At 43.3% G+C, this 144,179-nt stretch overlaps 1 protein-coding gene across 1 annotated transcript; it reads left to right on the forward strand.

Annotated features, from left to right (window-relative positions):
- Nucleotides 1-50,944: 50,944 nt before the first annotated feature.
- MBOAT1 (membrane bound O-acyltransferase domain containing 1) lies at nucleotides 50,945-113,594 on the forward strand. The gene is made up of 13 exons (XM_044294194.1): nucleotides 50,945-51,231; nucleotides 68,550-68,695; nucleotides 70,875-70,952; nucleotides 72,025-72,120; nucleotides 80,527-80,582; nucleotides 93,752-93,806; nucleotides 94,900-95,077; nucleotides 99,084-99,276; nucleotides 102,308-102,411; nucleotides 105,835-105,899; nucleotides 106,493-106,625; nucleotides 108,165-108,316; nucleotides 113,147-113,594. The coding sequence occupies exons 1-13, from the start codon at nucleotides 51,142-51,144 to the stop codon at nucleotides 113,310-113,312; spliced, it is 1,512 nt and encodes a 503-aa protein (XP_044150129.1). The 5' UTR covers nucleotides 50,945-51,141; the 3' UTR covers nucleotides 113,313-113,594.
- Nucleotides 113,595-144,179: the final 30,585 nt, after the last annotated feature.

Genomic DNA, 144,179 nt, shown 5'->3' on the forward strand with positions numbered 1-144,179 from the left:
ATTTCTACAATGGGCCGCCTGTTCCGTTCCGCAAGTTGCGGAAGGCACACGGTCGGCTTCAGTTTTTTTGCGGATCCGTGCTTTGCGGACCTCAAAAATTGAAACGGTTGTGTGCATGTAGCCTTAACTGCAGACTGTCAGCTTTAATTTGAGGGTATTTACATCCAAATCAGGTGACTGGTGTAGGAATTACACCAATTTGCATATGTGCATCCCACTTGTTAAGGGACCAAAAGTAATGGGACATAATAATAATAATAATCGTGAATCAAACTTTCACTTTTTAAAAATTGTTTGCAAATCCTTTGCAGTCAATTGCAACCTGAAGTCTGGAACGCATAGACATCACCAGACGCTGGGTTTCATCCCTGGTGATGCTCTGCCAGGCCTCTACTGCAACTGTCTGCTTGTTCTTGGGGCATTTTCCCTTCAGTTTTGTCTTCAGCAAGTGAAATGCATGCTCAATCGGATTCAGGTCAGGTGATTGACTTGGCAATTGCATAACATTCCACTTCTTTCCCTTAAAACTCTTTGGTTGCTTTTGCAGTATGCTTTGGGTCATTGTCCATCTGCACTGTTAAGCACCGTCCAATGAGTTCTGAAGCATTTGGCTGAATATGAGTAGATTATATTGCCCGAAAAACTTCAGAATTCCTCTTGCTGCTTTTGTCAGCAGTCATATCATCAATACAAGAGAACCAGTTCCATTCGCAGCCATACATGCCCACGCCATGACACAACCACCACCATGCTTCACTGATGAGGTGGTATACGTAGGATCATGAGCAGTTCCTTTCCTTCTCCATACTCTTCTCTTCCCATCACTCTGGTACAAGTTGATCTTGGTCTCATCTGTCCATAGGATGTTGTTCCAAAACTGTGAAGGCTTTTTTAGATGTCGTTTGGCAAACTGTAATCTGGCCTTCCTGTTTTTGAGGCTCACCAATGGTTTACATCTTGTGGTGAACCCTCTGTAGTCACTCTGGTGAAGTCTTCTCTTGATTGTTGACTTTGACACACATACACCTACCTCCTGGAGAGTGTTCTTGATCTTGCCAACTGTTGTGAGGGGTGTTTTCTTCAGCAGGGAAAGAATTCTTTGGTCATCCACCACAGTTGTTTTCCATGGTCTTCCGGGTCTATTTTTCATCAGACTTCATATCAGACCTCATAGCCCACTCAGAGCCTTATCAGACCTCAGATTAGCCCATCAGACCCTTTTCAGACCTCAGATTAGCCCATCAGACCCCCATCAGGCCTCAGATTAGCCCATCAGACATCAGATTAGCCCAACAGACCCAAGATTAGCCCATCATTACCCCCAATCAGACCTCAGATTAGCCCATCTGTACCCCCAGACCTCAGATTAGCCCATCAGTACCCCCAGACCTCAGATTAGCCCATCAGTACCCCCAGATCTGAGATCAGCCCATCAGTACCCCAGACCTCAGCTCAGCCCATCAGTACCCCAGACCTCAAATCAGCCCATCAGTACCCCCAGACCTCAGAATAGCCCATCAGTACCCCATCAGACTAAAATAAAAAATAATCTTACCTGTCCTGCGCCACGGCTCCTCTTAAGCTGTCGCGCTCCCATCTTCCGGGCCTGTTACATGACTGCGTGCAGTGTCAGGTCATAGTGCACGCACTACGTCTTGATGCTGTACGGGGTCAGGACAGTGCAGCACAGGCCAGGAAGATGGGAGCTTAACAGCTGAAGAGGAGCCATGGCGCAGACCAGGGAGGGTAAATATTACCTGTGCTTGTGGCACTTTGCTCCCCGCTCCTAATACATACTAGTGAGCTCATAATGGAAGCGCTCACTAGTATTCATTTTATAAGATGCAAGGACATTCCCCCCCCCACTTTTGGGGGACAAAAGTGTGTCTTATAAAGCAAAAAATTAGGTATATATTGTGACATAGCAAGGGGTTTGTTTGGGAAGGCAGGTATTTTCCTCCCAACATGGGTGGCTGGGCTGATTTCCAGCCAGGTGAGATCAAATACCGGACCGGAGTGTGAATGCCGGGTTTTGGCAGCACCTGGCTGTCCTTTAAATAGGCAGCTGGGCTCAGCAGCTGAGTCTCTGTTTTGTGATCTGAAGCATGGTGCTGTGCTGGAAGATTGAGAGCCGCATGAGGGCTGCACTCTGGGAAACAGGCCCCCTAAAGCCTGCTGTGGATTGCCGGGGATAAAACGGCTAGCAAGGTGACGTGTCTGTTTTATGTATATGGTGTAGTGGAGAACCGCACTCAATTCGATGGACTCTGGTGCCAATCAAGGGCTGAAATCAGCCAATGTACATGCAGTGAAATTGAGGCACTCAGATTATTTTTTAGTGTTGCAATTAAATCATTTATTTAGTTTTGCAGTAGTTTCATCCAATTGGCCAGTATTTATCTTCAAGGTACAAACAGAATATCTAGACCGGATGTTTCGGTCACATCAGACCTTCATCAGTGGTCACATTTTTTATCTGTTCTGGGAGGGAAAAATGGGTCCTCTGGGTTTGGATGTTCCCTCCCAGAACATATAAAAAATTTGACCGCTGATGAAGGTCTGATGTGACCGAAAAGTCCGGTCTAGATATTCTGTTTGTACCTTGAAGATAAATACTGGGCAATTGGATGAAACTACTGCGAAGCTAAATAAATGATTTAATTGCAACACTAAAAAATAATCTGTGTGCCTCAATTTCACTGCACGTGTCTGTTCTATGGACTTTTTCATTATGTGAATTAACACCAAGACTGTAATGAGTTGTTTTTCTTTTGACTTTTGTGTGAATAAACACTGACATTTTGATTTACGAACTTGTTTTGCCTCTGTACTGTGTCCGCTTACCCTGCCTACCAGAGCAAATCCTCACAATATATATATATATATATATACAGTACAGACCAAAAGTTTGGACACACTTTCTCATTCAAAGAGTTTTCTTTATTTTCATGACTATGGAAATTGTAGATTCACACTGAAGGCATCAAAACTATGAATTAACACATGTAGAATTATATACATAACAAAAAAGTGTGAAACAACTGAAAATATGTAATATTCTAGGTTCTTCAAAGTAGCCACCTTTTGCTTTGATTACTGCTTTGCACACTCTTGGCATTCTCTTAATGAGCTTCAAGAGGTAGTCACCTGAAATGGTCTTCCAACAGTCTTGAAGGAGTTCCCAGAGATGCTTAGCACTTGTTGGCCCTTTTGCCTTCACTCTGCGGTCAAGCTCACCCCAAACCATCTCGATTGGGTTCAGGCCCGGTGACTGTGGAGACCAGGTCATCTGGCGCAGCACCCCATCACTCTCCTTCATGGTCAAATAGCCCTTACACAGCCTGGAGGTGTGTTTGGGGTCATTGTCCTGTTGGAAAAAAAAATGATGGTCCAACTAAACGTAAACTGGATGGAATAGCATGCCGCTGCAAGATGCTGAGAGTCCATCTGTTCATCTTTTCTGCGTCGCACAAAGACACGGTGGTTGGAACCAAAGATCTCAAATATTGGACTAATCAGACCAAAGCACAGATTTCCACTGGTCTAATGTCCATTCTTTGTGTTCTTTAGCCCAAACAAGTCTCTTTTGCTTGTTGCCTGTCCTTAGCAGTGGTTTCCTAGCAGATATTCTACCATGAAGGCCTGATTCACACAGTCTCCTCTTAACAGAACTCTGTGTGGCATTGACCTGGTCTCTAATCTGAGCTGCTGTTAACCTGCGATTTCTGAGGCTGGTGACTCGGATGAACTTATCCTCCGCAGCAGAGGTGACTCTTGGTCTTCCTTTCCTGGGGCGGTCTGCATGTGAGCCAGTTTCTTTGTAGTGCTTGATGGTTTTTGTGACTGCACTTGGGGACACTTTCAAAGTTTTCCCAATTTTTCGGACTGACTGACCTTCATTTCTTAAAGTAATGATAGCCACTCGTTTTTCTTTACTTAGCTGCTTTTTTCTTGCCATAATACAAATTCTAACAGTCTATTCAGTAGGACTATCAGCTGTGTATCCACCTGACTTCTCCACAACGCAACTGATGGTCCCAACCCCATTTATAAGGCAAGCAATCCCACTTATTAAACCTGACAAGGCACACCTGTGAAGTGAAAACCATTTCAGGTGACTACCTCTTGAAGCTCATTAAGAGAATGCCAAGAGTGTGCAAAGCAGTAATCAAAGCAAAAGGTGGCTACTTTGAAGAACCTAGAATATTACATATTTTCAGTTGTTTCACAGTTTTTTTGTTATGTATATAATTCCACATGTGGTAATTATAGTTTTGATGCCTTCAGTGTGAATCTACAATTTTCATAGTCATGGAAATAAAGAAAACTCTTTGAATGAGAAGGTGTGTCCAAACTTTTGGTCTGTACTGTATATATATGAAATAAAAAGATGGCAGCATCAGGAAAGCAAAACAAAAAAAGCAAAATTGTGGGTGCACAGCCCAAACAGTATACAGCTTACCCAATATGAAAAATCCAAAAAGCAGGCAGCACTCTAAGGTAAAGGTGAAAAAATATAGGCAAGACTTTATTCACCCATGTGACAAGGCAACGTTTCAGCTCTGTATGAGCCTTTTTTATTATTATTATTTATTATTAAAGCGCCATTCATTCCATAGCGCTGTACATATGATAAGGGGTGCACATACATAATACAGACAATTGCACTAATCATAAACAAGATGAGTCACAAACTGGTACAGAAGGAGAGAGGGCCCTGCCCGTGAGGGCTTACAAACTACATGGTATGGGAAAAGGACACAGTAGGTGCGGGTTAAGTTGGTCATGGCAGTATAGAGGCAGCAGGGTCACTGGTTGTAGGCTTGTCTGAAGAGGTGGGTTTTCAGGTTTCTTTTGAAGGATTCCACTGTAGGTGAGAGTCTGATATGTTGGGGTAGCGATTGTGGGAAGAGGCAATAAGAGGGGAGGAGAGAAGGAGGTCTTGTGAGGATCGGAGAGTGCATGGGGGTGTATCGGGAAAGTAGCTCAGAGATGTAGGGAGGGGACAGGTTATAGACGGCCTTGTATGTACTTGTTAGTACTTTGAAGGAGGCGGCAGGTGGTGGAAAGGGCTTGGATGTGCGGTCGGAAGGAGAGGGCAGAATCAAAGGTCACTCCAAGGCAGCGGGCTTTGTTGACTGGGGAGAGTGTGCAGCCATTGATCATGATAGATAGGTCTGTTGGGGGGGGTTGAACAAGATGGGTGGAAGATTATGAATTCTGTCTTATCTATGTTAAGTTTTAGAAAGCGAGAGGCGAAGAAGGATGATATAGAAGATAGACATTGTGGGATTCTTGATAGTAAGGTGGTGATGTCTGGACAAGAGAGGTAGATTTGTGTGTCTTCAGTGTAGGAGTGAAAGCCATGGGACTCTATGAGCTGTCCCAGGCCAAAAGTGTAGATAGAGAAGAGCAGGGGTCCTAGGACAGAGCCTTGCGGGACACCAACAGAGAGGGAATGAGACGAGGAGGTGGTGCGGGAGTGGGAGACGCTAAACATCCGGTCTGTGAGGTATAATGTGATCCAGGAGAGGGCCAGGTCAATGATGCCAAGAGATGAGAGAGTTTGCAACAGAAGGGAGTGAATTAAGCAAAATTACAAAACCAGGTGAGCAGTATATATAGGGTGAAAAACATGTGACACACAATTGGATCAACCTGTGTTCAATTATGCAAATGAGATAAATCACTCCCAAAATAAAAATCCAGACCTTGCTCATACGTATATGCACATACATAGTGGTAATACATGCAGTAAAAATAAGATTTGTTTTTTACAATTTATATAAAACAATAAATATCCAATAGATGTATACATTGCTGTGTAAGGCCTCGTTCACATCACCGTTTCTCCTTTCCGTTCTCCGGCTCCGTTGAGGAGCAGGAGAGCGGAAAGGACGGATTCTGCAGATAACTGAGACCTAACTGAGCGTAACGGAGCCTAAAAACCCATAGACTATAATGGGGTCCGTTCGGTGTCCGCTCAGAACATGATTGCTCAAAAATCATGTTCTGAGCGGACACCAAACGGACACCATTATAGTCTATAGCAGAGATGGCCAACCTGAGGCTCTCCAGCTGTTGTAAAACTACAACTAAAACCATGCCCTGCTGTAGGCTGATAGCTGTAGGCAGTCTGGGCATGCTGGGAGTTATAGTTTTTCAACAACTGGAGAGCCTCAGGTTGGCCATCACAGAGATCAGCCTACAGCAGGGCATGGTTTTAGTTGTAGTTTTACAACAGCTGGAGAGCCACGGGTTGGCCATCCCAGGTCTATGGGGTCTTTAGGCTCCGTTGCGCTCAGTTAGGTCTCAGTTATCTGCAGAATCCGTCCTTTCCGTTCTCCGGCTCCTCAACGGAGCCGGAGAACGGAAAGGAGAAACGGTGATGTAAACGAGGCCTTAAGTGCATCAGTGAAAATAAACATGATTAGGTATCATAAAGTGTCAAATGTGATCAATAAAAACAAGGAAGGGGGAGGGAGGCAATATAGACCTGCTGATCAGATGGGATGCGGCATCATGTAAACAAAACCACCATTCCCGGCGTACCTGTGATTGCATCACACATGCCCAGAGTCGCGTTTATGACAACCGGAGTCATCTGATCTTAGTGCGCCCCCCGCTCATGCATAGTGTATTTTTAATTCCAGTGGCCATATTGAAAGAGGGCTACGGGTAACGTGTCTCCCGGCGCGCACGTCGGTCATCGACAAACCCAATAGCCCACAGAACATCCAGGCCGGGCCACCATGTATATCCAAACAGGGGCAAACAAGGACTACATGGACATAACAGTAAAAGAGCACACCGCCAGATTTGATCCATTCACCACCCGAGAAAAAAGGGGCAGAGCCGCGCATGACAGTGCGACAGCCCTACCGCTACATCCCGGTCGTTCAGTCCTCTCCTCAAATTATTCATGCTATGACGTATGTCAACTCATCAAAAGATTGTACTAATATATTCATAATGCAACTTGGGCATGCTATACAGTAAACAAATAGTAAATAACTAAAGAGAGTCACATTCACTATCTGTCAGCATAAAACACTGATCATTCCCGATCTCCATCCCTCTTCCATAGTTCATCTAGGGAAAGAAAGAAAAAAAGTATGAGTATAGCCAATAAATAAAAACCATGTTAAAAATATATACTCATCCTAGTATTACTACCTATACACCAGTGGGCACGTCAACCAAATGCCAGGAGCAAAGGGCAGGCCACACAATCCCTATACCCTTGTGATCCTGAAATCCACATTGAGGCCATTAGGCCTAAGGCTGTTTAGTTTATAAATCCATTGTAACTCTTTTCTCTGGAGGAGATAAATCCTATTGCCCCCTCTTGGCATTGGGACATGATCCACTATTCAGCATCTCAGATCTTTCTCTTTGTGTTTTAATTCCGAGAAATGTCTGGATACTGGTAAATCAAGGAGATTTTTTCTAATGGTATTGCGGTGATTGTTCAACCGTGTTTTTAGCCACTTAAGGACCACAGGTTTATACCCCCCTAGTGACCAGGCCCTTTTTTACAAATCGGCACTTCACAACGGTTTATTGCTCGGTCATGCAACTTGGCACCCAAATGAATTTTACCTCCTTTTCTTCTCGCAAATACAGCTTTCTTTTGGTGGTATTTGATTGCTGCAGAGATTTTTTGTTTTTCTGATATTAATCCAAAAAGACCGCAATTTTCTCATTTCTATACAAGTTTGTGTCAGAATTTATTGTGCTTCATGTCTTTGATGAAAAAAAAAATCCAATAAGTGTATATTTATTGGTTTGTGCAAAAGTTAGCGTTTACAAACTATGGTACAATAATGTGAATTTCCGCATTTTTAAGCAGCTCTGACTTTATGAGCACCTGTCATGTTTCTTGAGGTGCTAGAATGCCAGGATAGTATAAATACCCCCCCAAATAACTCCATTTTAGAAAGAAGACACCCCAAAGTATTCGCAGAGGGGCATGGTGAGTTCATGTATGATTTTTTTTTTCACAAGTTAGCGGAAAATGACACTTTCTGAGGAAAAAAAATAAATAATAAAGTTTCCATTTCTGCTAACTTCTGTCAAAAAAAATAAAATAAAATCTCCCACTGACTCACTATTCCCCTCAGTGAATACCTTGGGGTGTCTACTTTCCGAAATGGGGTCATTTGTGGGGTGTGTTTACTGTTCTGGCATTTTGGGGTGGGGCTAAATTGTGAGCAACCCTGTACAGCCTAAAGGTACTCATTGGACTTTCGGCCCCTTTACGCACCTAGGCTGCAAAAAAGTGTCACACATGTGGTATCGCCGTACTCAGAAGACGTAGAGCAATGTGTTTTGGGGTGTATTTTTACATATACCCATGCTGGGTGAGAGAAATATATCTGTAAATTGACAACTTTGTATAATTTTTTTTTTAAAGTTGTTATTTACAGAGATATTTCTCACACACAGTAAGGGCATTGCCCTACTTCTTCTAAGTACGGCGATACCACATGTGACACTTTTTTGCAGCCTATGTGCACAAAGGGGCCCAAATTCCAATGAGTACCTTTAGGATTTCACAGGGCATTTTTACGCATTTGAATTCCAAACTACTTCTCATGCTTTAGGGCCCCTAAAATGCCAGGGCAGTATAAATACCCCACAAGTGACCCCATTTTGGAAAGAAGACACCCCAAGGTATTCCGTGAGGGGCATGGCGAGTTCATGGAAGATTTTTATTTTTGGCACAAGTTAGCGGAAATTATTATTTTTTTCTTTTTTTTTCTTTCAAAGTCTCATATTCCACTAACTTGTGACAAAAAATAAAATTTTACATGAACTCGCCATGCCCCTCACGGAATACCTTTGGGTGTCTTCTTTCCAAAATGGGGTCACTTGTGGGGTATTTATACTGCCCTGGCATTTTAGGGGCCCTAAAGCATGAGAAGTAGTTTGGAATTCAAATGCGTAAAAATGTCCTGTGAAATCCTAAAGGTAATCATTGGAATTTGGGCCCCTTTGTGCACCTAGGCTGCAAAAAAGTGTCACACATGTGGTATTGCCGTTCTCAGAAGAAGTAGGGCAATGTGTTTTGGGGTGTATTTTTACATATACCCATACTGTGTGCAAGAAATACAGTCCTGATCAAAAGTTTAAGACCACTTGAAAAATGGCAAAAAATCATATTTTACATTGTTGAATCTTAACAAGGTTCCAAGTAGAGCTTCAACATGCAACAAGAAAAAATGTGAGTGAGACAAAACATTTTTTGAGCATTCAATTAATTGAAAATAACGATTAAACTGAAACAGGCTGTTTTTCAGCTGATCCAAATTTTAGGACCACATGCCTTTAAAAGGCTAATTCTGTGCAAAGCTGTGGATTCATTGTAATTTTCTCTTAGGTAGTCACAAGTTGTGATGGCAAAGAATTCCCTTTTTGAACGTGGTCGGGTTGTTGAACTGCATAAGCAGGGTCTCTCACAGCCCGCCATCGCTGCTGAGGTGGGATGCAGTAAGACAGTCATTTGAAATTTCTCAAATGATCCTGAGGGTTATAGAACAAAAAAGTGGAAGACCCAAAAAAAATTCATCAGCACTGAGCCAGAGGATCCAATTTGCTGTCCGTCAAGACACTGGACGATCCTCGACCCAAATTAAGGCCCTTACTGGTGCTGACTGCAGCCCTATAACTATCAGACAGCATCTAAGACTGAAGGGCTTAAAAAAACGTCTTCAAAGACCTCGTCTCCTTGAACGCCAGAGAACTGCTCGTTTGGACTTTGCAAGAGAGCACCAAACATGGGACATTCAAAGGTGGAAGAAAGTTTTATTCTCTGATGAGAAAAAAATTAACCTTGATGGTCCTGATGGTTTCCAACGTTACTGGCATGACAAGCAGATCCCACCTGAGATGTTTTCTACGCGCCACAGTGGAGGGGGCGCCATAATAGTCTTGGGTGCTTTTTCCTTCAGTGGAACAATGGAGCTTCAGGAAGTGCAGGGGTGTCAAACGGCCGCTGGCTATGTCCAGATGTTGCAGAGAGCATTCCTCATGACTGAGGGCCCTTGTCTGTGTGGTAACAACTGGGTTTTTCAACAGGATAATGCTACAGTACGCAATGCCTGCAGGACAAGGGACTTCTTCCAGGAGAATAGCATCACTCTTTTGGCCCATCCTGTGTGTTCCCCTGATCTAAATCTAATTGAGAACCTTTGGGGATGGATGGCAAGGGAAGTTTACAAAAATGGAGAACAGTTCCAGACAGTAGATGGCCTTTGTGTGGCCGTCTTCACCACTTGGAGAAATGTTCCCACTCACCTCATGGAAACTCTTGCATAAACAATAACGGCGGAGCTACTCATTACTGAGTTCTTGTTTGGAAGTTGGATTTCTGTTTTGGGGGGGTTTAGTTTTTTTTTGAGGTGTGGTCCTAAACTTTTGATCAGCTGAAAAACAGCCTGTTTCAGTTTATTCGTTGTTTTCATTTAATTGAATGTAAAAAAAATGTTTTGTCTCACTCTCATTTCTTCTTGTTGCATGTTGAAGCTCTACTTGGAACCTTGTTAAGATCCAGCCATGCTAAATATGATTTTTTGCCATTTTTTAAGTGGTCTTAAACTTTTGATCAGGACTGTATCCCTGTAAATGACAACTTTTTCAATTTTTTTATACAAAGTTGTCAATTTACAGAGATATTTCTCTCACACAGCATGGGTATATATAAAAATACACCCCAAAACACATTGCCCTACTTCTCCTGAGTAGGCCGATACCAAATGTGTGACACTTTTTTGCAGCCTAGGTGCGCAACGAGGCCCAAATTCCAATGAGTACCTTTTAGGAGGGCATTTTTAGACATTTTGTTTCAAGACTTCTTCTGATGCTTTAGGGCCCCTAAAATGCCAGGGCAGTATAAATACCCCACATGTGACCCCATTTTGGAAAAAAGACACCCCAAGGTATTCCGTGAGGGGCATGGCGAGTTCATAGAAGATTTTTTTGGGCACAAATTAGCGGAAATACATATTTTTTTGTTTTTTTCTCACAAAGTCTCCCTTTCCGCTAACTTGTGACAAAAAGTTAAATCTTTCATAGACTCAATATGCCCCTCAGCGAATACCTTGGGGTGTCTTCTTTCCAAAATGGGGTCATTTGTGGGGTGTTTGTACTGCCCTGGCATTTGAGGGTCTCCACAATCATTACATGTATGGCCAGCATTAGGAGTTTCTGCTATTCTCCTTATATTGAGCATACGGGTAATGAGATTTTTTTTTTCCGTTCAGCCTCTGGGCTTAAAGAAAAAATGAATTTCTTCATTCGCATCGATCAATGTGGATGAAAAAATCTCTGCAAAAAAATGTGCAAAAAAAGAAAAAAATGAGGGGAAAGGCATCTGCCAGGTCATAGGAGCTCCGCCCAACATCCAAACCCACTTCAGCTCGTATGCCCTGGCAAACCCGATTTCTCCATTCACATCAATCGATGTGGATGAATAAATCATTGCCAGAATTATTTTCTTTTTAATACAAAGTGTTTGCCAAAGCATATGAACACCGCCCCTCAGCTCATAAGTCTAAGCAAACGTATCTATTTTACTGCAGAGGAGAAATCTCGTCTTGCAGCGCCACATACACCGACTTTGTGTAATCTGAGAGCATTGCAATGCTTCTGTCAGAATGCACATCAGTGCTGCAGCTGGTTGATCGCTTGGTCCACCTAGAAGCTAAAAAAAACAGGCAGCAACGCAATAAATTTATTAACATCAACTTTTATAAACTTTATATAACATTTGAAACAGAACATTAACTTTTTTGCTTACCTGTGTTTTTTTTGTTTTTTTTACCTTTAGAGGACAAACCTCTCCTTCCCCATGGGACAATGTGCAAAGCGCAAATCGCCCAGAGATGTGGTGAAGTACATTATGCACTTTGTCCCAGGTGAAAGGAGAGGTTTGTAGCAGCTCTGTGTGAAAGGGCCCTAAGACACCTGTGTGTGATCCCTACACTAATAGTGTACCTGTGTGTGGTACTTGCGGAAACACTCCCCTACATAGGGCAGGCTGGTCAGGACAAAAAACGGTGGTGTCACACTTTATTCCAGCCCTGCTACAGACACAACATCTTTTTCTTGGGGAACGGTGAGTTGGGGTACCAGGATAGACACTCGGGAAGTGTCTGTCATGTAGCCGGCTAACTACATCAGGGACTTGGGGCACGGACCCTCCTGGATACAGGAGTTCCGAAATGATCTCTTCCTGGAATTTTAGGAAGGATCCCGTTCTCTCAGCCTTACTGTAGAGAACAAAACTAATATACACAGCCAATTGAATTAAATAAACTGACACCTTCTTATACCAGCGTCTGATGCGGCGGGACATTAAATAGGGAGCCAACATCTGGTCATTGAAGTCCACCCCTCCCATGTGAAGGTTATAGTCGTGGACAGTGATAACTCTGAGTGCAGATAGTGTAGGATATATTACCTGCAGTCCTATGTAACACCACAGATAATAGTGATAACTGAGTACAGATAATGTAACAGATGTCACCTGCAGTCCTATGTAACACCACAGATGACACAGTGGTAACTCTGGGTACAGATAATGTAGTAGATTGGTGTGAGGCCCCAGAATTCAGAACACGTACAGTGTGACCTGAAATCTGGGGCCGGGCTTCGGCAGTGTGGGCGAAATCCTATAGCCACCCCCCCCAAACCGATATGTGGATGGACATTACATATAATGGTACACACTATACAGTAGAGTACAGCAGCACATTCCTGTTACATCCAGTGACATCTCCTGTGATGTAGACCTTCCTCAACGTCTTCATTTGGAGATAAGACCGCCATGATACCTTCCTTCAGCCGCGTCTCTGCAGAGTTTCACAGAGTTTTTTTTAGATTCCTCACTTTACATATAACTGCCAAGACCTCCCCCCCCCCCCCCCCGTAGTGCCCATAAGTATAATGCCCTCTGTATAATTATAATATATACTGGCCCCTCTGTATTATTATTATTAATATTATAATGGCCCCCTCTGTATTAGGCTCCATTCACACGTCCGCAGAATGTGTCTGCATCCATTCCGCAATTGTGCGGAACGGGTGCGGACCCATGCATTATCTATGGGGACGGAATGGATGTGGAAAGCACACAGTGTGCTCTTCGCATCCACATTTCCGGAGCGGCCTGCCAAACTTCCGGTCCGCGGCTCTGGAAAAAAATAGAACATGTCCTATTCTTGTCCGCAGCTGTGGATAAAAATAGGCTGTTCTATGGGGGTGCCGGCCGGGTGTATTGCGGATCCGCAAAACACTACGGACGTGTCAATGGACCCGAATAGTAATAATTATGGCGCTCTTCAGCCTCTCCAGCATACAGTCCCATGTAAAATACATCACTCCTTGCCTTCAGACCCTCCAACATACAGTCCCATGTAAATAATATCACCCTTCCTCTCTTCGCCGCCTGCCTTCAGCCCTCCAGCATACTGTCCCATATAAAATACATCACTCCCCGCCTTCAGCCCCTCCAACATACAGTCCCATGTAAAATAAAAAACTCCCCCTGCCTTCAGCCCTTCCAGCATACAGTCCCCATGTAAAATAATATCACCCCTCCTGCCTTCAGCCCCTCCAGCATACAGTATCATGTAAAATACATCACTCTCTCTGCCTTTAGCCCCTCCAGCATACAGTCCCCATGTAAATAATATCACTTCACCCCCCCTCTCTTCAGACCCCTCTAACATACAGTCTCCAGTATAAGGATTATTCCTCCTCCCATCAGCCCCTGCAAAAGCCCCCCCAAGTACACATAACAGTCAATCTTCTCCACACACTGACCTGTAGCTTGTGCTCCTCTCTCCAAGGTGCTCTGTTGAATCTCCTCCTGCACATCTTGAGGCCCCGCCCCCTGTATGACGAGACTCCGCCTCTTCCTCTGGTCATCACTACACTTTACCAGGGCAAACAGGACTTTAGCGTCCTGGCAGCCATGGTAACCATTCAGAAAAAGCTAAACGTCGGATGCGACGTTTAGCTTAAGGCCGGATCCGGATTAATGCCTTTCAATGGGCATTAATTCCGGATCCGGCCTTGCAGCAAGTGTTCATGATTTTCTCCGGCCAAAAAACGTTCCGGTCCTGAACTGAAGACATCCTGTTGCATCCTGAACGGATTTCTCTCCATTCAGAATGCATGGGGATAATCCTGATCAGGATTCTTCTGGCATAGAGCCCCGACGACGGAACTCTATGCCGGAACAAAAGAACGCAAGTGTGAAAGAGCCCTTAGTGGGCTTGTGAATAAGTGGAGTTAAAGAGAGTCTTTCACCTAAAATGACCATTATACACCACAAACATCATGATATCCATTACATTCCCCATATTATAATCTTACCTTTCATATTGCTGTCTGTCGCCTATTCTCTCTTAAAAACACTTTTATTCCATATGCTAATCAGGTTCTGAAGGTGCCCAGGGGCAGCGTTTATGCGGCCGGTGCCCAGGCTCCACGGCGCTGTTCAAATCAAACCCCTCCCCTTTCACCCCTCTGGCCCGCCCTCGGTTCTTAAGATACCATCCTCCAGTCAATGACAAATCCGGCGCCGTAGCGCCGTCCTCACAGCTCCAACAGCCCTTAAAGGGAACCTGTCACCGGGATTTTGTGTATAGAGCTGAGGACATGGGTTACTAGATGGCCCCTAACACATCCGCAATACCCAGTCCCCATAGCTCTGTGTGCTTTTATTGTGTAAAAAAAACGATTTGATACATATGCAAATTAACCTGAGATGAGTCCTGTCCCTGACTCATCTCACGTACAGGACTCATCTCAGGTTAATTTGCATATGTATCAAATCTTTTTTTTTTACACAAAAAAAGCACACAGAGCTATGGGGACTGGGTATTGCGGATGTGCTAGCGGCCATCTAGTAACCCATGTCCTCGGCTCTATACACAAAATCCCGGTGACAGGTTCCCTTTAAAAACAGATGCAGGGGACACCGAAGATGACCCGCAACAAAGGGAGAAACAAAATTCCGAGTTCACCTGCCCCGTCGCAGACATTACCGGAGATGCTCTGGCACTCCAGAGAGACTGTTATGGCGGACCCCTCCTCACCTCCGGCCAGCCCTGCTTCATCTACAGAGGGAGGACAGTCATCGACCGCTAATATCACCGATCCAGGTCAGGCTACGCTGTATAAAAACATAGCTTCTTTGTTTAAAGCGGAGCTTTCCCAAGCGGTGGAGGAATTTTCCCGCCAAATCCAGGACTTGGGAAACCGAGTCTCTGAGTTAGAGTCACGGACTGACTATATATCGGACGCCATAAGCGCTGACAGGGAGGACATCAACTCCCACGTTGCTCAGCTAACTGCTTTGGAACTCAAGATAGAGGACCTGGAGAATAGATCCAGGAGAGGGAATCTGCAGGTCAGGGGCCTCCCTGAATCATTCCAGGACTTACAGGCCACCATGACCACCCTATTTGGGGCACTTCTACCTCAGACCGAGCTTGCACAGCTGCGGATGGATAGAGTTCATAGAGCTCTGGGTAAACCTCGATCAGCGGACCTCCTGCGGGACATTGTCCTCAGGTTCCACTACCCGGAGGTGAGAGATCAAGTATTGGCGGCTGCACGCAATCGCCCCGAATTACTGGGGCTACCCTCCTCAGTACACCTATATGCGGATTTAGCACCTTCCACACTTCGCAAACGCAGAGAGATGCGGCCGGTGACGTCTGCCTTGCAAAATGCTCAGATTCGCTATAGATGGGGATTTCCATTTAATCTGACATTCCAGATAAACTCCTGTTCTAGAAGTTCTGCAGCGGGCAGGAGTCCCGTTTGAACACTCTGAAACTCCAGCCGCCCCACCGTCTGGACCAAGGTACCATCCTCTTCACCTCACACGACTAGATCGGCGGTCAATTGAGATCAAGCTGCTGGTGATCGTGTCTACTCCCCTTCAGATCCGTAGAGGAAAGTTTTTTTTTTTTTTTCTCACTTATTTATTCTAATGATCCGGACGCTAGTAACACCTCTCTTTTTGTAAACTCGTGAGGACTCTTCTGTCCCAGTTTGTTTATTTTCCCTTTATTTCTTTACAGGGATTTGGCGTATCGGACTATCATGTTGACCACTCCTTTTGGGTTGATTGGAATAGAGCTGTTTGCCCTGATTGGGCACTGTCTCCCTTCTACTAACCCGCTTCCATTTGCTGGCCATACTGCATGTTATGTAGTGCTTGTGAGCACTTTGTTAAGGTTTTTTGGTTCAACGGTTATTCAGGGGGATCTTTGCTATTGCATTTATAATTTCCAGCAGTGTCAGTGCAAATTCGATAGATCATATATGTTTATATTATGTGTAAAATATTAACCCATAATGTGCGGTCAGCCTTCACCACATATCTGAGACTCCTACCAGATGTTATATGTCTACAGGAGTCTCATTTTACTCCCTCATCACATCCGAAATATTTCCACCGACACTACACAAGATATTTCTCGTCCACATACCGTACCAAAAGCAGAGGGGTGATTACTTTGTTCAAAAACTCCTTCCCATTTGTGACGACTCAGTCCATCATTGATCCAAATGGGAGATATGTAATATTAGTTGGCACCTACAAAGAGGAAACCCTATGCATTGCCAACGTATATGCTCCAACAGCCGAGCCTATTGCTTTTTTCCAAGCTGTTGGGCGCATAATTGAATCTCTCACCTATCATAAACTTTTGTGGTGCGGAGACTTCAATTTTGTCCTCAACCCTATACCAGATTGCTCATCCCCTCCTGGCCAACCTCGCCCATCCACTCACACAACCAAAATACGTCAGGTCCAGGAATCTTTATCTCTGGCTGATACTTGGAGAGAACATAACGGCCCGCAGAGAAGCTACACTTACTACTCTCCCGCTCATAAAGTGTATACTCGTATTAATATGATACTGGCTTCTACTAATTGCCTTGCACATATTCCCTACTCCAGGCACATTGTCTCCCCTTGGTCCGACCATGACATGGTTTTAGCAGAGATCGTATCCTCAGACAAATATAGTAAGTATTCCTTACTCGTGGAGACTGAATGGATCCTTACTAACACGACCGGCCCTATCTGGCCAGCTCCATGAAGATTTGAAAAACTTCTTTATTGAAAATACTTCACCTAACATTGACCCTATGATGTTGTGGCTAACCCACAAAGCGTACATGCGAGGGAGACTAATTGGGGTGGCTTCTAAGTTAAAAAAAGAGAGGAACTCAACTCTACTTGCTTTAGAGGCTAAATTGACAAGGTTGGTCCGAGTTCACCAACAAACCCCTTCACTTTACCTTCTAAAAGCGATTAGAGATGTTAAATGCAGCTAAATATGCTACTAATAATACAGAGAAGGCCCTCTCCAGGACAGCTTCCTACTACTATAAGTATGCCAACAAACCAGATAAGATGCTAGCTCGCCAACTTAAAGCCAAGCAGAAAATCAATCAGGTATTCCAAATTCGCACCAGCTCAGGACAGACCACTTCAAACCCAGACCTTATATATGATACGTTTCATTCTTTTTATAGAAAACTCTACGCTAATCCTAGAGAACCTCCTGGATTTAAAGGGGAAGATTTTTTATATTCTATCTATTACCAAAACTTACCCTGGAAGCATCAGCAGGTCTAGGGTTAGATGTCACAGGAGAGGAAGTAGAATTCACGATTAAACACCTAAAATCGTGTAAAGCCCCGGGTCCTGATGGGTTTTCGGCTCTTTACTACAAGAAGTTTGCCCCTTCACTAATCCCACACATTACCCATTATTGTAATAGTCTATTGAGAGGCTCTAAGCCCCCGGCAGATTTTCTATCTGCTAAAATCACGGTCTTGCCCAAACCAAATAAAGATCCCCTATCACCCTCCAATTATAGACCCATCTCCCTCCTCAACCTGGATAACAAAATATTCACCTCTATTCTAGCACGCCGACTTAACAGGTTGCTCCCTGACCTTATACATAAGGACCAAACGGGATTTATCCCCGGGAGGGAAGCTCCGGATAATATTAGGAAAGTTCTGAATCTAATACAGAGGGCCAACAAATCTGATACCCCCTTGGCGGTGCTGGCACTGGATATAGAAAAGGCCTTTGACACTGTGACATGGCGTTACCTATACAAGGTGCTTTCCACGATGGGTTTTGGAGGCCCTTTCATGGCAGCAATACAGTCCCTGTACTCTACACCTGAAGCTAGCCTTAAACTTCCAGCCACATTTAGCTCACCTATTCAAATCCACAGAGGTACAAGACAGGGTTGCCCTCTATCCCCGGTCTATTTGCGCTTGCAATGGAACCGCTAGCTACCCATATAAGAGCCCACCCGGATATCACTGGGGGGAAAGAATATAAGAATATAAGTTAAGCCTTTTTGCTGATGATATCTTACTGTCCGTTACCAACCCGGTTATATCCTTTCCCTCGCTAATGAAGGCGCTAGATTCCTTTTCCTTGGCCTCTGGACTCAAAATAAACCACACTAAATCAGAGTTTCTATTATGCAACGTCAAGCCCCATACAAAATCCCTTATATTACAAAACTTTCCGTTTCAATACAAACCCCATCATATCCCATATCTAGGAATACAATTGCCCACTTCAATTGACTCAGTCTATAAAGCCAACTATATCCCATTATATCGCAAGATTAAAGATGACCTTGCATCCTGGAACACACTCCCCGTATCCTGGGTAGGTAGGATCAATATTATAAGAATGGTTATTCTTCCCAGACTTCTCTACCTATTTAGGACGCTGCCTGTTCCAGTCATCAGCAAGGACCTAAGGGCTCTCCAGGCTGTCATCATGAAATTCATTTGGGCAAACAAACGTTCCCGAATATCTAGGGCAACTATGTGCTGCCACAAATCTCACGGAGGTTCCGGACCTTATAAAATACTACAAAGCTTCCAGATTGGCTCAATTGTTCCTAACCCATTTAGACCCTAAATCACACCCGCTTTGGATCCCATTAGAACAGTCTTTGATTGCCCCATACACCTGGAGAGCTCTGACATGGTCTATTCTCCCACTCCCAGATGCCATTCGCACTAATTCCATATTGTCGCACTTTTCCCTTCTTCTATGGAGATCAGTTAGATTTAAGTATTCACTGCAATCTAAACTATCACCGCTAACATACCTGTTAGGAAATCCCGTTTTCATCCCAGGCCTGCAAACACTCTCCATGGAATGGTGGATCTCTAATCGATTGTGCACCCTATATAGGTTTCTGGATAGGGGTAAATTGCTCTCTATCTGCTTTTAAAGATAAATACTCACCCCCAGAGAGGGAGCGGTTTGCGACTAGACAGATCTTTTCCTTCTTACACTCACTTTGGGCAGATAATCAGTCAGTTGATTTCACCCCATTTGAACGATTTGTTACCTATTCGTTATGTAAACAAGGCTTATTGTCACAGATCTATGGAGTACTTAATGCACCACCAGAGGGTACTAAGCTACCTTACATGAGGGCGTGGGAGATTTATCCTGCATCCAGATGGCACCAACGTTCCCAGACCCTCACTAAGGGGTCATGGCAAACTACATTAGCGGAAACCTCTATAAAAATTCTGCATAGAACTTATTTGGTTCCATCCAGACTGCATCGTATCTACCCTGAAGTTTCTCCTAGATGCTTTAGGGGTTGCGAGGAGGAGGGTACAATTCTCCACATTTGGTGGGCCTGTCCAATAGTCAGGAGGTTCTGGAGTCAGATTAGCAACCTTTTATCATACATTTTGGGTTGTGTCTACCCGACATCTCTCCAACTATGCCTCTTGGGAGACAAACCAACCTGGCTTCAATACTCCAAATTTAAGCTGTCACAATTTATACTATTGGCGGCCAGAATACATATTGCTTATAAATGGAGATCACCTGCACTTAGCTATCAAGCAGTACTAGACAGGGTCAATAGAATACTTTTATATGAACGATTGACGGCCATCCGTATGGATACTTTCTCCAATTTTGAAAAGTTCTGGGAACCATGGCTTTCCTCCTCCCACTCCACAGACCTTCGTTACTGTATTACTTTGTGATTGAAACTTACATAGCTGGATGCTCACCACTAGATTCTAGCTTTCAAGGTTACAATTTGTTATGGCTTTATAAACCACTGTTGTTGCTTAACTGACACAAATCTATATACTGCAATAGGAATGTCACCCATTATTGTTGACTTCTTCAATGTATATTCATGTTTGAAACTTACATTATTCTGTATTGACATGATTTTTATTATGCTCTTATCAATAAATACCCCATTGAAACATAAAATGTATTTTCACAAATGCCAGAAGTCTAGCTAGCAAAATGGGGGAGCTGAAGGCGATGGTAATAGAAGAACACATAGATATAGTTGGTGTGGCTGAGACATGGTTGGACTCTTCGCATTACTGGGCTGTAAATATTAAGGGGTTTACACTATTTAGGAAAGACAGGGTCAATAGAAAAGGAGGTGGCGTATGCCTGTATGTGAGGAGTGATCTGAAGACAAGTGTGAAAGAGGCAATTGTGGGTGAGGATGGTGAGGATGTGGAAACCTTATGGGTGGAAGTTCAAAGGGATAAAAACACTGAAAAAATAATACTTGGTGTAAAAAATAATACTTGGTGTAATCTATAGACCCCCTAACATCACAGAAGAGATAGAAACGCAGCTGTATAACCAAATAGAGCGGGCTGCACAAGCTGGTACAGTGGTCATAATGGGAGATTTTAACTTCCCAGACATTGACTGGGGTCATGATTCTGTCTCAACCACAAAGGGGAGAAAATTCCTCAACTTGCTGCAGTTTGTAGAAGCTCCCACTAGGGGCGAAGCTCTGTTGGATCTGGTAATTTCTAATGATGCAGAGCTTGTTGGAAATGTTACTGTTCGAGAAACACTAGGTAATAGTGACCACAATATCATTATATTCCCCCTAAACTATAAGAAGCAAACACTGTCAGGCAGAGCAAAGACACTGAATTTCAAAAAGGCTATTTTCCCTGGGTTGAGGGCATTTCAGGGCATAGACTGGGTGCAGCTACTGTCGCATAATAATACTGAGGATAAATGGTAGAGCTTTAAATCCACATTGAGAAATTGCACTAAAAATGTATTCCTTTAGGTAACAAGTATAAACGGCTAGAATGAAACCCCCCATGGCTTACAGCTACTGTAAAAAGGGGGCAATAAAAGACAAAAAGGGCATTTAAAAAAATACAAATCTGAGGGGTCAGCTGTAGCGTTTAAAGATTACAAAGGGCTTAAAAAAAATCTGTAAAAAGGAGATAAAATTAGCAAAAATACAAAATGAAACGCAGGGGGCAAAAGAGAGCAAAACAAATCCCAAAACATTCTCTAAATATATAAATGCTAAAAAACCTAGGTCTGAGCAGGTAGGTCCACTAAATAATGGTAAAGGGGGGGGGGGGGGTAGTCACTAAAGATAAGGAAAAGGAAGAGTTGCTAAATGTTTTTTAGCTCTGTATATACAAAAGAAGAGAAAAGAGCAGATATCTATGGTAGTGGGGCTGTTAGTACATCCAGTAATATACTCACTTGGCTAACCGGAGATATGGTCCAAGACAAGTTAAATAAGGTAAACGTGAACAAGGCTCCGTGTCCAGATTAATTACACCCAAGAGTGCTTAAAGAGCTCAGTTCAGTCATAGCTGTGCCCCTGTTTATAACTTTTAAAGATTCTCTAGGTACTGGTACAGTGCCAAGTGATTGGCGCAAGGCAAATGTTGTGTCCATATTCAATAAAGGATCAAGGTCCTTCACAGGAAATTATAGACCAGTTAGTTTAATTTCTGTTGTAGGAAAAATGTTTAAAGGACTCTTAAAGGGAAACTGTCATCGGGATTTTGTGTATAGAGCTGAGACATGGGTTGCTAGATGGCCACTAGCACATCCGCAATACCCAGTCCCCATAGGATCTCTGTGCTTTAATTGTGTAAAAAAACTATTTGATACATATGCAAATTAACCTGAAATGAGTCCTGTCCCTGTTTTTTGACACGATAAAAGCACACAGAACTATGGGGACTGGGTATTGCGGATGTGCTAGTGGCCATTTAGCAACCCATGTCCTCAGCTCTATACCCAAAATCCCGGATACAGGTTCCCTAGGGACTATATACAGGAGTATGTGACTGTAAATAATATTATAAGTGATAACAAACATGGGTTTACCAAGGACAGAAGTTGTCAGACTAACCTGATTTGTTTTTATGAGGAGGTGAGTAGAAGCCTGGACAGAGGGGCGGCTGTGGATGTAGTGTTTCTGGATTTTGCAAAGGCTTTTGATACTGTCCCTAACAGACGTTTAATAGGTAAAATAAGGTCTATAGGCTTGGAAAGCATAGTTTGTAGTTGGATTAAAAACTGGCTAAAGGACCGTGTCCAGAGAGTTGTGGTTAATGATTCCTATTCAGAATGGTCCCGGGTTATAAGTGGTGTACCCCAAGGTTCAGTGCTGGGCCCTTTATTATTTAATAGCACCATTTTTATTTTTGCAGATGATACTAAGCTATGTAAAACTGTACAGTCTATGGAAGATGTCCATAAACTACAAGCTGACTTGAACACTCTAAATGATTGAGCATCAACTTGGCATATAAAGTTCAATGTGAACAAATGTAAAGTTATGCATCTTGGTAGTAATATTCTCTGTGCTTCATATGTCCTAGGTGATGTAACACTGGGAGAGTCACTTATAGAGAAGGATTTGGGTGTCCTTCTGGATGGTAGAGTAAATAACAGCTTACAATGTCAATCAGCTGCTTCTAAGGCCACCAGGATACTGCATTAAATGAGGCATGGACTCGCGGGGCAGAGATGTAATATTACCACTTTACAAAGTGTTGGTGCGGCCTCATCTGGAATATGCAGTTCAGTTCTGGGCACCGGTCCATAGAAAGGACGCACTACAGCTGGAAAAAGTACAGAGGAGAGCGACTAAAATGACAAGGGGCATGGAATGTCTTAGTTATGAAGAAAGATTAAAAGAATTGAATTCATTTAGTCTTGAGAAGAGAGGTCTAAGGGGGGACATGATTAACCTATACAAGTATATAAATGGGCCATACAAAAAATACAGTGACAAACTGTTCCATGTAAAATGCGCTCAAAAGACAAGGGGGCACTGCCTCTGATTGGAGAGGAAAAAGTTCAGTCTCCGGAAGCATCAAAGCTTCTTTACTGTAAGAACAGTGACGCTGTGGTATAGACTTCCTCAGGACGTGGTCACAGCAGGAACAGTGGACATTTTTAAAAAGGGTTTAAATGATTTCTTAAACGTAAACAACATTAATGCTTATGAAAAGGCGTAGAGTCTCACTTCCTTCTGGTATTCGCCTTCCCACCTGTCCCTTGGTTAAACTTGATGGACATGTATTTTTTCAACTGTATTGACTATGTAACCCTAATTGGGTACACTCTGCTTTTTACCATTTTTGGTGCCATAACGGTCTCCATTAAATCCAGGGATGCAGGTACCAACATGCATGATGAGCCCACTCTACTTCTCCTGGTGCCAAATGGCTTACAATAAATACAATGAGAGCAGGCAACAGCGTTATACTTACTCTAATTAACATCAGCCTATGGGACAGACAGGCTAGTCAGGGGTGCAAGACCAACTGGAGTCAGCCACACCTCCAGCTCCAGTACAACTGCGAAAAAAAGGGGGTCATTCAGCATACCCCAATGTGCAGGTGCACGCTGCGATGGCTAGAAACATACAGGAAAAAAAAGACAATGCACTTGCAAACACAAATAAAATACAATGATGCCATAATTATACAAAACATTCTGGTGCTAATGCTACCCTTATTTTGCAAATTAGAGATTCTTGGCAAATACATTTTGTACAAAATGATTTGGACCCGTCTGCCAAACTTCAAGGCGATCTCTATAAGACGGGACCTAACACTAAATACTACCTGTTATGTGCCATAATGGCCACCATAAAATTCAGGGAGTGCAGGTTCGGGCCCAAATAATTTTGTACAAAATGTATTTGCCAAGAATCTCTAATTTGCAAAATAAGCCTAGCATTAGCACCTAAATTTTTTCTATATGTTAGCCCAGCAGTCCGTGCCGGCGCTGCTGCCCTTTAAGGGATTCTGTCATCAGATTTGTGCCCTATAAGCTAAACATATGGCCATGTCGGTGCTAATAACATGAATCCTAAACTGCCCTTATTAAACCTGCTTGTGGCTCTATTAGCCCAAAAAACAGGTTTTTATAAGCTGTCACTCACCTACCTAAGGTGCCCAAGGGGTTTTACGTTAATCCAGGGTGCCTGCCTGCACCCCTCGCCGTCTGGTGCCCAGCGCCGCCTTCCTCACCTCAGCGCCGCCTCCTCAATCCACCCGTCCCTCTGCCAGATCCTGCGCTTGCGCACTAGGCTCAGCCTGATGCGCCGCGGACTCCTGGCAGCGGCTTCGTTGAGCAAAGTGCGCATGCGCATCAGGCCGGCGCATGCGCACTTCGCTCAACGAAGCTGCTGCCAGGAGTCCGCGGCGCATCAGGCTGAGGCTAGTGCGCAAGCGCAGGCGCAGGATCTGGCAGAGCCACAAGCAGGTTTAGGATTCATGGCCATATATTTAGCTTATAGGGCACAAATCTGATGACAGAATCCCTTTAACTGTGGGCAGGGGCGCTGAGCTCCCTCTTTCCTTTCTGTGCACTGTGCTGACAAGTGCAGGCAGCAGTTAACTTAAATATGGCATCTGTGATCCATGCCAGAGTTTCCTTCCTGCTGGAGACCTGTACTGGTGTTTGAGCTTGCATAGGTGTGTCTCTCTTCACCTATGAAGCAGCACATACACACCCTCTGTCTCACCAGCCTATGGCTGGATTGCAGCAGGTATTTAAAGGCGCCTCCTACCACAGGAAGATGCCTGGGCAACTCATGGTCTCTAGCTCCAAGTGCAAAGGTGTTTCTCTTGTCTGCTTCACTGTGTACCCGACCCTGCTTATTGAACTCCTGGACTTTGCCTGTTTACCGCCTGCCTTTGATCTCGGACTTCGTTTATGGACTTTGGTTGCCGCCTGCCTCTGCTTTTGGACTTCACTTGCTTGATCGCTGCCTGTCCTGACCCCGAACCTTCTGGCCATGCACATTCCCTCTGTGCTTGCACCAGGTACTCGGACCCCCTGGTCAGCTGCCACTGACTCGGGGACTGCTCTGGAGTGGCACCTGGCAACTACCCTAACGGCTCAAGCCTATCCTAACCATCAGAGGCTCCCTGCAGCAAGCCATAGTGGATTGATATCATATTCCAGACTCCTGCAGAAACCATTGATGGTGTCATCTGTCGATGAAAGGGCTCTATCTGAGTCTGTACAATTTTCTACTGAACCTGTGAAACTACAGGTGGGAGCTCTTCATACAGAAGAAATTTTGTTCTTAATTGTTCAAAGTCTCTCTCATCCACTCCTTTTGGGGCTACCATGGCTCCGTGTCCATGAACCTGTTCTTGATTGGAAGTCTGGAGAGGTGCTTTGTTGGGGACAGTACTGCCTTGGAAAGTGTCTTTTTCCTGTTCAGTCTGCTCGGTCACCCTGGGTACCACCAAATCTTGAAAATCTGCCTGCAGCATACCATGTCTACGCTGATGTCTTCGATAAGAAGGAGGCTGAGACGTTACCTCCACACAGGCCCTATGATTGTCCTATTGATATGGTTCCTGGTTCTTCACCTCCCCGTGGTTGCATTTATTCTCTGTCACCAGCAGACTATATCAAAGAAAATCTTGACAGAGGATTTATCCGGAAATCATCTTCTCTGGTTTCTTCTTTGTAAAGAAAAAAGACGGTCATCTCCAGCCATGCATCGATTATAGGAGCCAAATTAAAATCACTATCAAGAACAAATACCCTCTTCCCCTTATTCCAGAGTTGTTTGACCGCCTCAGAGGAGCTAAGATCTTCTCCAAGTTAGATCTGCGCGGGGCCTACAACTTGATCCAAATTCATCAAGGAGACGAGTGGAAGACCGCATTGAACACCCGTGACGGTCACTATGAATATTTGATGATGCCATTTGGACTAAGCAATGCCCCTGCAGTGTTCCAGGAATTCGTTAACAATATCTTCAGAGACTTGTTATATTCTTGGGTTGTGGTCTATCACGATGATATCCTTGTCTTCTCTCCAGATTTGGCTACTCACCAGAAGCAGGTTCGTCTGGTCCTAGAAAGGCTAAGAAAAAATCGTCTAAAAGCCAAGTTTTAAAAATGCATCTTCGAACAATCCTCGCTTCCATTTTTAGGGTACATAATATCTGATACTGGCCTTCAGATGGATCCTGAGAAGCTGTCTGCGATTTTGAAGTGGCCTTGTCCTTCTGGTTTAAAGGCAATTCAACGTTTCCTGTGGTTCGCCAACTACTACCACCAATTTGTACCACATTTCTCTTCTTTGATAGCCCCCATCTCTGCCTTGATGCGTAAAGGGGCGAATCCCCAAAATTGGTCTGCTGAGGCTGAATCAGCCTTTCAAGCCTTGAAGCAGGCTTTCTCTGCGGCTCCAGTACTCCAATGTCCTGATGCCAGTAAGCAATTTTTCCTGGAGGTGGATGCAATCTCCCTCAGGTAAGATGACAACCTGTGGCTTCTTCTCCAGGGCCTTCTTCGCTGCTTAGTGCAACTACTCGATATGGGACAGAGAGTTGTTGGCGATCAAGATGGCATTGGAGGAATGGCATTACCTTCTGGAAGGAGCCAGTCATCCTGTAGTGATTTATACGGATCTATACTGACCACAAGAACCTCACCTACCTACAGTCTGCACAAAGACTTAATCCTCGACAGGCTCAACGGTCCCTGTTCTTTGCTCATTTTGATTTTGTTCTTTACTTTTGCTGCAGATAAGAACATCAAAGCAGATGCTCTTTCAAGATCCTTTGATTTCACTGACCAGGCGGAGGAGCCCCAATTCATCACTGATCCCGCTAAAATCTCGGCCTGTCCTTTCAAGCTATCCGAAATCCCTCCTGGAAAGAACTTTGTTGCATAGTCTCTCAGAAAGCAACTCTATGGGGTCATTCATCTAAAGTGGTGGGTCATGCTGGACAGCAAAAGACCTTCAGGTACTGGTGGCCATCCATGTGACAAGATATCCAAGAATTTGCAGCTGCCTGTCCGTCCTGTGCGCAAAATAAGACTTCTAAACAACGTCCAGCCAACCTTCTGCTTCCTCTTCCTGAGGTCCTCTGGCAGCAAACAGCTATGGATTTTATCACGGATATACCCACTTCTTCCGGTTGTTCTGTAATTTGGTTGACCGCTTCTCTAAAATGGCGCTTTTTATTCCTCTGCCTGGACTTCCTTCTGCTATCCGACTGGCCAAGAACTTTATCGAACACATTTTTCGTCTCCATGGATTCCTAATCCGTATTGTGTCCGATAGAGGCATACAGTTTACGTCAATTCTGGAGAGCTCTCTGCAAGATATTAAATGTATCTCTGGACTTCTCGTCAGCATATTATCCTCAGTCCAATGGTCAGGTGGAGCATGTCAACTGAATTCTTACTAACTTTTTGTACCACTTCACTAACAGTCACCATGACAACTGGGTCGAACTATTGCCTTGGGCTGAGTTTTCATACAACAATCATGTCAGCGAGTCTTCCAAAAAATCCCAATTTTTTGTTGTTTATGGCCAACAAACGAATATCCCACTCATGGTGTCTTCTTCTTCTTCCGGTATCCCTGCTGCAGATGCCACCCCAAGAGGGTTCTCTAATATCTGGGAGGAGACCAGGGAAGCTCTGAAAAAGACTTCTATGGGCATGAAGGAGGCTGCTGATAAAAGATGTAGGGATTCATCTAAGCTCCGTCCTGGTGATAAAGTGTGGCTTGCCTTTAAATACATCAGGCTCAAAATACCCTCTTACAAATTGGGCCCATGCTTCATCGGTCCATTTGAAATTCTGGAGCAAATCAATAATGTTTCCTACAAACTTAAGCTGCCGGCCTCTCTCCGGGTACCGAACTCCTTCCACGTCTCACTGCTGAAACCTGTCATCCTGGATAATTTTTTCAAGAAACCTGTATCAGCTCCTGTTGCGGTCAGTGATGAGAACGTCTATGAGGTAAAAGCTATTCTGGATATGAAGAAGAGTAGAGGGAAAACCCTGTTTCTGGTGGATTGAAAGGGATTTGGTCCTGAGGAAAGATCTTGGGAAACTAGAAAAAACATCCAACGCACTTCTTCTTCTGAAAAAATTATTGTCCAGGACCAGGCATGAGGAGATGGGGTGTAAGAGGGGGGGTACTGTTAGCCCAGTGGTCAGTGCCGGCGCTGCTGCCCCTAACTGCCCCTTTCCCTCCTGCGCACCGTGCTGATAAGTGCGGGCAGCAGGTAACTTAAATATGGTATCTGTGATCCATGCCAGAGTTTCCTTCCTGCTGGAGACCTGTACTGGTGTTTGAGTTTGCATGGGTGTGTCTCTCTTCACCTATGAAGCCACACATACATGCCTCACCAGTCTATGGCTGGATTGCAGCAGGTATTTAAAGACGCTTCCTACCACAGGAAGATGCCTGAGCAAGTCATGGTCTCTAGCTTGCCTAGTTTCAAGTGCAAAGGTGTTTCTCTTGTCTGCTTCACTGTGTACCAGACCCTGCTTATTGAACTCCTGGACTTTGCCTGTTTACCGCCTGCCTCTGACCTCGGATTTCGTTTATCGACTTTGCCTGTTTGCCGCCTGCCTTTGACCTCGGATTTCGCTTATGGACTTTGTTTGTTTGCCGCCTGCCTCTGACCTTGTAATTTGCTTACTGACCTTGCTCAATTGCTGCCTGTCCTGACCCGGAACCTCCTGGCCACACACATCCCCTCGGTGCTTGCACTGGGTACTCTGACCCCCTGGTCAGCTGCCACTGACTCAGGGACTGCTCTGGAGTGGCACCTGGCAACTACTCTAATGGCTCAAGCCTATCCTCACCATCAGAGGTTCTAGTGAAGACCAGTTAGTTTCTTAGTTACGCCCCCTCCAGAGTGCAACCAGTCAGTGTCGCAGTGGGTCCACACCCGCTTGCATAACACTATAATTATGGCATTATTGTACTTTATTTGTGTTTGTAGAGTGCTGCTGCATTGTGTTTTTTTCTTTGTGTTTCTAGCTATGGCAGCATGCAACTACACATTGGGATGTGCTGACTGACCTCCTTTTTTTGCAGTTGTACTATCCTGAGGATAGGTTATCAGTAGTGTTGATCGAGCACCAAAGTGCTCGGCTGCTCTGGCCGAACACATCGGGATGCTCGGGTGCTCTACCGAGCACCCGAGTATAATAGAAATCAATGGGAGAACCCGAGCATTAAACCAGGCACCCCCTGCTCTGAAGAGGGGAGGGTGCCTCGTTCACCTCTAAAAAAATTATATGCGAGGGCCTGCAACTGAGCTGACCCTGTAAAACATTATATGCGAAGGGCATATATGCAAGGACATTATATGAGACGAATAAGCATGTTGATATGATGGAAGAGGGGGAGGAGGATGATGCTTCATGCGCCATGCACGCCGTGAAACCGGACATCTGCATCATACAGGTAACTTGTCCCTTATTTACTCTAGCAGATAGCGACCTCCATTACATTTACCTTCAAGGTACTCTGTGCCTCTATGCTCCTGTGCTTTTTGTTGTGGAGTGTTTGTGACACAAAGAACCCGGTTTAACTTTTGCTGATATTTTCTGGACACCTATATATAATGACATGCTGTGCCATTGAATTATGAATTTATTTATTATTCATTTATACTATTCTATATGATTCCTTTAAAATATACTATATGCATCCGTTATCCGTTACCAGGTATGAAAACCTCATGTATGATTACATTCCCATATAATCATGTTCCCTGTAGTACTCATTGAATCATGCTATTAATGTGACGACTACATGAATATATAGCAACACTTCGTATGGCCCATTTAATACATTTCATATGGACCAGTCATTATTGCTCTATATTCAAAGCTTAACTTCGTCATACCATGATATATGATAACGCTTTATTAATCATTATTGGCACAAAATGTATTTAATTCTGTCTAGGTGTTGATACTAGCCACTCACTAATTTAGTCATGGAATATGCCAACTTTCTAATCATGTACAGAATATGTGATCTGCTCCTACCTCTTTTTCCCCCCCCACCTCTTTTTCTCTTGAGAATCATGTATAACTGCGACGTATAATCTCTGTGTAGATTGTGTTTACACTGTGTATCTTTGTCTATTTTTATAGCTTGATGAAGGGCACCAAGTTTGGGCCCGAAAAGTTGCTATAACATGTACCACTGATGTTGAAAAATCAATAAAAAACTATTTTTTGAAGACCAGTTGGTGTGCTGTCTCAAACTAAAAATTGAAGAAATCATTCTGGGACATGCACCCACAGAAGCCCCTCTTGGAAGAGTGCTGTGGTCGTATCTCTGTCTACATCACTCCCTCCTACAGCCACCATCAACATACAGCCCCATGTAAATAACATGACCCCCTTCCCAGCCACCTCCAACACACAGTTTCATGAAAATATCATCCCTCCCTTCAGCCCTAACATACAGTCCCAGTTAAATAACCACAACTCCAAGCATTGCTCTGCCTCTCCCTTCACTTACCTCTCCAGATGTAGCAGATATCACCTCAGCTTCTTCCCCTCTTCACAGCCGCCCTCTCCTGCACTGGTCACATGATGGTTACATCATCGCAGGTCCTTCTCAACCACTGACTGTTTTACTGGTCACATGACTTGTGATGTCACCACAGGAGCTTCAGCTCTTCTACCGCATTAGATTCAATTGTATTGCCGTCCTGTGGATGGCAATACAGTTGTATCTAGCAGGAAGGCTGTAACGCTCTCCAATGTGATTGGATTGCGACACAGCCAGGGAGAAGGAGACGCTCATTGAGAAACCCTGGCGTCTCCTCCACCCTGTTCCGATGCTCTGTATTTACATACTGAGCGCGAGAACTTCAGGAGGGCACAGCGGGGCGTAGGAGCGATATTTTGAAGAAAAAAAATGGGTGGTAGCATCAGCGGGGGTACCTCGTAAGTACAGGTATTTAGCTCCTATAAGTAAAACAAATGAAAGGTCCTTTTTAATGTTTGGGCCCTATGCAGCCACCCTCCTGCCTCTTACCTACAAAAGGGACTCCCTTCGTCTATTTCACATTGGCATTTATTGTGCCTTATCTTCTCAGGTTAAGCAAAGACACACCTGAGATCTGTTATGCAACGTTCTAAGCCAAGGAATAGACTCAAATGCCACATGCACTCCTTGAGATGTTTTTTGTAATGTTCAATCACTTTAACCCATTGCATGGACTCTTTTGATTTGAGCAACATTGATTGGAGCAACAGTTTTGGCAGTTGGCCTTGACTGTTTATCCAGTAATGCTACCTTTAGCCTCAAGTTTTGTTTACTGTCTAAAACAGAGTGGGGTGTCTTGGACCCGTTGTCCCCATCTAAGATACAACGTCCTATTAATATCAGGAGTGGTGCTGCTCTACGTGCTGCTTTCCCAAAGCTCCTGCAGCCGATGGGGAAAATGCTTACCTAATTGCATCTTGTCTGGCCTCTTTGGACTTTCTCACTCAACTAACTTCCTGAAAACCCCTGCGTTGGTGGGAAATAGGAAAACCCACATCTGCCCAAAGAGGGCAGAAATAAATAGTTCCATTCTTTCTAAAGGAATCTGTCAAAACATATGCCACCAGCTGGAAAGCCATCAGCACTGTAACACAAACATTAGGCCACAGTATACCATCCTACACACCAGGACTACTCACCTGGGCGAAAGCAGCGTGCTGCATATGCTGACTGGCATAATATACTGCCACATACAAGTAATTACAGGGTATTAAAAAATACTGTAGTTTTTTTAATCCAACTTGTTTTTTCAATAGGAAGAGGGTCATGTGACACATCAAACTTATTGGGAATTTTATTCTTTCATGAGCAATTTACAAGTTTCTGACCACTTATAAAATGTGTTCAATGTGCTGCCCATTGTGTTGGATTGTCAATGCAACCCTCTTCTCCCACTCTTCACACACTAATAGCAACACAACAGGAGAAATGCTAGCACAGGCTTCCAGTATCCGTAGTTTCAGGTGCTGCACATCTCGTATCTTCACAGCATATGCTATCCCCGGAAGAAGCCAGGTTTACTGGCGAAACGGCATTGGGTCAGGAGTTGGCCGAGAGATCTTTGCACCACTCAGGGTATGTTTAATCTTGTCCATGTACTCTAACCTCAATCTCTACAATTGCCTCCTTTGCACTTTGTTTGGGGCGTTGCTGTCATGAGGGTTTTGAGGTACACTTTTTAGCTAGCATTCTTTTTTCCCTGTTGTTATTTTCATGCACTGATCTCCCGGCCTCTCCTTGGGTCCTGCTCCTCATCTGTGTGTCCTGCCTTGTGCTGCCTTTTTTTTTAATTATGCATGTACAGTACAGACCAAAAGTTTGGACACACCTTCTCATTCAAAGAGTTTTCTTTATTTTCATGACTATGAAAATTGAAGATTCACACTGAAGGCATCAAAACTATGAATTAACACATGTGGAATTATATACATAACAAAAAAAGTGTGAAACAACTGAAAGTATGTAATATTCTAGGTTCTTCAAAGTAGCCACCTTTTGCTTTGATTACTGCTTTGCACACTCTTGGCATTCCGTGATGAGCTTCAAGAGGTAGTCACCTGAAATGGTTTTCACTTCACAGGTGTGCCCTGTCAGGTTTAATAAGTGGGATTTCTTGCCTTATAAATGGTGTTGGGACCATCAGTTGCGTTGTGGAGAAGTCAGGTGGATACACAGCTGATAGTCCTACTGATTAGACTGTTAGAATTTGTATTATGGCAAGAAAAAAGCAGCTAAGTAAAGAAGAACTAGTGGCCATCATTACTTTAAGAAATGAAGGTCAGTCAGTCCGAAAAATTGGGAAAACTTTAAAAGTGTCCCCAAGTGCAGTCACAAAAACCAGCAAGCGCTATAAAGAAACTGGTTCACATGCGGACCGCCCCAGGAAAGGAAGACCAAGAGTCACCTCTGCTGCGGGGGATAAGTTCATCCGAGTCACCAGCCTCAGAAATCGCAGGTTAACAGCAGCTCAGATTAGAGACCAGGTCAATGCCACTCAGAGTTCTAGCAGCAGACACATCTCTAGAACAACTGTTAACAGGAGACTGTGTGAATCAGGCCTTCATGGTAGAATATCTGCTAGGAAACCACTGCTAAGGACAGGCAACAAGCAGAAGAGACTTGTTTGGGCTAAAGAACACAAGGAATGGACATTAGACCAGTGGAAATCTGTGCTTTGGTCTGATGAGTCCAAATTTGAGAACTTTGGTTCCAATCACCGTGTCTTTGTGCGATGCAAAAAAGGTGAACGGATGGACTCTACATGCCTGGCTCCCACCGTGAAGCATGGAGGAGGAAGTGTGATAGTGTGGGGGTGCTTTGCTGGTGACACTGTTGGGGATTTATTCAAAATTGAAGGCATACTGAACCAGCATGGCTACACAGCATCTTGCAGCGGCATGCTATTCCTTCCGGTTTGCGTTTAGTTGGACCATCATTTATTTTTCAACAGGACAATGACCCCAAACACACCTCCAGGCTGTGTAAGGGCTATTTGACCATGAAGGAGAGTGATGGGGTGCTGCGCCAGATGACCTGGCCTCTACAGTCACCGGACCTGAACCCAATCGAGATTGTTTGGGGTGAGCTGGACCGCAGAGTGAAGGCAAAAGGGCCAACAAGTGCTAAGCATTTCTGGGAACTCCTTCAAGACTGTTGGAAGACCATTTCAGGTGACTACCTCTTGAAGTTCATCAAGAGAATTCCAAGAGTGTGCAAAGCAGTAATCAAAACAAAAGGTGGCTACTTTGAAGAACCTAGAATATTATATATTTTTTAGTTGTTTCACACTTTTTTTGTTATGTATCTAATTCCACATGTGTTAATTCATAGTTTTGATGCCTTCAGTGTGAATCTACAATTTTCATAGTCATGAAAATAAAGAAAACTCTTTGAATGAGAAGGTGTGTCCAAACTTTTGGTCTGTACTGTATGTATTGTTCATATATATTTATAATAAAGTCTTTTGGATTTTCATATATACGTAAGTCAGTTTCATTTTTTGGTGATTATTATGACTCCTTCCGGGTCCGTTTTTTCAATTTATTTGATAGTTATTCTGTCCAGTTAATATTGGTTGACTATATAATAATGTGCCACAAACAGGAAGTTAATATCACCAACCATTCCCATTTTATTAAGTTGTATCCGTATAAATGGCCCACCCTGTAATTTGGATGGAGCAGGTAGTTATGGGCAGGATATATCTGGGTCTAATACAATTTTCCCCATTACATGCCTTTCAATTAGTTGTTTTCTAGAGGTGAGAAACAGATATCAGATATTTATAGCATAGCCACAAAATATGCATACGTCTATGATGAGAATACTCCTTTAAATTATAAGCACAAAAATGTAAAAGTATTACAGTTTGCTAAAAGAATGTAAAGAAAGCTCAGGGCACATTTTGGTAATTTATACTAAGAAATGGGAAATTCATACAAAACAATGAAAATAAGCAGTCACAAATGTTAAAAATATTCATGCTGTGTTAAGCCTCATTCACAAGTCAGCGTTTCACGGACGTGTGCTGTACGTGTCACAGCACACGTCCCCATTCATTTTACCACTTCACATCCGGGCCATTTCCCCATTCCTGACAGACCCATTTTTTGCTAATCATTTTATGTGGTAATTAGTTTAAAATGCTTTTACTTATCCAGGGCATTCTGAGATTGATTTCTCGTCACATATTGTACTTGATGACAGTGGTAAAATTGAGTCAAAAAATTTCATTTTTAATTTAAAAAAATACAAAATTTACCAAACATTTGGAAAAATTTTCAAATTTCAATTCTCTATTTTTATAATAGATAGTAATACCTCCAAAAATAGTTATTACTTTACATTTCTTCATATTTGAATTATTTTGTGAATGTCATTTTATTTTTTTGGGGACGTTAGAAGGCTTAGAAATTTTGAAGCAAATCTTTTTTCAGGAAAATTTCCAAAACCCACTTTTTAAGGACCAGTTCAGGTCTGAAGTCACTTTGTGAGGCTTACATAATAGAAACCACCCAAAAATGACCCCATTTTAGAAACTACACCCCTCAAGATATTCAAAACTGATTTTACAAACGTTGTTAACCTTTCAGGTGTTCCACAAGAATTAATGGAATATGGAGATAAAAATTTCACTTTTTTGGCAGATTTTCCATTTTAATCATTTTTTTTCCCGCTAACAAAGCAAGGGTTTACAGCCAAACAAAACTCAATATTAATTGCCCTGATTCTGTAGTTTACAGAAACACCCCATATATGGTTGTAAACTGCTGTATGGCCACACAGCAGGGCGCAGAATGAAAGGAACACTATATGGTTTTTGGAAGCAGGTTTTGCTGGACTGGTTTTTTGACACCATGTCCCATTTAAAGCCCCCCCCCCCCATGCACCCCTAGAGTAGAAACGCCAGAAAAGTGACCCATTTTGGAAAATACATCCCTCAAGGTATTAAAACTGATTTTACAAACTTTGGTAACCCTTTGGCCTCTTTCACACGGGCGTTGCGGGAAAAGGTGCGAGTGCGTTGCAGGAACATGCGCAATTTTTCAGCGCGAGTGCAAAACATTGTAATTCGTTTTGCACGCGCGTGATAAAAATCGGCATGTTTGGTACCCAAACCAAGCTTGGGATCGGTGTTCTGTAGATTGTATTATTTTCCCTTATAACATGGTTATAAGGGAAAATAATAGCATTCTGAATACAGAATGCATAGTACAATAGCGCTGAAGGGGTTAAAAAATACAATAAAAAATTATTTAACTCACCTTAATCCACTTGATCGCGCAGCCCGGCTTGTCTTCTGTCTTCTAATTTACTGTGTGCAGGAAAAGGACCTGTGGTGATGTCACTCCGGTCATCACATGGTCCGTCACATGATCTTTTACCATGGTGATGGATCATGTGAGGACTGGAGTGACGTCACCACAGGTCCTTTTCCTGCACACAGCAAATAAGAAGACAGAAGAGAAGCCAGGCTGCGCGATCAAGTGGATTAGGTGAGTTAAATTGTATTTATTTTTTTAACCCCTCCAGCGCTATTGTACTATGCATTCAGTACTCAGAATGCTATTACTTTCCCTTATAACCATGTTATAAGGGAAAATAATAATGATCGGGTCTCCATCCCGATCGTCTCCTAGCAACCGTGCATGAAAATCACACCGCATCCGCACTTGCTTGCGGATGCTTGCGATTTTCACGCAGCTCCATTCACTTCTATGGGGCCTGCGTTGCGTGAAAAACACACAAAATAGAGCTTGCTGCGATTTTCACGCAACGCACAAGTGATGCGTGAAAATCACCGCTCATGTGAACAGCCCCATAGAAATGAATGGGTCCTGATTCAGTGCGGGTGCAATGCGTTCAACTCATGCATTGCACCCGCGTGGAAAACTCGCCCGTGTGAAAGGGGCCTTTAGGTGTTCCATAAGAGTTAATAGAATATGGAGATGAAATTTCAGAATTTCTATATTTTGGTAAATTTTCCATTTTAATCCATTTTTTCCAATAACAAAGCAAGGGTTAACAGCCAAACAAAACTCAATATTTATTGCCCTGATTCTGTAGTTTACACAAACACCCCATATGTGGTTGTAAACTGCTGTATGGCCACACGGCAGGGTGCAGAAGGAAAGGAATGCCATATGGTTTTTGGAAGGCAGATTTTGCTGGACTGTTTTTTTGACACCATGTCCCATTTGAAGCCCCCCTGATACATCCCTAGAGTAGAAACACCAGAAAAGTGACCCATTTTGGAAAAAAGTTTTTCAAAACTGATTTTATAAACCTTGGTAACCCTTTAGGTGTTCCACAAGAGTTAATGGAATATGGAGATGAAATTTCAGAATTAAAATTTTTGGGAAAACTTTCTATTTTAATAAAAAAAAATTCTGTTGCAAAGCAAGGGTTAACAGCCAAACAAAACTCCATATTTATTGCCCTGATTCTGTAGTTTACAGAAACACCCCATATGTGGTTGTAAACTGCTGTATGGCCACACAGCAGGGCGCAGTAGGAAAGGAACGCCATATGGTTTTTGGAAGGCAGATTTTACTGGACTGTTTTTTTGACACCATGTCCCATTTGAAGACCGCCTGATGCACCCCTAGAGTGGAAACTCTAAAGAAGTTACCCCAATTTGTAAACTACGGGATAAGGTGGCAGCTTTGTTGGCACTATTTTAGGGTACATATGGTTTTTGGTTGCTCTATATTACACTTTTTGTGGGGCAAGGTAACAAAAAAGAACTATTTTGGCACAGATTAAATTTTTTGTTATTTACAATGTTCATCTCACAGGTTAGATTATGTGATATTTTTATACAGGAGGTTCTTACGGATGTGGCGATACCTAATATCTATACTTTTTATTTATTTATTTAAGTTTTACACAATAAAAAAAAACATTTTAGTGTCTCCATAGTCTGAGAGCCATAGTTTTTTTTATATTTTCTGGGCGATTGTCTTAGGTAGGGTATCATTTTTGCGGGATGAGATGACGGTTTGATTGGCACTATTTTGGGGTGCATATGACTTTTTGATTGCTTGCTATTACACTTTTTGACACCGTTTTTATTTTTATTTTTTTACGGCAGGTTCTTACGGAAGCGGCAATATCTAATATGTATACTTTTTAACAAAAAAAATTATATTTTAGTGTCTCCATATTCTGAAAGCCATAGTTTTTTCTTTTTTGGGCGATTGTCTTAGGTAGGGGCTCAATTTTGTGGGATGAGGTGACTCTTAGATTGGTACTATTTTGGGGGCCTACGCCTTTTTGATCGCTTGGTGTTGCACTTTTAGTGATGTCAGGTAACAAAAAAAGAGGATTTTCTTTAGCACAGTTTTTATTTTTTATGATGTTCACCTGAGGAGTTAGGTGATGTATTATTTTTATAGAGCCAGGCGTTACGGACGTGGCAATACCTAATATGTATACTTTCTTTTAATAAAGTTTTATATCATTTTTGAAACCCCAAAAAATAATGTTTTATTGTCTCCATAGTCTGAGAGTCATATTTTTTGGGGGGCGATTGTCTTAGGTAGGGGCTCATTTTTTGCGGGATGAGATGATTGTTTGATTGGCACTATTTTGGGGTGCATATGACTTTTTCATTGCTTGCTATTACACTTTTTGTGATGTAAGGTGACAGAAAATGGCTTTTGACACCGTTTTTGTTTTATATTTCTTTTGCAGTGTTCACCTAAGGGGTTAGGACATGTGGTATTTTTATAGTGCAGGTTGTTACGGACGCGGCGATACCTAATATGTATACTATTAAAACATTTTTAAGTTTCACACAATAATATCATTTTTTAAACAAAACAAAAAATCATGTTTTAGTGTCTCCATAGTCTGAGAGTCATAAATTTTTTATTTTTGTGCGATTGTCTTAGGTATGGTCTACTTTTTTGCAGGATGAGATGACGATTTGATTGGCACTATTTTGGGGTGCATATGACTTTTTGATCGCTTACTATTAAATTTTTTGTGAAATAAGGTAACAAAAAATTGCTTTTTTGTGGCACTGTTTCTATTTTATTTTTCTTACAGCTGTCATCTGAGGGGTTGGGTCATGTAATATTTTTATAGAACTGGTTGTTACGGATGCAGCGATACCTAATATGTCAACTTTTTTTATTTATTTAACTTTAACACAATAATAGAATTTTAGAAAAAATATTTTTTTTAATGTCTCCATAGTCTGAGAGCTATAGTTTTTTTTTTTTTCTGGGCGATTGTCTTAGGTAGGGTATAATTTTTGCAGGATGAGATGATGCTTTGATTGGCACTATTTTGGGGTGCATATGACATTTTGATCGCTTGCTTTTACACTTTTTGTGATGAAAGGTGACAAAAAAATGGCTTTTTTGGGGCACTGTTTCTATTTTTTTTTTTTTTTACGGCATTCACCTAAGGGGTTGGGTCAAGTAATATTTTTATAGAGCTTCAACACTTCAACACAATAATAGCAATTAAAATGTTTTAATGTCTCCATGTTCTGAGAGCTATAGTCTTTAATTTTTTTTGCGATGCAGCTGCGATCTCTGAATGGACGTTTCAGACAGTCCCCCACTGATTGTTGACATCTATGTTTATGCGTGTGTGTAACTTCCTGCTGCACTGCCTTCTTGGTCCCAGCGCAGCGCAGCATCGCGTGATTTATGGTGTCTGTCTGCTCCTCCGTGCATCCGCCCCCCTAATTCATATGCCGCCTCCTGAAGCACATATTCCTCCCCCTTAGTTACACCCCTCTGCCTCCTTCACTCATAAAAAAGCGCCCTGCCCGGTGACGTCACAGGACCAGAGGGGCGTGGCTTAGCACGGTTTGTTGCCGCCTAGCTACCGCCCATACATGCGCTCTGAATAATTATTTTGGCTGACGGTGACGTCACTGGGCTCCTTGCGAAGCGGAAGAAGAGGCTTCACTCTGCAGAAAAGGACCTGGTACGTCACTGACTGTGAAAAATGGCACTTCCGGCTAAGATTTTGTGAATTGCAAAAGGGGCATCAGAAATGTCTGGTAAAGATAGGACAGGCATGAATGTAATATTTAGGGAACTGTTGTACACATATAACAATGACCCCAATCCCGGACAACCCCTTTAACCACTCCAGGACCGCCGTACGCAGGATTGCGTCCTGCCGGCGGCCCTGCTCTTTTGGGTGGACGCATATACGCGTCCTCCCGCGATACCCGAGATTTCCTGTGAACGCGCGCACGCTCACAGGAACGGAAGGTAAGAGAGTGGATCTCCAGCCTGCCAGCGGCGATCGCTCGCTGGCAGGCTGGAGATCTGATTTTTTTAACCCCTAACAGGTATATTAGACGCTGTTTTGATAACAGCGTCTAATATACCTGATACCTGGTCCTCTGGTGGTCGCTTTTGTTTGGATCGACCACCAGAGGACACAGGTAGATGTGTAAAATAGCACCAAACACTACACTACACTACACCCCCCCCCCCTGTCACTTATTAACCCCTTATGAACCCATGATCACCCCATATAGACTCCCTGATCACCCCCCTATCATTGATCACCCCCCTGTCATTGATCACCCCCCTGTCAGGCTCCGTTCAGACGTCCGTATGATTTTTACGGATCCACGAATACATGGATCGGATCCGCAAAACACATACGGACGTCTGAATGGAGCCTTACAGGGGGGTGATCAATGACAGGCGGGTGATCACCCATATAGATTCCCTGATCACCCCTGTCATTGATCACCCCCCTGTCATTGATCACCCCCCTGTAAGACTCCATTCAGACGTCCGCATGATTTTTACGGATACATGGATCGGATCCGCAAAACACATGCGGACGTCTGAATGGAGCCTTACAAGGGGGTGATCAATGACAGGCGGGTGATCACCCGTATACACTCCCTGATCACCCCCCTGTCATTGATCACCCCCCTGTAAGGCTCCATTCAGACGTCCGCATGTGTTTTGCGGATCCGATCCATGTATCCATGGATCCGTAAAAATCATACGGACGTCTGAATGGAGCCTTACAGGGGGGTGATCAATGACAGGGGGGTGATCACCCATATACACTCCCTGATCACCCCCTGTCATTGATCACCCCCCTGTAAGGCTCCATTCAGACGTCCGAATGATTTTTACAGATCCATGGATACAGGGGGGGTGATCAATGACAGGGGGGTGATCAGGGAGTCTATATGGGTGATCACCCCCCCTGTCATTGATCACCCCCCTGTCATTGATCACCCCCCTGTCATTGATCACCCCCCCTGTAAGGCTCCATTCAGACATTTTTTTGGCCCAAGTTAGCGGAAATATATATATTTTTTTGTTAGTTTTTTCTTACTAAGTCTCATATTCCACTAACTTGTGTCAAAAAATAAAATCTCACATGAACTCACCATACCCCTCACGGAATCCAAATGCGTAAACATTTTTAGACATTTATATTCCAGACTTCTTCTCACGCTTTAGGGCCCCTAAAAAGCCAGGGCAGTATAAATACCCCACATGTGACCCCATTTCGGAAAGAAGACACCCCAAGGTATTCCGTGAGGGGCATATTGAGTCCATGAAAGATTTAAATTTTTGTCCTAAGTTAGCGGAAAGTGAGACTTTGTCAGAAAAAAACAAAAACAAAACAATTTCCGCTAAATTATGCAAAAAAAATAAAAAATTCTATGAACTCGCCAGGCCCCTCATTGAATACCTTGGGGTGTCTTCTTTCCAAAGTGGGGTCACATGTGGGGTATTTATACTGCCCTGGCTTTTTAGGGGCCCGAAAGTGTGAGAAGAAGTCTGGGATCCAAATGTCTAAAAATGCCCTCCTAAAAGGAATTTGGGCACCTTTGCGCATCTAGGCTGCAAAAAAGTGTGACACATCTGGTATCGCTGTACTCAGGAGAAGTTGGGGAATGTGTTTTGGGGTGTCATTTTACATATACCCATGCTGGGTGAGAAAAATATCTTGGTCAAATGCCAACTTTGTATAAAAAAATGGGAAAAGTTGTCTTTTGCCAAGATATTACTCTCACCCAGTATGGTTATATGTAAAATGACACCCCAAAACACATTGCCCAACTTCTCCTGAGTACGGCGATACCAGATGTGTGACACTTTTTTGCAGCCAAGGTGGGCAAAGGGGCACATATTCCAAAGTGCACCTTTCGGATTTTGCAGGCCATTTTTTACACATTTTGATTGCAAAGTTCTTCTCACACATTTGGGCCCCTAAATTGCCAGGGCAGTATAACTACGCCACAAGTGACCCCATTTTGGAAAGAAGACACCCCAAGGTATTCCGTGAGGGGCACGGCGAGTTCCTAGAATTTTTTATTTTTTGTCGCAAGTTAGTGGAATATGAGACTTTGTAAGAAAAAAAAAAGAAAAAAAATCATCATTTTCCGCTAACTTGTGACAAAAAATAAAAAGTTCTATGAACTCACTATGCCCATCAGCGAATACCTTAGGGTGTCTACTTTCCGAAATGGGGTCATTTGTGGGGGTTTTCTACTGTTTGGGCATTGTAGAACCTTAGGAAACATGACAGGTGCTCAGAAAGTCAGAGCTGTTTCAAAAAGCGGAAATTCACATTTTTGTACCATAGTTTGTAAATGCTATAACTTTTACCCAAACCATTATTTTTTTGCCCAAACATTTTTTTTTATCAAAGACATGTAGAACAATAAATTTGGCTAAAAATTTATATATGGATGTCGTTTTTTTTGCAAAATTTTACAGCTGAAAGTGAAAAATGTCATTTTTTTGCAAATAAATCGTTACATTTTGATTAATAACAAAAAAAGTAAAAATGTCAGCAGCAATAAAATACCACCAAATGAAAGCTCTATTAGTGAGAAGAAAAGGAGGTAAAATTCATTTGGGTGGTAAGTTGCATGACCGAGCGATAAACGGTGAAAGTAGTGTAGTGCCGAAGTGTAAAAAGTGCTCTGGTCATGAAGGGGGTTTCAGCTAGCAGGGTTGAAGAAGATAAAGTGAACCTGTCATCAACTTTATGCTGCCCATACTAACGGCAGTATAAAGTAGAGACAGGTGAGTTGATTTCAGCGGTCTGTCATTTAAAAGTTAAAAGTAAGTGGTTGCCGAGAATCAACATCACAATCATTGCAGACTAGGCCTGCAAAAGAGTCCTGGCCACCTGAGAAGAGTCATGGTTATTAATTTTTTTTTTATAATTGTATATTTATCAAATAATATAGAAATGACAATGCACATCTACAATAGATTCATGCACACTAGTACAAGGTAAAGGATGAAACATGTAAAGCATCACATTCATATTGATTGAGCACTTATAACACTCGATAATATTCAATGATGGAGAATGAAAAACCGAGCAGTAACCTAACAATAAAGTGTACTAAGAGAAACTGTGTCTATCTTTAATCAGTCCAAAGTAGGACTATTGAGCAACATATCCTAGAACAAAAAGACATCAAGTAGTAGTGAAGGTGTCTTAGAAACCCAAAAGCCCACAGCTGCTCAATAAGTAATGCTTCATCAAACTAATATCCAAAAGACAAGACAAGTAACAAAGACAATGACACGGGGGGGGGCACATCTTTCTCATAAGGTCGTTAAGGTTGCCTCGTGGCCCAGTAATTTTTTTTCCACAGGTCCCATATGGCGTTGAAGAGTACAATTTTGTCCTGAAACATGGCCGTGGAGTATTCCATTGTTCGGACTTCTGTCACCCTAGCGTACAAATCAGAAACCCGTAGCGGTTCAGGGCTTTTCCAATATCGGGAGATTAAACAACAGGCTGCTGTTAGTATTAATAGTAATAACTTAAGTGAGTGTTTTTTAACTTGAATGGGGACCACATTAAGCAGGAAGGACATAGGGTCAGGTCGGATTTCCAGTGCGAAAATATCACTCAGGAGGGTGCCTACTCCAGTCCGATAGGGGCGTATTTTGGAGCAGTCCCAGAAAATATGAGGCAATGTACCCCTATGCAACCCACACCTCCAGCAATCTCCCGGGACTACTGGGTTAATTCTATGGAGGAGCTCAGGAGTGTGGTACCAGTACATTAAAACTTTATATTGTTTTTTCTGGTGAAGTACCGACATAGAGGATTTCGCTGCCCTTCTCCATATAAGGCGCCAGAGTGCGTCCGGTAAGGCCTTCCCTAGGTATTCCTCCCACCGTACCATGTAGGAATGCCTTTGAACCCGATCGGGGAAGGGAGTCAGCAATATGGAGTAGATCTCAGAATTAGACCCTTCGCGTGTACCCCTTCTCTGCAAAGGCGTTCAAAGGGAGTCGGGAGGGAGACTGTGACCCCCGAAAAAATGGACTGTGCAAAGTGACTGATCTGGATATAAAAGTAATTGGAGGAGGAGGAGAAATCATATTTTGTCTGGAGGGTAGAAAACGGCAAAAGGTCCCTAGTGAAGGGGTCCACAATATCTGCAAACCGAAACACTCCCCGCTGAAACCATGGTCTCGTCGTGGACGTGGTAAGACTAGTAGGGAGCATAGGGTGATACAAAAAGGAGGTCATAGCGGATTGGCTAGAAACCAGAGGGAACCTACCACTACACAGTTGCCATATGAGTCTAGTGCAAGCCATGGGCCCTAAGAGGTCCTTAACTGGTAGGGTCTTGTGAGAACCGGACCATAGCATAGAGTTAGGATGTGTAGGAGCTAGCCAGAGTCTTTCTATCTGCATCCAGACAGAGTACGGGTGCAAGGAAGCCCAGGCCGTGACAGAACATAGTTGGGCCGCCCAGTAATATTTGGACAGATCTGGTATCCCCAGTCCACCCTGGTGCTTACTGGATAGAAGGACTGACCTTGGTATTCTATGACGTCTCCCCGCCCATATGAATCTAAGGAGGTGAGATTGAATGGATCTCAGATCTTTGAGGGGAACTACAATCGGTAAGGTCTCAAAAAGATACAGAAGCTTGGGCAAGATCGTAATTTTAGTCGCGGCAATACGTCCCAAAGAGAGAGTGGGAGAGCGTGCCACTTGTCCAGGAGACCCCTGATTTCTGCATATATGCGTGGGAAATTAGCTTTATAAAGGTCCCCATGCGTAAGGTCAACACCCAAATATCGCAGGGAATCCGTCTTCAAGTGGAAAGGGAAGTTAACCCTAAGAGAGTCCAGGGCCACCTGAGAAACATTAAGAGGGAGAGCCTCAGTTTTATGGGTGTTGACCTTATACCCTGAGAGCTGACCAAATTCCCGCAGGATGGAGTGGAGGTTTTGGTAGGGAAATATGAAGTTTGGTAAGGGTAAGAAAGATGTCGTCTGCATATAGCGATGGCTTAAACTCCCTGTCCCTGACCATAACACCTCTGATGTCTGGACATGCCCTGACTTTGGCCGCCAGGGGTTCGATACACATGGCAAATAATAGTGGAGATAGGGGGCACCCTTGTCTCGTCCTTTAGCAATGCGTATGGGTCGAGATTGAGCATGAGGTAGTTTGATTGTCGCTGTGGGGGAAGAGTATAGGCTACGAATGGCCCTAACAAAGGGACCAGAAAGGCCATATGTCTGCAAGGTAGCAAAAAAAAGTCCAACCTAAACCGTCGAATGCCTTTTCAGCGTCTAAACTAAGAAGTAGCGCCTCCTCACCTGAGCGAGATATGACATCTATCAAGTCAATGCTTCTTCGTGTGTTGTCGGCCCCCTGACGGCCTGGGACAAATCCCACCTGGTCTTTGTGGATCAGGGAGGGGAGAAAAACGTTTAGTCGGGAGTCTAGGGCCTTGGTGTAAATCTTAAGGTCTGAGTTAAGCAGGGCAATGGGCCTGGGGGTCTTTCCCAGGTTTCGGAATCATCGTGAGATAAGAGTGAGACATTGGGGCAGGTACTGCATTGCCAGTTAGAAAATGATTAAAAAGGGTTACGAAGTGAGGGATTAGTTCGGTCTTGAAAGTCTTATAATATTTATACGAGAAGCCATCAGGCCCTGGGGATTTACCCTCAGGTAGATGGTCCACCACTTCCCCTATCTCTTCCGGTGTTATCGGACTATTAAGGGCGGCAAGATCGGAAGCGATATGGTAGGGAGGTGACAGGAGGCCAAATAAGACTGGAGTGTACTATCTCTAAGTCTCTCATCTGAGGGGAGGTCGGAGGGTAGATTGTACAGGGAAGAGTAGTAGGTCGAGAACCTCTCTGCTATCACTCTGGGGTCATAGTGAATTGTTCCGTCATTCCCCCTAATAGCACTCGGACCCATTTGGGGATTGCGGTTCCTGAGTTGTCTGGCCAGCAAAGTATGGGGTTTGTTCCCCCAAGCATAATAACGCTGTCGTGTGTAAAGTAGTAATCTTGTTGACACGACCTAAAGCTAGACTCTTCAATTGGGCCCTAGTATCAACAATTCGTCTCAGTGTGCAGCGTGAGGGGTGAGCAGCCATCTTGTCTTCTAGGGTTCGCAAGCGAGACGTAAGGGTCTTGACCAAAGCAGTCGAATCCTTCTTTAATTTTGAGCTTATTGCAATACAATGTCCCCTCATGACCGCCTTATGAGCTTCCCACAAAGGACGGACATCCCCTACCGATCCCTCATTCAGTTCAAAGTACGTTTTCAGGTGTTCGCGGAGTTCCTCCCTAGTGATGGGCTGCTTCAGGAGGGAGTCATTAAGTCTCCAGTGGCATTGGCGAACATGGCCCGACCCGCTACTAATGTCGACCAGTACAGGAGCATGGTCAGACCAGTTGATTTGGCCCATGTCCGCTCCCTCCAATAACCCGAGGGTCGAAATGGTACCAAAGAGATAATCAATATGGGTGTGGGAACCGTGTGGGGCAGAGTAAAAGGAGAAGGACCTATCAGTGGGGTAAGTGAGGCGCCAGAGGTCGTATAGGGAGTATTTCCGTACCAGTTTACGAAAGTCCCTAGCTAAGCACTGCTGTGTTGAATGTACCGGTCTGCCCGGTAGCGCCAGGCGGTCCATCCATTCAGAAAACACTGCATTAAAGTCCCCACCCAAAAGGATCAGGGGCTCCAAAGAGTCCACGCACTCAACAAAAAAACTTGCGGAAGATTCCGCCAAGAAAGTGGATCTGTGAGGTATTTGGGGCATAGAGGTTACATAAGGTAATTGGTTTATCTGCTAAGTGGCCACGGAGAACACTATAACGCCCCTGCGGGTCTAGAATTGAGGATTCAATTTTGAGGGGACACTGTGCAGATCCCAAGATGGCAACCCCCGCCTTCCGACGGCTATGAGTAGCTGAATAAGCATAAGGGTACAGGTGAGAGGCAAAACGAAAGGAAGAGCTGCCATCAAAATGTGTTTCTTGTAGGAACACAATGTCCGCTTTAAGGGATTTCAGTTCCAAACGCAAGAGTTTCCTCTTGGCGTTGGAGTTGAGCCCTTAGACATTGAAGGTTATGCACCGCACCATGAGGGTATGTGATAATATATAATATATGCAGGGTACAGCTCACCGAAGGAATCCGTGTGTGTCGGTGGCTTCACACTAGTGGAACAACGGACCAAAGGCAAGGCTGAGGTACAGCATCCCCACAGGTATGGAAGTTTAGGCACCTATAGCAGGAGAAGAAAACACAATAGGGGGGGGGGGGAGACAGGACAAGACAACACAAAGTCAGACAAACAAGCAACAATAAGCAACTATTCCCAGGAATGCAATCCCTGCCAGGAGCAAATAAAGAAGCCCCTTTGGGGGTGTAAGTGTCGGAGAGCAACGAGATGAGGTCAGCCAAAGAGCAAACCACAGATAACTGGTAAATCAATGAACAACGGGATGGGCCCTTTAGATAGCCCGCACCATAAAGTAGCAACAATATATCAACAATTGGCTAAACAGTAATAATAAACAACCAATATGGGGATCTATCAGAGTCCAGCGACCCCATGAGTAGGAAGGAATAAGGGCGGGGTTCAGGACGGCCATGTCCTCCAGGCCAATGGCGGTCAGGCAGGTGGACGTTGCCCCGATGACGGAGGAGACCGCGGGGAAGAGGATGAACTTGTGCTGGGTCTTCTTTTCCTGGTTACAGGGGACCAGATGCGTGGTGCCGGAAGCGCTGGGGACTCAAACTCCCAATCCGACATGTCGGGTATAGGAATTCCGAGTGATTCGCAAAAGGGGTGGAGATCCAAGAAGGAACGGAGAGTCTCTGTTCTTCCTTGATGACGGACCACTAGGGCAAAGGGAAATCCCCAGCGATAGGCAATCTGGCGATTGTGAGGAGAGGTCGAAGATGTCTCCTTTTCTGAAGTGTGAACCAGGATAGGTCAGGAAACAATTGCACAGGAGCGCCATCAAAATCAAAGTTGCGTAGACATCTCGCCTTAGCCATGATGGCTTCTTTAAGGGTGAAGTCGTGCACACAACAAATTACGTCCCTAGGACGTGCAGCAGAGCCCTTGGGCTTGAGTGCTCTGTGAGCTCTGTCCAGCTTGATCTTATGCGAGGGTGGCTGTCCCAAGATCATGTTAATTATGGCTTCCAGTGTGGCAAAGTGGTCCTCATCCCTGGTAGCCTCCAGAAGGCCCGTACCCGGATATTATTCCGGCAGCCTCGGTTATCCAAGTCCTCTAAATGCCGTCCCATGCCCCTTAGCACAGCCGTTTGGGCAGTAATGGATTTTTGAAGAGTGGATATGTACTGCCTGGTGTCACCATGGGCATTTTCCGGGGAGTCCACCACGTGTTTAGATATCAGTGCGAACCGCTGCAATCTCAGCTCTGCAGGCTTCTGTAACTTCAGAGATAAGAGCCAGAAAGTCCTTCTTTGTAGGGAAACGGCTAAAATAACTCGCCCAAGATTGTGGGGGTTCAGACAGGGCTGGAGGGTCCATAACCATAACAGCAAGTGATGGGGGCTTGGCGATCTGACCCATATGTCAGAAGGGAGAGGAGAGCTGCTATCCCCCTGATCCAGTACAGGGGGGCTGGGGATGGCTTACTATGCCAGGGTTCATGCAAAGGGGCCCAAGGAATGCTAGGTGCAGGGGCCACAGGGGTAGCATCTCGTCCCCTAAAGGTAGCCACAGTACCTTTGTGCGTCACCTCCCCCTGAGGGGTGAATCCAGGAGTCGCCATGGCAGGATCCTTCCAGCAGCGGTTGGCAGAAACTCCAGGGCGGCAGGTGAGAGCTCCAGACCAGATGCTCTGCTCACAGAGACCGCAGGAGAGGATCCGGTCCCTCGGTGAGCTCCAGCAGGGGTTTGCAGCGCTGGATCTCGCTCACTGCTCAGAGCACGGGAGTCAGGCGGGGGAAGGGAGGAATGGCGGGAGGCCGTCTGTGTCTTGGCGTTGCGCAGTGGGAGCGCTGGAGCTGGAGCCTGGTCCCAGCACTGTTCGAGCGTCCTGGCAGGTGAGGGGGACCGGGGAGGAAGAGGGGTCTTCCTGGGAGCCACTTTTTTCCCCATAAGAGCCGAAACAGGCGAATCGCTGGCCAGAAAGCTGCGGTGCGGGCAGGAGCTGGTCTTTTAGGCGGCCATCTCAGTCGGCATACGGACACGCCCCCCGAGTCATGGTTATTCTAAAAATCCTGCTCTCCCTGCCCACCTGCTGATGACTGACAGTCTTCTACCTAGTTTTCTCCCTTTCTCTCTAGGGGGGAACTGCCAATCATCAGCAGATCGGTGAGAGAGCAGATTACTCATCTCAGGTAGATTTGACTCTTTTCAAGCTCTGTGCTACAATGATTATGATGCTGGTTCTCGGCAACCACTTTTAGTGATACAGCTGAAATCAGCATTTCTGTCACTATTTTATGCTGCCCTCAGTGAGATCTGCATAAAGTTGATAACAGGTTCCCTTTAAACCTCATTCACACATCAGTGTTTCCCGTACGTGTTCTTTGCGGACAGGAAACATCCCCATTCATTTGAATGTGTGTATTCACGCATTCACGGTCCGTGGGTCCGTGTTTTCAGCACGGATGCATGTCCTATCTTGGTCCGTGTTCCCGGATCCCTCACGTCTATTATAGTCTATGGATCCGTGAAAACCACGGATGCCATCCGTGTTGCATCCTTGTTTCATGGATCATTAAGAAGAGATGCTTTGAAAATTATTTTTCATCTGTTCAGTGTCAGTGAAACACAGATGCAACACGGACAGCAAAAAACTGACACACGGACCCAACACGGATGTAAATTGGAGTAAAGGTAACTGACTGTAGTTGTGAGTTATCCCCTCCTTTTCGTCTTCAGCTGTGTCATGTGACCAACAGTGACTCTTCAACTGACACGGTGTCTTATGTGTGGACAGGAAGTCAGTTCGATATCAGTCTCATAGGAATACATAGGGAAACTGACTTCCTGTCAACATATAAGGCTAGTTTCACACTAGCGTTTCTTAGATCTGTTAGGGAACAACCTGCCGGATCTCTCTGTATCCGGAATTGCTGGAAGCTTACAGGGATGCCGTCCTGCCTTATTAAACCTATGAGGTCTTCACTGTGTACGAGGGGGGCACCGTTTGAGGACCACTATGTATGGGGACACTTATGGGGTCATCACTATGTATGGGGACACTTATGGGAGCAGACACTATGTATGGGGACTCTTATGGGAGCATCACTATGTATGGGGGCCCTTAATGGGGCATTACTAGGTATGAGGGCACATAAGAGGGTATCACTATGTATGGGAGCACATATGAGGGATCCCTCTGTGTTGACGACCCCAGAACTGCATCAGTTGGGGATTCGGTGAGGTGAGCATTAAAGGGTTTCTACAGCGATCCTGTGAACTGTCACATCATTCTTTTCTTTTCTTACAGCATGTGCAGCCCCCGGGACAGTTTTCTTCTTGCACTACAATATTGCTTTAAGTATTAGCATATAATCAATCTGATTATCAATTTTAATGTCCAAATTGCACCAAATAATGAGTTGAGGTTTAATATATAGGTAGAACCATACAGATAGTTTAGTTTAAAAAAAAAAAACAATTTAGTGAATTTAATGCACATTTATTTTCCAGGTCAAAAAGAGGGACATTTAAGGAGAAAAGAGGAACTTGGGTCAAAAAGAGGGACACTTGGGAGGCAATAAGCCATCAAACGTTGAGATGGCGCCTGCTGCTGAGGGAAGCAGAAAGTGCACCATTCATCAGGGACACTGGGCCAGGTGTTACTGTCAGGGGGCACCGGAGGGACGTCACTTCTGGGGGCCTCTAGTACATCGGGGGTGCCGGAGGACTGACGTTCCTGCCCCAGTCACACGCCCCGTCCTCACCACACAATCCAGTCATTTGCGGAATGACTCACTCACCCGGTTTAGCAAGCCCCGGGGAGAGGTCGGAGGGCGCCGGGTGTGAGCTGCCCCACCCGGGCCGCACGAGCTACTTGCGATTGGCCCAGGGCGGGTGGGCGAGGCCTCGCCGCTGCCACAGATACGGGCTGTTTGGTTTCCTGGGTGTGCGGTGTGTACACATGTCCCGGGTGCCCGCTCTCCTCTCAGGCTGAGGCAGTGATGGAGACTCCTGGCAACAGGTATTCCCGGACCACAGGCTCCGCCGTCCTGCAGCCGCTCAGCGATGCCCTGCACATGCCCCTGGAGCAGGTGAGAGGAGCTTGTTACTGACTGCGCTCTGCTACTCCTGGCCTCGTTCTTCTTCACTCACATGTAGTATGGTATTTCTGCTGTCTTTCCTGGGCACAAGTCTCCAGCTTTTCCATATATATATAAAACTGATGGGAAGCAGTAAGATGCAAAAGTAATTCCTCAATATCTTTACCTGTATGCTCCGCTGCCACTCCTGCCAGCCATGTGCCCGCTGTGGTGATGTCACTACAGACAACATGCTGCCATGCCGGCGGGGTACCTAAAAAGTAGAGCTGAGCGAGCTGCGGAAAGATAACGATATGGAGAATTTTATTATATTTTATCCTTTCTGACATTAGTTTTCTATAGATAGCCCTTTAAGTGCCGGTCCACACAGCGGATTGTAAGTGCCGGTCCACACAGCGGATTGTAAGTGCTTATTCACACAGCAGATTAAGTGATCATTCACACAGCGTATTGTAAGTGCCGGTCCACACAGCATATTGTAAGTGATGGTCCACACAGCGTATTGTAAGTGATGGTCCACGCAGCGTATTGTAAGTGCCGGTCCACACAGCGTATTGTAAGTGCCGGTCCACACAGCATATTGTAAGTGATGGTCCACACAGCGTATTGTAAGTGATGGTCCACACAGCGTATTGTAAGTGATGGTCCACACAGCGTATTGTAAGTGATGGTCCACGCAGCGTATTGTAAGTGCCGGTCCACACAGCGTATTGTAAGTGCTCGTTCACACAGCGTATTGTAAGTGCCGATCCACACAGCGGATTGTGAGTGATGGTCCACACAGCGTATTGTAAGTGCCGGTCCACACAGCGTATTGTAAGTGATGGTCCACACAGCGTATTGTAAGTGCTCGTTCACACAGCGTATTGTAAGTGCCGGTCCACACAGCGTATTGTAAGTGCCGGTCCACACAGCGGATTGTAAGTGCCGGTCCACACAGCATATTGTAAGTGCTGGTCCACACAGTGGATTGTAAGTGCCGGTCCACACAGCGGATTGTAAGTGCCGGTCCACACAGCGGATTGTAAGTGCCGGTCGACACAGCGGATTGTAAGTGCCGGTCCACACAGCGTATTGTAAGTGATGGTCCACACAGCGGATTGTAAGTGCCGGTCCACACAGCGGATTGTAAGTGCTTATTCACACAGCAGATTAAGTGATCATTCACACAGCAGATTAAGTGATCATTCACACAGCAGATTAAGTGATCATTCACACAGCAGATTAAAGTGATCATTCACACAGCGTATTGTAAGTGCCGGTCCACACAGCAGATTGTGAGTGCCGGTCCACACAGCGTATTGTAAGTGCTCGTTCACACAGCGTATTGTAAGTGCCTGTCCACACAGCGGATTGTGAGTGCCGGTCCACACAGCGTATTGTAAGTGCTCGTTCACACAGCGTATTGTAAGTGCCGGTCCACACAGCGTATTGTAAGTGCTTATTCACACAGCAGATTAAGTGATCATTCACACAGCGTATTGTAAGTGCCGGTCCACACAGCATATTGTAAGTGCCGTATAGAGATTGCGCTTGGTATTGCCAATCACTCCCATGTGACGGATGGAAATGACATCACAGGCCGAGGAATTGCTGGAGCGCTACCGTGCCTTCCAACAGCTGATCGGCAAGATTGTCACCCCCCCACTGGTCATATATTGATGGCCGCTAGGACATCTGCAGTACCCAGGTCCCATAGCTCTCTGCGCTTTTATTATGTTAAAAAACAATTTTGATTGATATGCAAATAACCTGATATGAGTCCTGTATCCGGAGATGAGTCAAGCGGAAAGGAGCCCAGCACCGCCCCGCGTCCTTCGAATCTCCTCCTTGCTGGCTGACGTCACAGAGCTGGAGCGCCGAAATCTCGCGATGCGTGAGCTAGCGCATGCGCAGTGTCGGCATCATGTTCATTCCCTGTACTGACATCAGCACAGGGAACGAACTACGCTTGCGCTAGCGCGCGCATCGCAAGATTTCGGCGCTCCAGCTCTGTGACGTCAGCCAGCCAGGAGGAGATTCGGAGGACGCGGGCGGTGCTGGGCTCCTTTCCGCTTGACTCATCTCCGGCTACAGGACTCATATCAGGTCATTTGCATATCAATCAAAACAGTTTTTTAACACAATAAAAGCGCAGAGAGCTATGGGACCTGGGTACTGCAGATGTGCTAGCGGCCATCTAGCAGCCCATGTCCCCAGCTTTATGCACAAAATCCTGGTGACAGGTTTCCTTTAACACATGTGGAATTATATATATGTAATATATATACATAACAAAAAAGTGTAAAACAAATGAAAATATGTCATGTTCTTCAAAGTATCCACCTTTTGCTTTGATTACTGCTTTGCACACTCTTGGCATTCTCTTGATGAGCTTCAAGAGATAGTCACCTGAAATAGTTTTCACTTCACAGGTGTGCCCTGTCAGGTTTAATAAGTGGGATTTCTTGCCTTATAAATGGGGTTGGGACCATCAGTTGCGTTGTGGAGAAGTCAGGTGGATACACAGCTGATAGTTCTACTGAATAGACTGTTAGAATTTGTATTATGGCAAGAAAAAAGCAGCTAAGTAAAGAAAAACGAGTGGCCATCATTACTTTAAGAAATGAAGGTCAGTCAGTCAGAAAAATTGGGAAAACTTTGAAAGTGTCCCCAAGTGCAGTCACAAAAACCATCAAGCGCTACAAAGAAACTGGCTCACATGCGGACCGCCCCAGGAAAGGAAGACCAAGAGTCACCTCTGCTGCGGAGGATAAGTTCATCCGAGTCACCAGCAGCTCAGATTAGAGACCAGGTCAATGCCACACAAAGTTCTAGCAGCAGATACATCTGTAGAACAACTGTTAAGAGGAGACTGTGTGAATCAGGCCTTCATGGTAGAATATCTGCTAGGAAACCACTGCTAAGAACAGGCAACAAGCAGAAGAGACTTGTTTGGGCTAAAGAACACAAGGAATGGACATTAGACCAGTGGAAATCTGTGCTTTGGTCTGATGAGTCCAAATTTGAGATCTTTGGTTCCAACCACCATGTCTTTGTGCGACGCAGAAAAGGTGAACGGATGGACTCTACATGCCTAGTTCCCACCGTGAAGCATGGAGGAGGAGGTGTGATGGTGTGGGGGTGCTTTGCTGGTGACACTGTTGGGGATGTATTCAAAATTGAAGGCATACTTAACCAGCATGGCTACCACAGCATCTTGCAGCGGCATGCTATTCCATCCGGTTTGCGTTTAGTTGGACCATCATTTATTTTTCAACAGGACAGTGACCCCAAACACACCTCCAGGCTGTGTAAGGGCTATTTGACCATGAAGGAGAGTGATGGGGTGCTGCGCCAGATGACCTGGCCTCCATAGTCACCGGACCTGAACCCAATCGAGATGGTTTGGGGTGAGCTGGACCGCAGAGTGAAGGCAAAAGGGCCAACAAGTGCTAAGCATCTCTGGGAACTCCTTCAAGACTGTTGGAAGACCATTTCAGGTGACTACCTCTTGAAGCTCATCAAGAGAATGTCAAGAGTGTGCAAAGCAGTAATCAAAGCAAAAGGTGGCTACTTTGAAGAACCTAGAATATGACATATTTTCAGTTGTTTCACACTTTTTTGTTATGTATATAATTCCACATGTGTGAATTCATAGTTTTGATGCCTTCAGTGTGAATCTACAATTTTCATAGTCATGAAAATAAAGAAAACTCTTTGAATGAGAAGCTGTGTCCAAACTTTTGGTCTGTACTGTACATCCAGATGACATATGACTGTCACTCATGAGTATGGCAGCAGTCAGTAAGGAGGGGGTGAGGTGAACAGCCAGTAAGGAGGGGGTTAGCGGAGCGGTCAGTAAGGAGGGGCTGAGGGGGGCAGTCAGTAAGGAGGAGGTGAGGGGAGCATTCAGTTAGAAGGGTGTGAGGGGAGCAGTCAGTAAGGAGGAGGGGAGGTGAGCAGTTAGTATGGAGGGGATGAGGTGAGGAGAGCAGTAAGTTAGAAGGGGGTGAAGGGGGCAGTGAGTAAGGAGCGGGTGAGGGGAGCACTCAGTGAGGGGAGCAGTCAGTAAGGAGAGGATAAGGTGAGCAGTCAGTAAGAAGGGGTGAGGTGAGCAGTCGGTAAGAAGGTGGTGAGGCGAGGGGAGCAGTCAGTAAGTAAAGGGTGAGGGGAGCAGTCAGTAAGGAGGGGGTGAGGTGAGGGGAATAGTCAGTAAGGAGGGGGTGAGGTGAGGGCAGCAGTCGGTAAGGAGGGAGTGAGGTGAGGGGAGCAGTCAGTAAGGAGGGGATGAGTGGAGCAATCAGTAAGGAGGGGGTGAGGTGAGGGGAGCAGTCAGTAAGGAGGGGGTGAGATGAGGGGAGCAGTCAGTAAGGAGGGGGTGAGGTGAGGGCAGCAGTCAGTAAGGAGGGGGTGAGGTGAGGGGAATAGTCAGTAAGGAGTGGGTGAGGTGAGGGCAGCAGTCGGTAAGGAGGGAGTGAGGTGAGGGGAGCAGTCGGTAAGGAGGGGGGATGAGTGGAGCAATCAGTAAGGGGGGGGGGTGAGGTGAGGGAAGCAGTCGGTAAGGAGGGGGTGAGGTGAGAAGTCAGTAAGGAGGGGGTGAGATGAGGGGAGCAGTCAGGAAGAAGGGGGTGAGGTGAGGGCAGCAGTCGGTAAGGAGGGGTGAGGTGAGTGGAGCAGTCGGTAAGGAGGGGGTGAGGTGAGAGGTCAGTAAGGAGGGGGTGAGATGAGGGGAGCAATCAGGAAGAAGGGGGTGAGGTGGGGGCAGCAGTCGGTAAGGAGGGGTGCGGTCTGCACTATATTATGAACACGCTTCCTTCTTTTGCTTCCAAAGTTCAGAGACGTTTAGTTCCTTTTTTCAGAGAACATAAACTGGTATTTGTTATTAACTTCTCCTGTAAATTTCTCCTTATGGAGATTTCCGTTGCTAGAAATATTTATTTTACTGCAGATGTTCAGAAGCTCAGTAGTGAGCAGCCTGTGTAGTGAGATCTGCAGTCAGTCCTCTGCCTGTAGCAGTGGGTGCCTGTGCCACGCTGGCACCCCCTAGCCCTAGGAATAGAGAGAAACCTTTCTTACCCCGCACCTGGCCAGCACTGACTCAAGGAATGTAGAAGAAAGGCGTTCTGTATACAGTCTGAGAGCGACTCACGCTGTGTAGAGATCTTAGCCTGACCGTATTTCCCTTCAGCATGGCACTGTACGCTTCTTCTGTCTCTGAGGCTCTTTTCTCCATAGCTTTGAGTGGAGAGGATGCCACATTAGAAACCTGCATGTAAAGAAATTGCGCTACAGCAAGTTTGTTCCATATAAGCAGTCGTAAGAACATTTTCTTTAAACTTTAACTTAGTACTTACCACTACCGGCCACTTTATGGATTCCTGCTATAGCAGTACTGGTGCGGCACATGTGAAAGTACCTCTATAGGGTTAACATAGTGGACACTCAATGGAGAAAGCCAGTTACTCAGTGCAGTGCCTTCCAACAAATGGGTCTAACTGTACCAAACTTGATGTTGCATTCCTGCAATGGGGACGTACATTTACCTGGAGTAAATGGTGGCCGGACTGGAGCTGTGCCCTTAAACAAAATGATACCTATTAAGAAAAGAAAATAATTTTTATAAGAAAATCGTGTGCAAAAATTTTAACGAGGGTCTCCAACATTTAGTAAAATTGTGCAGGGGGCAAAACCTTGCTTACCTTTTGGACTCGACCGTATCCAGATCCACAAAATATGGTTGTGGTCCGTGGGCAGTCTACATTTTTTTGGTGGACCCATTGACTTCAATAGGTCCATGGTCCACGCTTTGCGAATATGTTCTATCTTTTTGCAGAATGGACCTACTGATGTGGAAAGCACAAGGATTAGTGTTGAGTGAACTTGTGGTTTCAAGTTGGGCGTACAAGGTTCGGGTTATTTAAGAATTCCGTTATGGATTCCGCTACCACGGACCATAGCGGAATCCATAACAGCGGAATCCATAACAGAATTCTCTAACCTTTTACGCCCAACTTGAAACCACATGTTTGCTCAACACTAACAAGGAGGATCCATGTGCCTTCCTAATCCGTATTTCAGTTCTGCAGAAAGATAGAACATGTCCTATACTTGTCTGCAAAATGCAGACCACGGACCCACTTAAGTCAATGGGTCCGCAAAAAATGCGGATGCGACATGGACAGTATCTGTATTTTCTGGATCCACAAATTGCGGGCCGCAAAATACATATTCGGGTGCATGAGGTCTTAGAATGCCCGTGGTGGGCCTGCTGCAGTGCTATTCATTTCCCATGATGCTGCAGCCAGTCACTGTCCACTTGCTGTTCATGCACAAGGAACCACACAGGCCACTGATTGGCTGGAGTGGTCAGGAGTTGTCACCTCACCACTTCTGCTGAGAAAACAGAGCCTGGCCCAGGGCAGCAGCGCAGGATCTGCCAGGTAGCTAATCATCTATTCTTTATTACGGGTCCATGCCCTGAGCTGTACAGTTTCCTCTTGAAACCTGACAACCCATTTAAGACTTGTTTATGCCAGTCAATGTAAAAAAAGAATTGTCGCAGAATGCGCTCCAGCAAGGAGGCGGCATACATTTTTGGTGTATTGTGTGGTGGTTTTCTGGTCCTCATATTGGGAAATATGTCAGGCTGCAAATGTCTGGTCCATGACCACCCATCTTTATGGCTTACCTACTTCTTATAAAAGTAGTGAGAAAAGTCGCAAATTTTATTCTGTGACATGCTCTATAATTTGTATGACCATAAAAACCTTTCTATCTGCTTAAGTTGAAATTGTTAATCCTCTGGCTCAATTATCAGTGCAATAGAGTAAGGGAAACTACTGATGGCACCTTTTTCTCATGAAGTACCTTAAAGGGGTTGTTCACGCTTAGAAAAACATGGCCGCTTTCATCCAGAAACAGCCCTACACCAGTCCATAGGTTGTATTTGGTCAGCCCCATTCATGTCAATGGCGCTGAGATGCAGTGGCAAACACAACCTATGGACTGTTGTGGGGCTGTTTCCTGAAGAAAGCGGCCATGTTTTTCAATTCCTAGACAACCCCTAAGCGACTGCTAAGTTGGTCCTCATTATGGTTGCATACAAATAGACAAGTGTGTTTAAGAAGCCCCCATCTGTTTTTGTCAAAAGTTTCGTTGTCTGGAATGTCGTCCTATTTTTTGATAAGGTGGATTCTTATTCTGTACTTGGAGAACAGGTTTCGTAAGTCAAGGAGAGGACAGCCTAATGTAACCTGCTAATTGAGACTCATGCTTGATAAAATAGCTATGTGTGCTAGGATCCTGAGGTTACATGGCCACCTTGCCTATCAATATGAGCAGTGAGAGTAGACACAACTTTTTTGCTGCTTTTTCTTTTCTATTTCTACATATTTAAAGGGGGTGTCTCACAATGACAACCCCTCCAGGGCATTTAGATGTCGTAGCAGGGGGTTACTCTGTTATGAACCATTTTTAAGTATTCAGGTGGGCCTGGGGAAACCATTCATTACATGGACAGCCATAATACGTGGTGATAACAGTTGATCGACAGGGGTTGGAGATGCCAGACCTGCAGCTATCAGGTAGTCACTATTTGAGCTGAGCCGCAGTACTTCTACTATATCATGGGATCACATTCTCGTTGAGGTGGTCTGCTGGCAGGCCAGGAGGGTCTTGGCAGACCAAGATCAGTTTTATAATTTCTAAATTGAGCACCGTCATCATAACTGCAAGTGCTAAGAGGAGTCAGTGAGGAGCCAGAGGAGAAAAATGGAAGAAGGCTAAGGTGTTGACTGCTTATGTTCTTTGTACCGTAACAGTTGTAAAATTCTATATTTTAAAGAAGTATTCCCATCTGAGATATTGATGGGATATTGCTAGGAGAGCTGCTTGTCCCTTGTCTTAGAACCATTGCTATCTCAAGAACAAGATCCTCAAACTGGAGGAGAGCACACTGCACATGCACGGCCACCCTCGGCTATTTTTCTTCAGTCCCATAGCGGTGAATGGAGTGTAACCATGCTTCCCACATTTAGGAGTCAAAACAGGTGTTGATGGGTATTCAATAGGGTGCTGCTTAGTATACATACAGTTGGCTCCTCCAGTTTTTGGACATTTTTCATATTTCAGCCTCTGTACTCCAGATATGAAACAGATCCATCAACAATTCATGGTAACTAGAGATTTAACGTATTTGAGAGAGGTTGATTTTGGTGGGAGTAAAAATCATAGGCACAATCCCTTCCTAGTGAACAGAACCTTGCTATTCCCCATAGTGGCCATTTATCTGTGCCTGGTCAGTTTCTGTCAAAGTGTAAAGGCTCTTTTACTTTTGAATGGGGGCAGGGCAGGGGTATAAGCCGATGCCTGACACCACTAACGGCAGGTGATGTCTTAGACCAAAGGTTTGGACTTGTTGAAACGCCATTGACCAGGCATTCTCTTCCCCCAACTTCTGCTGTCAAGAAAGAATCACGTGGTACACATGGTCGTCCAGTACCGCTGAAATTGGTGGGTTGAGCTTGCAGTAATCTAATGTTCCTGGCCAGCTGTAGTTCCCAAATTGCAATGTGTTAATGTGCTTTTAAGATGTTATAAAAAAAAAAGTCCCACTGATTGTTGTGTGCTTAAAGGGTTAACCTACATAGCACGTTAAGATTTAAAGAAGATGAGTGAATGAGTCGATCAAATTGAACTTCATCTTCATGTCTTTTTTTCATATAAGGGAGAAACTAAATTGACCGTTATGTGCTGCTGACTGTTGCTGACCACAAACTACCAAGAGGAAACAGGCAACCTGCTTTCCTCATCCACTTCAGCGAGGAAGGACATGTACAGACGTGGACAAAATTGTTGGTACCCTTTGGTCAATGAAAGAAAAAGTCACAATGGTCACAGAAATAACTTTAATCTGACAAAAGTAATAATAAATTAAAATTCTATAAATGTTAACCAATGAAAGTCAGACATTGTTTTTCAACCATGCTTCAACAGAATTATGTAAAAAAATAAACTCATGAAACAGGCATGGACAAAAATGATGGTACCCCTAACTTAATATTTTGTTGCGCAACCTTTTGAGGCAATCACTGCAATCAAACGCTTCCTGTAACTGTCAATGAGACATCTGCACCTCTCAGCAGGTATTTTGGCCCACTCCTCATGAGCAAACTGCTCCAGTTGTGTCCGGTTTGAAGGGTGCCTTTTCCAGACTGCATGTTTCAGCTCCTTCCAAAGATGCTCAATAGGATTGAGGTCAGGGCTCATAGAAGGCCACTTTAGAATAGTCCAATTTTTTCCTCTTAGCCATTCTTGGGTGTTTTTAGCGGTGTGTTTTGGGTCATTGTCCTGTTGCAAGACCCATGACCTGCGACTGAGACCAAGCTTTCTGACACTGGCTAGTACATTTCTCTCTAGAATTCCTTGATAGTCTTGAGATTTCATTGTACCCTGCACAGATTCAAGACACCCTGTGCCAGACGCAGCAAAGCAGCCCCAGAACATAACAGAGCCTCCTCCATGTTTCACAGTAGGGACAGTGTTCTTTTCTTGATATGCTTCATTTTTTCGTCTGTGAACATACAGCTGATGTGCCTTGGCAAAAACTTCGATTTTTGTCTCATCTGTCCACAGGACATTCTCCCAGAAGCTTTGTGGCTTGTCAACATGTAGTTTGGCATATTCCAGTCTTGCTTTTTTATGATTCGTTTTCAACAATGGTGTCCTCCTTGGTCGTCTCCCATGTAGTCCACTTTGGCTCAAACAACGACGGATGGTGCGATCTGACACTGATGTTCCTTGAGCATGAAGTTCACCTTGAATCTCTTTAGAAGTCTTTCTAGGCTCTTTTGTTACCATTCGGATTATCCGTCTCTTAGATTTGTCATCAATTTTCCTCCTGCGGCCACGTCCAGGGAGGTTGGCTACAGTCCCATGGATCTTAAACTTATGAATAATATGTGCAACTGTACTCACAGGAACATCTAGTTGCTTGGAGATGGTCTTATAGCCTTTACCTTTAACATGCTTGTCTATAATTTTCTTTCTGATCTCTTGAGACAGCTCTTTCCTTTGCTTCCTCTGGTCCATGTCGAGTGTGGTACACACCATATCACCAAACAACACAGTGATTACCTGGAGCCATATATATAGGCCCAATGGCTGATTACAAGGTTGTAGACACCTGTGATGCTAATTAGTGGACACACCTTGAATTAACATGTCCCTTTGGTCACATTATGTTCTGTGTTTTCTAGGGGTACCATCATTTTTGTCCATGCCTGTTTCATGAGTTTATTTTTTTACATAATTCTGTTGAAGCATGGTTGAAAAACAATGTCTGACTTTCATTGGTTAACATTTATAGAATTTTAATTTATTATTACTTTTGTCAGATTAAAGTTATTTCTGTGACCATTGTGACTTTTTCTTTCATTGACCAAAGGGTACCAACAATTTTGTCCACGTCTGTATGTGGCTTGCCATCTGTCAAGCATTTGGGAGGCTGAGGATTGACAAGGATGACTAGTCGTTATTAGGGAGTGGGCTAAGCAGAATCATTCTGTATTTCTTGGAGGGAGATCTGTAGGCATCTGCCAAGCTTCTAGAGCGTAGCCCAAAACAACAAGGTGATCTCTTTTTCAGAATAATTAGAGCTACAAACTGCCAGCTCCTAGAATTGTACAACCAAAGAGACTATAATTATTGGACTTTTGGTTAAACTGCAGCTTTTATTATAACATTTATTACATCTTTACCAATCTGTGCAGCACTGGAAAAAATATTTTTGTAACATTTTCCATTCTGTCACTCCAGTGTTAAGATGAAAAGTATATTTGGCTTTGTAGTATGTAGACTACATTTAGAGCAGATTGTAGACAGCCAATAATACCAAGTATTTTATTTTAGCTAGGGCCATGCCTACCAAGGAGGCAAACCACGTGACTGCTGTGGGACCCAGGGGGAGGGGGCCTGATGATGAACTCCTTTCCCTGTTACTACACAGATTCAACTGCATTTTCCAACAGCCACCACTCGGGGAGCTTCGAGGGGACTCAGGCTGGATGATACATTTGGTTGGCTTGCTTCGAGATTGAATTTCACACCAGAATTGTGTCGCAATTTTGGTGCCAAACATTGTGTCTTAGTCACACTCCTTCCTACTCCTTGTCAAGAAAGTTTTAAGAATTGGAGAACCCCTAACTGTGCCAAATTGCTACAGTTTTTAGACAGATTTTAGGTTCAGACAAATTAATAAATCCGGGTCATTGTGTGAAGGAAAACAGGAAATTGGTCAGTGTATGTATGCCAGTAGTGTAAAGGCATTGATAAATATGGTGTTCAGAACGCACAACATATTTGAGACATCTGTTACACTTTTTCCAACGTAGAAGTCAGATAACGTTTTTATTACTTTTTTAATAATTAATGTTAAATTTGTCAGAAATATGGGGAATAGCACTTTGTGCTCCATGTTGCCTGGGGGTGTTTGATGCCGGCATGCTGGGAAATTGCATGTGGCAGGAGGGCCCATAATAAGTTTTGCTATTGAGACTTTATACCGTGATTTCTAAGATCTGGGAATAAAATAAGCTTGACATGGCTTAGGTGCATAAAAGGTTTACTAACCTATGATAAAATACATGAAATAATATATACAGTGTTGTGTCATCATGCAAAGGTTTTGGCACCCCTGGTCAAAATTACTTTTACTGTAAATAGTTAAGCAAGTTGAAGAGGAAATTATCTCCAAAAGGCATAAAGATACATAAAGACACATTCCCTTTGTATTTTAAGTAAAAACTATTTTTTATTTTCATCTTTTACATTTTCAAAATAAAAAAGGAAAAGGGCCTGAAGCAAAAGTTTGGGCACCCTGCATGGTCAGTACCTAGTAGCACCCCCTTTGGCACGTATCAGAGCTTGTAAACACTTTTTTGTAGCTAGCCAAGAATCTTTCAAGTCTTGTATGAGGATTGCCATCTCTCTCTTTCTATATGACGAGCAAAAGGGTAACAATGTTTTGAACTTTCAGGCTTCATATCTCACCATCCACTACAGCTTCAAACATGAGACTACCATCATTTTATAGACAATCATCTTGGCTATCTCATACATAAATTGGACTTGCAACTATTTAGCATATGCAGATTCTTGTCATGTAACTCCATTGATCGATCTCTTCTACACAATCCTAATGTTGGTGCTGCTGCATATGGTCGACTCACTTGGGTACAAATACAGCTTTTTTTTCAACTCTACCCACAAGTGTTTGATTAGGTTGAGGTCTGGGGACTGTGGGGGCCAATCCAGCACCTCTAATCATTGTCATTAAACGATTTCTTCACCAATCTCAATGTATGGTTCGGGTCATTGTCCTGCTGGAACAGTATGTTGCCCTTTTCATACCTATAATACTCGAGTGTACAAAGTATCTTGTCTTGTAGGACACTCACATATAGCTCAGCAATGAGACCATCCAATGCCTTTGGCTGTGAAACAACCCCATATCATCAGGCTTTCTTCACCGAACTTGACAGTTCCTTCAATTTCACGACCCATTAGCCCTTTTCCCTTGTTTTTTCTAGACCTATTTGCATCCATCAGAGCCCAGTCTATTGACTTTTGTCTCATCGCCCCAAATCACCCTGTAACGGGGTGCCGAAGGCACACTCGGTCTCCCATCAGCCGCAGACCTGCTGCTTAGCTTCAGGAGCGAGGATCTGGGTTTGACCTCGTACCCAGGGCGGCTTTAATAGCTGGGAGACTCCCTGCTCCTAGGTCTGCCTTGAGCGCCGAGCTAATCACTCGGTGCTTGACTGGTCGGTCTGTCGGTCATGTGACGCTGGCCACGTCACATGACCCTCACTCCCCACTATAAATACAGGCAGCCTGCTAGCCACAGGTTGCCTGTTAATTTAGGTTCCTGGCAGTTGTTGGATACCTGTATACTTACCTGATCCTGTTCCCTGACGATCCTTTGCCTGCTCCTCCTGTACTGCGCATCCCTCCTGATATTTTGACCTCGGCTTCCACCTGACTATTCTTTGCGGACTCCTTTGGTACTTCTTGACTCTCCTGGTATTTATGACCCGGCTTCTCCTGACCATTCTTTGCTTATCCCTCTGTACTGCGTTGTTCTCTTGGTTTTGACCCGGTCTGTTCAATATCCGTTATTTGTCTTGTCTGTCCTTCCTGCACGTATCCTAAGTTAAGGACTGCCGTCCAGTTGTCCCCTGTCATCAGGATTCGTGAGGCAAGTAGGCAGGGTGAGGGTGGAGCGCAGTGGTCACTATCCTCCCCCTGTGTGTGTGTGTGTGTACGTGACCGTTACACACCCGTTTCAAATCTTATACTCTTTCTCTTTCGATGTTGAGGCTTCTTCACCTTTTTTCAGGCCACCAGTTGGGCCACGGCGCTTGCATGGACATCTGTGATCTCATTATTACTTAGCATACGAGCGACCTCCACTGCCATGTTTGTCGTGCCAGAACTGATAGATCTTGTGATGAGCTGACTTGTTGATTCTGATATTTTTCCTGGATGTCCACCTTTTGGCTTTGGAATGGATGGACAGACTTCATTTCATGTTCTTCCAACTGTCATGGCACTGACAGTTGGCAATTTTCTTGGCCAAGATACCGCTATCGATGAGCTGGATGATGCTGTTTCTCTTTTCTTAGGAAATCTTCTTCATGGCTGCTCCTGGATTCAAACCAGTGACCTTTTGCTTGGGAATAATCAACCTTATAACACACCGAGCTGTTAGGGAATGTAAGAACAGGTTGTAATTTGTAGTATACAAGAAGAAAAATATTGTTCCACCACCAGGAGCAAAACAGTAATAATGCATTACATGACAAGAATCTGCATAACTAATCATATGCTAAATAGTTGCAAGTCCAATTTATGTATGAGATAGCCTAACATGCCCTGAAGCCTTCCATAGACATCTATGCAGCAGGGTATAGGTAGCCGGGCAGAAAGCTCTGGCGTGTGCCCTCCCAAGGTCCCCATGGAAAACTGCAAAGCAGATAGAAACTGCACAATCACAACCACCGCTGCTGTATCGCAGTGGTGGCTGTGACCATAGGCTACCAAGAGTAAACACGACAAAGCATGAAATCCAGATATCTGAAAAAGGATTGAAGATGGAAAATTGAATGTATTAAGTAAGATATTATTTATGCTATTTGGGATTTAAAAAGCTTTTCTGCCATTTTAATACTGATGACCTATACTCAGGATAGGACATCAGTATCTGATTGGTGGGGATCTGACACCTAGGATCCCCACCAATGAGCTGTTTTAGAAGGTGCTGGTGCTCCTGGAAGTGCTGCGACTTTCTCACAGCTCGCCAAGCTCAGCCCCGTACATTGTATAACGGCTATGCTTGGTATCATGCTCAGCCCCTTTCACTTGAATGGGGCTGAGCTACACCTAGGCCACGTGATAGATGAACGTGTCATCACTGGCCTAGAGAAAGCTGAGAGAAGGCCACGGTGCTCACAGGAGTGCCACTGCCTTCTCAAACAGCTGATGGGCGGGGGTTCTGGGTGTTGGACCCCCACCGATCAGATACTTATGACAACTGATTCACAAGATGGGAATACCACTTTAATTCTTTATGGGGGGATGGGAAAGAACCAGCATTACCATCATTTAGTTTTTACGTTGTAAATATTGCAACATTCATTTTGCAACATAAATAATGATGATAACTTTACTCTCTGGGTCAGTATGACAACAATACCAAATATATATATTTATGTGTGTGTGTATACACATATATATATATATATATATATATATATATATTACTACTAGTTTTTAGTTTTTTTTTCACTACTTTTGCACAATAAAACCCTTTTTACCAAAATGAATTTTTTTTAGCATCGCCGCACTCCAAGACCCATAATTATTTTACTTTTCGTTCGACTGAGATGTGTAAGGGCTTGATTTTTTTTTTGTGAGATGACTTGTACATATCACATTTCATTCCATTTTTGGTAGTGAATATGCAAAAATACAGCAATTCTGCTTTGCTGGGTACATTTTACTATAATTGGATAGTGCAGGTTGTTACAGATGCAGTGACAAATATGTGAAGTGAACTTTATTTTTTCAATAGAAAAGGTATATATTTTTTAACTTCTGAGTTTTTTTTTTTTAACCACTTATTAGTCCCACAAGGTGACTTGGACATGCGATCCTTTGATCTCTTCTGTAATGCACTGTACTACTTATATAATACAGTGTATTATACTGCCAGTAGCATATTATCAGCCTGATGCCCATATCCTGCAAGCAGGCCTGAGGGCCTTCATTAGTGTATTTATTAGTGCAGGGTTCCTCAACTCCGGTCCTCAGGGCCCACCTGCCGATCATGTTTTCAGGATTTCCTTAGTATTGAGCAGGTGATATAATTAGCGTCAGTGCATCAGGACTTACCACAGGTATTCATTCTGTGGGATATTCTCAAATCATGATCGGTAGGTGAGCCCTGAGGACTGGAGTTGAGAAACACTGTATTAGTGTACAGACATTTGCGCCCCACAGTCTCCTTCATTGGGGTACCAATGCCTGAGAGAGGGAGCTCTCTCCCTCTCAACCACTTAGATGCCATGGTCGCTATTGACCGTGGCATCTAAGTGGTGAAACAGCTTGGAACAGCACTTCTGCCGATCCAGGCCGTTAGAGCAGGAGCCTGGCTGTCATATGAGAGATGATCCCCTGCTCTCCGCTGCAGAAGACCCGTGCAGTGCTTATTCTAGGCCGCTGTAAAAAGGCGGCTTAGAATAAAGTCCATTGATGATCACTGTAAAAACATATATTGGCATTCAGGGATTACTGTAAATCCAATGTATAATCCTAGTCTTCTGATCCATAGGAATGGAAAAATTCCCCATGAGCCAGAAGCCAACTACCCAATATTAGGAGGGAAAAGTAAAAAAAAATATAACATGTCCTATTCTTGTCCGCGCTTTGCGGAAAAGAATAGGCATTTACATTGCCGGCGCCCATTCCGTTCTGCAAATTGCAGAAGGCAACACGGACGGCTTCTGTTTTCTGCGGATCCGCGGTTTGCGGACCGCCAAAAACGGCACAGCCATGTGCATGAGGCCTTGTGGATATGATTTCCTTTGTATCCAGTTTGCTGGCAAGTTGCACGTTTCATGCAAATGTTTTATAGATTCTCAAAAATGTAAAGGCTGGTATATGTGATGGAAAATGCAGAAATAAAGACATTATTATTGGGTTGCAGTGTACAAGTTACTGTAGACTTTAGGCACCTGAGGGGTTAACTGCCGCGCCCTGTCATATAGGCCCTGTCATAGAGGCCGTCTGTATGCTATGTGATTCTGCATCCGACACCCGCCGCCTGTATATGTATTAATGGGTTAGTCATCTTCATTGGCACTGGCCACAGCCCCTCCCCTCTTTCTTGTCATTGGTAGCAGCGGCACAGTAGAGACTCTCTCCTTCTCCACTGTGCTGCTGAGGAGAACATGGCAAGCGCTGAGATCAGCCTGCGCCATGTTCTCTGATACTAGGCTGCGAAGTAGCGCAGCCCAGTATTGGTAAATGGCAAATCCCGGTATCAACTCGATCCGGGTACAAAAGTATTGATTGGGTATTGATAATTCGATACCTGATGCAACCCTACTGGTGTCTATATGATCATATATTGTGCCTGTGAATAAAGCAGTGATATGTAGGTTAGCTTTCTGAGCAGATCTCAGTGTGGTTTAGCTATAGTACAGTGTGTATAATACACGTATATACAGTAGATATGTATAAGCCAGGACACATCTATTCCCTTAGCCTGATGTTTTGCCCTCTCAATCAAGGAGAGGGCAGGGGGGGGGGTTACATAGCAGAGCTCAGATGATTCAGCCCCGCCTCTTAGTGCTTGAATTGCTCATTTGCATATTAATACAAAATGCAGATATCTCTTCAGCCGTTTAGCATACAAACAAAAGAAAGGTATAGTTTTAATCAGCATGATGAGCCTTACCAGGCAGTATGTCTGGTTTAATAGGGTTGATCCTGGTGATAGAACCACTTTAAATAAGTGTTTGACCTATTATTATAACAGAGATAAGAGTTATTAGATGACCAGTGAAAGTCAAAAGTACAATTCACACAGCTAGACAAACAGTTAACCCTTTGTGACAGAACATCTCAATATTTTTAATAAAGACCATTTGAAAAAAATGATATTTAGTCCAAAATGAGTGAAATGCAATCATAAAAAAAATTGCCTTCCAAGGTGTACAGAGCCTTTAAAGCTTTGCCATGCCCTCAGAACATCCTTCTTATTTCAGGTCAACTTTGTGACGTGTCAGCTGTTTGCTCTTGTCATTGCTGTGTGGTTCCGTACCTACCTGTGTCCAAGAAAAGCACATGCCTCTATCCGCCATGCCATCGCCACAATGATTGGTGTCTACCTGGCTGTATTTTGCTTTGGATGGTAAGTTGTAAATGCAGTTATATGTGCTGGTCCACCTAGTATTATTTTTACTTAACTGAGCTGGAGCTTAAAGGGGTTATCCGGATTCGTGATATTGATGATTCATCCTCAGAATAGGTAATCAGTATCAAATCAGGGGTGGTCTGACTCCCAGCACACCTGCTGATCAGCTTTTTAAAGGGGGCACGACTTTCGTGCGAGCGCTGCATCATCTTCAATGTTCACCTGCACACAGCCTGCTTTGTAGTGCTGTTGCAGCGTAATTATTGCTTCTCCCATTTAAGTGAATGGGGCTGTAATTACTCCTGTACAAGGGAGATGGCATGCAGGTAAACATTAAAGAGGATGCAGCCCTCGTAGTGTCGGGAGTCAGAGCACCAGCAATCTGATATTGATGACCTATCCTGAGGATGGAATAGAGACATATGGAATGTCCCACTGTTGTGTGGAGAAAAGGGTTCCTCTTTAGTGGTAAGTGCCCACTTCAAGGGGGGCTCATAGTGGTACATTCACATTCACATGTTCATCATGGCTTTAGTTTTCTAGTTTCCACAATGGATATGAGGGATCTTGTGGACTTACAATGGGTTGTTTTTTTTTTACTGGGAAGAGTAGAAAGCATAATGTCCAGTTCACATTTAGACACTTTGGCAGTGTACACCAGGGGTATTACATGACGTAAACGCACACTTGCCTGCAGGCATCTATGTACCCAGCCTATATGAACGACTTGAGTGTCCTTTTGGCATACAGAGTGCTCAGCGTGCATAGCCCTACTTTTTTTGGACTCCAGTAGCCTCCATTCCATCTCCCACATTCAGCCCATGTTCTCTACCAGGTGAGACAAGGGGCTCTCCTGTACAGTTTACCTGTGTGCTATCTGCTCCCCGTCACCACCGGTTCTCTTGCCTCAGACTATTGCATTCGATCATGTTGGGGGTAAAGCTAACCCCACTTCCCCCTGCTAGTTTTAAGCTGCTCTTCTTGGCTACAGTAGTTGCCCCCTCTTTCTCCTTGGCTGAGGCAGGGGCTGATTGGCCATAGACTCTAAAGGGAAATTTCCCGGCGGGCTGATGCCCAGGGGGCCACCTGAGACCTCCTCATGTGGCCAGTAGCCAGGTAAGTAATGATCTGTCGCTCCAAGAGTTAACAAAAAAAGGGAGTTGTAAAATGTAACCAGAAATTCGGGTAGGAAGAAGGGAACAAGGGATAAGAGGGGTAGAGAATTATAAGGTGCCAGGGGAATACTCTAAATGATGGAGTATTGCGGAATTGGACACTAAGGCTGCACCCTATGTATTTAAAGGGATTCTGTCACCTCGTTTTAGGTTATAGAGATGCGGACATGCACGGCTAGATTGCCGCTAGCATGTCTGCAATTATTTTAGAGATATGCAAATGAGTCTTGTAAGGTGCCCAAGGGGCTGTACGAACCTTCCTGGTGCCCAGCCACGCCCCCCTCCGAATGAGCCCAGCACCGCCTATGTCCTCCGAATCTCCTCCTTTCGTCACAGTTAGATTGCCGTAATCTGGCGCATGCGCAGTTCCTTCCCTGAGGCTGGTGCCAGCACAGGGAAGGAACACTATACCGGCACTGCGCATGCGCAAGCTCGCGCATCTCGAGATTACGGCAATCTGTAACCAGGATTGGCATTTCTTTGGCGCGCCCACACTTCATATGCACTCTGTGTATATTCCTTTTTCAAGTTTTATCTTGCTCTATATTCACAGTTCACCCGTTTGGGTTGAATTAAAGGGATTCTGTTACCTCGTTTTCGATTATAGAGCTACAGACATGCTAGCGGCGATCTAGCCCCCAAAGAAATGCCAATCCTAGGTGCATTAGTGAAGAATTACAAAGTAAAAGATAAAAAAAACTACATACTTCTGAGTGCAGTAGATACTGGTTTTGAAACGGTATATTAACCACTTACTTTACCAGGGAGGGGAGTATGAGATAAACTCAATCCACTCGTACCCTCACCTCTTCACAGATGTAATGGATTCCTTTTCCCAGAGTGGTAAAACAGGGACCTCACAGGATGTAGCATCAGAAGTTTGCTTTATTCCAATTAAAATTAACTTGACGCGTTTCGGGGAAGTAAATAAGTCCCCTTCCTCAGGAGCAAGTTATAGAAGCTTATAAATCTATTGTGATGTTTTGCCTTCTATATTTTAGGTACTCCTTGCACATATTTTCTTTGGTTCTTTTGAACTACTGCATCATGATCTATGCAAGTATTGAAAACGTTCACAGGTAAGGAGAGCATGAAGCAAACGTTTCCTTTGTGTTACCTTGAAAGGGTTGTCTTAAAGGGTTTGTGCCATGATTGGTGTAAAAAATGAAAATTAACAACATATAGTACATGACAATACCTTTTTAACAAAGCTAAAACCAGCCCTGCACCTCACATGGATCCAGAGAGCTCCACGTTCACTGCTCCGATTGCTCTGCTAGATTATCTGCAGCCTGGCAGCTCAGGGGGCATGTCCTGTATGCTGCAGTTCTCTCCCTATAACTCCTTCTAACAGAACATACGGCTGGTGGCAGTTGAATTTTTAACCTGAGCACTTTCGACCAGCTCAGTGAGACGGACAAAAAATACAAATAAGAACAAACAGCAGGTGGCGCTATGCAGATACATTTGTTGAATAGCTCATTGGCTATATTACATTTTTAATTACATGCAATTACAAAAGTATTCAGATCCAGGTGCTGGCTTGAAAAATGTAGATAATGCTGTGATACAACCCATTTAAGAAAGAAGATGGAGTATATACAATCAGAGACGTCTTTATGCCTGTGTGCGTCTTGGTTTCACTGCAGGTGAATAAAGACGCCATTGTTTGCATATACTGGTGAGTGCTATCTCTTCCAGGTTGGTTGATCTTTGAGGTCATCTGCCATATCCCTGGCATGCTCCTCTTCCTGTTTGTGCATACTGTGAGACTGTGACAGGTCTAACACAGGTTTGCTTTTGCTGGTGTGCCACAATAAATGCACTGTTTGGACTTTAAACCTGGTGTCCTGAAGCCGTATCTGTGAGGATGATCCCCTGAAAGAAAGCTACCCCTCACAATACGCATGGACGCCATTAGTTTAATGCATATATTAAAAGAAAGTAACTGCATCCAATAGAAGCAGGATGGATCTGTATTTTGGCTCACTATTTCCCTTTTGGTGCTTTGGTTAGGGTTTATCCTAAAGTATGACTACAAATAACTGTAATTCACAATTTATCTGAAATTACTGAATTCTTTGATGTTCCTCCTGAAGTTGTGAGATAATATTGAGAATAAATACTGATGCAATCTGCTATGTGTTTCAGTTACTCCTTTATACTTGCACTGGGATACCTAACGCTATGCCAGATTAACCGAGTGTATATATTCAACTACGGGATCCTCACAACAGATTTTTCTGGGTAAGTATAAACTGTCTGCTCAAGCATATATAATACTAGCAGAAGGACCCTGCTTCGCATGGATATATTTTATCTATTTTGTTAAATGTTTGTGTGTCGTTAAAGATATCGACAGTATCTCCCATAACGGTGACCTCTACAGCACCCCGCCACCTTATTAACAGTTAACTCTACAGCCCCCCACTCCTTAACAGTGACCCCCCAAAGTTCCCCGCCTCCTTAAAATGGGATCTCCATAGCAGCCCATCCCCTTAAATTTGACCTTCACAGCAGCCTGCCCCTTTAACAGTGAGTTTCACAGCATTCCACTTCCTTGACAGTGACCTCCTCAGGGGCCCGCTCCCTTAACAGTGACCTATACAGCACCCACCCCTTAACACTGACCTCCATAAGGGACGTCTCCTTATCTGTGACCTCCACTGTTCGCTGCCCCTTAACAGACCTCCACAACACCTGTCCCTTTAACAAACTGGATTAAAACTTTGTGTATGTGGAGACTAAGGGCCATGCAAGCTTATTTTGGCTGATAAGGGACATGCGACCTTCCTGGACACCTGATGTACCTGTGTGCCAAATTTGGTGAAGATCGGTCCAGTTGTTTGGTCGCGCATAAAGAACAGACAGACAGACACTAATTTTTATATATTTAAGAGACTAGCAGAAGGACCCGGCTTTGCACAGGTATATTATATCTATTTTATTTAATGTTTCTGTGTGTCATTAAAATATATCGACAGTATATCCCATAACAGTGAACTCCACAGCCCCCTCACCCCTTAACACTGACACCCCCACAGTGCCCAGCCTTCTTAATACCAGGCTCCCTTAACAGAGACCTCACAGTACCCTGCTGCCTTAACAGAGACCTCCACAGCAGATGCTCCTTTAATAGTGGCCCCTGCCCCTTTAACAGTGACCTCCACAGTGCCCGCCCCTTTAACGGTGACCTCTACAGTGCCCGCCCCTTTAACGGTGACCTCTACAGTGCCCTTCCATTTAACGGGGACCTCCACAGTGCCTGCCCCTTTAACGGTAACCTCCACAGCGCCCTACCCCTTTAATGCTAGGGCTACATGACGACATGTGTTGCGCAACATTTTGTCTCAACAATTTTTATAATGATAGGCTATGGTGTCACACTGCGACATGCTGCGACAGCTACATGACAGTCGCAAAAAATCCATACAAGATGGATGCATGTAGCAGCGTAGTTGTGCCCTATGTGTCATGCGACTTATTGTCGTCCTAAAGCTGACCTACAGCAGTGAAGAAAAATGGCTGGATTGTTATGGAAACCTGGATTAAGGGTCCATTCACACGTCCGTTTTTTCTTTCCTGATCTGTTCTGTTTTTTGCGGAACAGATCTGGACCAGATCTGGCCCATTAATTTTCAATGGGTCCTGGAAAAGATCGGACAACGCAATGTGTGCTGTCCGTTTCCGTTGTTCCGTTCCGCATGTCCGATTAAATATAAAACTTGTCCTATTCTTTTCTGCAAAAATCGGATCCTGGTACAATACAAAGTCAATGGTTCCGCAAAAAACGGATGACATTCGTATGTCATTACGTATGTCATCCGTTTTATGCGGAATCCGTTCCTGGATTAAATCCTGCCCACAGAAATCACTTATTCACTTTTTTTTTTCAAATTTTTTTTCAAAGAAATCCAAACAACTTTATTTGCTTTGTGAAATTTATACATGTTTCCGTTTGTTACGGATCCGCAAAAAACGGATGACATACGGATGACATACGGAAACATTTTCAGGAACAACGGATCCGCAAAAAACGGACCGAAATTCAGGATATAGAAAAATACTGACGTGTGAATGTAGCCTAAAGCTGTGTGTGTGGAGACTAAGGGCCATGCAAGCTTCTATTGGCTGATAAGGGGCATGTGACCGTGTGTATGGCAGTTGGGATATGAAGAGAAAGACTTGCTGGCTTGCATTGGCTAATGCAGGTCATATTTTGGGAATATCTCAGGAACGGTACATCCTAGAGAACTGAGACCCGGTCTAAAACCTTTCCGGACACCCGATGTACATGTGTGCCAAATCTGTTGAAGATCGCTCCAGTCGTTATGGTCGCGCATAAAGAACAGACAGACAGATAGAGATATAGCCTCACTGGCAAAATAAATATCATACCAAGATAGAGTTACTGGAATCGAATGTAATGATTTACTGTATAAAGTGATTACAATATTAAAGGCAAAGGATATGTTTAGTGTAGAAAACTGTACAATTGAATAGAGGCTCTAGGCAGTGGCTTTGCTAGGGCTAGTGTCACCCGGTGCAGTAGATAAATTGTGTCACAATTTTTTTGCCATATATGGGGGTGCTACTGTCGTAGGGGGGCATCCATTAGCTCAGCAGACTCCCCCCCCCCCCTCAAAGTTTAGAGCCCCAGCACACCCTTTCCCTTTTTTTTTTTACAATGTGCAGATAGTATTGTACCCCTCCAGCCACCCCTCTCTCCCCCCTTCTCCACCCCCCCTTCTCCAACCACCCAGCACCCTTACGCACATAAAACAAGTAATATATATAATATAGCTTACAGTGAATTACTGTAAATACTTACAGTTCTGAAAACTCCAGCAGGCTCAGGATCAGTGCTCTGGGCAGCTGGGCTCATGGACCTATAAGACGCACCTAGGTTTTAGATGGGGACTATAAGAAAAAAAAAATTAATTACACCTCAGGTCAGACCACCAATGTTAATAAGACCTCAAATCAGACACCCAATCAGATCTCAGCTTAGACCCCAATGTAAATGACCCCCAATCAGAGCCCTATTCCTCTCATAACCCCCATTATCAGCCCCCATGCCTCTCATTAGCCCCATTATCAGCCCTTATGCCTCTCAGCACCCATTATGTCTCTCAGTGTCATGACCCGGGTTGTATTCGAACTGGGATCTTCCTGGTCTCTTAAACCATAGCCTTACCTGTTGTGCTACAGAAGAGATCTAGACTTTGGGAATGTCCTTACTGTGTTCAACACTACATCATACTCTCTAGCTCCACCTGCTGCCAGCTGTGGACAATTCTCAATCTGGACAGCCTTTAAATAGGAAGTGAGGTCATCACTCAGTGCCCGTTTATTTGGATTTCTTCCCTGGGTGTTTTGACTTCAGTGATCTTCCTTGTATTGAACTCCTGCCTGATATCCCGACTATTCTACAGCCTGCTGATTTTGTACCTTGCCGCCAGATCGTGAATGACCTTAGCCTGCCTGACTCTTCTCCGGATTTTGATTCTGAACTATTCGCCTGACGACGCTTTGCCTGGATCTCAAGCACACTATTTCCACTTCGGACACTACCTTTTACAGGTACCTTACACTCAGCCCCCATTATGCCATTGCCTCGTCGAGTCAGCCCAATTTATGCCTCAGCCCCCCCTTCATTATGCCTCTCAGCCCAATTTATGCCTCAGCCCCCCCATTATGCCTCTCAGCCCAATTTATGCCTCAACCCCCCCATTATGCCTCTCAGCCAAATTTATACCTCAGCCCCCCCATTATGCCTCTCAGCCCAATTTATGCCTCAGCCTCTTCCCCCATATTATGCCTCTCAGCCCCCAGCAACCTGGCCATAATGCCCCGATTGCCCCCCAAAAAATAAAACACTTACCTCTCTAGCTCCTGGACGCTGCCACTCCTCACGAGCACCTCCTGCGATCTTCTTCCTGCTGTCGGCTGGCGCGCGGACCAGGAAGCGGTGAGTACAGATCCTTCACCGCATCCCGGTCCTCCGGTACTAATCAGCTCTTTCAAAATGGAAGCGCTGATTAGTATTCACAGTGTTAAAGGGGAATCGCGCCTATGCACTCACCCGATCAGACTGGTGTCACCCGGTGCGGGCCACACCCCCTTCGCAACGCCACTGGCTCTAGGACCCTGTTGGGCTGCCTCTATCCTGGATACGAGATGAAGCTCGATTGGGCATAGAGGCATACAGGTCCCGTGTGGTATACTGCAGCACATTTGCCAACAGATATTGTAGCAGGGCTTGTTGATCGCTCCCACAAATCCCCTACCTATGCTGCTGCCGAATGTCAAATTTGGCTTCGGGAGCAGCTACTGCAGATGCGCCTCTACCTGGAAGTGTAGCAGCACTTGCACAATAGCTGCTCCCAAAGCTGAATTTGAGCAGCGGCACAGGCAGGAGACTTACAAGGCTGGGTGGGAATTCCTGTCCTGTCAATTATACAGCAAGTGGCCACTTCTTCACCTTTGGGCATAGCACCGACGGGTTGAGAAAGTCTGTCTGATACAAATCACTTTTTTATAATCGATTTGTTCATCTCTACTCAAAACAGGTCAGAATGGCCTAGATGATGAACAATTCATTGAAATGACCATCTTGCTTCTCTCAGTCCATTGATGTTCCCCCTCTCAAAGTCTCTCAACTGGGAAAAATTTGAGTGTGTCATAGAGGCATGTCTACAAGTCATTGATCACTCACCATTAGGTACACTACCTAAAAGTAGCCTCTGAGAGCCCTTTATAGGGCAGCGGAGAAGCACTTTTGCGCCCTCCAGTGTCTAATAATTTACATATCTGCTTGAAACATAACTGCATGCCAAGTTTTGCATCAGTCCGACATTTCTATCTGGATGCGTTATTTTATTTTATTTTTTGGCAATGAATGTAGTAAGGTGTGATTTTTTTAAAATCTTTTGTATTGTGGACCTCCATTTCCAAACAGTTGTATGACAACATTTTTCTTTATAGAAAAGGGGTTTTCTTGTGAATAACATTTATGGTTTTCTGGTTCAAAGGCTTTCGGGGTCATTTCTATTATTATTGCTTATTTTTGGCTAAAATAATTTTTCCAATTTGTCTTTATTGAAAACTAAAAGAAAATCCCTGGCGCTGCCAGGGTATAAAGTGTTGATCTGTTTGTGTTTTCATTGGATTTTTTCAAGGGTTCCCAGGAAGCAAATCCATGATCCTGAATACAGCTGGTAAGATCTTCAGTTGAATCTCTGTAGGAATGGAGTTCATGAGGAGACATGTAGCACAGAGAGGACGGACAGGACAGACTGTGGTAAAGTGCGGCTGTGGTAATGGAGACTGCATACAAGAGCTGCTCTTCATTATCCACATCCCCATGCTCCTCTCTGTACTTCATGTTTCCTCATGAACTCCATTCCTACAGAGATTCATTTTATCAGCTGTATTCAGGATCATAATCCCTGACAAGCAGAGAGGAGGACGAGGCAGCTCTTTAGCTCAGTGCTGTAAAGTAACTTGTCCTGCTGTGAGATCAGGACAGGTTTTGTGTGTACTAATAAGACGGCAGCCATTTTATTGCTCCTAATGATTGCTCCCCAGACAAGACGAGCAATTATAACTAATGAAAGGCATTTGGGAATATATTTATAATAAAGTAATTAAGTATTTTCATTTTCTTAATTCCCCGGAAAACCCTGTTAAATGAGTGTTTGTGAGCTGTTAGCAAAGTACAGATAAGGGCTACAGATCAAGCCACCAGGGCAGCTCCTGGGCAGATTTAAGTGAGAAGAAGAAAGAACAGTGTGCAGAATCTGTGAAAACCAGAAGGCTGTGGAAGACAAACTGCTAAACATGTTTAATAAAGACTAAGTAGAAAAAAAGTTTTTTTTTTTTTTTTTTTGGGGGAGGCAAAATAAGCACAATGCAATAATAAGGTGTCCATAGCCTTTAAAAAGCCATAAGTGAATGTTGGGGTCTGAGCATTGGGACTCCCATTGTCCCAGCAAGTACTCTGCGCCAGTTTTATACGAAATAATGGAATGTACACATGATATTCTCTGGGTGTTGGACGCTTGACAACCCGACCACCCAGTAGAAAGTCCCGTTTCTCTACAACTTAATTTTTTGCCATTGCTTCTTCTGATTTATAAAGCTCATTGGAGTATGTTGAAGTAGTGAAACTATCCTCAAGTTTGCTAGGCCCTAACTATGATATTATGTGATATATAGGAAATATATATACTAAAATATACCCAGATAACTTTTGCAGTCTTTTCTCCCCAGATTTACTAATCCTAAAGATCTTAGACAGACTGTCTACACCTGGACCAGATTTTTCAGGCTGGACCAGATTTATCAGGTGTCTAAGGCTGGATGAAAAATATGGTGCAGTGACTTTACTCTGACTCTCTACCAGCTACTGGTTGGCTTACTTTGAGAAAGATTCCCTCCCCTTTCCAACAAAGCCCCGTCCCTTGTCAAACATGTCTGAAAAAAGTGTAGAAACTCTAGGTATGCCAATTTGTGCCCCTTTTTAGACATTTTTCTGGGCACACGCATCAGTAATGCTGGGCCCTTGTGTTTTAAAATGTTTGAACAACAAAGATGGAAGTGGCGTATTAGAGTTTTTAGTCATTAGGTGCACTCCAAATTTTTCATGATGCCACAAAAACGTATAGTGTGCAGTATGTCTAAGTTTTATTTCTTCTAGGTTTGGATGTGCACAAGTACATGTGAATTTTTATTTATTTTTTAATTTAATTTATTTATTTTTTTGGGTGTTCGTATGGTGTACTGTTCATGCATTCCTTCCTTCCTACTCTGCGTTTAGGAAGCTCATTGTTACATTCAGAAGGCTGTAATGTTTTGCTGTCCGCAAGTTGCGGATGCTCAAAACACGGATGCCGGCCTTGTGTGTTCGTTGTGCCTATTATTGTCCACGATTAAAAGATCCAGCATGTAGCTTTTATATTGAAATGTTTTTTGAATTTTGAGTGTGACATACAGTTGCAAGAAAAAGTATGTGAATGTTTTGGAATGATGGATTTCTGCACAAATTAGTCATAAAATGTTATCTGATCTTCATCTAAGTCACAGCAATAGACAATCACAGTCTGCTTAAACTAATAATTAAATGTTACCCTGTTTTTATTGAACACACCATGTAAAAATTCACAATGCAGGTGGAAAAAGTATGTGAACCCCTAGACTAATGACATCTCCAAGAGGTAATTGGTGTGAGGTGTCAGCCAACTGGAGTCTAATCAATGAGATGAGATTGGAGGTGTTGGTTACAGCTGCCCTGTCCTATAAAAAAACACTGCCCTGCCCTATTAAAAAACACACCAGTTCTGGGTTTGCTTTTCACAAGAAGCGTTGCCTGATGTGAATGATGCCTCACTCAAAAGAGCTCTCAGAAGACCTATGATTAAGAATTGTTGACTTGCATAAAGCTGGAAAGGGTTATAAAAGTATCTCCAAAAGCCTTGCTGTTCATCATTCCACGGTAAGACAAATTGTCTATAAATGGAGAAAGTTCAGCACTGCTGCTACTCTCCCTAGGAGTGGCTGTCCTGTAAAGATGACTGCAAGAGCACAGCGCAGACCGCTCAATGAGGTGAAGAAGAATCCTAGAGTGTCAGCTAAAGACTTACAAAAGTCTCTGGCATGTGCTAACATCCCTGTTAGCGAATCTACGATACGTAAAACACTAAACAAGAATGGATTTCATGGGAGGATACCACAGGAAGCCACTGCTGTCCAAAAAAAAAACATTGCTGCACGTTTACAGTTTGCACAAGAGCACCTGGATGTTCCACAGCAGTACTGGCAAAGTATTCAGTGGACAGATGAAACCAAATTGAGTTGTTTGGAAGAAGCACACAACACTATGTGTGGAGAAAGAGGCACAGCACACCAACATCAAAACCTCATCCCAACTGTGAAGTATGGTGGTGGGGGCATCATGGTTTGGGGCTGCTTTGCTGCGTCAGGGCCTGGACGGATTGCTATCATCGAAGGAAAAATGAATTTCCAAGTTTATCAAGACATTTAGCAGGAGAACTTAAGGCCATCTGTCCACCAGCTGAAGCTCAACAGAAGATGGGTGTTGCAACAGGACCACGACCCAAAGCATAGAAGTAAATTAACAACAGAATGGCCTAAACAGAAGAAAATATGCCTTTTGGAGTGGCCCAGTCAGAGTCCTGACCTCAACCCGATTGAGATGCTGTGGCATGACCTCAAGAAAGCGATTCACACCAGACATCCCAAGAATATTGCTGGACTGAGGAATGGTCAAGAATTACTCCTGACCGTTGTGCACGTCTGATCTGCAACTACAGGAAACGTTTGGTTGAAGTTATTGCTGCCAAAGGAGGTTCAACCAGTTATTAAATCCAAGGGTTCACATACTTTTTCTACCTGCACTGTGAATGTTTACATGGTGTGTTCAATAAAAACATGGTAACATTTAATTATTTGTGTGCTATTAGTTTAAGCAGACTGTGATTGTCTATTGTTGTGACTTAGATGAAGATCAGATCACATTTTATGACCAATTTGTGCAGAAATCCATATCATTCCAAAGGGGTCACATACTTTTTCTTGCAACTGTAGCTGTAGAAGATTTCTATCTAATAGCATCATATTTCTTGATTACAGCCCCTTGATGATTGTGACACAGAAAATCACCACTTTGGCCTTCCAGCTACACGATGGTAAGCTGCATGTTTTATTTAAAGAGCGTAGTGCATCCAATATAAATCTCCTATAATTGTTTTCTAACCTTTACATGCTCGCTTTTCATGTTAGAGGCATTATGTACCTTGTTAAAATGAATCTGTGAGCACCTGTTTTGGGAATTACTTGTATCCCCCATGACATAACAATTCTACTTCAGTTTTTTTTTTTTTTGGTTTGTTTTTTAGAACTTTGCATTATACTGTTCCTTTGTAATTCCTCCTAAAAAATAGTAAAAATTATTTGACAACTGATTATCACCAGTCCCTTGTCAAAGGGACGTGTCCATACACAGTATGGGGCAGATTTATAATGCCTTCACTTCAAACTTCTGGCTTTAAAAAGTCACAAAATAGAACTTTAGCGACTTTTTACAATTGCTTGTGCAAAAAGTTTTGTCAATGTGGTTGAAAAGTGGGTGTGGTTAGCTATATCAATGAGTTTCACTCCAGATTTATCATTACGACAAGACGCTAAAAAAAGTCACAATCTCGCTCCAGTAGGTGGATGAAGTAGGGAAACTGGAGTAGCTTTTCTAGGCAAAAGTGTTAGGTTTAAGGATAATACAAATATATCAAACATGAGACATTTGATAAATGTGGCATAAAGTACGCCAACACAGACTCAAGCAAAACTGACTTCAGATATTTTTTATTTATTTTTTAACTCGTTTTATTGAAAAAAGAGTAACAAGGCACATACATGGCATAGACATATGCATATCGTAAAATCACATGCAGTAGGTTACAGCAAGAATAATGAAGACATACCGGAGTAGTATACAGTACAATAAATAAAGAGTATACAGTCATACAGATGTCATTATTCCCTTCGCGAGCACAGTGTGGACAATCAAAGCATACGGGAGAAAACTTAGAGGCGCTATACCCCTCTCAGGGGTTGTCTGACCTTACAGAATTGGGCGAAATGGTTAAAGAAGAGTCGCACCATAAACCCCAAATTTTCAGAAATTTGTCAGGGCACTTCCTATTCACATATAGTACTTTTTCGTACGGGACGATCTGATTCACTAGCCTTTTCCAAATACCCACAGTAGGAAGATCCTCCGCCATCCACTTAAGGGCAATCACTTTGCGGGCCATAAACAGGGATTCACTGAGTAGTATTTTATTGTAGTGCGACCACCCGTCATTGTTAAATATACCCAGCAGACATACCTTGGGACATAGCGGAATCGGGCCCATACCCAATGACGACAAAACTCTAAGGACATCCTGCCAGTATAATCTGATATGGGAGCATTCCCACATCATGTGCCAGAAGTCCGCGTTAGTCTGTAAGCATCTAAGGCAATTCGGCTGAGGCATCCTCCCCATCTTATGCAGCCTGGTAGGAGTCAGATAGCTACGGTGCAACATATATAACTGTATCAGTCTGTTGTTAACCGAGGGTGACACAGAGGTGACAGCTTCCAACGCATCCGTCCAATCCTCTGCAGTAAGATGAGGAATATTACCCCTCCACCTGGCTTCGGCTAGAATGGGTTGTGAGGACATTCGCAACCCCAGCAGGTAAGTATAAAGGGCTGAAATCAAACCCCTAGGTCCTTGTGATTTAACTACACCGATTAAGGGATACGAAGAGATGGCCCTGCTCGGATCCCTAAACTGTACCTGCAGGGCGTGCCTGATCTGCAAGTATCTAAAAAAATTGGGTACGCTCCAGGCCAAATTTCTCCTGAATTTGGGAAAAGGAACAAAGAACACCATTCTTATACAAGTCACGCAGCGCATGTATCCCTAAAGATGCCCAGACCTGAGTTCCCTCAATGGACTGTAGATGGGGAAGCAACGGATTATCCCACAGGGGTATATCATCTGCCCAGTCCTGATAACGCCTCAACTTGGAGTCTTTCCAAACTTGATGTGCCAGCTTGTGAATCTGCAATAGTTTCCCCGATAGCGACCCTGCCCCTTCTAACACTGGCCATAAACTGGACAACCCCAAGTACTGCTGCAGGTAATATTCCATATTCACAAGAGGCTGCCCATTAACCCAACCGGCTAAAAATTTCAATTGACCCGCTAAGAAGTACAAATGAAAATCCGGGAGAGCAGCACCTCCCAACATCCTGGACCGCTGTAACGTGTGTAAGGCTAATTTATGTCTGGCCTTGCCCCAGATAAACTGCACCATTAAGGAGTGAAGCCGATCAAAAAAATTCCTAGATATTGGAGTGCAGGCATGTTCCAATAAACATAACCCCTTGGGTAATAGGATCATCTTTATCAAGTTAATCCGTCCCATAATAGATATAGGCAGCATTTTCCAGACTGCAAACTTGCTAGAAAAAACTGATTCCAAAGGGGCAATATTTCTGGCATACGCCTCCCTCGGCTCCTTGGTAATGAAAATCCCCAAGTATTTAAAATGATCTACAATCTTCAGATTATGATAATCATTGGGCCAGTCTGCGCTCCATAAAGGCATGAGCGCCGACTTGGTCCAGTTGATATGCAAACCCGAATACCGCCCAAACGTCTCTATAATACTGATCGCTCGTGGCAAAGACACCTCCAACCTACTGATGAACAATATGAGATCGTCTGCGTACAGGCCCACTCTGTCCTCCCTCCCCCCCCAAGCTCTACACTCGCATATATTTGATCCCGTCGAATGCGAAGAGCCAGATGTTCAATGGCAATTGCAAACAGGAGAGGGGAGAGAGGGCAACCCTGCCTCGTACCCCTTTGTAAATCAAAATAAGCTGAGGTGGTACCATTCACCAAGACATTGGCTCTGGGACTTTTAGTGAAACAGCATAACTCACGCCGATATCATAATGTCAGCCCGGTGCCTCGTTCGGGCAGCTAAGCACCACCTGTATGTGCAGAATACGTCCCGGCCGACCCTTAAGGTCCCTTGGGTATAACAAAGGTGGGTTGCTGAAATGCTGCCTTGCTTCATGGCGGCGGCGGTGATCTTCGCCTCTTCCTTGCGACCCAGTCATCCGCCTCCTTGGGATCCGTAAAAAAGATTGATCTGTCGCCATCCACCACCCGCAACCTGGCGGGGTAAGCCATAGAATATGGTAAGTTCATGTCCCGAAGTCTCCTTTTCACAGCAACGAAGGTCGCCCTCCTCTTCTGCAGGTCAGCGGAAAAATCAGGGAACAAAGACACCTTGGCATTCTCGTGCATGACGGTCTGCTTTTTCCTGGCGTGGGTAAGGATCAAATCCCGGTCTTTCCAATTCAGCATGCGGGCCAGGAGCGGTCTAGGCGGGGCTCCCGGAGGCGGCGGACGCGCCGGTACCCTGTGGGCCCTCTCAACTGCATACGCCATAGAGAACGCCGCCTCAGGAAAGGTCGATTTAAACCAGGCCTCCAGAAATGCCACAGGATCCTGCCCCTCCGTCCTCTCAGGCAGACCCAGTATGCGCACGTTGTTCCGCCTGGCCCTGTTCTCCAGGTCGTCGCACTTTTGCTGCCATAAGGAAACTGAACCCTCCAGGGCTTGGATCTTGGCAGGCAGCGGGCGTGTGAGGTCCTCCAGCTCGGAGATTCTATCCTCCGTCCCCCGCACTCTGTCCCTCAGTTGCTGGACATCATGCCTGAGGAGGCCCACGTCCACACGTACCTCCTCTATCTTAGTCGTGAGGGAGGTCTGGCACACCAATATCGCGGCCATCAGCTGATCATGCGCCTCTTTTGGGGTAAGTTCCACCGCCTCTGGCTCGTCCGCAGCCGCCTGCAATGCCGCCTGACCTCGGGTGTGCTGAGATCGGGGCGTTCCACTCGCCGCGGCGCCATGTTGGGTCTCCTGGCGCGCGAATTCTTTCAGCCGGTCCGCCGCGGCTTGCGCTTTGCTGGAGCCCATCACGGACTGTAGGAAGGATCCAAGCTGTCGTCTGCCGCTTCAGGTGAAATACAAAGCTGCTCTAGCACTCAGGATGGCTCAGGATGGTATACGGGAGCCGGAGCTCAGATCATGTGCGACCGCTCATGTCGGCCGTTAGCCACGCCCCCCTGACTTCAGATATTTCCCTCATGATAAACTCCCTCTCCCTCCCCCCGAAGACTCTAAGGGCTCATGCACATGACTGTATGGTTTTTTTTTTTTCAGTGTTTTGCGGGCCTTTTTTTAACGGGTTAGTTTTTCAGTTTTTTGTTTCAGTAGTGGTTCCGTTCCGCTTTTCCGTATGGCATATACAGTATACAGTAAATACATAGAAAAAATTCCCAATAGATGGTTCCGCAAAAATGAAACGGATACGAAAGAAATGCAGAGTACATTCCGTATGTGTTCCTTTTTTTTGCGGACCAATTGACTTGAATAGAGCCACGGAACGTGATTTGCAGGCAATATTAGGACATGTTTTATCTTGGAAAGGAACGGAAATTCGGAAACGGCATGCACACAGAGACACTTCAGTTTTTTGGGTTTTTTTGCTGACCCATTGAAATGAATGGTTCAGTATAAGTAACACATACTGAATGCAAAAAACGTTCATGTGCATGAGCCCTAATTGTGGAAACTGTAATAATACTTTAAAAAGGACCTATGAGCACTTTTCATATGTCTGTTAAATGAAATGTTCTGGAGCATCTTTCATTATAAATCATTGTTGTGCAGTTGTGTTATTCCTACTGCAAATGTACAGTATGAATAAATTGGTGATTTGGTCAGACCATGTACAAGGTGAATGGTAACACTCAATTGTCAATTTATTCATACATTCCAGAAACTAAGCGTTTTTTTTTTTTTTTTTAAACATTCCCCAGCAATGTTATGTCATGTGGAATACAAGTATTTATTAAAAACCAGACATGTCAGGGGAGCTGCTGGGCCCTCTTTAAATCATGCAAAATATTTCAAAAACGTCCTGTAAATCTCAACTGTGGAATATGATAAAGTATCTGTGTACAAAGGTTTCTAAAAAGTTACAGTACATGCTTGTGTTATTAAATATATTATTAGTTGAAGGGGCTGTTTGAGACTTAAGTATTGATAACCTCAGGATAGGTCAGAGGTGGGCAAACTTTTTTACTCGTGGGCCACAATGGGTTCATATATTGGGGCCGGACCAAAAGTAGATGGATGGGGAGTTTGTGTGAATTAATATAAATTAAATTAAAATTTCGTAACATTAAAGGTTTAGTTTAATTTAAGGTAGAAAGGCATAAAAAGTTATTGTACAAAACTTTTAATCAATGTATTTCTTACATAACATAGTATGTATAGTGGGAACAGTGTTGTTGGCATCAAAGTCTGGAGTTAGCTTTGTTGTTGCAATTCGCTGAATAGATACTGTGCCAGTATATAGGGCCCCCACAGTGCCCCTCATAATGTGCCAGTATATAGGGCCCTCATAGTGCTTCCCCTCTTCTCCATAGTGGCCCCCATAGTGCTTCCCCTCTTCTCCATAGTACCAATCCATATTGTGCCAGTATATAGGGCCCCCATAGTGCTTCCCCTCTTCTCTATAGTGGCACCCATAGTGCTTCCCCTCTTCTCCATAGTACCAATCCATATTGTGCCTAGGGCCCACATAGTACTTCCCCTCTTCTACATAGTGCCTCCCCATATTTTGGCAGTATATAGGGCCCCCATAGTGCTTCCCCTCTTTTCCAAAGTGGCCCCCATAGTGCTTCCCCTCTTCTCCATAGTACAAATCCATATTGTGCCAGTATATAGGGCCCCGACTCCCCTTCTTGCCACAGTATACTATAAATACTAAAAACAATAAACACATTTACTTACCTTATGCTGCTATCAGTGATGCGATGCAGGCCTGTGTCCCGCTCTGTATGGCTCAGGCGTGATGTCACGCCTGCACCGGCCTCTGATAGGCTACAGGCACTAGGTCTGTAGCCTATCAGAGGAATGGGCAAGGTAGACTACTCTCACCTGCTCCTCCGCACTATTCATTTGTATCGCTGTCCTGAGGACGGTGATACAGATAAATATGAAGATGAGCGCTTCCACAATGAAAGCGCTCATCTCCACTCCTGCTGCCTCCGGACAGCTCTGTGGGCTGGATAAAAAGGTCCCATCACTGGGATAGGTCTTCAATATCTGATTTTTGGGGATCCAACTCCCAGCACCCCCACCAATTAGCTGTTGGAAGGGGCTCCAGCACTTCTTTTCATTGGTGGCATCTCAGCCCCCTTTAAACATCTTGTATCCGTGGGGGTGCAATGAGTCAGACCCTGACCAATCAGATATTGATGACCTCTGCTGTGGATAGGTCATCAATATGTACTGTCTTCAACAACCCGTTCAATCATACGAGCAAGAAACATTTTAAATGAGCCAAAATTATACAGACTTGGGAAACATGACAGATTTTTTTATTTTTTTTGTAACATACAAAGTTTTTTTCATAACCATATTGCATTAACCCTTTTGCACGCCTGGACATAACTGTACGTCCATGGTGCAAGAGGACTGTATGAAGCAGGCTCACAAGCTGAACCAGCTCCATGCACAGCAGCTGTGTTACGTAACAGACTCCTGCCTGGTGTCCTGCAGTGGCCTGGATCGTAGATAACTCTGATCCCAGCCATATAACCCCTCAGATGCCACAGTCAATAGCAACTGCGGTAGACAGAAGAGTTAGATGACTATTGCAGTATATTGTACCAATGATCGGACAACTGTATGTTCAAGTCCCCATGTGAAACTTAAAAATAAGTAAAATAAAATAAAAATTGAAAGTAAAAAAAAGGATCTTATTACTTATCCCATGCGATGAACGCTGTTAAAAATAAATAAAAAAAGATGGAATTGCTGTTTGTGTCACCTCGATTTTTGTCACCCCAAAATGGTACCAGTAAAAACTATAGCCCATCCTGCAAAAAAAGCCTTTACACAACTGACAAAAAAAAAAGTTTAGTATTGTGTCAATTCAAAGAAAAAATTATTTTTAATAAAAAATTGATTTTATAATACAAAAGTAGTAAAACATGAAATAAACCTATATGAATTTGGTATTTCCTTATTCGTATCGACACTAAGAATAGTTTATATATACCACATGTGAGCCCATAAAAAATAATAAAACACAGAATTGCAATTTTTGCCCACCTCACTTCCCAAAAAATGACATAAAAAGTGATCAAAAAATCATATGTATCCCGAAATAGTACCAATTCAAACAACAGCCTGTCCCACCAAAATCAAGCCCTTGTACAGCTACGTTGATGGAAAAATAAAAATGTTATGGATGGTAGTATATGGCGATGCGAAATACTTATTTTTAATAAAGTGATTTTATGATGCAAAAGTAATAAAACAGGAAAAAACTAAAGAAATCTGATATCACTAGAATTATATCTTTCTGGGAAGTATAGTTTAAAAAATGGGGTTATTTATTGGGGTTTCCACTATACTGGTACTCCAGAGGTGTTGCACGTTCGACATGGCATCCAAACCCATTCCAGTACAATCTGCGCTTCAAAAGACAAATGACTTTCCTTCCCTTCTGAGTCCTGCTGTGTGCCCACACAGCAGGTTATGACCACATATGGAGTATTGCTCTTCTCTGGCCTGCCCTTTTTAACCCCTTCCCGACCTATGACGTACTACTACGTCATGGGAACCACTGCGTTCCCACAATTTGACGTAATAGTACATCATAGTGATCGCGCGGGCACCGGAGCGGTGCGATCACTGCAGGGGCCCAGCAGTCCGTGGTAGCCGGGCCCCTTCTGTATTCGCCGGCATCGCTGTAAAAGCCGATGCTGGCAGATTAACCCCTCTATGCCGCGGTCCGCGCTGACCGCGACATAGAAGGGGTTTGTGTCGAGTGAGTGATCGCATCGAGTCCCCGCACTGCTGTGGCGGGGATCCGATGCGACACAAGGCAGCCCGATGCAGTGCAGAGGCTGCCCAATGCCTTGCATGGCATCGGGAACTGCCTTCTATGGGTGCCAAGGAGATCCAGCCTCAGGTTGAGTCTCCCGTGCAACCTGTTAGTGTATGACTCAGTGTCATACACTAACAGGCAATGTATTACAATACAGATGTATTGTAATGCATTGCAAAGGAGATCAGACCCCCAAAAGTGAACATCATAAATAAAGTAAAGAAAGTGAAGAAGTGTTTTTAATAAAATTAATAAAGTAATAAAATTAATTAAGTAAAAAAGAAAAAAAAGCCCCTTTCCCCTTATTTTATAATAAAAAACAGAAAAAAAACTACAAAACCCACACATATTAGGTATTGCGGCGTCCGTAATGACCGGCTCTATAAATATATCACATGATCCACCCTGTCCGATAAACACCATAAAAAACAAACGGTGTAAAAAAAAAAAGAAGCTATTTTTGTCACCTTACATCACAAAAAGTGCAACACCAAGCGATCAAAAAGGCATATGTCCCACAAAATGGTATTAATAAAACCGTCACCTCATCCCGCAAAAACTGAGCCACTACCTAAGACAATCGCCCAAAAAATAAAAAAACTATAGCTCTCAGAACATGGAGACACTAAAACATCATTTTTTTTGTTTCAAAACTGCTATTATTGAGCTAAAGTGAAATACATAAAAAAAATATATACATATTAGGTATCGCCACGTCCGTAGCAATCAGCTCTATAAAAATATCAGGTGAACACCGTAGAAAAAATATAAAAAATTGTGTAAAAAAAAAGCCATTTTTGTCACATTACATCACAAAAATTGCAACAGCAAGTGATCAAAAAGGCGTATGCCCCCCAAAATAGTACCAATCAGACCGTCACCTCATCCCGCAAAAAATTAGACCCTACCTAAAAGAATCAGTCAAAAAATTAAAAAAGCTATCAATCTCAGACAATGGAGACACTAAAATATGATTATTTTTTGTTTCAAAACTGCTATTGTGCTAAAGTGAAAAAAATTAAAGTATACATATTAGGTATCGCCATGTCCGTAACAACCAGCTCTACAAAATTATCACATGACCTAATCCCTCAGGTAAACGCTTTGGTTACCTTGCCTCACAAAAAACATAATATAGAGCAATTAAAAATCATATGTACTCCAAAATAGTACCAATAAAACTGTCACCATATCCTGTAGTTTCCAAAATGTGGTCACTTTTTTTAGTTTCTACTGTAGGGTGCATCAGGGGGGCTTTAAATGGGACATGGCATCTAAAAACCAGTTCAGCTAAATTTGCCTTCCAAAAACCATATGGCGTTCCTTTCCTACTGCGCCCTGATGTGTGCCTGTACAGCAGTTTACGATCACATGTGGGGTGTTTCTGTAAACTGTAGAATCAGGGTAATAAATATTGAGTTTTTGGCTGTTAACCCTTGCTTTGCTACTGGAAAAAATGGATTAAAATGTGAAATCTGCCAAAAAAGTGAAATTCAGAAATTTCACCTCCATTTTCCATTAATTCTTGTGAAACACCTAAAGGGTTAACAAAGTTTGTAAAATCAGTTTTGTATACCTTGAGGGGTGTAGTTTCTAAAATGGGGTCATTTTTGGGTGGTTTCTATTATGTAAGCCTCACAAAGTGACTTCAGACCAGAACTGCTCCTTAAAGAGAACTTTTCACTTGTAAAAACAATGTGAACTAAGTATGCTGACATGTAGAGCGGCGCCCGGGGATCTCACTGCACTTACTATTATCCCCAGGCGCCGCTCCATTCTCCCACTATGCCCTCTGGTACCTTTTGCTCTGTAAGTTATAGTAGGCGGTGTTTGCCCTTGTCCTGTGGGCGTCTCCTTCTCCTAGGCTGCAGCGCTGGCCAATCGCAGCGCACAGCTCACAGCCTGGGAGAAAAAAAACTCCCAGGCTGTGAGCTGTGCGCTGCGATTGGCCAGCGCTGCAGCCTAGGAGAAGGAGACGCCCACAGGACAAGGGCAGACACCGCCTACTATAACTTACAGAGCAACGGTACCGGAGGGCATAACGGGAGAACGGAGCGGCGCCCGGGGATAATAGTAAGTGCAGTGATATCCCCGAGGCGCCGCTCTACATGTCAGCATACTTAGTTCACATTGTTTTTACAAGTGAAAGGTCCTCTTTAAAAAGTGGGTTTTGGAAATTTTCAGAAAAATTTCACGATTTGCTTCTAACGTCCCCAAAAAATAAAATGTAATTTTCAAAATGATCCAAACATGAAGTAGACATATGGGAAATGTAAAGTAATAACTATTTTTTGAGGTATTACTATCTATCATAAAAGTAGAGAAATTGAAATGTGGAAATTTGGTATGTGTTATGAATAAAAATTATATTTTTTTTACTCATTTTTACCACGGTCATGAATGCGTCCTATGAGACACCTGTGGGTTCAAAATGCTCACTGCACCAATATGTTAATTTCTTCAGAGGTGTAGTGTCCGAAATGGGACCTTTTATGGGTGTTTGATTTAGGACCTCAAGGCATCTGCAGCCTGAAATGGTGCCTGAAAAACGTCCTAAAAAATGGAGACCCCCAAATGTTCAAGGTGATACTTCAGTACTGAGACGGTATTTGAAATAAGTGGCACTCTAGGGCCACATATTGGATATTTATAAAAACTGCAGAATCAGAGTAATACATTTGGATTATTAGTTCTATTTTATGACTTGCTGGGGGAGATTTATCGAACTGGCTTAGTTGCCCATAGCAACCAATCATATTTCACTTTTCACAGCTCCTTTGGAAAATGAAATGTGGAATATGATTGGTTGCTAAGGCAAACTAATCCAGTTCTACTTTATACCAGTTTGATAAAACTTTTAAATTTCACTTCCATTTTGCATTATTTCCTGTGAAATACCTAAAGGGTTAACAAACTTCATAAACGTCATTTTGAATACATTAGGGTGCAGTTTTTACCCCTTACTGATCACGCCTTTTTATGGCCTTAGGCTGGGCCGCCACCTTTTCACTCTGGACTGGGGGGCTCGGCTCTCACATGAGATCCACCCTCCTGCTGATCCAGGCAGTTTAACCCCTCACAAGCCGTGGACTCCCTCTGTATCCCATCGGCACCCCACAAATGCAATTGTGGGGTGCCGATGTGTGTATAATCAGGCTGGGACCTGGTGTAGGCCCCAAGCCTGCCTTGAGTGTTCCCCAGCAGGTTGCTGGTCAATGTCAGTATAGCACAGACATTAAAATGCAATGCACTATAGGGATAATGCATTGTATTTTAGAAGCAATCAAAAGATTCCATGTTGTAGTCCCCTTGTAGGACTGTTAAGTGTATTCAAAAAGTTTAAAAAAAATAAATAAGCTACATGCGAGCACTGCCTCCTCTTCATTACAATGTGCATTTTTCCCCTTGCAGAGATAATCAATATATATTGCCTGCACAACCCCTTTAAAGCGAAAATAGGCTTCGTCCTTAAGGGTTTTTATTTTGCGATAAGACGTTCAGAAAACACACACATACACACACTGGCTGGAGTACGCCTTTTAAAAGCAGTTGTCACTATGCAAACTCCAAACTGAGTATCTGTTACTGAGTCACGGTCATATGGGAAGTTGTGAAAGTAGTTCAGACCTATATCCTTTTCACTTGTGACTGCAGTAGTAAATGAAGACATTGCTAAATGACTATTACCGGGATTTAACGGTGAAGTTGTTTGTATGCTTGGTATGTTTAAAGGGATTGTTCATAATTTTTATATTGATGGCCGATCCTCAGGAGGCTGGCTATTGCAGCTCTACTCCTGAAGTGAATGGAAGCAGCGGTTAAGTAAGCATCTCTGTTCAGTACACAATGGACAGAGCTATGTAGTTCCAATGCATACTTTGGAGCAGCTGATCGGCAGAGCCCCGAGGTTTTGGACCTCCTTTGATCAGGTATCCTAGATAAACCCTTTAAGGCTTGTTTACGTTTAGCTAGGTTCACGCCACATTTTTCCCATATAGTTGAGGCATATGTTTTCTTTTGACTGCATATTGCCAAAAAACTATCCATGGACTAAACATCTGATGTTTTCTTATTTCTTTGACCTGCTCACTGAGATGGCCGCACATGCCCAGTTTCATCCTTTAACTTCCTCCTGAGCTGTGATAGATAGAGAGCTGTAACAGAAGGAACACACCCCCTGAACTTCAGCAGAAAAGACATTGGGCCACATTTATCATGACTCTGACAGCTCACGCCACTTTCACAAATGGCTAAAGTCAGTTTTAGCCAAGTCAGATTTATGATCGGCCCTTTAAGACTGTAATAAATGTGGTTTGACGGTAGCAGTTTATACGTCAGTAAGCAGCTTTACAAAAGTCGCACATCTTTACGAAAAAGTCGCATGTCTTTACGAAAAAGTCGCATGTTCTATTAAAAAGTCTCATAAGACGAGCATGGTCCTCACTGGAGTGAAATTGCGCATTTTTTTGTGACTTTTTTGCGACTTTTTAAATAGTCCCAATAGTAAATCTGTCTAGAGATTCATTTACATAAGAAAACACGCCCGCTTTCAGAAAACTAGCGAGCATAGTGCAGAGCAGAAAAAAGTCGCAAATTTTTGCGCAGCTTTAGTGATTGCGCAAAAATTTGCGACTTTTTCACTCCATTATTCTGACTTGACCTAATGAGAAATCTGGGCCATTCCCTTTGTTCTGCCAGCTTGATATATAGCAGAGCAATGGATGGGGACATCTCTGGACCCATGTGAGGTACAGGGCTGGTTCTAGCTTTGTTAGAAAAAGATTATCATGTACTATAGGATATCTTATATGTGTGAACCAACATTTATTCTTTGTAGGCAAATGGTCTGATGAAGTTCGAATAATTAGCAGCCAAAAATTTTCACCTGCATATCTTCTGTTGAGCATTATCCTCAACAAAATATCTGAAAATAAGTATTTAGAAGTGTGGTGGAGTTTAAGTCTACACGTATTCATTAGTGGAGTTTCAGCTCCATATAAATGATTATGCTCATGCTATATAATAGAAATAAGTCAAATATATAATTTTGACAATGTGGCCTTTTCAGTGAAGCTTTGGGATAACATGGTGAGAAGTGAGAAGCAGGTTTTACCAGTGGAATGCTATGAATGTGTTGTCTGTCAACAGAGGGACCCTTGAAAATGCAGGAAATATATTTTGGGAAACTGTTAGGATTGGCACATATTATGCTTCAGGATGGACGAAATCTGGAGCATTTACAGCTAAGTTAGAAAATGGCCAAGCACTTATTTTGATAAAACACGTTTTCTTATTTATCTTCTTGTATTCTTTGTAGGAATGTGCAAAAATCCAGGCATGCTCAGCAAGCAACAGTTAAAAGATTCCATAAAGTAAGAGTTTCCTGTGTCTTTTACAATATTCGTAAAATCTAAGTAATCCAAGGAAGTTTTTAAAATGAATATTGTACGTCTGATAGAGACAGGGAAAATACTAACACTCAAACACGAGCTGGAATAACATGGTGTGATAATAATGGAGATATATATATATACACATACACACACAATGTATAAAATGCCTTGGGATTCTATAGAATGTCTAAACTATTTAGGCAAACTATGAAATCTCTGTTATTTCAGCCTTTTATATACTTTGCCTATGCAATAATAATATATAGAAAGATGAGTACTCTTTGGGCAAAGTATGGAATATTAACAAGTATTAACCCTTTAAAGAGGACCTTTCACCGCTCCTGACATTCCTATTTTAATAGCTATATGCACTCCCCATGTAATAACAATTCTGGAGCGTCTAGTCTTATAACTCTATGTTGTGCCATTCCTTTTTATTTCTACTAGAAGTTATGAATGAATGAATTGTAACAAGTTGGGGTTGTGTCCCTGCAAAGTCTGAAAATGGCAGCACTGATTGGATAGAGTGAGTCTGTGCAGGTACAGCCCCCCAACTGGTTACCACCCCTCTGTACCCTTACTGAAGGCTAATAGCAATTCATTCATAATTTCTAGTAGAAATAATAAAGGAATGGTACAACATAGAGTCATAAGAATAGATGCTCCAAAATTGTTATTACATTCTGAATACATGAAGCTATTAAAACTGGCATGCCAGGAGTGATGAAAGGTCCTTTTTTAAAGACCAGGCCTATTTCCATTTTTCCATTTAGAATTTTTCCTCCCCACGTTCCAGTAGCCATATATTTTTTATTTTTCAGTTCACATAGCTATATGAGGGCTTATTTTTTGCAGGACAAGATGCATTTTTTTAATGCCGCCATTTAATTTGCCATGTCTTGTATTAGAAAACGGGGAAAAAATTATTTCTGTGAAAAAAAAAAAACAACAGAATTCCGCCAAGGTTTTCGGGGTATTGACATCACAGCATTCACAATGTACTAAAAATGACGACTATACAAACTCAAACAAAACTGCTATGACTTTGACTATGGTATGATTTTATTTGCAGGGGTAAACCAACGTTTCTAGAGTATATTAGTTACCACCTGAATTTCATGAGTATCTTGGCTGGGCCATGTAGCAGTTTCAATGAGTACATTGGATTTATTGAAGGACGACATATACAATCAGAGTTACTTATAGAAAAAAGAAAAGAAGACACCACATTTCCAGATCCTACTCCTAATGTAGGCATTGTATTTTATACAGGGTTCTTGATTTTATTTTATTTTTTTATATAAAAATATGAAAGTATTATTAACTGGCAACTTTGTTTCTGTTACATTCTGTTACCTTTTTGAAATATAAACCATGAGACGTATAGGTAATTGCCAGCACTAAACCATAAATGCAGTGGTCCCTCAAGATACAATGGTCTTTTCTGACCCATCGTAAGCTGAAACTAGACTCAACATGCAGTGTCCTGAAACACACTGCTTAATGCTGTGATTGTGTTTCATGTAAATTGTGCTTGTACATGAGTTCCAATAAAGTTGCATAGGGAGGGGGAGGTTCTAAGAAGCCCCCCAGGGCTGACTCCGCCCTGCACACAGTACAGAGGAGAAGGTGGTCAGTGTGTGTGTGATGTCTGAGGACAAAGCTACACCTCAGCAGCCATCTTGGAGAGTTACAAAAACTCCAAAGTTAGTTACAATGTACCAGCCCATAAAAGAGAAAGATTACAGAAGAACCAGGCAACTCGGAGGGAGTGAGAATATTGGCAAAGGAAGGTAACTGGTTTTATCTGGCTCTAGTCTCCTTTGCATTAGGCGGAGATATTCTAAGGCTACTTTCACACTCACATTTGGTGCAGATCCGTCATGGATCTGCACAAACAGATCCGTTCAGATGATACAACCGTCTGCATCCATTCTTGAACACCATTAAAAGTCAATGGAGGACGGATCCGTTTTCTATTGTTCCAGATTGTGTCATAGAAAACGGATCCGTCCCCATTGACTTACATTGTGTGTCAGAACGGAAGGGAGACGGAACGGAGGCAAACTGATGCATTTTGAGCGGATCCTTTTCCATTCAGAATGGATTAGGGCAAAACTGATTGGACCGTTTTGGACCACTTGTGAGAGCCCTGAACGGATCTCACAAAAGGGAAAGGCAAAACACCAGTGTGAAAGTAGCCTAAGCTACAAGCTGCCCACCATAACCAAGGACAGAAATGCCATCTGTCAGAATATAGTATTCCTAGAGAGGATACAGAAGTATATGATTATACAGTACAGCAGAGATAGTACATCCTTCCAGCCTGGAGAAACAAGGGAGAAAGATTGATTGTCATAGAAAACTGCCCCTTATGCAACTTCTGGGAACTTATCTGAATCGCTGTAAAAGCTGACTTGCTGTAAATGACTTTTGCTTACATTGATGACCTTCGGATCAGCTTCAGTAAAGTACTGGAAGTTTGTTGAGAAACTTGGTCCCCTTATTCCACATCATCTCCTGATTGCACTTCACGGTGCTGGCATCATGAACACAGGGGCCCAGCCACCAAAGCACACTAAGCATACCCATTACCATCAAGGGCACCTCAACTTCTATCTGGCTGGTGTACCCTGCAATTGCGAGTGCCCCTGAGGATTTAGTGCTGTCTTCCTCATCACTGCACCCAGGGAGCTGCAAAACCGTGAGTACGACTACTATCCCCATCAGCCCACCGTGCACTCACTTACTTCCCCTGGGGTCTGGTCTGCTGCAAACATACAATGGCTCAGACTCATATCCAACTAATCAAGGCCAATTCTCTGGTAAAATAACTATTGGTTGCTAGTTAGAAGCTATTCCTGAATGTTATATGTAAGGACTTGTTTTATCTGCCTTAGATATCTGCTTATTTTTCTTAAATCTTCATTTTCTCTTATTTTAGATGCAATTTTAGTGCTTTTGAACCAATTACTCAAGTTACAATGGGTTCAACATATAATGGTTGTCCTGGAACCAATTAATATCATAACTTGAGGGACCACTGCAGTGTGTATTTTTTGGGTCTGGCGTAGCCACACTGTATGAATCCACAAGTCACACATCCAATACAGTTTTATATGGAACTATTATTGTTAGGCCTCATGCACACGACCGTTGTGTGCATCCGTGGCCGTTGTGCCGTTTTCCGTTTTTTTTCACGGACCCATTGACTTTCAATGGGTCCGTGGAAAAATCGGAAAATGCACCGTTTGGCAGCCGCATCCGTGAGCCGTGTTTCCTGGCCGTGAAAAAAATATGACCTGTCCTATTTTTTTCACGGCCAACGGTTCACGGGCCCATTCAAGTCAATGGGTCCGTGAAAGAACACGGATGCACACAAGATTGGCATCCGTGTCCGTGATCCGTGGCCGTAGGTTTTAGTTTCATACAGACGGATCCGAAGATCCGTCTGCATAAAAGCTTTTTCAGAGCTGAGTTTTCACTTCGTGAAAACTCAGATCCGACAGTATATTCTAACACAGAGGCGTTCCCATGGTGATGGGACGCTTCTAGTTAGAATACAATACAAACTGTGTACAAGACTGCCCCCTGCTGCCTGGCAGCACCCGATCTCTTACAGGGGAATATGATAGTACAATTAACCCCATCATATCCCCCTGTAAGAGATCAGGGCTGCCAGGCAGCAGGGGGCAGACCCCCCCCTCCCCAGTTTGAATATCATTGTGCGGCCCCCCCCCTCCCCTGTTGTTAACTCGTTGGTGGCCAGTGTGCGCACCCCCCTCCCTCCCTCCCTCTATTGTTTTAATACATTGGGGCCAGTGTGCGCGCGCCCCCCAACCCCCCCTCCCTCCCTCTATTGTTTTAATACATTGGGGCCAGTGTGCGCGCGCCCCCCCAACCCCCCCTCCCTCCCTCTATTGTTTTAATACATTGGGGCCAGTGTGCGCACCCCCCCCCCCCTCCCCAGCCCCCCCCCCCCCGATCATCGGTGGCAGCGGAGTAGAAGATTTTCATACTTACCTGGCTGCTGGCTGCTGCGATGTCTGCGTCCGGCCGGGAGCTCCTCCTACTGGTAAGTGACAGGTCTGTGCGGCGCATTGCTGTCACTTACCAGTAGGAGGAGCTCCCGGCCGGACGCAGACATCGCAGCAGCCAGCAGCCAGGTAAGTATGAAAATCTTCTACTCCGCTGCCACCGATGATGATTACAATGGGGGGAGGGAGGGGGGGGGTTGGGGGGGTGCGCACACTGGCCCCAATGTATTAAAACAATAGAGGGAGGGAGGGGGGGTTGGGGGGGCACGCGCACAATGGCCCCAATGTATTAAAACAATAGAGGGAGGGAGGGGGGGTTGGGGGGCGCGCGCACACTGGCCCCAATGTATTAAAACAATAGAGGGAGGGAGGGAGGGGGGTGCGCACACTGGCCACCAACGAGTTAACAACAGGGGAGGGGGGGCCCACTGGCCACCAATGAGTTAAAAACAGGGGGGGGGGGTCTGCCCCCTGCTGCCTGGCAGCACCTGCCAGGCAGCAGGGGGCAGTCATGTACACAGTTTTTTTTGTATATTCTAACCTGAAGCGTCTCCATCACCATGGGAACGCCTCTGTGTTAGAATATACTGTCGGAAATGAGTTTCACGATGTAGCTCATATCCGACAGTATATTCTAACATAGAGGCGTTCCCATGGTGATGGGGACGCTACAAGTTAAAATATACCATCGGATTGGAGAAAACTCCAATCCGATGGTATAACAGAACTCCAGACTTTACATTGAAAGTCAATGGGGACGGATCCGTTTGAAATGGCACCATATTGTGTCAACATCAAACGGATCCGTCCCCATTGACTTGCATTGTAATTCAGGACGGATCCGTTTGGCTCCGCACGGCCAGGCGGACACCAAAATGACTTTTTTTTCATGTCCGTGGATCCTCCAAAAATCAAGGAAGACCCACGGACGGAAAAACGGTCACGGATCACGGACCCACGGACCCCGTTTTTGCGGGCCGTGAAAAAAAACTGTCGTGTGCATGAGGCCTTAGACATATATTTCCCACATAATACTGCACTGCTCACAAAAGACAGCTTTACCAATAATAGTACCATAGAGTGAACTCATCATTGCCGAGATACCATATATTAGTGCTTATATAAAATAATAGCAGCCTTAGCAGCAGTTCCCATACAGTATCCATAGATTCCACCCTGTAAAGCATTGACCTAATTGTTTTGTTTTTTTTTTCTTCAGAAAGCGGTGATAACCAAACTCCTAATTTGTGTGGTTTCGCTTATTCTCTTCCTAACCGTATCCAAAGCTTTTCCACTCTTACATATGTTGGAGGATAAGTTTATTGATGAATCTCCTTTGCTTTGGAAACTCATTTATCTCTATATTGCAACAATGGCGTGTAAACCTAAATATTACTTTGCTTGGACGTTGGGTAAGTTACCTATTGGGTTTTCAGTGTCAATCCTACTTGTAATTTTTCAGGTCCGTTTTAGTAACTGATTGCTTTCTCTATGTAATAACAATTCTAGACCAGTTTTATATAACTCTATATTGTGCCATTCCTCTATTTTTATTGCTTAGAATTAATAAATGAATTGCTAGCCATTTGCGCTGAAGGACCAGATGGGTGTTACCAGTTGGGAATGTGTCCCTGGACAGACTGGCGGAAATGATTGGATAGTGTCAGCCTGTGCAGAGACATCTTCCTCCCACCCCCAACTGGTAACATGCACCTGAACGTAAATTGCAAACTGCTAGTAATTTGTTCAGAACTTCTAGCAGGAATAATAAAGGAATAGAATGTCACAGAGTCATAAGAATAAATGCTTCAGAATTGTTAATAAAGGGGATGCAAGGAGATGCTAAAACAGACCTGTCAGGAGAGGATACAGGTACTCCTTAAAGGGATTCTGTCACCAGATTTTACCCCTATAACCTAAAGATATCCTCATGTCCGGACTAAGAAGAAGAATCCTAAGCTGGCCTTATTAAAAGTCACTGAGGCTCTATTTGTCCAAAAAACTGGTTTTTATAACCTGCCAATCACTTACTTAAGGTGCCCAAGGGGAGGTCCGTTAATACAGGGTGCCCATCCGCACCCCTCGCCCTCCGGTGCCCAGCGCCGCCTTCTACAGCTCAGCGCCGCCCCTGCAATCCTCCCGTCCCTTTGCCAGATCCCGCGCCTGCGCACTAGGCTCAGCCAATCTGCAGGTCATATTAGGGTTCAACGAAGTGCGCATCACGCCGGCGCATGCGCACTTCGCTCAATGAAGCCACTGCCAGGAGTCCGCACGGGCGCATAAGGCCGAGCCTAGTGCGCAGGCGCGGGATCTGGCAAAGGGACGTGAGGATTGCAGGGGCGGTGCTGAGCTGAAGAAGGCGGCGATGAAGACGGAAGACCGGACGGCGAGGGGTGCGGACGGGCACCCTGTATTAACGGACCTCCCCTTGGGCACCTTAAGTAAGTGATTGGCAGGTTATAAAAACCTGTTTTTTGGACAAATAGAGCCTCAGTGACTTTTAATAAGGCCAGCTTAGGATTCTTCTTCTTAGTCCGGACATGAGGATATCTTTAGGTTATAGGGGTAAAATCTGGTGACAGAATCCCTTTAAGGACCCATGCACACAAACGTATTTTTTTTCTGCGTCCTTTCCGGGTTTTTTTTGCGGATAGGCTGCAGACCCATTGCAGTCTGTAAATATGCGCGTCAGTTTTTTTACGGACATTTCAGCATATCCGCAAAAAAACGGATTGCATTCCATATTTTTGCAGACCCATAGACTTCAATGGGGCCACGTCCTGATTTTCACTGACAAGTATTGAAGTGAATAGGTCGGCATCTAGTCTGCAAAAAAACGGATCCGCATTTTTGCGGACAGCATATGGCCGTCTTAATGAGCCCTTATTGTTAGCCAAAACCAGTAATGAAGCCTACTCAGAGATCAGGTGTACTGTAAATATTTACACCTCTTCTGTGTTTTTGATTTGTACCTGATCTTGACTCACAATAAGGGCTCAGTCACACGACCGTGGTTTGGTTCCTTATTCACTTCAATGGGGCCGCAAAAGATGCGGATAGCATCCGTTGCTCCGTTCCGTGGTTCCACAAAAATTATAAGTTATGTCCTATTCTTGTCCGTTTTGCGGACAAGAATAGGGATTTCTATAAAGGGCCCTCTACTTTTCCGTTCCACAAGTTGCAGAAGGCACACGGGCGGCATCCGTATTTTGCATATCCACAATTTGCGGACCTCAAAACATGGCACGGTTGTGTGAACAAGCCCTAACTGATTGAAATGACTAACCAAATAAGTGAAGTGTAAACTTAGCCTTAGGCCTCTCGCACACGACCGTGTGTCCCCCGTGGCCGTATTGCAGCCCGCATATGGCCGGTCTGCAATACATGGGACACCGGCCATGTGCATTCCGCATCACGGATGTGGACCCATTCACTTGAATGGGTCCGCAAATCCAGAGATGCGGTGCGGAACGGAACCACGAACAAGTTCTATCTTTTTGTGGAACGGACTGATCGCAGACCCCATTCAAGCAAATGGGTCAGTGATCCGCATGCGGCGGTGCCCGTGCATGGCGGACCGCAGAGTTTGCCAAACTAACCCCCCAGGTCCCCCCCTTTCCTCCCACACACACACACACAACCCCTTTAATTTCTGCATTGTTATTACAGCTCAGATTTTTCTGTGTTGGAATTTAAAATCCACTTCACAGGGGGGAAAAAATCGGAATGTAATTTCTTGTCATGCTTTGCACATAGAAAGCACACCCAGGTAGCCGCACGCAGATTAGCCACTTTGGGTGTCACTACATCCATGTGAGGATTCAAGTGCATGAGGACCATGAAATTAATGCAGGGTGGTCGCACATGTGCACTGTGCCCTCCTTCACTTTGCAGGCCCCGTTCTAAGGATAGGTGCAGATCCCAGAGGTGAGACCCACACTTATCAGACATTGGGGGCATATCCTAGCAATATGCTCCCAATGTCCAAGATGGGACAACCCCTTTAAGGGTACGGCCAGTGTCGCAAAGTAGCAAATAGAAATGAATGGAATTGCTGTGTGAGTGGCAAGGAATACAAGACTGGCCTTGAGATCCCAATCATTTCCATGGGTTCACCACTACTCTGTGAACCTGGCCGCGACCAGTATTGCCATACCCTAACCATATAAATGTTAATTAAACTACCAATTTACAATATCTATCACTAAATTACACTTAAAAACAAAAAAATCAGCTTGGGAAATATGAAATGGCAGCAAATTGTACTGGTGCAAAGTTCAACTTTGCAATTCTGAATGTATTGTTAAATCCTTCAAGTCAGTTGGAGATTAAGTACAAATAGATAATGAGGCTAGAGCATTCCTGTGAAATGTTTGTACTTATATTATACTTGATATTTAATTGTTTTAAAGCTAGTCCTTGAATTGTGTTTCATTTGTGTAGCTGATGCAGTAAACAATGCAGCAGGATATGGATTTAATGGAATTGATGAAAATGGAAACTATAGATGGGATCTAATTAGTAATCTTAATATATGGAATATAGAGGTGAGTTTACAGTAAAATTACTTGTTCTGAAGGTACAGCTGTAATTTACGAAACATTGATTCTTAAAGGGGGCTATCATGTTTGTCTTGACAATTGGGTGATCACAAAGTGATCTGTGGGGAACCTGGCAGTCAGTCCTAATGCACATGCTGATCTGTAAAATACGGATACAGGTTGTGTGCATTCTGCAATTTTCTAACTCCCATCTGTAAAAATGCCTATTCTTGTCCACAAAACGAACATAGAAATGAATGGGTCTCTGTGTGATCCGCAAAACATGCATATTGGATGCAGTCCAAAACTACGGTTGTCTGCATAAGGCATCAGTTTCCCAGCATTGCTACAAGAGGGGAGGTGAAGAATTACACAGTGCCCATTCACATTATTGGGATGTCTGTAAAGCAGGACAGGGCAGAACCTCCAGAGCGAGAGATGCTAATTGTAATTGCAGTCCACTCAGGCCAAAAGATGAGGATCCTGAACAGGAGACTCCACCTCTTGTTATTTCAGAATTCCCTAAGGGTACCTACATGTAAGTGCAGATTTAAAAACGGAAAATCTGTGCGGTTTTACCTGTGGATTTTTTTTTCGTTTCCATATTTCTTTTATTGGTTTTGTATATGCATACAAAGTCAAAAGAATAAGGCATTGGTTACGATTGATACAAAAAACTATCAAACAGTCAAATAAAATTATTTTTGTTAAAGAACATGAATAACAGATAAACGTATTTGTCAATACAACAACCTAGATTGACTATTGTGGGGAAAACGCGTGGGTTCAAATCAAAGATATAGTATTAGGCAAAATGCCTGTGGGACTTCCAGAGAGACCAAATGGAAAGAAATGTATTCCTAGAGTGGAGTTCCCAATGTCAGATCTCCTCTAGACGGTAAAACTCGTCCACTTTATTAATCCACTGTTCAACACTGGGTGTGTCAGCGGAATGCCAAAATGTAGGTATGAGAAGACGGGCGGCTGTAATCAAGAAGGAGAAGAGAGTTCTACTATGGACGTCCCCTCCATGGATGCCAAACGACAAGAGAGCTATCTCGGGAGTGCATGGGAAATTAGATTGACAAATTGAGTTGCTCGATTAAAAGATCTTTTTCCACCAACCATTTATTAGGGGGGAGTTTCCATAGTTTTAGGTGTAGATTTAATGCGCTCTTATGCAGATCTTACCCTTCTATTTAAAAGGGTGAAATCCGCACAAAAAAACGTGCAACATGCTTCCGATTTTTTTAATTTGCATGTCAGGTAAGTTTCCGCACAGAAGAAAAAAGGTGAAATTAGATTTGTCTAATCCCATACACTTTGCTTGTACTCTATTACACTGCGTTTTTTCTGCATGAAAAACCTTGCATAATCCGCATTGTGTGCAGGTACCCTATTAGGGTCTGTGAAAATGGACTTGGTGATTACAAATGCACAGTATTATCTTAGTTTTAGTAAATGTGTCATGGGGTTACATAGTAATGTAAGGGCGTACAAATATTTGATCTTCATTGAAACTGTATGTCTTGAAGATGATAAACGATCGCCAAACAGCAAGCAAGCCACTGGCAGTGGCAAATATTTTCCTACACCTCAAGGAGCTATTAAATGTAGCACAAACATGTGTTTTTTTTTCTTCATTTTTTGTAGTGACATTTTTCACCCTTAGGGCTTGTTCACACGACTGTTGCCCCTCCGTGCCCGTGTTGTGGACCGCAAATTGCGTCCCTGGGACTGCCGCATGCAGATCGTGACCCCATTCACATACAACTTTTTGATCACTGTTCAACTTTTTGGGGGGGACAAGGTGACTAAAAAAATGTCAAACTGCTTTAGTAGTTCATATGCATTTATACATAATATGTTTATTTTTTTTATTTTTTATATGTAAAATTGGGAAAGGAGGGTGATTTAAACTTTAAATTATTTTTTTTTTTAATCTTTTGAATCCTTGTCCTATTCACCCTAATAGAGATCTTGTACGGTGAGTAGGCTTTTGACACACTCACTGCTGAGCTCTGCCTCGTGCACAGTTTAGCAGGAAGATTACCATGGCAGGCCTGGGAACCTTCAGCAGCGCCCAGGCTGTCATGGTAATCGATTGGAGGCCCGCAACTTCACTGTGGGAGCTCTAACCTCATAGATGCTGCAGTTTCTGTTGAATGTAGCATCTGAGGGGTTAATTGACCGGTTTAGGTGTGATTGCTGTTCTGTCATTGTGGCCGGATGCCTGCTGTCTTATACAACCAGCACCTGCTGCGTATAGAACTGGCTCACCACAGCAGACTGCTCAGTACAATTCCCTGCTCATAATGTCTTACATGTACAGCAATATGGGTTAATGGGAGGCACATGGTGTTATTAATTTTAAACCTCCATGTGCCTCATATTAATAGTGACACCATCATTAACCCATGTTGCCCATTATATGAGGTATATGATGGGCTCAATGTTACTATTAATATGAGGCAGATGGAGGTACTAATGTAATAAGACCATATGCCTCACATACAGCATGAGCCACATACCTATAAAGCTGCACGAAACCTCCTGCAGCAAGCTCTTCCTGGATGCTAAAAAGTTAAAGGACCTTTGATGTCATTGCCATGTGATCAGTAACAATTTATCAATGGTCCTTTAACTTATCAGCTTCAAGCACCGCGGGGACGCAGTGAGTTTCTCTCTCCCCTGCCCTCCTATTCTCCCCCCTCCTTCTCTCCCTGACACTCCTCCATGGGGCCCTTCAGTGTTTTCATTGGTGGCAGTGGCTGGCTACGTGGCAGTGAGGAGGATGCCATGTTCTCTAATAGTGACTGATGCTAGGCTGCACAATAGCATAGTTTAGTATCGGAAAAACGCCAATCCTGGTATCGTATCTAGCCGGGTATCAAAGTATCAAAAAAATATCGAGACTTTGATTCCCAGTGCAACCCTACTGTCCTCTGAACTGCTTTCCGCATGTCCATGTTCCAGTACCCGTAGGGTGTTTACATGCGCCGCAGCAAAGTCACTTGCTATGGTGCATCCAGTGACTCACTCCACGTGCTGCTTGTGTTTTTTTTTTATCACATCTCCTTTATCTTTGAATGAAAAAAAATATGTATCCCTATATGTTAATAACTAGAACATTTGACAAGGGCGCCCTGACTTTTAGTAGTTTAGACTGTCGTTTGTTGTATGGTATACATTAATGCAATGCTTTATTCCGATTCCTATCTTTTATTCATTTAACGTGGTAACTGGAGCGTAAACATTTGGCTGAGTGGATGGTTTGTCATAGGTTAAGAACCAAGAATGTCCTTGCCTACTAACTCAGTCTAGAGAAGTCTGCCTTAAGGCATGGCTATGTGCCACTGACCCCCCCCCCCCATTGAATCTTAAGTTACTGGCAGTAATGAATGTGTTTGTCATTTACCATTCTTATAGATGGCGACAAGCTTTAAAATGTATATAGATAATTGGAATATCCAGACTGCTGCTTGGTTAAAGAGGTAAATTATTAAACTTTTAATCTATAAAAAAAAACTGTGCTAAAATATGCTGCATACTTTCTTCTATACCAATATGCTAATTACCTATTTTTATTCATAGCAATAATCTGATAACGTAAGGACATGTAAATCATTAATCTGAATGTTCTGCAGCTGTAGTAATGAAAGTCAAACACTGATATATGTGGGCCTGCTATTGAAGCTTGATTTTGATAGCAGTTTATTCATATGAAATATTGAAGGGGAACCTTTCAGCCCCTTTCTGCATTAAGGGCCACGTAAAGTTGTCACAGACACACAGAGAAAACGTTCCTCCTATTTATTGCAGTGCAATGAGAGCATTCCAATGTATTCATGATATTTCTCCCTATGCACAGTAATAGGGAGAATGCTGGCAATCAGCAAATGGGTGGAAAGGCCTTCATATCATGATACATTAGAATTAGGCATGTAGTTCACACATAAATGGCACACGTTGACGTGTCTGTTACTACTTTATGTTTAGAGGGGGCAGCTTGAAGGGGTTGACAGGTTCCTCAAATAGACATCACATACTTCTTTTTATGTTAAACTTTTTGGTTGTGCCCCTACAGGGTTTGCTATGACAGGGCGCCAAAATATCGCACAGGTTTAACATTTCTTCTGTCAGCTGTTTGGCATGGCGTTTATCCAGGATACTACTTCACATTTCTTACTGGCATTCCCGTCATGTGGGCTGCAAGAGGAGTAAGTAGTAGAGCAGAAATAAATACGTATATTGCTCTGGGTGATTTAGGCCTCATTCACAGGGCCGTATGTATTACGGGCTCGGCAAACTATGAATCGGCACAATACGGATACAGGCCGTGTGCATGGTTCAGCAGAAATGCTTATTCTTGTCTGCAAAAAGAATAGGACACATTCTATAATTTTTAGGACGGACAGATGGATGCGGACAGCACTTGGATGACGTTTGTGTGCAGTCTGCATTTCTGTTGCAACCCCGTAGAAATGAATGGGTCCAAGTGCAATCTGAAAAAAATGCAGATTGAACGCAGAAGAATATGGTTGTGTGAATGAGGCTTTAAACTGATCTTCAGTGCTATTGTCAGGGACATTGGGGGTGTCAGTGGCTAAGCACCCCACTATGATTTGCATCCAAAAGTTGCATCATCCACTAAGAAATAACAACAGCAGGAAGTGCAGCCATGTTGGTTATTGCTCTTGAGTTAGCTGATCAGAAACTGACAGCCAGCTTTCTTTCTGTCAGCATGGCCACACTCAAAGTGACTGTTTTACCATCTGTTTCTAACAGGTCAATTCAAAAGTTACAACCAATATGACAGCAGCGCACGTCTATGTTTCACTGTTGACAGTTTTGCAAAAATAACTTCCATAACTGAAAGGGTCACTGAGTTTTTAGAAAATGTTTCATATGCCATAGAGACGAATCAAACGTTTTGATTGGTGGGGTCTGAGTGCTGCCCCCCACTGATCATTAGAATGAGGACAGAGAGAAGCACTCAAGCATTGCACTCTCTCTCCTTGTGCCAAGAGAGGAAGAGGGACACAGTCAATAGAAAGTCTAATGGACTGTCTCCTGCATCAAGGAGAGTGGACTATGCCAGTGCTTCTCTCTCCTTGTTCTAGCAATTGGTGGGGGTCGCAGCACTCAGACATCTGGCAGTCAAAAGCTTTGATATGTCTCTATGACATATCAAACTCAGTGACCCTTGAATGCAAGTATCAATCTTTGGCAATAGTCCATTTTACTAATATATGGCTATTTTTATATTGTTGGTAGCTTTAAAGGAGTTGTCTGGGCTACAGATGTTGATGACCTTCCTCAGGATCAGTCATCAATATCAAGTCCGTGTGGTACTGTAAAAAACCCGTCACCCCCACTGATCAGCTGTTTCAGGCAGATGTGGTGCTGGAAACTATACAATATACAGAATGGAAGCAGAAGGCTCCGAACAGCTCCCTTTACTTGAATAGCAGTTGAGCTGCAGTACCCTGGCATGACCACTACACTGTGTAAGGAGCTGTGCTCTATAGTTTTTAGCGAAATAGCTGCCCGAAACAGCTGATCGGTGGTGATGCTCTACCTTCACTGAGCTGATATTGATGACCTATCCTGAGGAAAGGTCCTCAATATCTGTAGCCCGGACCCCTTTAACTTCTGCAACTTTTGTGCATTCAGACCACATCTTTACTCCCTCCCTAAGCTCTAAAATTTTATGAAAGGAAATTGAAAATAATGCACACTTACTTTCTGTGTTACAGATGAGACATGTTTTTCGCCATTACTTTGTTTCCTCAAAAATCAGAAAATTTGTGTATGACATCATCACGTGGATTGTTACTCAACTGGCTATTTCCTACACCGTTGCACCCTTTTTCCTGTTAGCAACTGAACCAACCATTAAGCTCTACAAGTATGTATGCCCTTTTGTGCGTTGCTGTCTGAAAAATAATTTGATTATAATCAGGGGTCGAGTGGAGGGGGAACGCATGGGAACGGCGTTCCTGCACTTTTTTCATGGCAGGAACGCCGTTCCCTTTCAGCCTCAAGTCAGGAGAACACGGCTGAATCAGATTCACAGGGGGAGACGGAGCGCACTGTGCAGGGCAGGCTAAGAGAGGAGGGGCGGCTTCAGTTGAGAGGAAGCTGTCTGTGCGGTGCCGCTGCCTGCGACTCCTCTCATGGCGCCCCGCCCCCTAATGACATAATCTCCTTCACTACGAGATCATTTAGAATGTCTTTTAGAAAAGTTTGTCCTGGGATTTGAACTCACGACCTCTACACATCAGAGGAAGGCATTTAACCTCACAGCCATGAAAGCTGTCTAGGTAGTTGCTTAAAAAAAAAAAAAAAAAAATATATAAGACTTCTACTTATACCTAGTGTACTGATACCTAGTGTACAACCATACACATGACAGCTGCCCACTGTGTATGGATGTAGCAGAGCTGGGTGTGTTGGGGCAGCTGTCATGTGTATGGTTGTACACTAGGTATCAGTACACTAGGTATAAGTAGAAGTCTTATTTTTTTTTTTTTTAAGCAGCTACCTAGACAGCTTTTATGGCTGTGAGGGTAAATGCCTTGCCTCTGATGTGTAGAGGTCATGAGTTCGAATCCCAAGGCAAACTTTTCTAAAAGTGTTTTTTTTTTTTTTATAAGACTTCTACTGATATCTAGTTTACTGATACCTAGTGTACAACCATACACATGACAGCTGCCCACTGTGTAAGGATGTAGCAGAGCTGGGTGTGTTGGGGCAGCTGTCACGTGTATGGTTGTACACTAGGTATCAGTACACTAGGTATAAGTGGAAGTCTTAGTTTTTTTTTTTTTTAAGCAACTACCTCAACAGCTTTTATGGCTGTGAGGGTAAATGCCTTGCCTGTAATGTGTAGAGGTCATGAGTTCGAATCCCAGGACAAACTTTTCTAAAAGTGTTTTTTTTTTTTTTCCTGATACTTCTACTGATACCTAGTGTACTGATACCTAGTGTACAACCATACACATGACAGCTGCCCCAACACACCCAGCTCTGCTACATCCATACACAGTGGGCAAAGTTACCTACAGTAGAAGTCTTATATTTTTTTTTTTTAAAGTAACAAGCTAGACAGCTTTCATAGCTGTGAGGGCATATGCCTTGCTTCTGCTGTGTAGAGGTCATGAGATCGAATCCCAGGACAAACTTTTCTAAAAGTGTTATTTTTTTTATTTATTTTTTTAGTCCGCAGCGGCACAAATTACAGCATGCTAGATTTTCTGTGCTTTTTTATTTTTTGGAGGGGGGGGGGGGGGGTGTGTTGCAGTGGATCTTGGGTGAGTTCCCACACTTTTTTCCCAGGACTTGACCCCTGATTATAATACATTCTCTGTGACTGAATTAGACACACTTAATGGTTTACCATCGTTTATTGTTGGGCAGCAGAGCTAACCAGCTGATGTTGTAATTAGCATTTCCCCTGTCACGGTGCGGTTCACTGTGACAGTTGTTGCTGTGTAGGCTGGCTGACACCTGTCTATGCTGGTTGGTGGTGTGTGTGAACTGTGGCCTGTGTTTGTGACTTCTGTGTCTGCATCTCTGTGGCTCCTGTCTCTGATGCCATGCAGGCTGGCTGCATGCACTGTGTGGATGTTCCTATGTATACTGGTTTTGCGTAGCGTGCTGGCTGCGGCCTTGTGTGTGAACAGGATCTGAATATGAATGCTTTTCTGTTTGTCACTGTGACACGGGTTGTTTGTGCTCTGGCGTACTGGCTGCGGTGGACTCAAAGTATGTACTGTACTGCAGCCTGTGTGTTCTGTGGTTCTGGTACTCAGGTTCTGATGGGTTTATCGTCCCCTGATCTGTTTCTTGGTGTGGTGCCCTCATTGGGCAGCTATATCATCTGTGAGCTGTGGAGCTTGTGGCCAGTCTATCGTCTCCCTTGCTGGGTGTTGCACCTTGCTGCTCACTCAGGGGGTTTTGCATCTGCCCCTGTTTGTGGTGTTGCCTGGTAAGGCATTGTTGATGTAATTCCCTGATCTGATCTTCTGTACCTGTCCTGTGATGATGTTGATGTTGTTATCCTTGTCCATGCCTTGCCTGTTCTTCTGTACCTGTTCTCTGTCTGGATCCTCTCTGTTCCATGTCTAGCTTGGCAGTGCCAACTGCTTCTGATCCTGTCCTACGTCCTGCCTGGCAGTGCCTACTGCTTCCGATCCTGCCTGTTATATGTCTTTCCTGCAGTGCCTTACTGCTTCTGTTCCGGTGTTTGTCTTGCCTTCGTGAGAGGACCCCTGGGTTCTCCGGTGGGAGGATCTCTAGTCTGAGACCGCCATGCTTCCATTCCACTTGGGGTCCAGGTATCTGTTTCTGTGCTGGTTCTCGTTTGTCTTGTCCTGTGTTTGCTTGGGTTCCAGTTCTGTTGTCTGTTCCGCTGGTGCTTGCAGGTAGGTGAGCCCTCGGCCCAGTTCATCCCCACCACCAGGGGCTCTGTGAAGAACGGGGCTCACTGGGTCTCCGCCCACTGGGATTTGCCTCTCGTCTGCCGGTGCACTTGGTTCTGTGGTAGTCATTCCACTAGTGCTTAACCTGCATATATAACTGTTATGTTCTTTTATTACATTTGTAATAAAGTATTCTGTTGGTCCCTGGTATGAATCTTGCCTGTGTCCTGTTTGCAAGATTTCCCGGAAGTCTGCCTGGGCCTCCAGCACTTGACATCCCCCATATGTGGTTACATAGTTGAAAAAAAGACATATGTTCACCATGTTTAACCAATAGATGGAAGAAGATAGGGATGAAGAGAAGGGGAGTGGGAAACAAGCATTCTCTATGCATTTACATAAGCATTTGTTCTGACGTAGACCATTCTACATATTCCCAGTTGTTATGATGAAGAAGCCTTGTTTTCTCAGGAGAGAACCACCAAAACTACTTCCCATAGAAATGTACAAAATGTTATTATAATCACTAAAGAACACATGATTGACAAAACACACGATTAAAACAATATTAAAAACACTGGAGCTGGTGGTACATGATGAGTGGACTACAAAAATGTATAATAGGGTAATAAAGTGCAAATGTGCGGTCAGCAGCAATAGTTAAAGAGGTAGATGGATAAATGCTGGCATCCAACCGTAACCGACTACAATATGAATAAACCAAGATGAATCATACAAAAAACAAAACATCAATGGCGTCACTGTTGTGACAAACACAAGGCACAGAGGAGCTCAGCATTAAATGAATACAAAACCAGTACAACTTAATAGTGGTCACCCACCAAAATATACAAGGGAAATACCATTGCAGACATACTGACCTCCAAATAATCCACAACCAAGTGCACGCACCACCAGTCCACTCCCCAACGTGCGTTTTGCGTGCTGCTTTCTCTCTCAGGAGAGAACTTTTTTTTCTCTAAATGAAAGGAGTGACTCCTTTTATGTGGGGATTTTACACGGAACAGCTTTTCACAATGAGCCATTTGTATATTATATAGGTTAACCTACAACTAAACTAGATAAGGCTGTATTGAAGGGATTTTCCAGTTCTTATTAATGAACTATCCCTTAGGATCGGTCATCAGTATCAGATTGGGTTCTGAATTCCTGCACCCATGCTGTATTGATGTTTTTGCAATTTCTGGTGCTGTAGAGCTCCTGCACACAGCTTATTGCAGGGGGTGCAGAGAGTCAGACCACCGCCAATCTAATTTAAAAGTAATGAGGAGGAAAAAAATGGAACTGAAAACAGCATCTCTGTCACTACTTTATGCTGCCTTGAGATTTTCATTTTTGAGGTAAATATTCATGGAACAAGTCTCCAATATCAGATTGGTGGTGTTTCGATTCCTGGCACCCTCACCTATCTGCTGTCTGAACGGGCTGTAGATCTTGAGGAAAGATTATAAATATTCAACTTCCGAAAAACCCTTTTCAACAGAACATGAAAAAATAGGAACTTGTTTTTTCCTGTTTTCAACTACAATTCCTTAAATAAGACTTACAAAATCATTTAATATCTGCAGTAATTTTAAATAATAAGGAAGCCTTGCAAAAACATTTTGGGTAGGCTATATACTAAGAAATAAAACAAATTTTCACATTTGCAATACAGAATTCCCAAAAATGACATTTTACTCTGGGCACCCAGCCCTAAAACATAAATATGTTAATTACAGAGAGATGCTGCGAGGATGCTTGCAAAGTCAAAGTTTTAATAATGTTACATTAGTTTAAATATATGTAATATCTCAGCAAAGATTGGCATCCAATGACTTTGGTAAGATTTTAACAGTATCAGACTTTTTTCATGTGGGTTTGTACCTTCCAGTAATACATAATGGATTTGTGTGTGCAAGCTGCTGTCAACAGCCTTGTGTGTAGTTTCCTTTCTATCTACAGCCTGTGTGAGCTGCCCTCCTTTTTTCTTCCCTTTTTTGCACTCTTATCTGCTGTGTTAACATCTTCCCCCTCCCTGCTGCTATCTCTATTACTGACAGAATGGAAATAGGCGGGGCAGAAATAGGAGCACTGCTCTGATGAATTTTAACAGATTTAGAAGGTGCAGCAGCTAGAAGGACTTAAACACTTAGCAGAAGAAAACTGGTAGGACATTTTTGTTAATGAAGGCGGTTTAAAAAGTTGCAAATGAACAATAAAAAAAAAAATCTGTGCAAAGGTGCCCATAGCCTTTAAGTTGTCAGTTTTTATAAGATCTCGCCATGTAGTAAATTTGTGATTCTGTTTTTCAGGTCTATTTATTTCTACTTCCATATTGTTGTGTTTGCTGCACTTATTCTTCTGTCAATAAAGTCATCTAATGACCGTCAAGGAACATTCTCTAAGAGGACTGCTTCCTCTACCACAAACCATGTTATAAAGAAACAAGTAGACTCTGTGAAGTTTCATTCCAGATGACATTGAACAATGTGCAGTGGCTACTATCTACCAAAGAGACCGCATTGGACAATATGAATCAAGCAATTTCTTATGGTGTTTTATTGTATTTAAAAGACTATGTAATATATTGTAAAGTTTTAATACTTGACTTGTATAAGTTGTTTTCTCATTGAATGATATTTTTGAGTATACCTGTTTGTGTGGTCTCCTAAAGTTCCTGCAGCAAAAGTTCCAGAGCTCTTTTCAAAATTGTCTCTATCCTCAACAATGGTATATCTCCAGTGGAAGCAGACCATGCCCTGGTATAGGGCCCTTGGGCTAGGATGGTTCACTGCTCTGCCTTCAGAGTATTATCTTTTCTCTGTATTACCAATCAGTGCTTTCCTGCTTCTGAATTAAAAGTGTTGATTGGTGGGGCAAACTGTCAGTCACTAATTTGCTGTTAATCAGTGGCTGAAAACTGCACTGCCCGTAAGCACATTCCTAAAAAATAAAGTGGTGATTGATCCATAGTTGCACAGTTCACTGAACTGGAGACCCAGCCTGTGTAGATAGAAGGGGGAAGCACTGATTGAAGCTATGTGGGTCGTGAGCTGCAGCCTCATCTAACAGTGAGTGACATGGATTATATACAGCAATATTAAAAACGGACAGATTTTTGATGTTTTATGTAGCTGACACTGGATAGTGAGATGTAATGATACATAATACAGTGGGACAGAGTATGAACTGGTATTATCAACCTGCCTTTGGGGGTGAAGATAATTGGATGCCACCCTAATGGTATTGCATGATTGATAAGTATCCATCTGTCTTTGTCAGCATTGAGGTCACCATTGGTCCTGACCAAATCCCCAACTTCATTTGCTGAAATGCAGCCTCAAACTTGCAAGGAACATCCACCATGCTTCACTGTTGACTCTCGTTATTTTACTGCTCTCTAGTCCTTCCACGTACAAATTGCCTTGTGTTAATGCCAGATATTTAACGTCTTGCCACATCAGTCCAGAGCACCTGCTGTCATCTTTCTGCACTCCAGTTCCTATGTTTTCATGCATACTTAATTTGTTTGGCCTTGTTTTCACATCAAAGGAATGACATTTTGACCACAAATTCTTCCATAAAGACTGCATCTGGGCAGGCTTCTCGAAACAGTAAATGGGTGTATCTGGGTGCTATTGGTGTCTGTCAGTTCTGAGCTGATGGTACTGTTGGAAATATTCTGATTTCGAAGGGAAGTATGTATGATGTGTCTTTCATCTGTTACACTAAGTATTCAGCAAATGGAGTTGGGGATTAATGGTGTCCCCAATGCTGAGAAATACAGGAAGACACTTATTGTCACAGGCAGTGGATGTGAAACCACAGTGTCAATCTACAGGTATAATTTAGGGCTAATCCTAAAGGTGTTATCCTGACAGTCCTCTGGTTTTCTCCTTTTAACCCTTATACAGGGATCTGTACTTTGCTGCAAGGGAGCCACCAGACTGCTACCTCTTGGAGTAGTCCCAGTGTGCTTGACAGCTGACCCATGGGGAGCTGGAGCGAGGCACCAACGGTTCAGGCAATACTCAGTGACAGGCCAAGGCAGGCAAAGTTTGATCAAGGTCAGGGCTGGAACCAAAGGGTTAATACAGTAAACAAGCATGGGTCAGGCAGCAAAGGGTCAGAGTCTGTAAACTAGTAGAGGTTGGTACATGGGTAACAGCACACCTTACGCAGGGACTAGTAAGCTTGATATATCTATTGCTCAGGCACGCTCCCACAGGGAAAGTTGCCTTAAGTACCCACTTTTGGCCAGTCATAGGCTGGAACAGATCAGGGGGCACATGTGCTGGCCCTTTAAGAGTCAGCCGTGGCCTGCAGGAAAGAAAAAGCTACAGATGCCTAGCAGTACAGTGTTCATTTTAGGACATCATCAGGTGTCATAGTCAAATATCTCAATGATGTCTGCTACAGACAAAATACTCTCTCTGACTCCTGTCTCTGATAACTGACTTTGTCACAGATACTGTAAAAACTAAAAATCACTGACTAGTGAAGAAAGTCAAATATAAATGTCAAACATTTGAATTTGTGATCTAGCAATTGTATCTAAAGAAATGTATTCCTCTTTTTTCCAAATTGCTGCCAGATCTTGAACCCAAAACCTGCTGCATGTAACACCAAAGCCTTAGTAATTAAGCCCCAGGCTTAACTGGTATCAATAGGAAGATTTTCTGTTACTATGTGATCTAGCTAGCAAATACAGTGCATGTAAAAATCACTCTGACAAGTGAAGAATGTCAGATAGCAAAGTCAAGGTATAGAGTAATCCACGGCACTCCTGGAATAATTTTTCAATGCTTATTTATTCATTAAATCATAGAAAAGGATCAAGTATCATATCATATGAAATACTATATATATATGTATATATATATAAAGCGAAGAAGTAGGACTGCACTCCAAAATGTAGTAAAATAGCAGTGATTTATTCACCCATAATATGGCAAGTCTTGCGACGTTTCGGCTCACAAGAGCCTTCCTCAAGCATAGTAACAGTGAAAGTCAGAACATATAAAGGCATGCCTTTATATGTTCTGACTTTCACTGTTACTATGCTTGAGGAAGGCTCTTGTGAGCCGAAACGTCGCAAGACTTGCCATATTATGGGTGAATAAATCACTGCTATTTTACTACATTTTGGAGTGCAGTCCTACTTCTTCGCTTTATACAATTTTGGGGTTTGCCACTGCCCTGTGTTGGACTTTGCACCCGTACTCTGGTGGTGCTCCCACTGGACTTTTTTCATCTACTATGTGTATATATATATATATATATATATATATATATACAGTACAGACCAAAAGTTTGGACACACCTTCTCATTCAAAGAGTTTTCTTTATTTTCATGACTATGAAAATTGTAGATTCACACTGAAGGCATCAAAACTATGAATTAACACATGTGGAATTATATACATAACAAAAAAGTGCGAAACAACTGAAAATATGTAATATTCTAGGTTCTTCAAAGTAGCCACCTTTTGCTTTAATTACTGCTTTGCACACTCTTGGCATTCTCTTGATGAGCTTCAAGAGGTAGTCACCTGAAATGGTTTTCACTTCACAGGTGTGCCCTGTCAGGTTTAATAAGTGGGATTTCTTGCCTTATAAATGGGGTTGGGACCATCGGTTGCGTTGTGGAGAAGTCAGGTGGATACACAGCTGATAGTCCTACTGAATAGACTGTTAGAATTTGTATTATGGCGAGAAAAAAGCAGCTAAGTAAAGAAAAACGAGTGGCCATCATTACTTTAGGAAATTAAGGTCAGTCAGTCTGAAAAATTGGGAAAACTTTAAAAGTGTCCCCAAGTGCAGCCACAAAAACCATCAAGCACTACAAAGAAACTGGCTCACATGCGGACCGCCCCAGGAAAGGAAAACCAAGAGTCACCTCTGCTGCGAAGGATAAGTTCATCCGAGTCACCAGCCTCAGAAATCGCAGGTTAACAGCAGCTCAGATTAGAGACCAGGTCAATGCCACACAGAGTTCTAGCAGCAGACACATCTCTAGAACAACTGTTAAGAGGAGACTGTGTAAATCAGGCCTTCATGGTAGAATATCTGCTAGGAAACCACTGCTAAGGACAGGCAACAAGCAGAAGAGACTTGTTTGGGCTAAAGAACACAAGGAATGGACATTAGACCAGTGGAAATCTGTGCTTTGGTCTGATGAGTCCAAATTTGAGATATTTGGTTCCAACCACCGTGTCTTCGTGCGACGAAGAAAAGGTGAACGGATGGACTCCACATGCCTGGTTCCCACTGTGAAGCATGGAGGAGGAGGTGTGATGGTGTGGGGGTGCTTTGCTGGTGACACTGTTGGGGATTTATTCAAAATTGAAGACATACTGAACCAGTATGGCTACCACAGCATCTTGCAGCGGCATGCTATTCCATTCCACGGTTTGCGTTTAGTTGGACCATCATTTCTTTTTCAACAGGACAATGACCCCATACACACCTCCAGGCTGTGTAAGGGCTATTGTCACGGAAGGTGTACAGAAACTAGAGGACACAAAATGAAGTTCCAACTGACTGGATCCAAAACTAAGGAACCAGAGGGTAAGCCCTGTAACAGACCTGGCTCTCTACCTTACTGCTCAGCCTATGCAAAAATCTCTATGGTAGACGATTGCATATCCTCGTTCCTCGACTGTATGACACCTGAACACCCTATAATAGTAAGGGGACACGACCACCGGCTCCCTACACTTAATACGGAGGGAGTCAGGGTCACCTAGGATCCAGCAAACAGGAAAACACAAATTAATGAACAAACTTATCTGTAGAAGACTCAGTAGTAGCATCCAGCATGCACACTCCAGGAAGTTGTATAAACCGCAAAGTGATGCAGTATGGGAAGGGATTTAAAGGGATGCAATCAGTGCAACTACATGACAGCTGAGAGAGGCTAACGAGATGAGAAAACGAAAGCAAAACAAAAGGAATCTCAAGCAGGAGGTTCTGAAGCACGTCTGTCAGAGCTTCTCAGATGTCTGGTGGTGACAGTACCCCTCCTTCTACGAGTGGACTCCGGAAACTCAGAGCCCACCTTCTCAGGATGGGACCTATGGAAAGCCCTGATGAGACGAGTGGCCTTAATGTCCGTCACTGTGACCCACATCCTCTCCTCAGGACCATAACCCTCCCAATGAACGAGATACTGGAGAGAACCGTGGACAACACGAGAATCCACAATCCTAGAGACCTGAAATTCAAGATTACCATCAACCACAATCGGAGGAGGAGGCAAAGACGAGGGTACAATGGGTTGGACATAAGGTTTTAATAAGGACTTATGAAAAACATTATGGATCTTCCAAGTCTGAGGAAGATCAAGACGGTAGGCAACAGGATTGATGACGGACAAGATTTTGTAAGGCCCAATAAACTTAGGACCGAACTTCCAGGAGGGAACGTTCAATTTGATATTCTTAGTAGACAACCACACCAGATCACCAACATTCAGGTCCGGACCAGGCACACGTCTCTTATCCGCCACACACTTATATCTCTCACTCATGCTCTTTAGATTATCCTGAATCTTTTGATGACAAAGACGAGGAGAATCTATCCTCATCAGGTAAACCAGAAGACCCCTCTCCAGAGAATGTCCCAAACTGCGGATGAAACCCATATGCACCACAAAATGGTGACTTATCAGAGGACTCCTTATTTAAAGCAAACTCAGCAAGGGACAAAAAAGAACACCAATCCTCCTTATTCTCCGCCACAAAACAGCGCAGATATGTCTCCAGATTCTGATTGACGCGCTCTGTCTGGCCATTCTACTGCGGGTGGAAAGCAGAAGAGAACGACAACCGAGCCCCCAAGCGAGAACAGAAAGATTTCCAGAATCTGGAAACAAACTGTGTGCCCCTATCAGAGACTATGTCTGAAGGAATACCATGCAATTTGACAATGTGATCAATAAATGCCTGCGCCAGGGTCTTAGTATTGGGCAAGCCAGGAAAAGGAATGAAATGCACCATTTTGCTAAAACGGTCCACCACCACCAGAATCACAGTCTTCCCCGAGGAACGAGGCAGGTCCGTAATGAAGTCCATGGACAGATGTGTCCAAGGACGGGAAGGAATGGGTAACGGAAGGAGAGGACCTGATGGCCGTGAATGAGGGACTTTGGCACGAGAGCAGGTCTCGCAGGCTGCCACAAAACCCTCAACCGACTTACGAAGCGCCGGCCACCAGAATCTCCGAGCGATGAGATCCACTGTTGCTCTTGCCCCCGGGTGCCCAGCAAGGACAGTATCGTGGTGCTCCTTAAAAATCTTGTGTCTTAAAGCGAGAGGCACAAACAACCTCCCAGGAGGACAAAGATCAGGAGCCTCTGACTGGGCTACCTGAACCTCTGCCTCCAATTCAGGATAAAGAGTAGAGACCACCACACCTTCAGCCAAAATGGGACCCGGGTCTTCAAAATTCCCACCTCCCGGAAAACCACGTGACAGGGCATCCGCCTTCACATTCTTAACCCCAGGGCGGAACGTGACAGCAAAATTAAACCTTGAAAAGAACAAAGACCATCTGGCCTGTCTCGGGTTCAGATGCTTGGCTGACTCCAAGTAGGCCAGATTCTTATGGTCAGTAAACACGGTAATAGGGTGTCTGGCTCCCTCTAGCCAATGGCGCAATTCCTCAAAAGCTAACTTGATGGCCAACAACTCCCTATCTCCCACATCGTAATTTTTCTCTGCGGAGGAGAGTTTCTTCGAGAAAAAGGCAGACGGTCGCCATTTGGCAGGAGAGGGACCCTGAGATAAGACCGCACCCACACCCACCTCAGAAGCGTCCACCTCAACTATGAAGGACAGAGAAATATCAGGTTGTACCAAGATGGGAGCGGAAGCAAAACTCTCCTTGATACTAGAAAAGGCCTTACGCGCCTCTACCGACTAGGAGGAAAAATCTACCCCCTTTCTAGTCATATCAGTGAGTGGTTTAACAACAGAGGAATAATTCAAAATAAACTTCCTGTAATAATTGGCAAAACTCAAAAAACGCATCAGCGCCTTCTGATTCTCAGGAAGCTCCCACTCAAGCACAGCGCGGACCTTCTCGGGGTCCATGCGAAAACCAGAAGCGGAGAGAAGAAACCCCAGAAAATGAAATTCTGGAACCGCAAACACACATTTTTCCAGTTTAGCGTACAATTTATTCTCCCGCAGGATGAGCAAGACCTGACGTAGGTGGTCCTTATGAGTTTTGAAATCAGGAGAAAAAATCAAAATGTTATCTAGATACACTAGTACAAATTTCCCCATTAAATGATAAAAAATGCTGTTCACAAAATGCTGAAAGACGGACCAAATTCTCAAAATGGCCCTCAGGGGTATTGAAGGCTGTCTTCCATTTGTCTCCTTCTCTGACCCTGACCAGGTTGTATGCCCCTCTTAGATCCAACTTGGAAAAAACTTTAGCCCCAACAATCTGGTTAAACAGGTCCGGGATCAGAGGAAGCGGATAAGGGTCACGAATAGTGATACTGTTTAGCTCCCTGAAATCCAGACATGGTCTTAAAGAACCATCTTTTTTCTTAACAAGGAAAAAAACAGCGGCAACAGGTGACTTCGAGGGTCGTATGTGTCCCTTTCTCAGACTCTCAGAGATATAAGCACGCATAGCGACCCTTTCAGGTTGGGAGAGATTGTATAAACGAGATTTAGGCAGCTTGGCGCCTGGGGTGAGATTAATAGGGCAATCATACTCCCTGTGAGGGGGCAAGTCCTGAACACCACTCTCAGAAAACACATCCGAAAATTCTGAGAGAAAAGATGGTACAGTATTAGTAGAAACCTCTGAAACAGATGTTGTGAGGCAATTCTCTCTGCAAAAGTCACTCCAACCATTTATTTGCCTCGCTTGCCAATCAATGGTGGGGTTATGTTTAGTGAGCCAGGGTAGCCCCAACACTAGAGGAGTAGGCAACCCGCTTAGGACGAAACATGACACATCCTCAACATGAGTATCACTCACAATCAAACGGATATTGTGAACGATGCCCTTTAACGATTTCTGAGAAAGTGGAACGGAATCAATAGCAAAAACATGTATATCCTTTCCCAAAGTGCATACCTGGAAAAATGTTCTTGCTCTCTAGCGCCACCCTGGCAGGTAGGACAAAACGGGAACTACAAGCAAACGGAAAACCTTCAATTTCCGCATCAACCTTGCCAATAGTAACAGGTGGAACGTTTTTAGAGGATTTTTTTCTTTTTGTTTCTTTATTACTCTCAAAAAACTGCCTGACTCTCCTAGAGGGACAAACATTTGCCAAATGATTTATACCTCCACAACAGAAACAAACCTTCCTATGGGAGCTGAATGTTCTATTGTCAGAGGCAAGCAAACCCAGCTGCATGGGCTCCTGCTCAGAAGGGATTGAGAGCGACTGAGACCCCTGTGCACTGAATGAGACCGCCGCACTGTCCTTGGACTGAGTATGACAGGAAGGAGTGATCTCTCCTCTCTCTCTAAGACGGCGGTCAATACGAACGGCCCGAGACATGGCAGTGTCCAAGGAGGTAGGTCTCTCATGAAAGGCAAATGCATCTTTCAATCCCTCTGAAAGTGCAGCAATCCCTCTGAAAATTGACTTCGGAGTGCAGCATCATTCCAACTAGTATTGGCTGCCCATCTCCGAAATTCTGAACAGTATATCTCTGCGGACTGTTTACCCTGGCATAAAAGACGTAGTCTAGACATACAGAGCAATACGATCCGGATCATCATATATCTAAAAAAAATTCATCCACTGAACAGAGGGGCTGTGCTCCCACCGGCAGCGAAAAGGCCCAGGACTGAGCGTTATCCCTGAGCAGCGAGATGATGATCCCCACCCTCCGCTCCTCATCACCAGAGGAATGGGGAAGTAGGCGAAAATGGAGTTTGCAAGCCTCTCTAAAACGAACAAAATTCTCACTACCCCCGGAGAACGTATCCGGAAGCGAGATTTTAGGCTCAGAACAAATTCCATGAACGCAAGCAGAAACTGTCACCTCAAACTGTGAGACAGTTTTCCGGAGATCTGCTACCTCCAGTGAAAGACCCTGCATGCGGTCAATCAAGGTTGAAACCAGATTCATGCTTAAGACGGTTTTGGCAGTTTATAATGTCACGGAAGGTGTACAGAAAACTAGAAGACACAAAATGAAGATCCGACTGACTGGATCCAAAACTAAGGAACCAAAGGGAAAGCCCTGCAACAGACCTGGCTCTCTCCCTAACTGCTCAGCCTATGCAAAAATCTCAATGGTAGATGATCGCATATCCTCGTTCCTCGACTGTATAACACTTGAACACCCTATAATAGTGAGGGGACATGACAACCGGCTCCCTACACTTGATACGGAGGGAGTCAGGGTCACCTGGGATCCAGCAAACAGGAAAACACAAATGAATGAACAAAACTTATCTGTAGAAGACTCAGTAGTAGCATGCACACACTCCAGGAAGTTGTATAAACCGCAAAGTGATGCAGTATGGGAAGGGATTTAAAGGGATGCAATCAGTGCAACTACATGACAGCTGAGAGAGGCTAACGAGATGAGAAAAGGAAAGCAAAACAAAAGGAACCTCAAGCAGGAGGTTCTGTAGAACGTCTGTCAGAGCTTCTCAGATGTCTGGTGGTGACAGGTGGTCGATCCAAGCAAAAGGGACCACCAGAGTACCAGGTAGCAGGTATATTAGACGCTGTTAACAAAACAGCGTCTAATATACCTTTTTGGGGTTAAAAAAAATCGCATCTACAGCCTGCCAGCGAATGATCAGCGCTGGCAGGCTGTAGATCAACTTCTCAGGTTAGCGTTGCTGCGCGCGTTCACTCGAAATCTCACCTCTTGCGAGGAATAACCCGGCTGCCCGCAGGATGCATCCCTGCGTTAGGCGGTCGGGAGGAGGTTAAGCAACCGCAGAATGCGTCTCTATATTTTTTTTGCAATTAAACCGATTAGTTCATTTTGAATGTCTTTTCCTAAATAATGATGATGAATTTCTGAATTCTTAATTTTTTTCAAGTGGTTTTGCATCACACTATCAAATGTTGCCATCATTTCTACAAGTTTCAAGTAATTTCCATTATTTTCAGAGTACAGCGTGTCACTGCTACCCCTGAAGGCCAAGCACTGCTTCCCAAGGTATTGAACAGTGGCTACAAGGCACTGAAGAACCTGCTGCCAGTGCTGCGTTTCAGTTGCCAATAATCTTTGGTATGAATGGTCAATAGTACTTCCTGACCCGAGTCTTGTTAACAGTTCTGTCCAGTCTCCCATAGCAGCGAGGTGAGATGGAGAAACTTCAGGTGTAGCCAGACTCTGGGACACATTTTTCCAATCGTTGTAGCCTCCCATTGTCAGGCTCATTTGCGTAGTTGTAAAGAGTTTACAATAGAAGCAAAATATTTTGTCCAGTCTAGGAGAATAACTAAGCCACTTTCTCACATGCACTTCACCATTTCCAAGGCGCCGTCTATAATGATATCTTTACACTTTGATATAATCATATATGTACATTTAATTTGTGTATTGCTCAGTTATGTAATTAAGTGATTCCCATGTGTGTATGTATCTCACTTGGACACTAGCCACATTGCTGGAGAAAGGCCCCGTGGAGCTGGGCTGAAATGTTCATTCTGGGGTAATAAAAGTGGGTCCATCACCCTTTTACTTTGGCTAGAGTGTGTCCTCATTTCTTCAAGTGGATGCTCTGGACTATTAGCCAACAGCCCTGGAGGGATTGCCCTCCTTAGGGCTCTTTCACACGAGCGGATGTCGTGCGGGTAATCCCCTGTGTGAAAGAGTGCCAAGCCCCGCTCTAGACAGCAGAGACATGGAGCATAAACCTGATTGATAATGCTCCGTGCCTATCTGTGATCTTTTTACTACAAAATCCCGGTAAGATAAAGTTGGATTAGGCTACTTTCACACTAGCGTTTTGGCTTTCCATTTGTGAGATTTGTTCAGTGCTCTCAAAAGCGGTCCAAACGGATCAGTTTTTCCCTAATGCATTCTGAATGGAAAAGTATCTGCTCAGAATGCGTCAGTTTGCCTCCGTTTAGTCACCATTCCGCTCTGGAGGTGGTCACCAAAACGCTGCCTGTGGCGTTTTGCTGTCCTCTGGATGAAGCGGAGCCAAACGGATCTGTCCTGGCACACAATGTAAGTCAATAGGGACTCCCCATTGCCCAGCGAATTCACTTCAAAGTACTAACAAATACATACAAGGCCGTCCATAACCTGCCCCCTCCCTACATCTCTGAGCTACTTTCCCGAAACACCCCCACACGCACTCTCCGATCCTCACAAGACCTCCTTCTCTCCTCTCCTCTTATCTCCTCTTCCCACAATCGACTCCAAGATTTCTCCCGTGCACCCCCCATACTCTGGAACTCGCTACCCCAACATATCAGACTCTCACCTACAGTGGAATCCTTCAAAAGAAACCTGAAATCCCACCTCTTCAGACAAGCCTACAACCAGTGACCCTGCTGCCTCTATACCGCCATGACCAACTTCACCTGTACCTACTGTGTCCTTCTCCCATACCATGTAGATTGTAAGCCCTCAAGGGCAGGGCCCTCTCTCCTTCTGTACCAGTTTGTAACTCGTCTTGTTTATGATTAGTGCAATTGTCTGTATTATGTATGTATACCTCTTCTCATATGTACAGCGCTATGGAATGAATGGCGCTTTAATAATAATAATAATAATAATAATAGAGACGGATCTGTTTTCTCTGACACGATCTGGAACAATAGAAAATTGATCCGTGCCCTATTGACTTTTAATGGTGTTCAAGACGGATCCATCATGGCTATAGAAGACATAATACAACCTGATCCGTTCATGACAAAGGCCTATTGCACACGGCCGTTTTTTTTTCCAGTTTACTGGCCGTTTTTTGCGGTCCGTATACGGTCCGTATACGGAACCATTCATTTCAATGGTTCCGCAAAAAAACCGGAATGTACTCCGTATGCATTCCGTTTCCGTATTTCCGTTTTTCCGTTCCGTTTTAACATAGAACATGTCCTATTATTGCCCGCAAATCACAGTCCGTGGCTCCATTCAAGTCAATGGATCCGCAAAAAAAACGGAACACATACGGAAATGCATCCGTATGTCTTCCGTTTCCGTTCCGTTTTTTCCTGAACCATCTATTGAAAATGTTATGCCCAGCCCAATTTTATCTATGTAATGACTGTATACTGTATATGCCATACGGAAAAACGGAACGGAAAAACGGAACAGAAACGGAAACACAACGGAAACAAAAAACGGAACAACGGATCCATGAAAAACGGACTGCAAAACACTGAAAAAGCCATACGGTCGTGTGCAATAGGCCAAATTCATACGGTTGTATTATTGTAACAGAAGCATTCCATGCAGATCCATGAGGGATCACTAAAAAACGCTAGTGTGAAAGTAGCCTAATCCGCACGGCATCCGCTCTTGTGAAAGAGCCCTTTCTTACTTTTGTTTAACCCCTTAAGAACTCAGGACGTACCGGTACGTCCTAAGTTTAAAAAAAGATTGCGGCGCGGCGGCGGTTAATTGTGACAGGATGCCCGCTGAAATCATTCAGCGGGCATTCTGTCACAACGCCGGAGGGGGGGGGGGGTCATGTGACACCCCTGTATTGGCGATCGCCTCAAACCGCAGGTCAATTCAGACCTGCGGTTTGCGGCGGCGATCGGGCGGGCCATCGGGTCCCCATGCGGCTGTAGGGGGAACCCGATGGCATGGAAGGCAGCGTGATGTCTAAGGAAGGCATCGCGCTGCCTTCCGGTGACGAGCCTGTGAGATCACACAGTATTACTCATACAGCCAATGCATTCCAATAATAATAATAAATAAAGTTTCCCCCCCCCCCAAAATTTAAAGTTTCAAGTAAAAATAAACAAAAACGTAATTTTCCCCAAATAAAGTAAAAAATAAATTGGCTAAAAATAGGGGGGGGGGGGGGGAAGTATACATATTAGGTATCGCTGCGTCCGTATCGACCGGCTCTATAAACATATCACATGACCTAACCCCTCAGATAAACACCGTGAAAAGTAAAAAATAAAAACTGTGCTAAATAAACCATTTTTTTGTCACCTTACATCACAAAAGGTACAATAGCAAGCGATCAAAAAGGCGTTTGCACACCAAAATAGTACCAATCTAACCGACACCTCATCCCGCAAAAAAATGAGCATCTACCTGAGACAATCGCCCAAAAAATAAAAAACTATGGCTCAGAATACGGAGACACTAAAACATCATTTTTTTTGTGTAAAACTTACATAAATAAAAAAAAAGTATACATATTTGGTATCGCCGTGTTCGTATTGACCGGCTAAATAAAAATATCACATGACCTAACCCCTCAGATGAACACCGTAAAAAATAAAAAAATAAAAACTGTGCTAAATAAACCATTTTTTGTCACCTTACATCACAAAAAGTGTAATAGCAAGCAATCAAAAAGTTATATGCACCCCAAAATAGTGCCAATCAAACCATCATCTCATCCCGCAAAAAATGAGACCCTACCTAAGATAATCGCCCAAAAACTGAAAAAACTATGGCTCTCAGAATATGGAGACACTAAAACATGATTATTTTTTTTGTTTCAAAAATAATATTATTGTGTAAAACTTACATAAATAAAAAAAAAAGTATACATATTAGGTATCGCCGCGTCCATATCGACCGACTGTATAAAAATATCACATAACCTAACCCCTCAGATGAACACCGTAAAAAAATAAAAAATAAAAACAGTGCTAAATAAACCATTTTTTGTCACCTTACATCACATAAAGTGTAATAGCAAGCAATCAAAAAGTCACATGCACCCCAAAATAATGCCAATAAAACCGTCATCTCATTCCGCAAAAATCATACCCTACCCAAGGTAATCGCCCAAAAACTGAAAAAATTATGGCTCTCAGACTATGGAAACACTAAAACATGATTTTTTTGCTTCAAAAAAGAAATCATTGTGTAAAACTTACATAAATAAAAAAAAAGTATACATATTAGGTATCGCCGCATCCGTGACAACCTGGTCTATAAAAATATGATCTAACCTGTCAGATGAATGTTGTAAATAACAAAAAATAAAAACGGTGCCAAAACTGTTATTTCTTGTTATCTTGCCTCACAAAAAGTATAATATAGCAGGGATGTCAAACTCGTGGCCCTCCAGCTGTTGCAACACTACAACTCCCATCATGCCTGGGCATACTGCAGTTATCAGGGAATGCTGGGAGTTGTAGTTTTGCAACATCTGGAGGGCCATGAGTTTGACATCCATGATATAGAGCAACCAAAAATCATATGTACCCTAAACTAGTACCAACAATACTGCCACCCTATCCCGTAGTTTCTAAAATGGGGCTATTTTCTACTCTAGGGGTGCATCAGGGGGGCTTCAAATGGGACAGTCCAGCAAAATCTGCCTTCCAAAAACCGTATGGCATTCCTTTCCTTCTGCGCCCTGCTGTGTGCAGCTGTTTACGACCACATATGGGGTGTTTCTGTAAACTACAGAATCATAAATATTGAGTTTGGTTTGGCTGTTAACCCTTGCTTTGTTACTGGGAAAAATTGATTAAAATGTAAGCCTCACAAAGTGACTTCAGAACTGAACTGGTTCCTAAAAATTGGGTTTTGAAAATTTCTCAAAAATTTCAAGATTTGCTTCTAAACTTCTAAGCCTTGTAACATCCCCAAAAAATAAAATATCATTCCCAAAATGACCCAAACATGAAGTAGACATATGGGGAATGTAAAGTAATAACTATTTTTGGAGGTATTACCATGTATTATAGAAGTAGAGAAATTGAAACTTGGAAATTTGCAAATTTTTTAATGTTTTTTTTTGTAAATTTGGTATCGTTTTATAAATAAAAATGATTTATTTTTTTTACCCAATTTTAGCAGTGCCATGAAGTACACTATGTGACGAAAAAGCAATCTCAGAACGGCCTGGGTAAGTCAAAGTGTTTTAAAGTTATCAGCACTTAAAGTGACACTGGTCAGATTTGCAAAAAATGGCCAAGTCCTTAAGGTGAAATAGGGCTGAGTCCTTAAGGGGTTAAGGGGTTAAAATTAGCATTCACTCTGATAATGATAATGACCTCTCCTGTGTCACCTCTTCCACATTTACATGCTTAGGGCCCATATATTTCAGTCTGCATCTGTTCATTTCAATGGGACCACAAAATAGGCAGACACCGTGTGCTGTCCACATCCGTACTTCTGTTCCCTGGCCCTGCAAAATAGATAGCACAAGTCCTATACTTGTCTGCAATTGTGAACAAGAATTGGCATTTCTATCATAGGGCAGGCCTTTCCGCACATGGCCGGTATCCATATTTTGCGGACCGCAGAACACATACGGTCTCTGAATGAGCCTTTAACCACTTAGGCCTCATGTGCACTCCCTTTTATTCCTAAAATGTATGTATCTCTCACAATAGAAGTTTAGAATGCTTTTACAAATATCCCATTTGGTGGCTGTATTTTTATTTTTGAGGACGTTGTCTTAGTTGTTGAGACCAATAGTCTCTTTAAAGGATTTCTGTCATCAGAAAAATCGTTATGTAGCTGGCTGACAATAGCGATGTGCTAATGTCAGCAGAACATAACTGTATGATTTTTAACTCCCTGCCTGCCGCCTTTCCCTCAAAATAAAGACTTTTATAATATGCTAATGAGCCTCTAGGTGCTACTGGGGCATTGCTGCAGCACCTAGAGGCTCCGTCTTCTTACCCTTTGGCACGCCCATATCCAGTTGATTGACGTCCTAGTTCTCCCCAGTGCCACCAAAATCCTGCGCGTCCCGTTTAGTATTCGGCGCAGGCGCAGTGAGTGAAGGACGCTCTCCTGCTGCTGGCTTCACTCACTGTGCCTGCACCGAATACTAAATGGGACGGCGCAGGGGCTGGATTTTACGGGCACAGAGGAGAACTAGGACGTCAACCAACTGGACATGGGCGTGCCAATATACATCATACGTCAGCCAGATACATAACGGTTTTTCTGATGACAGAAACCATTTATGCTCGTCAAATTTTGCTTCTCAGAAGTTCAGTGGTTTTGCACCTCCCTGAAAAAAACTCTCCCTCTTCAGATTTCACGATTCTTTCTAAACATACTGTAACCCTGTGGGTTAACTGCCCAGTCAAAGATATCATCCAGCCATGTCTGTTATACCCCCAGTGCTATAGTTCACCTAAAATAGGGTTGCCAGTTGCTACCTTTCCCAACTAAAAAATACTGGCCAAGTTAAGCCACACCCCAAAGGGGTGTAGTTCTGGGGCGTGGCTTAACACAGGGATTTAAGTTGCTATGTCATAATGTGGCTCCCAGTATTAATAATGCCCGCACTGGTATTCCCTAGTAATATTAATACCTCCATTAGTGGCCTTCAGAATTGATAATGCACCCTATTAGTGACCCCAGTAATGGTAATGCATCCATTAGTGCCCCCCAGAATTAATAATGCCTCCATTAGTGCCCCTCAGTAATATTAAAGCCCCAATTAGTGCTCCTCAAAATTAATAATGCCCCCATTAGCGCCCCCCCGAATTAATAGTGCCCTCATTAATAGTAATGCCCCCATTAGTGCCCTCCAGTAATATTAATGTCCCAATTATTGGCCCCCAGAATTAATAATGCCCCCATAATAAATAATTTCCCCATTAGTGCCTCCAGTAATTGTAATTCCTCCATTAGCGCCCCTCGGAATTAATAGTGCCTACAGAATTACTGATGCTCTTATTAGTGCCCCCCAAAATTATTAATGCCCTCATTAGCTCCTCCCAGAATTAACAGTGCCTCCATTAGAGCCCCCTAGTAATATTAATGCCTCCAGTAAGAGTAATGACCCCATTAGTGTCACCCAGAATTACTAATGCCCCCATTAAGGTCCCCAATATTCATAATGCCCCCTTTAGCTCCAGGCGTGGACTGTGAACTTAAAGTGGCACTGGAAAAAATACTAAAAGTGGCCCCGTTTTGTAGTCGGGTCCAAATTGATGGAAGGCAGGACCAGCAATACCATATTGGGGCCACATTACACTGTACCACCCTAACAGAGCTAAATACCACAGTCCATCACAAAATACTGCCAGCAGCACAAAATATATCCCCAAAAACTTCCACTGGCCGGCCGTGAGGAGGGCTCAGGCGACCCCCTGGGCATCGGCTCAACCAGGAAATTTCCCTGTTAGGTCTATGGTAAATCCGCCCCTGGTATGAAGTCACCAGGCCAGCCAGTGTGATGATGTCATCACATCACCGCGCAAAATGTCATCTTCAATCAAGCTGGCCACGGCGGCCTCTAAGTGATCAAATGGAGAAGATGAATATTTTTTTTCTTTTTTACTGGATTAACCCCTGAAAGCCCTTAATGTTTATCTCAAAAGCTGCAATCAGCGATGAACGCAGCATCTGAGGGGTTCAATGACAAGGTGGCGCCGCGATCACTGTTCCCCGTCATTGTGTCCGCTACATACAAAGAATTTCTTTGCGATTATTACTCATTTGTAATCAATAAATCGGGGGAAAACATTTCTACCTTTTGATCTCCGAAACCTCAAAGGAGCCAGTACATTGTAGGCACTTCAGTGCTTAACAAACTAGAATGTATAGAGAATGAGACTCTCCAAGAAGGCTGCACATTCTAGGCTCTTCAATAAAGAACAGTCTAATATGTACAGGCTACGTGGAGAAGAATCAAAGGTGCCCAGCTTTGGAGCGGCTAGACTGTATGGGCTGCAGTGCAAAACTCAAGGAACTCTGTACATTCTAGACACTTCACTGCTGAACTGGCTAGAATGTATGGACTGCGCCAGGCAACTCAACAAAGCCTGTAAAATCTAGAAACAACTGAAGGAGGTTACAGGGATGAGGACATCAGGAGGATGTTCCCAGGTTCGGAGCTACAGGAAGTGGAGGAACAAGGATGATGACATCAGGAGGATGGCTCCATCTAGTGGTAGTTCTTGGTATGATTTTATTTGCGACTCTTCTGAAATTGTACCTGGTATCCACAAGAGTCTTCTGTGCAGCTTATGTTGTGTCTATTAGGGTACTTTCAGACTTGCATTAAACTTTTCCGGTATTGAGTTCCGTCCTAGGGGCTCAATACCAGAAAAAAACTGTTTTATCCTAATGCATTCTGAATAGAGAGCAATCCGTTCAGTATGCATCAGGATGTCTTCAGTTCAGTCACTGTACTGTTTTTGGATGGAGAAAATACTGCAGCATGCTGCGGTATATTCTCCATCCAAAATTCTGGAACACTTGCCGGAATGCCGGATCCGGCATTATTTTACATTAAAATGCATTAATGCCAGATCCAGCCTCAAGCATGCTGTCTGAATATTTATGCTGTCTCCGATTGACAGTCTATATTATTTATGTGAATAAATTAAAATCTGTAATGAAGGAGATTCTAATTTATTATCATAAATATCAAGCTAAAACAAGCTCGTGATCTGCGTTGAATTGAAGACAAAACCCAGTTACAGACAAAATATATATGTAATTTATTAATACAATTTATAGTGCAAAATAATATATAATAAAATTGGTGATAATAAAATTCAATCAATGATATGCAAAATAGTGAGAAAGTCAAAAATAATTGAGTATATATATATACACAATTATGCCTTCTTATAATGATACCCCTCAATTATATTTTAAATCAATTAAATACTTGATTTCTCTCAGCCGACAAATGTCCGATTAAACCCAAATCTGGTTTATCTTTTATCTATACAAATTATATATATATATATATATATATATATATATATATATATATATATATAATCAACCATACTGGTCTAGAACTGAATTCAATTCCTTGGAGATAATACCGTGTTTTCACCAGTATATTTTCAATCTCCCTGTATTGGATTAATTTTCAGCATGATGCTGCAGGTACACCCCAATCTTATTCCAAAACAGATACTATACACAAGGTATGGTTAATTGAATATATATAGATATGTATTATATTAATTAATTATCCTATAAAATATAGGTAAGGTTATACTATACCAAAATGTCAGCTAGCAGAAATCAGTTTCAATGGTTCTAAGATGGCTGCCTCCAGGATGACTGAAAAGGTGGTCAGGGCTGGATCTGGTCTTTTCCCTTGATGATCGTCCCTTCAGGATGGTCTTTTGAAGATGGTCAGAGAGAGAGAGAGAGCTAGAGGGCTCTAGAGATCGATCTTTTCTGTCAGCCCATACCATCTTTTTATCCTATCTTAGAAAGGGCTTGGCCAAGTTTTATCCTTAACTAGTGACCTCACTTTATAATTAATAGAACCTCCCTCTAGTATTTTCCCTCTAGGGAAAATACACCCTAGATCTTTATGTTACCCTAACACTAGATGGCACTAGTACTCCATACAAAAGTCGAAGCACTCACTTCTTTTTATTCATTCATTCACTAGAAATAATTTTTAACTAAGGTTTCAGACAAAACCTTGAGAAGATCTTGAATAGACAATGGCTTTTGTCTTTAGTCAAACACCTTGTTTGACTAAATTAATCCTTAAATCTTTTGACCAGACCTAATTAAATCAAGATACACATGACCATTCTTAAGTCATTGTTCTGGGGAAAAGACAGGGTTTGTTTATGATCACCTGTGTCCACATTACTCCATTCATGAAAACCTCAAGGAAAGAAATAATTAACTTGCTTCTGGGAGAGATTCTAAAAATGACATAGGAAGTTGTACCTCATTCCTAACCTTAAAACTGAATATATCTATAAGGATCACACTCTTATATATACTATATATCCAGCACACATATTTAAATTGATGATATAAAAATCAATCTACTCATACATTGATTAATATAAAACCCCCAAAGAAAGTTTAGAGTCTTTCTATTCACTGAAAATCATCAAAACTCAGCACATTTCTAATACATTGTCTTATCTATGCAATTACTTTTCATTAGACCTTGGGACATCTCCTTCTCACAAAAACAGACTTGGGTAAACACTTTGGTACATATTGTAAACCTTAGATTAGTAATTTCAGAGTAAAAATACTGAACTCACCCTGCACTTTTAAAATAAGACAAAATGGTTGTCCCTTAGGCTCATGTCCATACATCTTATATAGGCCTTATACTTATGGACTTTATTTATACCCAATAGTTCTGACAAATTCCCCCCCCCCCCCCCTTCTTCCCACGTTAGTCAAGGATCCCCTTAAGACCTAACTGGGAGAAGGTCAGAAGAATTTTCATGTTCATCAATATTTTATCCGAGTCTTTTGTCGCATCATAAAGTCAATCCTGGAAAAGTATATTATCACAGAGATCCTGTGTCCAATGGTTTTAGCATGTAGGAAAATGCAAAACTTGGCACCAATCATGCCATTATTGCTGTGACTTTGTTCCCATGCATAATGTACCAATTTGGTTCCTTTCCCAAGCTAAAATGGTGATATCCGGTATCTTCATCCAATGAATGTCCTTGGATCCAATTTCGCAAAGATTCTTGAAGTAAAATCTTCTTTGCCATCATTCACAATCCTGGGACATCTGAAACACGGCTGTAGATTCAGGTTGATGATTAGTTCCGTCTTCAATTGGACCTCTCGGATCAACACCATCCGCACGATATCTGTATCTTTGTTGTCATCCTCATCGCCAGGAATCACGTCTGGTTCCGCCTGTCCTTTTTCAAAAATAAAATTAAAGTATGAATACATATTCTTTAATCTTTTGAGATATACAGTTTCCCTAGCGTTGCTATGTAAAATGCTTTGTATGGAAACACCAGAATCGGAACATCTGTGAACTGAGAGAAATCAGATTAACGCAATCCTTATTCATTCTCTTATTCAGCATCATCTTCTATGATTCTCAGTTGTGATCTCGGATGACATACTCGCAATTGATTTACATGGACCCATTTCTCGATGAAACCATCTTTGGTATTAATTTTCACCTTATAAACTACAGGTGATATTTTATCAATTACATCATACGGACCTTTCCATGATGGGAGAAATTTTCTTTCTTTTACCCGATCCCGGGCAAAGTTATAGAGATACACTCTATCTCCTACCTCATATTCCTTTTTGGTAGTTTTCAAGTCATAATAAGTTTTGTTACTTACGGTGGCTTTCTCAAGATTCTTCTGCGCGAAAGCAAACGTGTGTTGAAGATACTTACGAAGGTCCTCCACATACTGATGTGTCGTGGCTGCATTGATCAGGTTATGATCTGATGTGCGATACAACAGATGTTGAGGAAGTACCATTCTTCTCCCCGTCATCAGCTCAAAAGGTGACATCTGGGTAGCCTTGCTTGGAGTAGCTCTAATGGCCATGAGTACTAATGGTAACCTTATATCCCAGTCTTTACCCGACTCCTTAACATATTTTTTAAGGATGTTGACAATAGAGTGGTTATAGCGCTCAACGGATCCGCTAGATGCTGGACGATAGGCAATGTGTAATTTTCTCTTCACACCCAACATCTTCCACATCTTCACCATTACCTCACTTACAAAGTATGATCCACTGTCTGAATCAATCCTTAGCGATAACCCAAATCTGGAAAATACATGGTTAATCAACAAAAATGCACAGGTCTCGGCTGTGTTATTGCGGGCCGGTAGACACTCTACCCATTTTGTAAACACACAAGTGACGGTTAACATGTATTTATTCCCTCGGGGTGACCGGGTAACAGGACCAATAAAATCGATTTGGATGTCAGACCAGGGTAATGAAAAACCTTTCTTCTGAAGTGGAGCACGATGTTTAGGACCTTGAGGTTGAAATTGCGAACATACCAAGCAACCTTGACAATAACTCTGGACATCCTTTAACATATGAGGCCAGTAGGCATAATCACGTAGTGACTCATATGTAATCTTTTCTCCACTATGACCAGCTGTAGGTGCATCATGGGAATGCTGTAACATTAAACCTCTAAATGTAGTAGGAACTACCCACTGCTGAATACCATTTTTAGAGGTTCTCATTAATAACCCATCCTGAATACTAAATTGGGATTTGGATTTCATAAGTAATCGGAGGTCTTCTTTTTGGGTATAATTATCCTCCGATATGGGATTATTATTAGGATCCTCAATATGTTTATAGAAGATTCCCAATATAAGATCCTCCTTCTGGCTTTTGATCAGATCCTCACTAGAAGATTCTTGGCTCCATTGAACTACACTATTTTCAGTTTGGGCCTTAGCCTGTTGTCTAGTGATAGCATCAATGGGAATCATCTCTAGTAAATGATCTATATTCACATGATCACCATTTATGGCTCCTTGTTTGGCCAGTTTATCAGCTAGGTCATTACCCTCTTTATCTTTTTTGGGGGTTTTGGAATGACCTTTAGTCTTTTTCCAATAAATGGTTAGATTGTTATGTCGGACCAGCTCATCTATGGCACAAAACAACTTGGCGTGTTTCACTGGTTTGTTATTGGACCGTAACATGTGATTCCTCTTCCATGTGGGCATATATTCTACAAAACTGTTCCGCACATAATTTGAATCAGTAACTATGACAAATTCCTTTATATTGTGCTCTATAGCAATTTTAACGGTTTGGTAGACAGATGCTAATTCGGCTACCTGGCTACTCTTAGCACCAATATTGTAATCTGTTGAAATACTCGGGCACTCATCTATCCAAGTAATTCCAATTCCTGCCACTAGTTTTCTTTCGTCCCCTACAGTGGTGTGGTAAGCACAACCATCTATGTACGCACAGGGGAGTAGAGAGCAATAGTCGTCTTCATACACTTTGTAAGGGGAAGATTTTTGTTCCTCTAGAAGATCATCTACCAGCTCTTCTGTATGAGAATGAGCGGCACAATCATGCAGTTCAGCAAGTCCTTGGGCTACTGGACACTTTTATTTTGCTTATACTGAACTTCCAACGGCCATCCTTGTAAAGACAAGGTCCAAACAGTGATCCTGCTGTTAGACAAGTTACCATCCCAAATTTTATCACTCTGTAGATATTGTAGGGGTTGATGGGCCGTTTCAACAATGATTTTCTCACCCTGTACAAAACTTCTAAAGTTTTGAAGTGCCCAGACTGTGGCTAGTAAAACTTTTTCACAGTCGCTAAACTTTATTTCTACTGGTGACAGGGATTTACTTGCATAAGCTATAACTATGCAATTTATCCTGTTTTTGGCATAGGACAGCACTAATACTAATATTTGTAAAAACCAGTTTCCAGATAAAAGGGTTTACCCCCCTCTGGATAAGCTAGACATGGGGCTTGGGTGAGTCTCCTTTTAAGCTCAGACATAGCTTGTTCCTGATCCTCCCCTCATGTCCAGGGTACACCTTTCTTTAACAATGTCAGCAACGGTTTACTAATCTCAGCATAGTTATCAATGAATTTACGGGAGTAATTAATCATTCCCAGGAATGATCTTAATTCACTGATATTCACTGATATAGTTAAATTTCCTCTTTCTGTGGCATCAGGCATAGCCTTATGTAAAAACACTGCAAATTCATGACCTGAATTTATGTACCCAAACGGTAGTCTAGTCCAGGCAAACTGTTCTTTACCAAAAGTAAAGGCCAATTTGTATTGGTCTTCATGACTCACTTTGATAGTCCAATATCCCTGAGCAAAATCTAAGGTGGTAAAGATCCTAGCGCCTTGCATTTGTACCAAGCATTGGTCTATATATGGCACTGGCCAGCCGGACATATATACACGTTTATTTAGCTGACGAAGATCAGCACATAAACGCCATTGACCATTCGGTTTAAGAATTCCAAGAATAGGATTATTATAAGAACTGTGCACTGGTCTTATAATACCTCTCTCTTTGAGATTACGAATTATTTCCGCTAGCGAGTCATAAGCTAGTGGAAGACGGTATTGCTTGATCTAAACGGGAGGTGCCGCAGGATCAGTCTGAATCCTGGCAATGTGTATGTCAGTCAGACCACAATCAAAGGAATCTTTAGCAAAGATATCCTTGAATTCTAAGAGAACTTCCTTTAGTTGTTGTCACTCTGGGTCATTGGAGCATCCATCAGCTAATGAGATTTGTTGCTGGACCATTTCCATAAACCCTGGGAAAACTTCTGGTTGACCTATTTCATAGGTCTCCTCCAACCTGTCAGTGAGGTCATGATTTGACTTACCTGCTTTTTCAGCAAACTCATGATATTCCTGGGCTTCCTGCTCATTGATTGTATGATCAAAGGTAAGGGAGGATTCCTCTACCTTACAGGTACCTTCTTCAAGATTAAAAGGATATACTGAACTAATGGTGAACAATCCTTCAGGAGAAGAATAAAATGTTTGTTCAACCAATTGTTCTTCTGTTAAATATGATTCAGGTATTAGGCCAATAATTACATTCTGAAACCCAAAAGTATAATAATCTGAATCTAATGCCATACCAATGACAGTGTCTTTAGACAAATGGACTTCATTTGGCATACCATTATTCACAATTATTTGGGTTTTAAAGGTTTGTAAATTCACCATAGGGGTATGATTTACTGAAATACCTAATTGTTGCATTCTGTTTGATAGGCATATCAATGCATCACAATTCTTTAATTTTTGACCTTTTGACACCTGAATGGGTAACAGGAAATTACTAGTACCTAGAGGGATTATTATATCTCGTGGCACTAATACACTGACTGCATAAGGCAGTTTCTGGGATGACTTGAGTGCTTCATTTTCATCCATAAAACCATCAGGATTCCCTTTTAATCTTGTCCACAATGTGGAATTCACTATATCCACATGGATGGCAAAACAATGTAAAATATCTTTGCCAATGTACATGAGATATCTGGGTTCATCAAGCACCAGGAATAAATGAGTAGCCGATTTTCCTGCAATAGAAATGGTTAATATACATTTTGCAATTATATTATGATCATCAGAATCATTATCCAAGTCATGTATCCAATTATCCTGTGGATTTGGATATCGAATCACTTTAGAATTGGTCACTTGATTTAGTAGATCCCTACTAATATACAGGTCCTTCTCAGAAAATTAGCATATTGTGATAAAGTTCATTATTTTCTGTAATGTACTGATAAACATTAGACTTTCATATATTTTAGATTCATTACACACCAACTGAAGTAGTTCAAGCCTTTTATTGTTTTAATATTGATGATTTGGGCATACAGCTCATGAAAACCCAAAATTCCTATCTCAAAAAATTAGCATATCATAAAAAGGTTCTCTAAACGAGCTATTAACCTAATCATTTGAATCAACTAATTAACTCTAAACACCTGCAAAAGATTCCTGAGGCTTTTAAAAACTCCCAGCCTGGTTCATTACTCAAAACCGCAATCATGGGTAAGACTGCCGACCTGACTGCTGTCCAGAAGGCCATCATTGACACCCTCAAGCAAGAGGGTAAGACACAGAAAGAAATTTCTGAATGAATAGGCTGTTCCCAGAGTGCTGTATCAAGGCACCTCAGTGGGAAGTCTGTGGGAAGGAAAAAGTGTGGCAGAAAACGCTGCACAACGAGAAGAGGTGACCGGACCCTGAGGAAGATTGTGGAGAAGGACCGATTCCAGACCTTGGGGGACCTGCGGAAGCAGTGGACTGAGTCTGGAGTAGAAACATCCAGAGCCACCGTGTACAGGCGTGTGCAGGAAATGGGCTACAGGTGCCGCATTCCCCAGGTCAAGCCACTTTTGAACCAGAAACAGCGGCAGAAGCGCCTGACCTGGGCTACAGAGAAGCAGCACTGGACTGTTGCATGTCATTTGGAAATCAAGGTGCCAGAGTCTGGAGGAAGACTGGGGAGAGGGAAATGCCAAAATGCCTGAAGTCCAGTGTCAAGTACCCACAGTCAGTGATGTCAGCTGCTGGTGTTGGTCCACTGTGTTTTATCAAGGGCAGGGTCAATGCAGCTAGCTATCAGGAGATTTTGGAGCACTTCATGCTTCCATCTGCTGAAAAGCTTTATGAAGATGAAGATTTCATTTTTCAGCACGACCTGGCACCTGCTCACAGCGCCAAAACCACTGGTAAATGGTTTACTGACCATGGTATTACTGTGCTCAATTGGCCTGCCAACTCTCCTGACCTGAACCCCATAGAGAATCTGTGGGATATTGGGAAGAGAAAGTTGAGAGACGCAAGACCCAACACTCTGGATGAGCTTAAGGCCGCTATCGAAGCATCCTGGGCCTCCATAACACCTCAGCAGTGCCACAGGCTGATTGCCTCCATGCCACGCCGCATTGAAGCAGTCATTTCTGCAAAAGGATTCCCGACCAAGTATTGAGTGCATAACTGAACATAATTATTTGAAGGTTGACTTTTTTTGTATTAAAAACACTTTTCTTCTATTGGTCGGATGAAATATGCTAATTTTTTGAGATAGGAAATTTGTGTTTTCATGAGCTGTATGCCAAAATCATCAATATTAAAACAATAAAAGGCTTGAACTACTTCAGTTGGTGTGTAATGAATCTAAAATATATGAAAGGCTAATGTTTATCAGTACATTACAGAAAATAATGAACTTTATCACAATATGCTAATTTTTAGAGAAGGACCTGTAACTATTTTCATGGTGCAAATCCAATTTAGCCCTCTTAGTTCTTCCTAAGTCATTTACCTGTACTGGGAAGAACATCTCATCATCCACCTTTTCCATTCCCACTAGGAATTGTTTGTGACCATTAAACCCAGTAGGGTCAGTAGTTTCTGGGTGTAGGTGGATTGTAAAAACATCCCCTTCCAAAAAGACATCTTTTACTCGTTCAGGAGACACACATATGGTGTTATCTTCCTGTTCACCTATAGTGGAATTTGGAGTTATTTGCAGGAAAGAAACATCAGGGACTTGGCTATTTCTGAAATGTACCTCAATGGAATCTGGCCTTTCCTCTATCACATGGCAATTACGCCAATTGGGATAGGATTGTGATTGTTCATAATTAATGGGCATCCTCACTTGAGACCATATCACCTTATTATCAAAATCAATAACCGGGCTTAATCTTTTCAGGCAATTGATGCCAATAATTAATCTATCAATAGGCATATCCACGATCAATGTAGGATGGCTAATTACTTTGTTTCCTACTTTAACCACTTAAGGACCACAGGTTTATACCCCCCTAGTGACCAGGCCCTTTTTTACAAATCGGCACTCCACAACTTTAGCGGTTTATTGCTCGGTCATGCAACTTACCACCCAAATGAATTTTACCTCCTTTTCTTCTCACTAATGGAGCTTTCATTTGGTGGTATTTTATTGCCGCTGACATTTTTACTTTTTTTGTTATTAATCGAAATTTAACGATTTTTTTGCAAAAAAATGGCATTTTTCACTTTCAGCTGTAAAATTTTGCAAAAAAAACGACATCCATATATACATTTTTCGCCAAATTTATTGTTCTACATGTCTTTGATAAAAAAAAAATGTTTGGGCAAAAAAAAAAATGGTTTGGGTAAAAGTTATAGCATTTGCAAACTATGGTACAAAAATGTGAATTTCCGCTTTTTGAAACGGCTCTGACTTTCTGAGCACCTGTCATGTTTCCTGAGGTTCTACAATGCCCAAACAGTAGAAAACCCCCACAAATGACCCCATTTCGGAAAGTAGACACCCTAAGGTATTCGCTGATGGGCATAGTGAGTTCATAGAACTTTTTATTTTTTGTCACAAGTTAGCGGAAAATGATGATGATTTTTTTTTTTTTTTTTTTTTTCTTACAAAGTCTCATATTCCACTAACTTGCGACAAAAAATAAAAAATTCTAAAAACTTGCCATGCCCCTCACGGAATACCTTGGGGTGTCTTCTTTCCAAAATGGGGTCACTTGTGGGGTAGTTATACTGCCCTGGCAATTTAGGGGCCCAAATGTGTGAGAAGAACTTTGCAATCAAAATGTGTAAAAAATGACCGGTGAAATCCAAAAGGTGCACTTTGGAATATGTGCCCCTTTGCCCACCTTGGCTGCAAAAAAGTGTGACACATCTGGTATCGCCGTACTCAGGAGAAGTTGGGGAATGTGTTTTGGGGTGTCATTTTACATATACCCATGCTGGGTGAGAAAAATATCTTGGTCAAATGCCAACTTTGTATAAAAAAATGGGAAAAGTTGTCTTTTGCCAAGATATTTCTCTCACCCAGCATGGGTATATGTAAAATGACACCCCAAAACACATTCCCCAACTTCTCCTGAGTACGGCGATACCAGATGTGTCACACTTTTTTGCTGCCAAGGTGGGCAAAGGGGCACATATTCCAAAGTGCACCTTTCAGATTTTGCAGGCCATTTTTTACACATTTTGATTGCAAGGTACTTCTCACACATTTGGGCCCCTAAATTGCCAGGGCAGTATAACTACGCCACAAGTGACCCCATTTTGGAAAGAAGACACCCCAAGGTATTCCGTGAGGGGCATGGCGAGTTCCTAGAATGTTTTATTTTTTGTCACAAGTTAGCGGAAAATGATGATTTTTTATTTTTTATCTTTTTTCCTTACAAAGTCTCATATTCCACTAACTTGCGACAAAAAATAAAAAATTCTAGGAACTCGCCATGCCCCTCACGGAATACCTTGGGGTGTCTTCTTTCCAAAATGGGGTCACTTGTGGCGTAGTTATACTGCCCTGGCAATTTAGGGGCCCAAATGTGTGAGAAGTACTTTGCAATCAAAATGTGTAAAAAATGGCCGGTGAAATCCGAAAGGTGCACTTTGGAATATGTGCCCCTTTGCCCACCTTGGCATCAAAAAAGTGTCACACATCTGGTATCGCCGTACTCAGGAGAAGTTGGGGAATGTGTTTTGGGGTATCATTTTACATATACCCATGCTGGGTGAGAGAAATATCTTGGCAAAAGACAACTTTTCCCATTTTTTTATACAAAGTTGGCATTTGACCAAGATATTTTTGTCACCCAGCATGGGTATATGTAAAATGACACCCCAAAACACATTCCCCAACTTCTCCTGAGTACGGCGATACCAGATGTGTCACACTTTTTTGCTGCCAAGGTGGGCAAAGGGGCACATATTCCAAAGTGCACCTTTCGGATTTTGCAGGGCATTTTTTACACATTTTGATTGCAAAGTTCTTCTCACACATTTGGGCCCCTAAATTGCCAGGGCAGTATAACTACGCCACAAGTGACCCCATTTTGGAAAGAAGACACCCCAAGGTATTCCGTGAGGGGCATGGCGAGTTCCTAGAATTTTTTATTTTTTGTCGCAAGTTAGTGGAATATGAGACTTTGTAAGGAAAAAAGAAAAAAAAAGAAAAATCATCATTTTCCGCTAACTTGTGACAAAAAATAAAAAATTCTAGGAACTCGCCGTGCCCCTCACGGAATACCTTGGGGTGTCTTCTTTCCAAAATGGGGTCACTTGTGGCGTAGTTATACTGCACTGGCAATTTAGGGGCCCAAATGTGTAAGAAGTACCTTGCAATCAAAATCTGTAAAAAATGGCCGGTGAAATCCGAAAGGTGCACTTTGCAATATGTGCCCCTTTGCCCACCTTGGCAGCAAAAAAGTGTCACACATGTGGTATCGCCGTACTCAGGAGAAGTTGGGGAATGTGTTTTGGGGTGTCATTTTACATATACCCATGCTGGGTGAGAGAAATATCTTGGCAAAAGACAACTTTTCCCATTTTTTTATACAAAGTTGGCATTTGACCAAGATATTTTTGTCACCCAGCATGGGTATATGTAAAATGACACCCCAAAACACATTCCCCAACTTCTCCTGAGTACGGCGATACCACATGTGTGACACTTTTTTGCTGCCAAGGTGGGCAAAGGGGCACATATTGCAAAGTGCACCTTTCGGATTTCACCGGCCATTTTTTACAGATTTTGATTGCAAGGTACTTCTTACACATTTGGGCCCCTAAATTGCCAGTGCAGTATAACTACGCCACAAGTGACCCCATTTTGGAAAGAAGACACCCCAAGGTATTCCGTGAGGGGCATGGCGAGTTCCTAGAATTTTTTATTTTTTGTCGCAAGTTAGTGGAATATGAGACTTTGTAAGGAAAAAAGAAAAAAAAAGAAAAATCATCATTTTCCGCTAACTTGTGACAAAAAATAAAAAATTCTAGGAACTCGCCGTGCCCCTCACGGAATACCTTGGGGTGTCTTCTTTCCAAAATGGGGTCACTTGTGGCGTAGTTATACTGCACTGGCAATTTAGGGGCCCAAATGTGTAAGAAGTACCTTGCAATCAAAATCTGTAAAAAATGGCCGGTGAAATCCGAAAGGTGCACTTTGCAATATGTGCCCCTTTGCCCACCTTGGCAGCAAAAAAGTGTCACACATGTGGTATCGCCGTACTCAGGAGAAGTTGGGGAATGTGTTTTGGGGTGTCATTTTACATATACCCATGCTGGGTGACAAAAATATCTTGGTCAAATGCCAACTTTGTATAAAAAAATGGGAAAAGTTGTCTTTTGCCAAGATATTTCTCTCACCCAGCATGGGTATATGTAAAATGACACCCCAAAACACATTCCCCAACTTCTCCTGAGTACGGTGATACCAGATGTGTGACACTTTTTTGCAGCCTAGATGCGCAAAGGGGCCCAAATTCCTTTTAGGAGGGCATTTTTAGACATTTGGATCCCAGACTTCTTCTCACACTTTCAGGCCCCTAAAAAGCCAGGGCAGTATAAATACCCCACATGTGACCCCACTTTGGAAAGAAGACACCCCAAGGTATTCAATGAGGGGCCTGGCGAGTTCCTAGAATTTTTTTTTTTTTGCATAAGTTAGCGGATATTGATTTTTTTTTTGTTTTTTTCCTCACAAAGTCTCACTTTCCGCTAACTTAGGACAAAAATTTCAATCTTTCATGGACTCAATATGCCCCTCACGGAATACCTTGGGGTGTCTTCTTTCCGAAATGGGGTCACATGTGGGGTATTTATACTGCCCTGGCTTTTTAGGGGCCCTAATGCGTGAGAAGAAGTCTGGAATATAAATGTCTAAAAATGTTTACGCATTTGGATTCCGTGAGGGGTATGGTGCGTCCATGTGAGATTTTATTTTTTGACACAAGTTAGTGGAATATGAGACTTTGTAAGAAAAAACAAAAACAAACAAAAAAATTCCGCTAACTTGTGCCAAAAAAAATGTCTGAATGGAGCCTTACCAGGGCGGGGGGGGGGGGGGGGTGATCAATGACAGGGGGGTGATCAATGACAGGGGGGTGATCACCCATATAGACTCCCTGATCACCCCCCTGTCACTGATCACCCCCCCTGTAAGGCTCCATTCAGACATCCGCATGATTTT

The sequence above is a fragment of the Bufo gargarizans genome, chromosome 5 (assembly GCF_014858855.1).
Source record: "Bufo gargarizans isolate SCDJY-AF-19 chromosome 5, ASM1485885v1, whole genome shotgun sequence".
NCBI lineage: Eukaryota > Metazoa > Chordata > Amphibia > Anura > Bufonidae > Bufo > Bufo gargarizans.

What these genes read in the sequence shown, in the direction of transcription:
- MBOAT1 (XM_044294194.1), top strand. Translation starts at nt 51,142, where the DNA reads ATGGAGACTCCTGGCAACAGGTATTCCCGGACCACAGGCTCCGCCGTC. An exon ending in CAGTTAAAAGATTCCATAAA is followed by an intron (nt 93,807 to 94,899) that starts GTAAGAGTTTCC and finishes TTTTATTTGCAG; the next exon opens with GGGTAAACCAACGTTTCTAG. An exon ending in TCATGTGGGCTGCAAGAGGA is followed by an intron (nt 106,626 to 108,164) that starts GTAAGTAGTAGA and finishes TCTGTGTTACAG; the next exon opens with ATGAGACATGTTTTTCGCCA.